Below are 120182 nucleotides of genomic sequence, written 5' to 3' on the forward strand. Positions count from 1 at the left end.
AGTTGCGATAGGGTTTGAGATGTCATGATGTGCTTTTATAACATGGGTGTAACCTTAGACTCAATCAACACCCTTTATGCACTAATCCAAAGGCACATGAGAGGCTAATGTACTAGCTACCATCCTCATCCAACCACTAGGATGAAGGGATGGCATTTCACACCATTATCACACACCCTAACCCTAAATTATGCCACTTTATCATTTTGTCTTTGGCCCATGTTTTTGTTCCAATTGTATCTAATATGATCTTACAAAAATACCTGTAGTTTTTTTTAATAATGTATTAGAGTACATAGCCACAAAGGCTAAAGGCAAAGAAGTAATTGGTAAAGCTCACATATGTGAAGATATTCTACTTTATCAAAGCCAATCACTTTGTAGATCTAAAATTTCAAACCAATCAATTTAAAGATAATGTCCCCTTCACACATGTGTGTGAAGATATTTTTCAACTTAAATTTGAAAATATATTTTCTCTTTAATATCAAATAAATTAATTAATTAAACTTCACACATATCATGCATGACCCATGTGTGAGTTAATTAAGACATGTGATAAAAAGGGAGCCTTAATTTATAATATTATATAACAAAATATAACAATATCTAACAAGACATCATAGCATAACCCTTTATAAAATAAGCAACCAAATACCAATCTAGTCCCCTGCCTAGGAATCAGCACCCAGCTGGGCGGTGATATTAGAGTGAAGCGTGGGATTCCACGTGGCAGCCCTATGGCCACTCGAACGCCACATGGCGCTACCAAGTCAGGGCTAAAGTGGAATTTGAGTCAAACAATTTGAAAACCATCATTGTTTTGGCAAATAAAATTCCAAAAAATTATCTAAAATTCACAATAAATATTTAAAGTATCTTTGAGCAATTATTAGGTTTTTCTAACATTATAAAATCAGACAAAATATAGAGTGAGATCTCAAGCTAATAACTATAAGTATCAAAGTACTCTATTGGGCTAGTCCCGAAGGATGTTTTGTCGAGTCTCAGATCGACCCAATAGACCTATGTTCCACAATCTAAAGTAGGGACACATAATTGGCCATATCAAAGCCGTTGAGCTAGAACTTTCGATTATTCAGCTCTCAATGGATTACAGGTGTACCCCTGTGAGACGTGATTTAAGTCAAATTACAGTGGTCTTCTCAAAGCACATGTGCACTAGCTCTTCCAAACTCGGTTGATGCATTTGGAAGAGTAGCTTCCCGTATGAAATAAAATGCATATTCTATGCAATGGTCTCGTGTCATGATACGGATTTATGTCTCATAAGTCTTGGTCATTCCATACAAAGAGAATACTCAATAAGTACTAGGGTTCTATTTTTTGCGTTTGGATTCTCCAAACTCTGGCCGATTGAAGCTAAACATGAGGCTAACCTATAAAATCCTGACTAGGAGGTGACCATTACACCTCCTTGAGAAATTGTTTTCTCAATACGTGAACTCTCGATGCCTCATGCGTACTCGGGGTAAAAGAATCTGGGTTCTATAATATTGAGCTTTAATATGCATTGACTTGCTGTGGAACCTTAGTTCAACTGTCACTGATATTGGAGCTTAATTGTCACACATGATTCTAATAGTTCCATGTTTTAAAGGGTTGAAGTTAAGATGATTCAAGAACTTCTTAATCCAAATGGCTTCCAAAGTTGCAAAACTTAAAGTCATTTACTCAGCTTCCATGGTATATAGGGCTAGAATGTCTTGCTTCTTGGTGCTTCAAGAAATGGCACCACACCCAGAAAGAAATAGATAACCCAAAATGGATCTCAAGTCATCTGGGTCTCCTTGATAGTCGGAGTATGTGTATCCCAAAACTTTGAGCTCACTCACATTGCCATAGGTTAATCCATAATCAAATATTCCTTTCAAATACCTTATGATTCTTTTCACGGCTTTCCAATGTTCTAATCCAAGATCACTTTGGAATCAACCAATCACGCTTTGAGCAAAAGCTAGATCGAGTCTAGTTCCCATCATTTCCATCTCATTTCTCTCAAGATCATTGTTTGGTTTCATATTGACATTTAATTTTCTTTGTTTCCACAGGTGTATCTATAGGTTTGGATTCACTCATACCAAATCTCACAAGAACTTTCTTGCAATATGTAGATTGAGATAATTGAATAGTGTGAGCTACTCGATCTCTTATAATATGAATCCCTTACACATACGAAGCCTCTCCCATATATTTCATATCAAAATTACTTGATAGCATTGCCTTTGTGTCCCTCATATGGTCTAGGGTGCTACTAGCTATTAGAATGTCATCCACATATAAAGTCATGAAAGTAATGTCAGTCCCACTGATCTTATGGTATACACAATGGTCATTCTCATTTGGTTTGAATCCATATCTAATCAAGGTTTGGTGGAACTTGAGGAACCATCTTCTTGAAGCTTGTTTGAGACTATAAAGTGATTTGTTAAGTTTGTACAAGAACTTTTCATTTCCTTTCACAACAACCCTTGGGTAGGTTCATGTATATATCATCTTCTAGGTCACCATTTAATAAGGCAGTTTTCACATCCATTTGATGCAATTCTAGGTCAAGGTAGGCTGCTATGGATATGATCATCCTAATTGAAGGCATTTTGGCAACAGGTGAATAGGTGTCAAAATAATCTACCCCTTCCTTTTGAGTAAAACCTTTTGCTACAAGTTTTGCCTGGTATTTTTCAATACGCACTTTGGAGTTAAGTTTCTTTTTTAATATCCACTTACATCCAATGGATCTACGGTAAGGTGGTAATCGGACTAACTCCCATACATGGTTTTTTATGATTGAATTTATATCATCTTGCATGACTTCCTTCCATAACTTATGATCCTGACAAGACATAGAATGTAAGTAAGAATAAGGTTCATCAACAGGTTCTTCACTAAACCTCTCATAGTCCTCCCAAAGGTAAGTGAAAAGGCAGGTGGTCTCCTTATTCTCTCACTTCTCCTAAGTGGGATGGTTTCAATTTCTTTATTAAGCTGAAGCTCATGGAAGTCTACTCTCTTTTGGGATGATTCTCTCTCAAGTAATTCATCTTCAAGAAAATGGGCATCAAGGCTTTCAATTACATTATGATTCAATAGGTTATAAAACCTAAATCCCTTCCCATGACTTGGGTATCCTATGAAAATACATTTTATGGTTTTAGGATCAAATTTGGACCTATTTTGAGATGGTATGAGAACATGGGCTGAACATCCCCAAACCTTGAGGTGCTTTATTAAGGGAGATTGGCCCATGAAGAGTTGGTAAGGAGTAAATTGAATTGCTTTGATGGGAGTCTGATTAAGGACATATGTGCCGGTTAGAATGGCCTCCCCTCAAAACTCTAATCCAAGATTAGCGGTACTCATCATACTTCACACCATCTCAGCTAGGGTCTTATTCCTTCTCTTTGCAACCACATTTTGTTCGAGTGAATAAGGCATGGTGGTTTGGTGGCCAAACACATATTGGACACAAAGATCTTGGAATGCTTAAGAGGTGTATTCTCCACCCCTATCTGATCTAAGGATTTTGATGGTTCAACCTAGTTGGTTTTCAAGTTCCGCTTTATATTGTTGGAATTTGGTTATGGCCTCACTTTTGTTTCTCATGAGATAGGTGTGACCAAAACGGGAATGGTCATCAATAAATGTTATGAAGTACATCATGTGCGTTATGGTACCTCATGTGCCTTATGGTAGGCACACTCATAGGTCCACATACATCCGAGTGGATTAGTTCTGAACTACTAGAGACCGTTTCGACCTTTTGGTGAGACTTATTTGCCATCTTTCCTTTAGGGCAAGCCTCGCATCTATTATGAGACTCGATATTCATTTTATCAAGCAATCCTTCTTTCATCATAATATGCATTCTAAATGGATTAATGTGACCTAACCTTAAATGCTATAAAGTAAAATTTTGTAAATCATCACTCAAATAAGCAAACTCCTTTTTCATTTTAATTTCATAAAGCCCTTGATCCAAGTGGGCTCAAAAAACAAGGTCTCCATTAATAGAGCCATCATGCATATAGACATTTTCCTCCTTGAACAAGAGCACAAACTCGGTTTTACTTATCTTGAAAACCGAGATGAGATTCTTCCTCATCCCGAGTGCATAGAGGGCGTCCTTAAGCATGAGAGTCTCACCATTAGTGAGCTCCAACACATAATCACATTTTCCTAAGACGTTTTCTATTTGATTTCCACCCATATAAAGATTATGGGTACCGGGTTTGACATCATAAAATCTTCTATAGCCCTTCATAGAATTCGTCACATGAATAGTAGCCCTCGAGTCAAGAACCTACACATCCGCCTCCTCATTGGCAATCAAAGTCTCATGGACCACGCAAACTCTCTCTTTCCTTGGTCCTCCACTGGTATTAGCTAGAGGCATACCGATATTGGGCTTAGGAGCAAAATGAGGGTTTTGTGGAGGAGGATGATACTTACACAACTTTTGGGTATGCCCGTATTTCTTGCAACTAAAGCATTGCACCTTCAAATAATCTTAGCTTGAGGGCCAAACCGACCTCCCACCTACCATCATGGGTGTGGGTGGTGGTTTAGGCCTAAAAGGCATGGCACTAGCATAGTTTGGTAGGTAGGTATGGGTTTTAGGAGGGTAAGGGCTAAATAGATAAGGGGAGTAGGATTTTTCCTTTTACTTCCCCTTCCCTTTCCATTTGCCTTTTCCCTTTCATTTCTTGTTCTTAGCATTATCACTCTCACTCACTCTCACATTACATGTATTCACTATAGAAGAGTTAGGAATAGAAGAAGAGATATGAGTAATGAGTAAGAGAGTAAAATAAGATGAGGGTTGGTGAGATTTTACCATATGGACCATAGATCCATCCATTGTCATCCTTCTTTGCTCTTCCCCTTCCATGAAAAATGCAATCTCCTCCACTATTGTAGGTGCATCTTTGGTCATAAAATTGGACACAAAGGTCTCCCATGAGGATGAGATCGAAAACACAAACATCGTCTTTTGTGTCACCTCATCATATGAGTGACGGGTTCTCTCACTCCTCTCTTATACAACTCTTGAACTCTCTTAGATGATCACCCACTTTGGTGTGATCATCTATTTTGCAACACATGAAAATCCTCATTTTAATGATCCTTTGAGCTTCATTCGGTGTATCGTATTTCTTTTTCATGCTCTCCATAATATCTTTGACACATACGGAATTCTCATACTCCTTAACAAAGAATCACTCATAGTTGCAAAAATAATATTCATGACACTTTGGTTTTTGTTATGCCATGTCTCATATGCATCCTTAACAACTTGAGGAGCATTGATTGCGGGTGGATTAGGTGGTCTAAGAGTCAATAATGGCAATAGACCATCTTCATGAAACACAACCAATTTTTTTTCTCCATTCAGAGAAGTTTATTCCATTGAACATTTCCTCTTTAAGCAATTCGGTGAGTATCGAACGCGCTGTCATGGCTTCCTATTTACTACTCTATAATCCCTCTAAAGACCTTAAAAGAGGTTGTAAATGAGCCTAATTCTAACACCAATTGTTAGTGGATACAAAGACTAGAGCAAATTTTCAAGCTTAAAAAAAAGGCCAAATGGACACCTTCAACAAGTCACTTGCTAAAAACTAAGCTAAGTGAATAAGTTACAATCTTTTAAATAACAATGACAACAATTTCTATATTTGTATAACCACTGTAATTAAACTCAAATAGTAACCCCTTATGGGGCAATTACATATAAAACAATACTAGTTTATGAATTACACTTTCATAGTACAAATTACAAAAACTATATCTCAAAGCTTAAATACATCATGCAACTAATCTAAACAAAATTCTAAAAAATAAAATAAACTAAACAGGGAATTAGAATGCTAAATTAAACTAGGGAAGTTATGTTTCGAACCCCTTTGGTCGGGGCCACGCAATGGGCCTTATAAGGACTTAATTTTGTCCTTTCGGATTGTACAAAAGTGGTTCAATCTCACAATAGTGTCTAATCCAAATGAGAAGCAATTACACACCTTAAAATCGTTTCTTAAGATCTCAACACACTAGCATTATTATCTAAAATAGAATGCAAAAGGTTTAAATCGAATCGGATAAAGAATAATAGAGTTATAGCCAAACTACACACGATGATCCCTCAAACCACCAAAACAGTCTTGTATGAAAAGATTATGAACCCCGATAGTTAAAAACGTGATGAAAAAGTTCTGAAAATTGAGTGACACTCTAAGACTAAAATTATTTGATGGATTTGAAACACAAAAATCAATTGATATTATGCATGATCATGGATTCTCATACATATATGTTATAACTCATGAATGACCACACTATTAATAAAATGATCAAATGGGGATTCTAAGATCAATGAAACTTTTCTAAATTTAAAACTCCAGCAACTATAGATGCCAAGAATATGATCTAATGAGAAAAGAAAATTCAATGGAGTTTACTTTGATAAATGCACACTATGGACTTAAGCATAAAAAAAGAGGTCCACCATCAATATCACCATTAATGGAACTCTAAAAGCTCTCTCTCTTCAATTTTCTCTCACAAAACCTTAAAAGAATGAGGGGAGCAACAATTTTCCAAAATGATTTAAGAGTTGAGATAGTTAGGGTTTGAGATCTCATGATGTGCTTTTAATAACATGGGTGTAACCTTAGACTCAATCAACACCCTTGATGTATTAATCCAAAGGCACATGAGAGGCTAATAAACCTAGCCACCTATCCTCATCCAACCACTAAGATAAAGAGATGGGATTTCACACTATTATCACTCACTCTAACCCTAAGTTATGCCACTTTACCATTTTATCCTTAGCCTATGTTTTTGTTCCAATTGTATCCAATATGGCCTTACAAAAATACCCTTAGTTTTTTTTAATAAAGTATTAGAGTAGATAACCGCAAAGGCTAAAGAACAAAGACGTAATTGGTAAAGCTCACACATATGGAAATATTTTACTTTATCAAAGCCAATCACTTTGTAGATCTAAAATTTTAAACCAATCAATTCAAAGATAATGCCCCTTTCACACATGTGTGTGAAGATATTTTTCAACTCAAATTTGAAAATGCATTTTCTCTTTAATATCAAATAAATAAATTAATTAAACTTCACACATGCCATATATGACCCATATGTGAGTTAATTAAGACATGTGATAAAAAGGGGGTCTTAATTTATAATATTAAATAACAATATATAACAATATATAACAAGACACCATAACACAACCCCTTATAAAACAAACAACCAAATACCAATATAGTCCCCCGCCTAAGGATCAGCGCCCAGTTAGTCGGTGATCCTAGAGTGAAGCGTGGAGTGCCACGTCGCAGCCCTATGGCCACTCGGACGTCACATGGCACTACGAGGTCAGGACTAAAGTGTAATTTGAGTCAAAAAATTTTAAAACCCTCATTTTTTTAGCAAATAAAATTTTGAAAAATTATCCAAAATTTATAATAAATATTTAAAGTATTTTTGAGCAATAATAAGGTTTTTCTCGTCATTATAAAATCGAACAAAATATATAGTGAGATCTCAGGCTAATAACTATAGGTATCGGAGTACTCCATTGGGCTAGTCCCGAATGATGTTCCGCCGAGTCTCATATCGACCCAATAAACCTATGTTCCACAGTCTAAAGCATGAACATATAATTAGTCATATCAAAACCGCTGAGCCAGAATTTTCAATCATTCGGGTTTCAATGGATTACAGGTATACCCACGTAAGACATGATTTAAGTCAATTACAGTGGTCCTTTCACACTGGCTCTTCCAAACTCGGTTGACGCATTTGAAAGAAAACGCACATTTCATGCAATGGTTTTGGGTCAGGATACGGACTTATATCCCATAAGTCTTGGTCATTCCATACAAGGCAAAAACTCAATAAATACTCGGGTTCTATTTTTCTCGTTTAGATTCTCCAAACCCTGGTCGATTGCAACTAAACATGAGGCTAACCTATAAAATCCTGACTCAAAGATGACCCTCAAACCTCCTTGAGAAATTGTTTTCTCAATACGTAAAGTCTCGATGCCTCATGCATACTCGGGGTAAAAGAATATGGGCTCCATTTCACAAGACGGCAAGATTTCAATCTCTCAATCGCTCCTACTGAATGAGAGATTACTGGAATTTAGGCCTTGATAAGCATATTTCCAACATGAACTACTTAAAATTTCAATTAAAAAGGTGGCCTCAATACTTGACCTACTGTTTCATTCAACTGACCCGTATTAATGACATGGAATCTTTTATAAAAGAGCGAGGAAATGTGACAAATGAATAAAAGTATGAAACTAGAAAAGTCTCATTTGTTACATTTCATATAAATTAATTAGGGCCTCTAGTTAAAGTTGTAAGAGCCAAAAAAATATAGGAACTTGACAGGGACCAATTCCCATTATCTGAAGGACCTGGTTTCTATACGGCCAAGCCCGCATATGTAGAAATACGGGCCTTTTAATAAATCTATTTTTGAGATGGATTTTAAAACTTAATTTTTAAGGATATATAATCTCTAACATAGAGATCATGAATATGAAAAAAGAAATAAATTGTAAAAATTAGAAATAATAATTCTAGTAAAAAAACATGTGGACCCTTAGTTTCCATTGTTTTTAGATGGAACACCTACTTGCATCCATCTTTAAGATTGATGCTTTACACTTTCTAGACTGCATATGTAGAAATGCGGTCCAGCCCGTATGAAACAATTTTCCTTATCTAAATCCAACTTGGACGATTCTTGAATTGCACGAATCTACATATTTATATCCAATAGCGACATTATGTGTGTACCACGTAGAAATGGAATAAATGATCACGTAAATAATCGTGTAAACACAGCCTACCGCTCCCAAAATATTCAACCATCAAACACACCTTAAATGTCTTTTAACTCTCATGTTGTTTTTAAAATTATTATTTTTTGATAAATTCAATTTGACATCCTCAAATTTATGTTATTAAAAATTTTAACTATATATATATATATATATATATATGGAAAAATATATGGTCAATAGCCTCATGTAGATAAGGTAAATGCGCCAACGGCCCAGATTGAATTTGGGCCGATCTGACGATCACGGATGTCTGGTAGTATCCAGTAGTGTTTTAATTTTAATTTTTTTTTACTAATCCAAATCACTTGAAATTTTAGACGTATGTTCTTCAAAAATAGGTGAATCTATTAAAAAAAATATTTTACATGAAAAAATTGACCAAAATACCCACGCAAAGTTTCAAGGGTATTTTGGTCAATTATTTTCTAGTAAAATATTTGTTTTTAATATTTTTCTTAGATTCGCCTATTTTTGAAGAACTCATGCCTAAAATTTCAAGTGATTTGGATTTGTAGAAAAAAATTAAAATTCAAATACTACCAGACATTCGTGATCGTCAGATCAATCTAGATTCAATCTGGGCCGTTGGTACATTTAGCTTATCTACATGAGGCTGCTGATCATGTATATGTATATGTATATGTATATATATATATATATATATATATATATATATATATATATATATATATATGGAAAAGTCTTCCCAACGCCTATAGCCGAAAATGACCAGTGATTTCGTCTACCCTCATCACCGTCCAAAGTTCATCGTACGGTCAAGATTGTCCGATTGTGTTTCATTTTTTATTTTATTTTTCTACAAATCGAAATGATCTGAAATTTGGAGTGTGTGTTCATTAAAAATAGGTGAATCTACGAAAAATATTAAAAAAATATTTTACATGAAATAAATTGATCAAAATATCTTTTAACTCTCATGTTGTTTATAAAATTATTACTTTTTGATAAATTCACTCTGATATCCCCAAATTTCTGTTATTAAAAATCTTAACTATATATATATATATATATATATATATATATAGTCTATGAAGAAACTATTTATCCTTTATATATACAAGTCACAATCATTTTTCATTCATTAGATGTCAAATTGAATGGCTTGGGGTGAGTCACGAAGTCCGAATTTTTTCAAAAAAAATTTTAAGGGACAATAATAATTGTGACCTCCACGTACAAAAGATAAATGATCTCTTTGTAGACAAACTCATAAAAAATTGTTATGGTAGGTAGACTAAAGACTAAAGATGTTTTTTCCACTACTGATTCCATATAAAGTTTTATATAGTATTTTTTGTATCGTATTAAACAGGAATGAGTCTATTGTGGCGTGATACTGCTCAAGGTAATTAATGGGGTAAATTGCATCACATCTTATGGATATGTGAGTCTGAGTAAGTCTTACAAGCGTCCAATTTAATCTCTTGCTCACCTTTTTTTTTTGTGAAAACGACCTATGTAGGAGGGGTCTGATAAAGTGGTTTGGTCTTTTTATCTCTTTTACGTCTCTCCTCCCCTTCTATAAAAAAGAAAAGAAAGAAGGTTCTCTCTCTAGTATTTCTTCCAAAAAGTCGCAAAACGGCTGCGTTTCTCTCATCTTTTTCTATTTCTACCTCTAGCCCTCAATAAGAGAGAGAGTGTGTGTTTATTTGTGCGCGTGTGTTAAAGTTGCATCCAACTATGAAATGCAATTGGGGTTGGCACCTCCCTCTCTAAAAAATTAATAAAAAATAAGTGGGGCTAGACTAGTCAGTTTTTTGAAAGAACCGGTCAATCCCAATATATAGTCAGAACAAGACCGGTCTTATCAATTCGCAATTTACATCGGATGATTCCAATTAAAATCGACTTTTTTAAAATAATTGACCCAACCAAGACCATGAAACAGCCCGTAATAATATCTTAGGAGGGGAAAATTGTTAACGAAGGGAGACAAGGGCTCACGCACATAAAAAGTATAGCAAATACCCTCCCCGCCATCGCATGTTTATTTCTTCCAAAGATGGACCGAGGAATTCTTCGGGCTTTGAATCCTATTGATTTTCTAGGACCATAATTTATAATGAAATGCTTGCATGTTGAAACATTTTTCCTGACAAAAAAACTACACATTAGTGTCATATCAAATACTTTGAAGCAATAAATTAAAAATTACTGTAATTTGAATGTTTGGCTGATTCTTTTTTAGAACCGGCTTGGTTAATTAGAGTTTTAAATGGCAACATTTTTTACATTGGAAACTCGTGTCAATGCCCTAATTCTCAACTTATCTTGTGATTTCTTCAAATCTTAGAATTTTATTTATTTTTACGAGGAGCCATATGAGGTGAAAATCTCACGTACGGTTTTGTAGAGTGACAATAAGAGTGAGTGTGCTCCATGGTGTAAAATCCACTCTGCATCTCTCTCTCTCAATTCTTCATGAGTTCCATAATGCAAATCTACTCCTCTCTTTCACTCTCACACATACCCTCTCTTCCAAAATGTATACACACATAAAATATTAGTCTCTGTACTCGTATATTTGTTTAACTATTTCTCATAAAACAATAAAAAATCATAATAGAACAATATATTTTCTTTTTTTGAAATTTTTTGAGGCTGGATTGGCCCAAACTAGTTAGATGCATTCCCGACCAGTTCTGCAAACGGCCGATCTGCTTCACCAATATGAGATTTCAAACATTGGGCATAGGCCCAAATAGGAGGCCCCTGTAGGCGGAAGAAATAATATAAAAGGAATAACCATTATGAGTAAGAAGCAAAAAAAAAAAGGAACTAATGTCCTCCAAATTACCATTATTTCGTCTAAACTACCATTATTCAGTAAATTCCCTCAAAAAAAAGTTTGATTTTATTTATACCTCTGTTTTAGAAACTTTTTTCCGAATTGCCTCTATTTTAAACATTGAAGTTCGAAGTTGTTCCAAACAACTTTGGACTGAAGGTCCGCTGCTGGGTTTTATAAATTTTTATTCACCTTGGACCTTCAAAAGCCCAAAGTTATTGTTCCACATGAACTTCGGACTTTTAAGTCCGAGGTGACATTTGATACCTTTTTAATTGCCAAAATTTTATTCATCAAAACGTTTATATTTAATGCCTTTTGTTGTTATTATTTTTCCAAACATTAACTAAGAATCTTAAAGGTCTAAAGTATGATTACGAGTTCGACCTTCAAGATCCGAAATAGGGATAATTTGGAGAAAAAGGGTATGAGGGTAAAATAAAACTTTTTTGTGGGGCTTTTATAATAACCAATTATTCTTTAAGGGCACATTATTTTGAATTTCTAGAGAGGAAAAAAAAAAGCCCAATAAATTTCAAGCTATAAATTTTCTTGTATATGATTTGGATATTTCTAGCAATTATTGGTGGGTGTTCTTTCCCATAATCCCTAAATTTTAATTATTTTTTTATAAATTTTTAAAATATCTCTAACTATCAATTATTTTTTTAAAATCCATTTTTCTGTATTTGGTTAAGCGTATTTGGATTTTTTAAGGTTTCTTTTAATTTTAATTTACTTTTATTGCATATTTTATTTTTTAATATTTTATTGTTTTTAAATTTATCTAGAGCTTTTGGCCATGTCCAGGCCGAGTAATTCCCCTCGCCAATGGACTTTGTCCCCTAGGCCAAGGCAACTTCTTAAACACTGAAAAAATAAATAAATAAATAAATAAGAAAAATTAAAAAGAAAAAAAGAAAAGAAGAAGAATTGGTAATGCTCTTCTATTCCGAGAAAGGCAAAAATACTTCATGAATTACTAATGTCTTCAAACTTCAAACTATTCTCATGAATATGCAAAACTATTTATCGAGGGTGTTAAAATGTAGCGGAATTTAATTGGGAAAAGGTTTCTATACTTCCCCGACATCATAAGATCTATGCTTCCCCTACCATCTAGTTGTTCAATTTTGATCAAGAGAGCCACTCATCATTTTATTTTATTGAAAATATTGTTTTTATATTTTTCACTAGTGCAAGTTTAATAGAGGATTGGACATACAAAATTTGGTGTTAAAATAGTTTATAAAAAAATTAAAAATAAAATAGTGTAGAGACGTGACATTGTGATTGGGGCAATCTTAGCCCTGCCTTTAGAATGAATGGTTGGATAAAGGAAAGTACATTAGTTTTATGTTATAGGGAAGGCAACTTGCCCAATTATTGGCATGTTTGATGCTCATACATCTCATATGTATGAACGAACTAATCTTCACAACCATCATAGAGAGAAAGACCAAGTCTTTGATATTATCAGTAGGGAAAATTACATATACATCAGTTATAGATTTTGTTATTACGGCTCTACCGAAGAGTTTTATTACTACTGTGTCTGCTTTTTTCATGTCAGAAATTTTAAAAAAATAGGATTTTAAATTTTTTCGGTTGTTGAACAATCAAAAACACCAATTTCAATTCTTGAAGAACCGAAAATTTAACATATTCGATTGTTGAAGAACCAAAAATTTAAAATTTTAGGCTTTTCAAGAGCTGAAAAATACTTTCTTTCTTGTGACCTATTTTTTGTTCTCTCTCTTATGGCATGTTTTATCCGATAATATCAAAGGGGAACAAAGTTTGAGCCCCTAAATTTAGGAGAAATCTTAGGGATAACATAACTTCAAAGAGGTAGAGAGAGAATACGCCACAAGATTTCTTCTAATCTTCTAATCTTAGAAGCTCTAATATTTCTCCTAAATTTAGGGACTCAAATTCTTGAAGAACCAACATTGGTCTATTTTCTAGTTGTTTAACAACGGAAAATACTTTAATTCGGTTGTTCAACAACCGAAAAAGAGTAAAGTTGTCTTTTTTTTTTTTTTAATTTCCATTTTGACATAAAAAAAAACGGACACGTGTAATAGCCGAAACTATTCGTAAAGCTATAATGTGTATATATATATATATATATATATATATATATATATATACACAAACAAATACTGAAAGATCAAATGTTATTATCCCTAAAACAATCCAATGGTCACAAATACAACTCCCCCAAGAATGGAAAATTCAGACTTCAAATCCAGCAATTAAAACCCCTTAGAATAATATTTTGAATCAAATAATAGAAAATATAGATGGAGAAGTAGAAATACTATTTAATAAAAGATCTCCTTCCTTAAAAATAAAAGATGATAATTATCTTCCCTTATCAAATAATTCATCAAATTTCCTATCATCTAGAAGATTTGTATCTAGTATATCCAGACCTGAAACTACATCATCTTTAGAACCTGAAATACAAGGATTAGTTAGAACTCAAGATAATATATATAAACCTATATATCAACCAATGTACACAGATACTCTAGATCAAGATTTTCAATTATTAACATTACAAAAAAAAATAAAAAAAATAAAGATTATATAAAAAATGATTATTTAAGCGAAAACAATTAAGATTTTCGAAATTGGTACCTATCTACATTTTCAAAAGAATTATTACAAATGACTCATAAAAGATACAATAAATTTTTGAAAAAAGAAAAAATAAACTTAGGATTGTTTGAATGGCTCAAAACTACATTACTTTTAAAAGGAGTAAAAATTCCTGAATTCAATAAACTACATACCCTTGAAAATCAATATCAAACATATACTACAGAACAACAAAAACATATTCGAAGTATTCATCCTCCAGAAGAAAGTATAAAAATTCTCGGAAAAGATAAGCAAGAAGAATTAAAAATAATAGCTACTTCATATAAAACACTTCCTGGATAACACTATCATAAAATGGAACTATTACCTCATTTATTAGAACAAAATAACTATACGAATTTATATTTACAAACCATAGGAAAACAAACTACCAGAATAGAAAATCTTATCAGACAACCATAAGAAAAAATTGAATAAAGGAAAAATGCAATATTATTTAAACCTCCTCCTCTAATTAATAAATAAATATTTCAAATGAAAGAAGAACATTCATCTGAATTAATGCAACAATTAATTACCAAATTAGCAAGTCTAGATATCAAAGGAAAGGATAAAGTTAAAAGTCAATAATCAGTAATAAAGATAACAGAACCAACAGCTATGATGTTACATGAAATACCAGAAATTCAGAATACCATTACTAACATCAAAGATGCTTTTACTCAATCATCTCTAGAAAATAATATCAACAGAATAGATTATGGTAAAAAATGGAGACCTGTATCTCAATCTAGAATGTACCATACTAGACCTACTCCAGTTGATATACAATTTGAAGAAGACCTTATATCCCATACTGTATCATATTCAGGACGAACTATTGTTAATTGGAATATAAACGGAATGTCCGATCATCAGATTCTTGATACAATGAAACACAGGACCATGTATGCCACTGCATGCAAGGTCTCTGGAGCTCATGACCAAGATGTAGCAAAAGCTATTATTTGTGGCTTTACTGGTTGGCTCAGATGATGGTGGGATTTCCACCTTAATGATATATCGAAACAACAAATATTAACAGCCACTAAACAATCATATATTAAAAATGGATTAAATCAAGACGTCGTTCAAGCCGGAAGCGATGATGTCAATACCCTCATATACACAATAACCCTTCACTTTGTTGGAAGTACTGCCCTACTAGAAGCAAGATCTGAAGACCTCCTTTCTAATCTTAAATGTCCAACCCTTTCTCACTATAAATGGTATAAAGATGTTTTCTTTTCCCGCCTTCTTATTCGAGAAGATAGTAGTTCCGATCACTAGAAAGAAAAGTTTATTTCCGGCCTTCCCTATCTCTTTGCTGAAAAAGTCCGCAACTGCTTTAAAACAAAAAATGGGGGGATTATTCCCTATCACCCCTATACTCTAGGAGAATTATCAGCCGAGATATGTGTTGAAGGGCTAGCTCTTTGCACTGATCTAAAACTCAAAAAACAACTTGATAAACAAAAGATGACTGGTCATAAAGAACTTGGTGATTTTTGCGAACAATTAGGATACAATCTAACTATTTCCCAAAAGAAACCCCATAAAAGAATAAAACAAGAAAAGCGACAAAAATCATACAAAAAATCATATAAGAAAAATAAATACAAAAAATATGAACAACCTCCTAAAGGAAGTTCTAAATATAAAAGGCCTAAAAGAAAAATACCTAGATGCTATAAATGTGGAAAATTACGACACTATAAAAATAATTGTCAGGTAAAGAAAAAGATAGAATCATTAATATTAGATGAAAATATAAGAAATCAATTATATGAAATTATTCAACTATATGATAATAATAATAGTACAACATCTTCCTCATATTCGGAAAGTTCTGATGAAGAATCAGATATAGGAATAATAAAAGAAGAAGATTTATTAAATGAGACATCTTCCTTCTCAAAAAACGACAACAAATGTGCATGTCATACTATTACCAAAGAGGACAATTTAATTCTAGAAATTATAGACAAAATACCTAATACTGAAGATAAAAGAACAATAATCAGCCAATATATTCAGATAGCAAATGCTAGAAATAAACCAACTCCCTTAATAAAACCACCGGAAGAATATAGCTTATCTGAAATACTTAAACGAATTGGTCAAAAGGGTAACAGCCATAAAGAACCTACTATTGTTGAACTAAAACACGAAGTTATTGAAATAAAATCTGAACTTAATAATTTGAAAAATAGGGTTAAGTTATTAGAATTAACTAATCAATTAACCGATAATCCATCTGAAGATGAAGAAATAGAATTTGATGAGCTAATAACTAATAATAGAATATTAGATAAACCTGAATCTTCTAAAAACAAACAAGAACCTCAGTTAAATTTAATAAATAAAATCTTAAATCAAAAATGGTATACCTTAATTAAAATAATAGTTCAGAATGAATACCATTTCCAATCTATGGCCTTGATAGATTCAGGAGCCGATTTGAACTGCATAAACGAGGGTTTAGTCTCTAACAAATATTTTGATAAAACCACGCAAATCCTAAATACAGCCGATGGAAGCAAATTGAAAATAAATTATAAATTATCAAATGTTGTCATATGCAATAATGGCATCTGTCTAGAATTACCATTTATCATGGTAAAAGGACTTAACCAAGCTGTTATTTTAGGTACTCCTTTTATTAGTATGCTATACCCTATTGTTATAGATCATACTGGATTAGAATCAAAGATTGAAGGAATAAAAGTAAAATTCGAATTTATTGATAAACCAAAAATAAAAGAAATAAATAATATAAAACAAAATCTACAAAATAAAGAGAAATTTTTATATCAGCTCAGAACTGAAATAAAATATAAAGCAATTGACGAACAGCGATCACTTCCTAAAACGAAATAAAAAATCGAAAACTTAAGACACCAATTTGAAAAAGAGATATATAGTGATTTACCTAATGCTTTTTGGAATCGACGAAAACATATAGTATCTCTTCCATATGAAGAAGGATTTTCTGAAACTAAAATTCCAACAAAAGCTCGCCCAATCCAGATGAATTCAAAAATGTTAGAAATTTGTCATAAAGAAATAACTTCTCTCTTAGAAAAAAGATTAATAAGGCCAAGCTCATCTCCATGGAGTTGTGCCGCCTTTATGTAGAAAATAATGCCGAAAAGGAACGAGGAGTTCCAATATTAGTTATCAATTACAAACCATTAAATAAAGTTTTAAAATGGATCAGATATCCAATTCTTAATAAAAAAGATTTATTAGATAGACTTGTAAATGCTTGTATTTTTTCAAAATTTGATCTTAAATTCGGATACTGGCAAATACAAATAAATGAAAAGGATTGCTATAAAACAGCATTTAATGTTCCATTTGGCCAGTATGAATGGAATGTAATGCCATTCGGCCTAAAAAATGCACCATCTGAATTCCAAAAAATTATGAATGATGTTTTTAACCCTTATATGACATCTATGATAGTTTACATTGATGATGTTCTTATTTTTTCAGCTGATATACATCAACATTTCAAACATTTAAATATATTTCTCAATACTATTAAAATGCAGGACTCGTAGTTTCTGCAAAGAAAATAGTTCTTTGTCAACCTAAAATTAGATTCTTAGGCCATAATATCTTCCAAGGCACAATTATTCCCATAGATAGAGCTATTGAATTCTCTATTAAATTCCCTGATATTATCTTAAATAAAGTTGAATTACAACGATTCTTAGGATGCTTAAACTATATTTATGATTTTATTAAAGATTTTGCTATTATTGCTAAACCTTTATACGATCGACTAAAAAAGAATCCTCCTAAATAGACGGATCAACATACTAATGTTATTCGAATTCTTAAAAGCAAATCAACAGAATTACCTTGCTTGGTCTTATCTGACCCTACTGCTTTTAAAATTATTGAATGCGATGCCTCTGAACTTGGTTTAGGCGGAATCCTTAAACAAACAAGTAAATGATAAAGAACAATTAGTACGTTATACATCTAAGGCCTGGAATTCTACACAACAAAACTATTCAACCATTAAAAAAGAAATTTTAGCTATTGTTCATTGCGTGAATAAATTTCAGAGCGACAATCTTAATACCTCATTTCTTATTAGAACTGAATGTAAATCGGCTCGCGATATTTTGCAAAAGGATGTTCAAAATCTTGTATCTGAACGGATTTTTGCCCGTTGACAATCGATTTTATCTTCTTTCGATTTTACAATTGAAGATCTTCATGATTCTTCTAACTCTCTTCCTGATTTTCTCACCCGTGAATTTTTGCAGGGGGAGAAGGGATCTACCGCCTCTTGAACCAGCCTCAAAAAGGTACGCAATACAATTATTTAATATGAATATCAACAATAGCAATAAAGGAAAACTACCTATGAAGATTGTCCCGACTATATCTGACTCACCCCTACACTCCTATCCGCCTTTATCTCTAGCCAGATCAATCAATTACCCAGAATATTCATCCCAACCAAAATATGTTCCAGTCTTCACTCCAGCATCTAGCCCCAATAAATCCGTTAACCCAAATAAATCAATATATGAAGAAATTGCTTTATTGATAGATGTTACCATTGATGAAAAACATACACATATTGACCCAAATAAATTAGCCACTCTATATTTACAAAACCACCTTAATCCTTCAAACGGCAACAAGACCAGAGAGTGGTACGAAGCTGTCCTTTTAGAAACAGGGTCTATTTCAATTATGCATTTCTTCAATCCCAATACAAAAATAATTGGATATTCGAAAATACAAATAAGAAAATTATGATGATTGGGGGTACGGGCCATCCCAGGGCCGAAAACTTCAAGCCCCAAAATTTCAATATAAATCATATCGATATATTGAATATATAGATATATGGCATAAAGTGTTTGCATATCAAAACCTAAATAATTCTCATACATGGTTTGTCCAGATTAAAATGCCTGTTTCTAAGAGATTCCCTAGTTGGTTTCGTTATTGATTTCTAATCTGGAGATCAGGAACTCAAATATTGCCTGACTCCTTCAAAGTTGCTCAAACAGCATTTGCTGAATATAATGGAGTTAATGATGATATAGACTATCATCTCTATTTTATGACTATATATCAGATACCCTGGATAGTAAAATGGGAATATGGAATAAATGAAAATACTCATAATAATTTTGAATATATACCCCGATTGGGAAAGAGAATATCGATTCGATGGTGGGATGTTTTTAGCATAGACCCAAATACTATAAAACCTAAACGAATACCTCATGCTGCTCATGATTATCAAAATGATCCCAAAGAATTTGCAAATACTTTCGCCAAATATATAAGACAAATGCGAAGACAAAACCCTAGAGCAACTAAAGATGAACTGTAAAATCAGTTATTAAAGATCATACAAGAAGAAACCTCAGAAGCCACTCTCCTTCATCTGAGCCTGACAATGACTTCAGCCACAGACCCGAATAACCCCGCTCAGCCCAGCAATCTGTACAAACTATCAGCTATTAAACGCTTGTCACATCATCCTCTTGAAGCCACCTGTATGTCCATGTAAAAGAAGCCACCTGTATGCATCCAGAAGAAGCCACCTATACATCTATCCAAAAACGGAATAAAAGAGGTCGACAGACGGCATCTGCCATACAACAGAAGAGACAGAAGTCACTAGTCAAGATGCTTTCCGTACGATATGGCCGACAAAAGTTAATTTTGCTTTTTCTTTTAGTCATGTCATGTACAAAAGTTAATTTTTCTTTTGCTTTTTCTTTTAGTCATATCATGTACAAAAGTTATTTTTGCTTTTTCTTTTAGTCATGTCATGTACAAAAGTTAATTTTGCTTTTTCTTTTAGTCGTGTCATGTCTCGTTCACCCTTTATCTTTAAGTCATATCTGTCTTTAAAGTTTCCTTTCTTCTCATCTACCTTACCAGCTCACCACTGTCAGTCCGATAAGCTTCATTTCTTCTCTTTACGTCTTCTCCGCTCTTTATGTCTAATCAAAATAGCTCCAGCTCGACACCTTTGCCTGCTCACTCCTGCCTATAAAATGCTCTCTTCTCATTCACTTGAGGCATCGGGAATTTTCACCTGCTCCCTCTCTTCAAAAAGCTCCGCCTGCTCTCTCTCTCTTCTTAAGCTCTGCCTGCTTTCTCCCTATTCAGAAAGGCTTCATTACTTTCTACCCAATCACTTTCAGCCTGACTTCTGCGAAACCTTCAGGCAAGTCTTTCTCAAGTAAGATCTTTTCATTGCCCTTTATTTTAATTTGCAGCAATGTGTGACTGTAATATACATAAGTTACCATCGTTCTGTCCGGACGAATGACAACATTTTTCAAGTTTCTGCCTTTGTAAATTGTAAGTTGTGTCTGTACTCGGCTTTAATCTGTCTGTACTTTATACTTTGTTTGAATCTGTATCAATAAAGATTGTTTATATTATGCAGTTTAAAATAATAGTTAGCGTGAAGATACGAAATAGCAATTATACCACGTGGATAATATTAGATATCTCTGTTATTTCATTCATTATTATTCATTATTATTCTATTTCTATACTACACTTCTCTTCTTAGATCATTATTAGACTATAGCACTATGTTACTAAGATACCATTAGAATTTAAGAATTTGACAAACGATAGATCTTGGTTGCTGAGAATTTAAGAATTTGACAAACGATAGATCTTGATTGCTGTTTGGTATCAGAGCCAATAGAAATTCTTAAATTATTTACTGTTAGACTATTTTTTGCCAATTATAGTGTTTAGGAGATAAGATTATAATAAAATTAGTCATTTATACGATAGTCCGAGTGCTAAGACTCATTGTCACCCAGTCATAAGACCATTTAAGCCAAGGAGAGCCGTTCAGGTCGTTCAAGACGTAAGAGATTGATCAGAGTCATTATCCGTACCGATAAATGGAAAATTTTATTAAAACCTTATCTAATAAAACACTATCATCGTCTAAAAATACTCTAATGGTAAAAAATAAAAAAGAAGCAGTTATTGAAAATGTTGAACAACATATTCAAAACTGGAACATACCAAAAGTCCCAATAACAGACATATATAAAAAAAAAAAATTTAATCTAAAAATTGGATACGCCATCAAAACGGATTTTCGAAATTGGTACCTATCTACATTTTCAAAAGAATTACTACAAATGACTCATAAAAGATACAATAAATTTTTGAAAAAAGAAAAAAATAAACTTAGGATTTTTTGAATGGCTCAAAACTACATTACTTTTAAAAGGTGTAAAAATTCCTGAATTCAATAAACTCCATACCCTTGAAAATCAATATCAAACATATACTACAGAACAACAAAAACATATTCGAAGTATTCATCCTCATGAAGAAAGTATAAAAATCCTCGAAAAAGATAAGCAAGAAGAATTAGAAACAATAGCTACTCCATATAAAACACTTCCCGGAGAACACTATCATAAAATAGAACTATTACCTCATATATTAGAACAAAATAACTATACGAATTATATATATATATATATATATATATACATATATATATATATATATATATATATATATATATATATATATATATATATATATATATATATATATATATATATATATATATATATATATAATTTTTCCTTATTAGTAAGTATCTATAAGGTTGAAAACTCCTGAATATCCAAATGCATGGCAGATATACCATGCATTTTATAGAAGCATGGATATAAAACTTGAAGAACAGGTTTTGTTAGTAACAGAGTCTGCCATGGCAACACCTTCTTTCCAAGGAAAAACATGGCTTCTCAAACATTCACATACCATTCCATATCTCTTCGCTTGCGAAAGAAATTCTCCACTCGGTATCTATTCTCAACAATCACAACACGCCGGGAACAAGAACACTACCCCTCGATCAAGTACGCACGGCTTATCAAGCTTGGCTTTGAAACTGATTTATATAGCTGCAATAGATTGATATGTGCATATTCCAATGCTAGAGACATGGCCGCAGCAACAAGAGTGTTTGAGGAAATGCCCCATAGGGACATCATTACATATAATACTATCATATCATGCTATGTTCGGAATGCGTGCTATGAAGAAGCTATCAAACTGTTTAGAAGAATGCACACCATGGACGTGGGTTTAGATAGGTTCACCATGGCTGCAATTCTCAAGGCATGCAACCATGCATCATTTTGTTTGGATCATGCACACCAATTATATGCATGTTCTTGGAAGAATGGGTTACATAGCGATGTTTCTCTATGCAATGCTATGATTAGCCTCTTCGCTCAGTTGGGCGCATTAGAAGAAGCTCGGCAGGTCTTCAATGAAATGCCTGGATGAGACCTAGTCACCTGGAATGCCATTATTGATGGATATTCTCAATATGAGTCATGGATCGATGCCATGGGATATTTTCAACTGATGAAAAGGAATGGAATGAGACCAGATGTGTACACATTTGTCAGCGTCATGTCCTCACTTGATGGCATAGCATCCGTGGATTTTGGCATCCTCCGTGGCTGTATAGAGAGAGCCCTCTTTGTACTGATACCTCCATAGGGAATTCATTGATTGGCTTCTATACAAGGACTAAAGAAATTGATGAGGCCCGAAAGCTTTTCGAGCATATTCCAAGTAAAGATTTGGTATCTTGGAATGCTCTTATTGCAGGTTATTATCAAAATGGGTTCTCTGAAGAGGCGTGGGAGTTGTTTTGTTGGTTGAGACGGGAGGCCATGCAGCCCAACAGCTCACCCTATACAATGATTCTCTGTTCTTGTACAGTTTCACCAGAGATCAGTGAGGAGAGTCAAGTGCATGCCCTCTTAAAGAAATCTGGTTTGCATGATGATATATTTGCAGGAACTGCACTGATGGACTGTTATGCTAAGTGTGGAACAATGGAAGGCGCTAGAGATTGTTTTGAAAGAATGTCCCAAGTTAATTTAATCTCGTTTAACACCCTCATTTCAGGATATTCTCAAAATGGTCGATACAAAGAGACATTGGATGTATTCTCCAAAATGCAAGAATTAGGTACGAAGCCTGATAGGTTTACTTTTTCTGGTCTTTTGAATTGTTTCATTGACCAAGATTGCTCAAAGAAGGCGAGCAAACGCACTGCCAAGGAATTAAATTGGATACTGATTCAGATGCTTGTGTCTCTGATGCTCTGGTTAGCATGTATGCTAATTTCCAGGAGATGAATAATGCTCGAAAAGTTTTTGATTCCATGCTTTACCCTGATATTGTATCATGGAATCTATGATTTCCAAATATGTTTTGTTTGGTTACATAGAAGACTCATATAGGCTGTTTGCAAGAATGAGACAGGTCCTGAGGGACTTTGATGAGTTTACTCTCTCAAGCCTGCTTAAGGCATCTTTAACGTTAGAGCAGGGAAGAATGCTTCACGCTTCGGTTATAGTCTCAGGTTTGGTAGAGGATGAGGTTGTTATTTCCGATTTGATCCATCTCTATACACGAAACAAGTGCATAGAAGATGCTGTAATGGTGTATAACACGATTTCTGACAGGAACGAGATGGTTTGAAACTCATTTCTAATCAGCTCTGCTCAAATCGGGGCCAGAGAGGAGTGTATCAAAGTTTATGGCCAAGGGCTTGTGCGAGAAATGAGGCCCACAGAATTTGCTTTAGGATGCATCATTAGGACATGTGGTAGCTTACCATCAGTTAATGTAGGCAAACAGATACATACCCATATCATCAAATTTGGAATCGATATCACAGGTTATGCTGGAATAGCTCTAAGAGACATGTATACCTCTTGTGGATGCATGGATTCTGCCAAAAAGGTCCATGATGCCTCATCCAACAAAGGCATCCATGCATGCACTAAAATGATGGTTGGATATGCTCGTACGGGACTCTTTAGGGAAGCTTGGGCAATTTACGCCCAGCTTGAGGAAGCATGTGAACAAATGGATGCAATCATAGATCTCCTTCAAGTTGCCGGAAGTGTAGCATCAATCAGTCTTGGAAAAAAGCTTCATGGGTGTGTTTTTAGACATGGGTATGAGACAGACCATCATGTAAAAACGGCCTAATCAGCATGTACTCAAAAGTGTGGGTCAATAAGAGATGCAACTGCCCTTTTTGAGCATGCATCGGACATGAATATCGTCACATGCAATGCCATGATAGCTGGCTATTCTAGGAATGGTTGTTCTCAGCAAGCAATAGAATTGTTTGAGCAAATGAAGAACATAGGTGTTGAGCCAAACGACATTTTTTTTGTAGCTCTCTCAGCATGCTGTCAAAAAGCCCTTTTCGATCACAGATTAGAGTATTGTTCCCAGAGAAGTTCATTATGCATGCATGGTGGATCTATTGGCGAGGGCAAGGCACCTTGATAGGGCAAGAAATTTTATAGAAAGAATACCTATTGCTGTTGATGAGCAAGTATGGCGCACCATGTTAGGTGCAAGTAGAATGCATGGTGACATAAATCTAGCAGAACAAGCGCCAAGAAATCTACTAGAGCTTAACCCTAGAAATTCTTCAACCTATGTTCTACTATCAAATGTATATGCTTCAGCTGGAAGGTGGGATGATGTCACTAGAGTCAGAGGAGAGATGAAATCAAAGGGAATAAGAAAGGAACCAGGGAGTAGCTCAATAGAGTACAAAGGAGAGGTTCATGTGTTCTTTTCAGATGATGGGATTCACCCATTGTTGGATGAAATACATTTAAAATTGGTGGAAGTTATTGGCATGGTGAGAGAGACTGGGTGTATCCCGACACAAGGCTTTCACTTCAGGATCTAGACGAGGATCAGAAAGAGCATGGCCTGCTCCACCACAGTGAGAAATTGGCACTAGCTTTTGGCCTTCTAAAAATGCCCACAAGAACCCCAATTCAAATAATAAATAACCTTCGAGTTTGTGGAGATTGCCATACAGCATTTAAATGCATCGCCAAGATACTTAACCGAGAAGTGATATTGCGAGATACAAGCCAATTTCATCATTTTTCCAATCTGGTTCTTGTTCTTGTGGAGACTACTGGTGACTCGGATCGATTTGTCCAAGGAATGGACTGTCCTGGAATATGAATTAAGATTAGGACACAAGTACAGATAAAACAAAGCACAGCCGAAATTTCAACCTCAAGAAAAAATCTGTTTGTGTATCCATGCGGCTGATGGGCTCTGCATTTTGCATGACCGTTACATAATCAAAACAGATGTCGTAGAATTGTATCACAAGCGTAATAAGATCACTTGTTCCAATCACTTGCGAGTGATAGTAAACTCCAAATTTTATCAACAGGGCTCGAGTTTCAACTAGAAAAAGGTCTGGCCCAACTAGTTGAATCGGTTCATACAATAAATCCAAGAAAATGAAATAAGGCATCCTATGGCAGAGTTTCTAGTTGAACCGGTAAATTCAAAACACTGTACTTTTAGCAAAGGCAGGTTATTTTATGAACCGGACCAGTTTTGGTCCAATCCATAGTCCAACCTGTTAACCCAGGATATCCCAGTCTAGTTTCTAAAACATTGATCGGTTGATCATTTATTGAGAAATGAAATTTTACATATTAGAAGCTAGGAATTTACGATAAAGTTGAACCTATATTTCTGACCCAATTTTCGCTGGTAAAGCCAGACTTAGGAGTCATGATTCCACAATCGCACCGAGTAATGTTACAGCACAGTACTTCCAACAAAATTCATGATTATGTCCCATGTAAGGAACCATTCCCACTAAGACCCACAAAAAAGTATGTACAAAGGCATGTAGATAACAACTACATGGCTAATCCACAAAATTTAAAATGAAATGAGCTCAGGGAAATAGTATATTAAATATAGCCATTTCCATTTGATCTTTTAACTGATTGAAAAAAGGAAACTAGACAATGACCCTAGGAAGACAATGCTTCTATTTCAATACGATGCATTGTTGAAATTCGGACTTTAATGGACAGCTCCTTCAAAGGAAACAGAATCAAGGCAAGTTTCTTATCTCACTGCCGCGGCTTATGTAGACGAGGCCTGTTACAAAATAACCTCCCATTGGCTTTGACAAATGCCATTATACTCAGGCTAACACCAGCCCACACAACAGATAGTAATAAGTGCCGAGTATCATTTCGAGCTGCAAAACCCCAAAAATAAAATCAAAACACGATTTACTAAGTATTAACACCAATTATAAGAATTCACACAGCAACTCAAATTTCACAATGGTTAAAAATCATAAAGCTAGTTTGGTACCCACATAATGCAAATATCTTAGTGAACAGAATAAAAAAAGATAGCATAATTTATATACAAATAATGTTGTGATTTGTCTCTGGGACATTAAATTGTATTTGTATCATGTACACAAGGATCACTCAGCATCTCAAGTTATAGCAAGCCTTTATGTATATACCATAAAAAAGGAAAACAATTGACAATTGATTAGTTCCCAAAATTCACATTTGTTTATAAATTTAACCAGGAATGTGTAATGTAATAATTCTATTTTATGGCCGTCACATGTTTCCCACTTTTGACTCTAGAACACATGTAGTTGTATAAAATGAGAACGAAGAAAATTAGGATTCCTTTTACATCAATTTCATGTTTAGGTTTACATCCATATATAGAATATCCTATTTCTTAAAAAAATATTCTATTTTTTGAGCATATATATATATATATATATATATATATATATATATATATATATGGGGAATGATTTCATGCAACGGTTGTATAGTAATATAATGCAATGGCACTTCTAGAGAACCATGTCTGTAGCATTTATATCACTCCAAAAATTGCACATACCCTCACTTCATCCCAATAGTCAATTTTTAAAAAAATAAAATTCGATTCGCATCATAGATATGGTTAAAATGAGTTCCCTCCAACATTGGATCTAGAACATCCGTGTGTATATATATATATATACACACACATATATATATATACACACACATATATATATAGATATGGCTAATCCCAGCTTTTTCCATTTATATATATATGTGTGTGTGTATATATATATATATATATATATATATATATATATATATATATATATAGGGTGTCGCAATATGACTAGCATGTTGTCCAGCTTCAGACTTGAAGTGCTTCATTTGTTAATTGCATCATCAATTCTGTTTCCACATAGCTTGATACATAACTGAATGTGTTAATATCTACTAGCAATAACCTGCTCACATTGCATTACTGATATCTCCTACCTTGCCTCAACGACATGGTTGCAAGGAGGACACCAGCTAGAACCAATGCTGAAGCCAGTGGGAATGACTGCATATTAAAATTACAAAAAAGTCAATTTCATACGTTCAGGTGAAACAAATATAAATAACAATAACTCTATGAAATAAGAAATCAGCAACCAAATATATATTTTGTCCAGATGAAATTTGATAAAAGGATTGCTGTATTTCCTTTTCTAGAAAATGTTAAATCTTGACTTAGAGGTATGTATGCATAATGTGCTAAATAAATGAATTATTGGACTAGAGCCTATTGGATGCATAAATAATGACATCACACATCACAAACATAAGTTTTGCCAGACTTGGGAAGATTTTAATGTACACTAGAGCACCATAGAAGAATATTTTTTCTTTTTGGAATTTTTTTAGGCCTATCTTAAATTTCACCTTTATTCATCCATTTATTTAATTTATTCCCCTCATAGACAAAGTCCTTCCATGAAATTACAAAGAACTTAAAAAACTCCATTGTGAGCACCAACTTTTGCAACAATGTGCAGTATTATCCCTTATCCAAGGTCTACATAATCTTTTTCCGGCCCATCTCTAATCATTAACATTCTTGACAACCTATCCATTAACAAAACTAGTACAAGTATAAATAACACTATGAGATCTTCCACATTATGAGACTTCCTTGCCCTTAAAGTTCTTTTGACACAGACTCAGGCAAGTTATTTGGGCTTGGCAGACTGCCAAGACTGAAACAAGGTAGTATGTACCAAGTACCCAGAAAAATGTCATATAGATTTGTCCGATACCGTACAGTACTCTCCTGAGGACTCCACCCTCATTTTCGTTTTTCAAGATCGGAGGCCACAGGCTGTGCGATTTGGCTTAAATTTGTCTCTTTAGCAAGATTTTTACTTTATCTATCTAGCAGAAACATTAGATTTGAGAAAAATCCAGCGGATTCAATAGACACAGACCACTCAATGTGCACTATTCATGCACAAAGTGTAGCGTACGGATCATTAAGTGCGCAACGCTTGTCATAAGTGCGGATTAGAGATCTTATCAATTTCACCTTAATTACATATCCTCCAAAAATTCAAAAACTCAACTACTCAAAAAAACAATAATCCCTTTAAGCCAATCACTGCCCTACATAAATTATACATATCTTCTAAATTGTACATTCGATTACAGCGAATGCAGGTAAATCCAACATTTCTGGTTCAAACCACACAGGCATGCATAGAACCTCAATTATTTCTTGATTAATTTACATCATATAATGAATTAATATGGATTCTTCCATGAAATTTCTTCCATGTGTCAGGCAGATGAGATTAAATAGTAGAAAATATAAGAGATATAATGAATATGAAAGTAACTTACAGCTAGAGCCTCCAAGCCTCCTTCTTGCAATGACGAAGTCATGTCTCGGTTAACAGCAACAATATAATGTCCATGCAGAAGATCAATAGCATCCTTTTTAGTTCATGCAACAACCAAATTTATAATGAGGACCTCTTTGTTTGTTGGCAATCAAAGCCATTATATGGGCTAACCTTCAATGACTAATGCATGGAAGTTTTTTTTAGAAGAAATGCATAGAAGTTGGAACAACAAAACCAACAATCAAATAATATTGTAAGTACAGAATACTAACCCATCAAAGTATGATTAATATATGGGAAAATAAAGGTACAAGTAGATAATGCACTCAGATAAACATTAAAGGCTCTTTGGTTCTGTAACTTGAAATGTGTTCACTTGACAGGGTAAGAAGACACTGAAGAATAATCCCCACAAGAAAACCATAAAAAGAACAATTAATCTTGTGACTCAAGAAACTCTAAATGAACCATGAATATTTTCAACTGTGCTCACGTCTAAATTACTGGAATTTGTTTTTCAGTAACAAAAGCATCATTCATGTGAGTGTAAAAAAGTACAAATATGCATTTTATGGCAGAGCCATTTAGGAAGGAAAAAATAAAGGAATCATAGACCACAAGAGAAACAATGGGATCCCTTTCTTCGCAAGTAAATCCATCAGTTCATTAGCCATGTGGAAAAAAATGGGGAAACTACACATGTAGGCCTTACAAGTCCTAGATAACTCATAGAGAATACCCACAAGTACCCATCTATTAAAATTAGCAGGATCAACCTCTAACAGCCTCGGAACCCACTCCTAAGATTAAATGTACAAAATCAACTAGGACATGAGCTTGCACTTTCATTGGCATCAAATTCACTTAGTCAATACCTAGGATGGACAACTAGGTCGGGGACAACAGTTACACCCAGTGCACCTGCATCCCAATGAGCTAGAAAACTAAAGGTCCAAACACCCCAAATAGATTTGGGGGGAAGGTTGAGAGAAGTTTTGAGAGAGAGAGCATAGGTCTAAAATAGTGTTATTGGGATCAGACCAGTGCTCGAACCAGCAAAGGGACTGGTCCATTTAAAACTGGTCCAACCAGAGGTCCAACTGCTCAAACCTTTTTCATATGCATAAAGAATTAAAAATTAACTAAATTTCAAAAATTCAATATAAATAAGAAAAGCATTTGGTAAATCCATTTTAAATTAGGTTAAATAAATTATTGTAAAAAATTCCAACTCGTGCAAAAAATTAAATAGTGGAGGATATTTCAATTTAGTAAATTATGTCAAAAATTAATATAGCCTATGCTATTAAGTGCATCAATGAGGACGGACCTGGTGCGCCTTTGTCCCCATCAAAGAGAGAGAGAAAAAAGTGTGCACAAAAAGAGGGAAAGAAAATTGATAAGTAAGAAAATTTTCCTTCTAACAATTTAGGGTGGCAATTTTGGCCAAAATCTTGAGGCCTTTTGAATTAAATATTTTGGAAATAAAATATCATGTGCATCAAAATGGAAAATATAGAAAAAAGATAAAAATCAGACCAGAAGATAGGAAGAGGTGGGGAAAAGATTGGGTCAGTTCATCCAAGAGTACAGGCAAAACCGACAATCAAACCGGTTCAACTCGTCATCCACCGGTTTTGACCGGTTCTCAAGAAATACCAGTTTATTGCTCATGGTAGACCAGCCAAGGCACCGGTTGGAGGTTCGACCGATTCAACCACCAGTTCGGCCCAATTTTGATAACTATTGTCAAAATAGATTTTGATGAAGTGAGTGAGAGCGAGAGAGACTCATCCGAGACTTATCGAAAAAGTATTACTTGGATAAGTCTTTGGATACGACAACAAGACTCTGTCAGGCCCAAGGCAAGTCAACTCGGAAAAGTTTCAACCTGACTTGCAAGTTTTAAAGCCATGATGGGGACAATAGATCTATGGCAGGGCTTGGCTTCAGGATGACAGCGGGCCTTTTGAGCAGGAAACTTAGAGAATTATATTAGAGAGAAAGGTATACCTCCATCAAAGGAAGAAGCAGCCAAATAATATGATTTGAGGGAGAAAACTAGTTAATACAATGAATCTCTTGTATGTGGAACATGAAAGAAAATTTGACGTTTAGCCTCTACATTTATCAAATTCTGACTAGTGAACACTGGTGCTGAAGATCAACCAAATTAGGATTTTCCAAAGAATCATGGGTTTGAAGGACATAACACCCCGATACCATGTAACTGTGAAGAATAATCCTTGCATAATATTTCTCATGCCACATGAAAATTGCACTTATAAACTACAGATATACTCCACATGGCCCTTGAGAAAGAAAAAGAACATTAAAAATAACTATGAATTCAACATAGTTACTGGTCTGTTCTTACACATACATATAACTCATCTATTGCACAATATAATATGAATAAACAGCCACAACATAATCCATTGGCATCCATAGATCAGCAATCATTCATGATTATTTACACCCTTTGTTCAAGAGTATTATATCTAAAAAAAAGTGTACAGAACAATCTATCCTAAGCCACAGCTAAAATAATTCAGAATGATGCAGTACATAACAAATCATTCATATAGAAGAGATTATAATTCTAAGGGCTAAATAGTTTAAGATCAAAGTGAGTCCCTACTGCCCAAAAAAGAAAACGAAAAACTTCACGTAAAACACTTCTTGCATAACTCCAACTTCCACGCCTTTGAATACCAACCTGTTTTGTGCCATCACAGAAGTTGTTTAAGTAATAACGAGCAAGTGCATTCTGTCCATCATTGAAGATTCCCTGGATGGTCCTCTTCCCATATCTAGCAAACAATAAGATGGAAGAAAATACTGAGGCCGAAAGTTGAATTTGTTCATCAAGAGACCAGAAAGGAAGATATACTATCTACACATTTGGAGTTCTTTTACTCAAGCAGATGTTTCCACTATCAGTTTACTAATATCCTAACTGTTTTGACTCTCCCTGACAATCTGAGTTTCCATTGAAGTTTAAGATAATTAGATTGCCAAAATTAAAAACACGATCCATTTTTATGTGACGTGATGTTAGCATTCATGCACTGCATAATATGACTTGCGAAGGAAAGCTCAAGAAAGAAAACCAACCAAGGTTGCATAGAAATACCTGACAAAGTCTCCTTTCAATGCAGGGGTTCCTGAATACTGGATGCTAATCTCATCTCCATGGTTAGCCCACACTGAAATCAACATTAAGATGCATTTATAGATGAACCAATAACTAACACAGATACACACGCACGTGCATGCATACACACATGCCTGCACACACATGCACACACACACGCACACACACAATACACAGCTGAGACTTTGAGAAGTTCCAAGATTTCATAATTGAATGTGGCACAAGTCCCTTGTTAAAAGGCATTAAATAAGTTAGTATTTTGAATAAATTGCAGTAGGTTATAAGCACTTACTGATTTTGAAGCCCTCGTCAAAACTTGGATACTTATGTATAGATTCATCGTCACTGAAAACCCCTATTCGTTGGAGTTGGTTTTCCAACATTTTCCTCCCAATCATGCTCTGAAGCATTTATCATAGATATTAGAACATTAACATACAAGAAGAAAGCACCAATCGATAATAATAAACAAAATCTAAAACAACAAAAAGAGTATAAAAAGAAACAAATAGACTTCAATTACTAACTTCTCCTCCAACAAACAGATGTAAAAATAACAACAAAGTTTGATTGAATCGTTTCATTCTATCCTTTGGTAAACACATTTGTGTCACTTTAGTGACTTTCTTTTAAATTAATAGTTAATCATTATTCATTAATATTTTCAGACTCTAAAAGTAAATAGTCACAAAATTTGTCCCAGTGACATTCCGAGAAGATAGAAAAAGGATTGCGTATAAATCTGATTGATGCCATCTCGTGCCCATTGATCAGCTATCTTATTGGTTTCCATCCACGAGATGTGAAGAGAAACCAAGAGATTGCTAAATTATGCAGAAATTTCATCCAAACTATCCTTAAACTCCATGGGGGATCAGTATCCTTCTTCCCCATGTGATTTCATTTTTTGAATCCCCTTCTATTACTATCTCCTTCCCCTTCTGGTTTTAAACTCCAAAGACCTATTACCATTGTCCATGCTTCAGCCTTGCTTCAATCACACCTTGGCAATACAGCTGGTAGCTGGCCAGGACTGGCTCGGGCCCCTAGAGGTTGGGCCAGGGCCATGGCCGAAAGGCCCCAAAGCCCTGGATGGGCCTAATTGAACTTAAAAAATAAATAAAATAATAATGAGAAAACTTAGTTGGCCTGGCCAGACCTTTCCCCTGCCTAAGGCCAGGTCGGCCTTGCCATCGGGCAAAGCCGTCAAACCACATACTATGGCTGGGTCAACCGAGCTGGGCCAGGCCACCCATCCCATTGTCAACCACACTTCGAAAAGGGCCAGAATAGGTCTTTAGTATACTACTCTCATGTATCTTTCGATGCTCCCCCCACTTGGTAGGCCCTAGGTTCCCTTGAGAAGTACCATCAAAATTGAATTTGAATTTCCTTCATCAATCGGCAACCATACCACTGGCTTTCTTTTCTCATAGACAACAGATGTTGCTAGTTTAAGCCATTGGTTTTCAAAACCCACTATTAAGATCCATCAAAACTCCAAACCTATATAAGCCTTGGATACAGCCTGATTTTCGACCATGTCCTTTAACCAAGCAACTGCGTGATATCTGGAATTGAATCTACGAGAGTTCCCTCTGTCCAGATGATTCATAGTATAGCTACAATGCAGACTCAAAAGAGAAGCAACCCTCTTTTACCCATAGTTGGAGCAAATCATAGCTTGATTAAGTCTTGGATTGATCCTGCCCACTAAAAACTAAATAATTAAAGAAAATATTCCCTTGCCTTGGCAGTAGTTTCATAATACATAAATAGGTGCTTACATCCTCAGTCTCCTTTGTGAGCATTTTGCACTTATTAGGAATTATTCTTAGGTTCATCAGTTGGTCAATTGTTATAAATTTATCGAATATCATTAACTATCCAAAAGCTTGAATTTTGGGTGGCCCACGTCTCCCCACACTTTTGATACACTTAAAAGATCCTTCTAGATGGGAACTAGGGCTCTTTCGGACTTGACTGAGCACATATCTTGCTGTTCCCACTCCAGATCATGATTTCTCTCTGGAAGACTCATAAAGAATTCATGTAACTCTCCCAGACATCCCTTAAAACCTCGGGCCTTCATCCTTGAGGTTTCTACACAATTTTGGGATCCAAACTGCCCTCCCTTAACCCTGGATCTCTTCATGTACCGACTCATACGCAATAGCTGCTATTGCGAACAGTCTCAGATATATTTCCTTAAGTGGCCCCAGATTTCGGCCAAATGTCCTCCAAGAATCTGGGTCCTTGTTTGCCCCATATACTTGGATCGTCCGCCATTAAATCCTTTCCATAGTCTCGATAATTGCTTTGTGTATGGGTGGGGTTTGACAAACCACCCATTCTCGTTAACACCGTATTTTCGTTGCATGAGTTTCTTCCGGAGTTGATGTGTGGGTTCCTGGAATCTCCACTATTACTTTCCAAGTAAGGCTTGGTTGTTTTCCTTGAGTTTTCTTATCCCAAACCACTCCTATTCTTGGGGCAATTGACTAAATCTGACTTCAACAGATGACATTCATTCTTTGCTTGTGCCCCATTCCATAGGAAATGCCAAGTTTTCTATGCACTGTCTTTATCACCCCATCCCAAGAGGATTTTAGGGGCTTACTACTGCCAAAAAGCCAAGTAGGAAGTGACAATCCATCTCTCCCACACTAGAGATTGTTATATTGGAAATCACACCCAAAATATTAGTTTTGGCAATATTTACCTTCATATCCAACAATACCCTAAAGCATTTAAGTCCATGCTCACGAAAATGATCATATCATCTGCTTTATTGCGAAGTGATACTAAATGTCCTTCGCCATAAGCTTTGAAAGCCATCAACAGCTCCTTTTCATAAATACCTTCCAACGAGTACTGAACCTCAGCTACCAAGGTGAATAGCAAACGGGAAAATGGATCTCCCTGCATTATCCCTAGAGGCTTGAAACCACCCTGTTGAGCAAAGGGAATGTTGAAAAGGACATGGATAGAAGCAGTGAAAGAGATATAGTAACTTACGGTTTGACTAAGGGTATGGCCCTTGATAATGGAAAATGGCATAACAGGATTCCTGTAATCGAATCCCAATAGTTGAGATACGGCTCATATGATGATGATTTTGAGTTCCTAGATAATTAGATCTAAACGTCCAAAAATGTGATAAGTCTTTGTTCAATCTTAGGACATTATTTTCATCAGTCACGTATAAAGTGTGCATGAAATGTGTTTTATTGAGGTTGGTCCTAGAATGATGGGGTTACATTCCCACAATTAGGGGTGCCAATAATATTCCTAGATAGGATTTTACTTGAGGGAGTCAGTGGATGATATGAACCCTAGGGAGAGGGAGAAAGTGATCTTTTGACTTATATAAATCATCATTGATTCTGGGTAATTTAACTACCTCGGTTATTTAACTAACATAAAATAGGTAAATCAACATATATTATTCCAAACTTAACGATTAGTGATAAAATAAGAAGACTATACACAACCATTAACTTTTACCATTTTAAAGAAAACGTGATGTACATTTTACCTGCTACTAGTTTTCTAATAAGCTAGAGTTAGGATTCCTTATTGTCTTAATGATCAGAGAAAATGTTTACCTTAATGTAATCCTTTTCTAGGGATCAAAATTCAGTGACAGGTAGCTTGACAAATACAAGTTCACCGGGAAGACCATGGCCTGTCTCATTTCCAATCAGTTTAATGCACTTGTTACCTCTAGTATAATGGTGTAACTGCTATTTTTTTCAATGAAACCATTATGCACCAAAAGGTATGGAGGTGATATTTTTAGTTACGAAACTATAAATGATTTCCCCAAAGTTTTGTATTTCTATGTTTTTTTCAATCATTGTTCTCCTATTGTTTTGTGGATCAAATTACAAGCTGATTCTACAGTTAAATTTAAACTGCACCCAGTGAACCAAGTCTACAGTTTGATTCTGACAAGCTTGGTCACACCAGCAGTAGGGAAAGGCTGTGTGGTGAATATATATGGGAAGGGCCATAAAAAGGTGTTAGTCGGAGAAGATATCTCAATATTGCTCTCCTTTAAGTTTGGCACTAATATACGCCAGTTAAAAGTTAAAACAAATGCAACTGAGAAATACCAACAGCAAAAACAAAACTGACATAAGTGAAACACCCTTGAAAGTAAAGTTCTTTTTCTTTTGACAGTGGTAACATTAATGCATTTCAAGAAGTGATTATTTATTAGCATGCACTGCAACAAGAAATTACAATGAACCACAGTTTTTTTTATCCAACCAGGTAATGCCATTACCAGTTGTATGTCATACTCAAATATATAAACAAAATAGGATGTCATAATTAAATTAAACTTACAAGGTAGCTGATGTTTGAATAATGGAACATGATAAATGTGGGCATGGGCATTACCTGAGTGACATTAGTACGGTCTAAACAATCAATGCAGTTGGTCCTAACAACTCCCAATTGTTCATCAAGCTTCTCTCCTTTCACATTCAATATAAAGTATCTAAAAATTTCAAAGCAAAGCAAGTTATCAGTGACTGCAGATAAAATTGAACCATGTATGTTCAAATGTATTCAATACTTTTATCAGAACAGACAAGTTTGGGCAAGCAACTAGCAAACCTATGATTAATTGATAACGAAACTCATTGCTCTCCCAAAAAGCAACACGTTAGTTTTGGCCGCTTTAAAGAGAACTATACATGGTTATGAAAACATTGTCTGAACCCTACATTGCCGTGAACTTATGTCCCTTAACTATCTTTCCCTCGTCATCCATTATAAGATATTCTAATAGCAGATATCCCATTTATCCTGAGGAATATCGTTATCATCATCATTCGAGCCTTATCCGAACTACTTGTGGTCAGCTAGACGACCCCAAGAATTTCATACGCGATTACGTTGTATCTTCCATGGCCCACTAAAGAAGAAACCTATCCACATGAGGCCTGAGTTCCTTTGGGAGCCACCATTGAAGTAGAATCCAACAAACCAAAAGGCCTATCGACCTCACAGCCACTGACCCTGTCGATTCAGGACCAAATGTTACTCCAGATAACCCAAAGGAAATAGAAAGCATAATAGGGTGTGACCAGAAGAAAGTTCAGAACCAGAACAACAAATCGTTCCACCACCTCCCAGGCAGTGGATATCAGCCACCCCACTAGCATGACAGCCTCCTCTCGGGCCCATGCCTTATATCAGAATCTTCATTTTCCTCAGTTGTTTGGTGCTGGCACCTATTCTGCATAAGAATGCGAGGTCTTGGAAATGGGAACATTTCAGTGTTTCGGGCCACCTCCTAAGCCATACAACACTTACTAGAATATAATTTTTTTCTACACAAGAAAGGTCTCGATCAAGATATGGACTACGGATGGGCACTAGGAGCATCATTCTTTACCTGGTTGGTTATTTACAGCTTAGTAAACTTTAGGCCCAAAAGCTTTAGTTGCATTAAGAGACCTCCAGCAGCAAATGTTATATCTTCCACCCTTTCATAGTTTGGATAAACAATTTACATGGAATGGATAATTTATCTAACCCTAACCATTACAAAAATGCACATCATACCCATGTGCCCTATCTAATAAAAAACATAAATCATAGGACAACACATGACGATAAACTATTTATATGGAAAAACTTATAATTGTTAGAAACATTAGATGGTGCGGAAGCGAGGGAGTAGAAAATGCTCGAAGCTCCCTAGGTTGGAAGCACATTCCGAACAATTATTTGATCATATAAAAATATAAAATTCAAACATTTTATAAAAATTGAATAACTTGATAATCCCACAAAATACAAAAAATGAGAATAAAAAAGAGCAATAAAAAATTAAATAGTTACTAATTAAATTTTATTAAACTAATAAAGAATATTTTATATACCTTTTGTAGAAAAATCCCACAAAATACAATATAAAATATTATGATAAGGCACCATGATAACTGATAACAATACAAGGGAGCCGATTTTTTATTGATAAAATCTGCTTTATTTAGAATAGTGTGTTAAAAAAGGATCTGTGGGGTGGGTCGCACACCACCGATCCGGTTTGGACCAGCTGAATCGGCAATCTGGATCAACTGGATTGGTAACCCCACCCAAAAAAAAATAGGAAGAAGAAGAAAAAAAAGAAATCATGATCTATATTTTACAATATACAAAATGTATCATATAACTCAAATAACCCAGTTGGTTGGAACCTTGGAGTTGTAACGACAAGGTCAGAGTTTTGAACTTCGAACTCTCCCTTCTTTCTTTTTAACATTCAAAAGTCAAAAGTAAACTAGTTTCAATTGGAAAAAATAAACTATATAATTTAAAAAATTTAAAAATTCTAAAAAAAAATGCACCTAATAGGGTTCAAACCTCCGACCTTGTGGATAAGGCCCATGTGCTCTAGCCAACATAGCTATTTGACTTCTATGATATAATTTATATATATTATAAATTTATATTAATTGAACTGGCTCTAACTACATAAAAGATTTATAAAGAGATCACTTAGGATTCCAGATTTATAAAAGTTCAATTAAATTTATATTAATTGAACTGGATAACATGCACACGCTCTCACCAACAGAGCAATTTGACTTTTATAATATAAGTTACCTATAGCATTATTTATATAAGGAAACAGCCTATTCAGTTTAAGCACCAACACAACCTTGGGCGATTCCAGATCCAGATGGGTTATACCAATCTAGATTGCTGATTTTTTAATAACTGAATAACATTTTCACACTTTATGACCTCCAAAAGCATATCAACCTGTATTATTTACGATTTTACGCTATACAACCTCAAAAAGCACTAGACAGAGTATGATTGTAATTAAGACCCAAATGAATCATTTTCTTAGTCTCTTGTTGGGTATGAGTGATCCCTAAAAAGTGGGGATCAAGATCCCAAATTTAAGAATCGTGATCCCCTGGATATCCCTATCCTAGATCGAGGGAGTGATGTCCCAGAGAGGGATCTACACCTAGGTTGGGAGATCCCGGCAACTAGGGAAAAGTTTGAATAAGATATTGCATGCCATAAACTACAAAGTGACCACGACTTGTACAGCTATCTTGGCTAGTAGGGTAAGGAGTAATCATTCAGGCAGGCTATCCGCTTCTCAAATTGCAGCTATATCTACATCTCACTGTTTCGGGAATATATTAGTCATCTATATCGGAGCACTCGAAACCCAGCAGTCATCCATTAGCAGCAACCCTTTTCTTGAATTGATGAATCAATTCAAGCGGCAAAAGGGGATACGGATCAGCTACAGCTAGGGAATTATAATACTCGTTTCAATCGTCGAGCGATGGTTAAGAAAAGCAAAGCAGGTACAAATGGTCATTCCCTTCTGTATTATTGTGGTGGGGAAGGTTATTTACAACTGCAATAAATTTTAGGTCATCATTTTACGAGAGCATATAGTGCATTTTACCTTAGTATAAAGATTTAATAAGCACAATGTCGACTAGAATCACCATTAATACAGGCCCACACTTTCAATAGGAAGGATAGATTGCATACCTGTGTTTCATGAGGTAATCAGAGATTTGATCATAAAGAATAGAAAGGCGTTCAAAGTGGATATGGCCACATATTCGATGAAAGTCAAATTGCACATATCTGCAGAGAAGATAAGCAAGATTTGACACTATTGCATGGAGATACAAGAAACTTCTCTTAATATATACAAAAACTTGAGTATAAATAAAGAAAGAATAACAGTTCTTGACCTTATAGACTCATTAACAATATTTTGCATCGAATTGGCAAATATTTGACTCAAGCGGCCCTCACTGCCATGCTGGTGAGGATAATTGAAGTTAGTAAAGACATTTCCTCATGTATAATAAGATAGAAAATGTATCTTATAATTGGAAATAAGGAGAAATCAACAAACAAAAAAAGAAAAGAAAACCAACACATAAAAGTTTCGAAACTTTGACTACCTTATTGACAAGGTCAACTGCCAAAACAGATCCATATCTTTTCCCCAAATCCAAAAAATGGCGCTCAACGACTCGGGGCTGCAAGGAAGAACATAGAAGACTCCAAATGAGCATTACATTCTTTTGTTTTTCTGTTTTGGTGCAGTGTGTTCAAATTTGAACCCCAAAATTTTGCTCCACCCTACCAACCAACCAAACAGAACCCAGACAAAGCACCATTAAACTGCCACTGATACCTGATTACTTATAGAAGAAACATGTTCAAAAAACTCACCGCCTCCTCAGGGCTCACAACCTCAAATTTAGGTTTGTATGTCAAATCAACAATTTGCTCCCATAGTAATGGAATAGATCCTCGAACCTAGAAAAATTAATGCATAATATCCAACTTAGTATACTTCGAAATGAAATAAAATTTCCATTTTAGATATAAACAATATATGCATACATGCAGAAATAGACATCTATGAGCGCAGACATATTGATGTTGATGCAAGTCTCTGATCGGATGCATATACACAGATAAGGTGTTAGGGTGTGGTGACAACCATGCAGACTTTTATCTAAAAGTTTGATACGTCTCATAAGTAACACTGATCTGTACATATGGAACCTTCTATCAATAATTAATCCTAGTTCCCTTACTACTAAGGTTGTCAAAGGTGAGAACGAGTATCAACCATATGTGTGGAGGCAACGCAAGGCATAAGATAAAAACATTTGAAGAAAAATATGAAATTCCATTAAAAATAAAATTAGAAAGAGTGGCAGATCAAGAAAACATATCACATAAAATTCACAACTAAGAATAATTTTTAATTCAATTTCATTTCATGGTTATGATTCTATAATCGATCATACTACATAGCCACATTTAAACTTCAAATCTACCAAAAAATAAAATAAATTAAAATTAAAAAATCATTGACATTCTCCATTCAAAGTAAAAGCAAACTGTAATAAATCATCGTCAAAGCCTTTTCCCAACTAATTGGGATCTGCTACAGAAATCTTGTTCTGCCCTTCTGCTCTATTACGAACCATAACTTCACTGAGGCTATAAATCCTCAATCTTTTTTCACTACTTCCAACCATGCCCTTTTGGGCTTGTCCCTTGCCCTTTTTTAGCCTTCCATTTGAACTGACTTGCACCTCCTAACAGCTGTTAATACTGGGTCTTCAGCACACATGGCCAGCCCATCTAAGTCTACTTTCTCTCATTTTATCACCTATTGGTGTCACACCTAAATTCTCCCAAATGTATTCATTTCAAATTCTATCCCTTCTTGTCATGTCACTCATCTACCTCAACAGCTTCATCTCAACTATACTCATTCTATGGGTATGATGTTTTAGCAAACTATAATAAATAATAACTAATATAACAACTATCATAAAAACCAAAGCATTATTAAATTAAAGAAATACAATTACAAATAATTTGAAGGTCTAGACAATGACTTTCAAACAAGTGAACAATTGTCATTAGATACATAGCAAGTACCATATAAATATTGGGAAAAAAAAAGGACAAGAAGAAGATGAATAAGAACTGCTTACCTGTAGAAAAGAAGCAGAAAAGCCGTTGCAGAATAAGATCTGCTCAGTTTCTACAAAGTTAGCAACATAGCCATCGGTATCAGCTCCTCTTCTCCACATACGGGTTCCTGTAAAAAAGAAAAGGCTTTCATTACTAGATCCATAAAACAATTTAATGAAAATTAGAAATACAGAGCATGGCCATTTCATATAACCAAGAAATCTAAAATAACTGATACACTTATCTTCAAATTGCTTTTATTGATCAGATACACCCTTTATTTCAGACAATTTATCCAAAATACATCCTCATGAGAAAACTTATCTCATACCTCCTAAATCAAAAAGCCACATAAAAACTGAAATTTTTTTCGAACAGCAGCCATATATTTGGAAGTTGCTTGAAAGTTCTATAGATGTAACAGTTCAAATGTTGATGCAACTTTTTCTCCCTCCCTCCCTCACACCCACCCTCTACAAAATACCATATTTTTCGGAAGTTGTTGTAATGTTCTGACAAGTTCTGATTTTTTATGCTTATTACCCTCCCAGTCCAACATATCCCCAAGGTTTCAGAAAACACTAGGCTCCTTAAGCGGCCGACCAGGTGCTCAATGACCAAGCAGGCACCCTGCAATAATTTATATATATATATATATCGATATGATAAATGGTCCTATAGGACCCTCCCTCACCCATGTGTATAGGACCCCAAAAGATCAGCATTAAATTTGGCACAGATCTATAGAAAAGTCAAGTCTCACACCCATGTGATAACTTTTCTAGAGATCTATACTAACTTTAATGGTGATGGGTCCTACATAAATGGGTGGGGAAGGGTCCTATAGGATCATTACTCTATATATATATATATATATCTATATAGAAGAGACTACAAAACGCTTATGGGAGAAAATGAACAGTATTTTGGCCCATAGGCTCAACGCCGTCCGAAAAACAATATTTTTTACCATAGGCTCAGCGCCGTCCGATTTTTTTGGATGGCATGGATTAAAGATCATTACAAACTTAGCATGTCCTTGGCGGTCCATCACAGACATAGCAAGCTCGTGACAGGATTTTTTTCACATAAATTTGAAGCCAAAAATATGGGGGACCACCATGGCTCTGTGGCGGTTTTTAAGCAAAACCGTCACAGACATAGCATGTGCGTGATGGGCGTTCTTAAAAACCGTCACAGACAAAGCACGTCCGTGATGAGCGTGAAACACTCTAGCACTTCGCTTATAGGAATTTTTAAGACTTTTCCTATATATATACACATACATATGAAAATATATATATGGGAAAAGATCCTGTCAGCCCATAGGCTAACAACTATAGTGTCAGCGAACAACCCAGATTCAATCTAGGCCCAATCCAATGATCACGACCTCATCTCGTATTCAAATTTTCATTTTTTTTATACAAATCCAAATCACTTGAAATTTTGAGCGTTTATTCTTAAAAAAATAGTGGAATCTAATAAAAGTATTAAAAAATAATTCAAAAAATCTAAATTGACCAAAATACCCCCAAAACTTTTCAGGGTATTTTAGTCAATTTATATTTTACAAATTATTGTTTCTATATTTTTTTTAAGTGCGCCTTGATTAGTAGAATGTACACCTAAATTTTGAAGTGATTTTATTTATAGAAAAAAAATGAAAATTCAAATACGAAATAAGGTCATGACCGTCAGATCGGCCCAGATTCAATCTAGGCAATTAGCTGACACTATAGCAATCAGCCCGTGGGCTGATAGGATCCATTCCCATTTATATATATATATATATATGGGTGTGGTTTCTATAAAGTTGCAACCTTCAACAATCCAATTAAGACACCTCCAAATTTTATCATAACATGTAATTTTGGTGAAAAAATTCTTAGGATTATCTCAAAATCTATTTTCATATCTAATTATAAAAGCTTAAACTCTAAAAAAGGTTAAAATCAAGCAGATCTATAAACATATCAAAATCTTGAAAATAGATGGTCTAGATAATGTATTGCAAGATGCACTACTCCTATATATATATATATATATACACACACACACACACACACATATATATATATATATATGGAAAAGTCTTCCCAACGCTTATAGGCAAAAATGAACAGTGATTTCGCCTATGCTCATCACCGTCCAAAGTTCATCGCACGGTCACGGTTGTCTGGTAGTGTTTCAATTTGTCATTTGTTTTACAAATCGAAATGATTTAAAATTTGGAGCATGTGTACATCTTAGTGAGGCGCACCTAATAAAAATATGAAAAAATAATTCACAAAATATAAAGTGGTCAAAATACCCTCGTAAATTTATGGGGGTATTTTGGTCAATTTATATTTTGCAAATTATATTTTTATTAGATTCTCCTATTTTTGATGAATAGACACTTTAAATTTCAGATCATTCCGATTTAGAGAAAAAAATGAAAACTAAAACACTACCGGACAACTGTGATCGTGCAATGAACTTTGAACGATGATGAGCATAAGGGAAATCACTATTCATTTTTGCCTATAGGCGTTGCATAGTGTTTTCGCCTATAGGCGTTAACACTACCAGACACCTGACAACTGTGACCGTACGATGAGCTTTAGACGGTAATGAGTATAAGCGAAATCACTATTCATTTTCACCTATAGGCGTTGCATAGTGTTTTTGGACGGTGATGAGCATAAACGAAATCACTATTCATTTTCGCCTATAAGCGTTGCGTAGTGTTTTCACCTATAGCCGTGTGTGTGCATAGTATTTTTGGACGGTGATGAGCACAAGCGAAATCACTAATTCATTTTTGCCTATAGGCGTTGCGTAGTGCTTTCGCCTATAGACGTGTGTGTGCATAGTATTTTTGGACGGTAATAAGCATAAGCGTGTGCGTGAGCGTGAGCGTGATGAGCGTGCACGTGCTTGTGTATGACGCGTGTGTGTGCGCGTGCATGTGTGTGTGGTTTCTATATAAAGTTGCAACCTTAAACAATCCAATTAAGGTGTACCTCCAAATTTTATCATAACATGTAATTTTGGTGAAAAAATTCTTATGATCATCTCAAAATCTATTTTCATATCTAATTATAGAATTTTAAACTCCAAAAATGGTTAAAATCAAGCAGATCTATAAACGTATGAAAATCTTGAAAATGGACGGTCTAGATAATGTATTGTAAGATGCATTATTTCTGGGACTCAAAATCTTTTTTTTCTTTCATATTCATACATCTTGATATACAAATGATCAATTAGAAATTTTTTCAACATTAAAAGAGCCTTTTCCAATGGATTTTTGAGGTGTATCTATAGTTCTACATTTTAAGGTTGCAACCTTATATAAACTTTTTCCTACGTATATATATATATATATATGTGTGTGTGTGTGTGTGTGTGTGTGTGTGTGTGTGTTGTCCAAACTCCAAACGCACATATATACATATATTTGTATCAATTATGCAATTTATTTTTGAAAATAATGTAACATACTTTTTTATATACCAACATATGATACATCCCAACTTATTCAAAATTTCAAAATTCAAACTGTACAAAAATTAAAAAAATTTAAAAGTCTAATAGGCTATATATTAATAATAGTCTCTATATGAGAAAATAATTCCAATGAGAAAAGAAAAATTTAGGAAGCTTCTTCAAACCACAAAAAGTACTTTTGATTCTCAAAAATAGGTATAGTTAAGAGATGGAGGGCTTATAGAAGTGTCTTTTAACTTTGGGGGTTGAAAATAACCCCCATAACCTATTTAAACCTTTTTGGGGTCAAAATGACCCCTTTTGCCATTTTGGCATCTTTAAAAATAAAAAAAAAGCCCACATCCCTAGGCATCCAGAACTCTTTGCTATAAGAGTGACTAAAGGAGCATGGTTTGACTACTTTACCAGTTCTTCTTGTACATCTCCTAGCAATCAAAGTAACATCAGCAATGTTCTTCCCAACAGCCGCTTGAAAGTTCTGAAAGCCTGAGGAACAATTAAGGCACCAACCTCAAATAGAAAGCCAATTTAAAAGAAAGCATTCTTTAATTTTTCCCCAGTTTACAAACATAATGCAAAGGCTAATGGCCAAATCACAACCAATTTGGAAGGATACTTCCTTGAATAACAGGCAATAGGTATGGATCAAGCTGCAAATACAAGTCCATAAATCATATCAGAAATTTTATTATAAGAATAAAAGAAAACTAAAATAAACTCTAAGAAATAAAAGTGCCACAGATGCCCCTATCTCCAATCTCACCTTGTTGTCTCTGAGAACTTCCAACATATAATTATTCCAAAGAAATCTAGGGTCTGCCTGCATAAAGCCAGGGGTACCATAATCAGAAAGTTGACTTGAAGTTAGTTTTTGCATTCACCTAAAATGAATAGAACTTGAGAGCATAGAATATTACAACCTTCTAATAGACTAAAATTTCTGCTTTCTCAATAAAGTGAGATAATCAGGAACATCTTAATAACTTTATGGGATATACATAGTGAGAAAAAATAACCAAACGAGTTTATGATGGACCAAGAAGGACAGTCTCCAACAAGAACATGTGAGCCATCTCTCAGTGTTGACTTTCCAGCAAAATGTAAATGTATAGATGAATTACAAAAGCTCTTCGGCAACTAAAAGTTTAGCAAAAAGTCTGACTTAATATAATTTGTGATGGATGAACATATTCAATTACTCAATACAAAATATCAAGCTTGGGAGAAGCTTACTATCTGAGAAAGCAAAAGATGTATTCTAGCCTAATGGTTAGGGTAGTACACTAGCACCTTGGAAGCTATATCTTAAAGTTATAAATATACGAATTTCTAATGAGATTACAATTGCAAATAGTTTGGCCTAGTTTTGATCATTAGGATGTATTTAAGTAGATTCAACAGAAGGTAAACAGAATAAATAAATCAAAATTTATCAAATCAAACCTAAAAATTGACCTATTTAGCATTTCACTGTATGTGTGATTTGATAATATTCAAAATCCAAGATATGGAATTAGATGGCTATATGAAATTTGATCAAAAGAATGATGAGCTAGTTGAAATTAAATAAAAAAAACAGTGAGATGTTAAGTAGTTCATTTATAAGGTGTGGATTTGATGAATTTCCCTTAAGATAAATCTCAGGACACTAGATAGCCTAATAAAAAACAAAAGTCCATTATGGCATAAATAGAAAGAGAAATGTGCTATGAACTTACATTGGCCTGCACCATAAAAAAACAAAAAGATATCCCCAGTTTAGAGAAAAGACATTCGAATGCATGAAACAGAATGTATAGTTATGGAGTCAAGATATGCAAAGAACGCTGGAAAAACAAGCTAACAGGTTAAGTCTTAAATCAAATTCACCTGCTTCCAAAGGGGAAGCGCCTTTGACTCATCACCCAGATCATGTAAACGTTGTATGCTACAACAAAAGCGGCGAAAACAACAGACAAAAATGTGAAGCCAAAAAGATGAACCATTCCCAATCCAGCAGCAAAAAGTGATATGGATGATAAAGAAAACAATAAGTGATAGAGAACAATGATATAACTATATTGAATAAATTTGATTTCGGGAGAGAAAGGGCTGGAGCGAAATATATATACCTTTCAAACTGAAAGGAGTAATAATCATTCGCACGAAAATACCTAGTTTGCATTTTCTTTCAATAAAACTTTTGGCTAAATTTTCGATGTTGGTAAGATATATCAAAAGGGCATATCGATTATGAAAAAGAAATATATATTTTCAATGTTTCTAGCTATTTAACACACACACACACACACCGGAGAAGAGTATCACACATCGAAGTAGACCAATAAAATAAAGAGAAAATACCTTTTAGTTTCCATTATTACAAATATATCCCTTTCTTGAACTTCATAACACTGATTATAAAAAAAAAGACAGAACTGCCCATTTTCGGTTTTTCAAAACCCAAAATATTTAAAATTTTCAGTTTTTCAGTTTCAGGTCTTAAATATTTCGGTTTTTCAAAAGCCAAAATTTAAAAAATTTCAGTTTTTGAAGATACGAATTTATATTTTTGTTGTTTTGGAATTCCTAAGAAATCTCTTCTCTTTCCTCTCTCTATTCTCTCTCTCTCTCTCTGACCAAATAAAGCAAACGCTTTCTGCCTCCACTGCTCTCTATAACTCGCACGTTATAGTGTACAAGATTGACACCCTATATGGATCAAACTCCGAATTTGTAGAGAAACCCTCCTTTTTCATCAAAACTCTGTGCAAGACACAGAATTTAACAAAATTATCAAGAAACCCCATATTATCAAAAATACATGGGCTTCTCATTCAAGCTCACAATTACAGTGTTGGTGAGGATTCTCACAATTCTAAGTATGATATTCATCAGCTCAAGTGCATTCTCCCTCATAATTACAGTGTTGGCAAGGGTAAGAGGGAATGAATCCAAACCTTTCAGGCCTTGAAACACAATCGAAATGTTAAATATCATCCACCAATTTTGTCAAATTTGAATAGAACCCATGGGCTTCTTTCTCCACTTCCATTGCCACCTAATACGCACCACCCATATAAGCATTGCTTTGGACCTTATCAGCATCAATCAAGTAAAGCCTGGTAATGTTAAGCAATGCCGCCAACTGCATCATCATCCAAAAGCACAAACTATCACACATGTCGTATCATAACAAAAGTGGCCATTACGCATATATGCTGGGATACTATTACATTATGGACGCATACTTGGAGGATGTCAAACGCCTTGGCAGACCAATTGGCTAAGGAGGGAGCGCTCTTGAGAGCACCTGAGAGACTATAGTTTTTCACAGCCGGGCTTCTCGTCTCTCACTTTGTGCTCGTGACCTTTTGGACTACCCCTTCCTCTTTTTGTACATGACTGTAATGCACAGTTTATATAAGCCTCAACTTTTTTTTTACAGGGATCCTATCTAGGGAATCCTACTTTTTGCTGAGGGACCAGTTTTGTAGGTCCTCTCCTCTATATGAATTTTTGCCAAGGGACCGGGCTTGTGCGTCGTCTTGCTGCTTACATGTACGCCTTATCTTTTTCTCAATACAACAATTAACCTCATCAAAAAAAAAAAAAACAAATCGCGTGGTCTACTTCCAAATTTCCTCCACTTTGAAAGATCGGCAAATAACAAATATCCACACTCTCAAACTATATATTCTTCACTTCAGAGTTTGAGGGATCTAAAATGGTGAAGAATGAGAAGCCTTCTTCTCTTCATCTATAACACCCTCATGCTTTGGCACCGCAAAGTACCTGAGTATAGATGCACTGAAGACAGAAGCTTCCTTCTCATTTTTAATTTCACTTTCTTCATTGCAAAGAGCTCCAAGAACCTAGCAGTCACATCCTCGAGCATGAATCCAATTACGTTGAACTTTTGCCTCCATTAACGTGCGAGTCACAGAGAGCAGTGGAGGCAGGGAAAGTGTTTGCTTTATTTTGTCAGATAGAGAGAGAGAAGAAGAGATTTCTTAGGTATTTTAAAAAATACAAAAACATAAATTCGGATTTTCAAAAACCGAAATTTCTTAAATTGCAGTTTTTGAAAAATTGAAATATTTAGGAATTTCAGTTTTTGAAAAACCGAAAATGGGCAGCTCCGTCTTTTCTAAAAAAGTGTTATGAAGTTCAAAAAACGGATCAATCTGTAATACTACTAAAAGGTCTTTTTTGTAATGACAGCAAATATAACGGATATATACACAAATTTCCCTAAAATAAATTTGAAGTTATCAAATGCTTGCCCAAAATTAAGTCAGGCTCAACCTAAGGCAGCTCCATGCTACTTAAAAAACCACAAAAATTCCTACTCACCTGAGGGTCAGATTTACATCATAAGAAAAGTAGAGCCCAGAAGTTCTCTCTGCAGCATTTAGGAGCACAGCAAACTCGGTCTCCATTTTTTTCTGTGAAAAATGTGGATGGAAATATCTAGGTGTGAATCATGGAGCACAATTGGAAGAAATATCAAGAATGACAAAGGGAATTTCCTGACCTGTTCTGCTGTTGAGATTTTGAGAGCATGATTGCATGGAAAAATCCGAACGTTCGAAACCTTGAACATGGGGTGTCCCAAATAAGATCCAACACACTCTCTTTCTGTGATTACTACCATATATGCCCCTAAATCATAAAAAGTAAAGGAATCAGATTGTAGGTATTTGATATACACAACAGAATGATCAAATGCTTCATTCGACTATGATTTGCGGAACCTTAAACAGTGATAAAAGCCTCTTAATATGATACCTGCAGTGTGTGAGAGAGAGAGAGAGAGTGTGTGTGTGTGTGTGTGTGAGAGAGAGAGAGAGGGAGAGAGAGAGAGAGGGAGGAGGCAGTTAGCAGAGCACAGCATTAATTAAAACTGCTTTATTGTAGCAACAGACAAGGCTAGAAGCCATATCTAAAAGACCTAAAAAATACCAAAAAATCTGAAACTAAATAAAAAAATTTAAAGCTTCAACATGAAGGAAAATATGTTGTAGATCTATGGCACTAAGAGTCACCTGCCAAGAGTCTCAGCATTCCAACCAAGCCATATATAGTCCGCATTTTGGGGGCTGGGGTCGAACCACATTGAGGAAGCTCTCCTATTCATCCAACAACATAAATCACTAAGTAAGCAACTTTGGTCATGGTGCGTGCAGATATGCATGGACACATTTAACTTACAAGTGAAATGTGGATGGTGTATTTGTGTCTGTGAAATAGCAACACGCACATGTGCTTGTGTGTGCACACGCACATGTGCTTGTGTGTGCACACACACATGCACATGCACATGCGCACACATACAATGAATTCTTCAATAAAAATGTCAAAACCAAAATTTAATGTAATGTCAAAATCACAATTCAAATTGGCATGACCGGAGAAGACACAAGTGAAGACAGCTCTAACCTATCATGTTGAGAGATCCATCTACACGGCTGATTGCTAAAAAGGAATCGAAGGGGCCATCAGCAGGCTCAATGACATATTGATCAGGGTGTTCCCATAATCGCATCCGAGTGTAAAGCCTTCTGTCAGAATCAACCTTCTCCATGCCACTCGCCCTCCTAATCCAATTTGCTTAAAAAGGCGATCACATTATAACAAATCAATTTTTTGTAATTTCACGTCTTAGAAAACAATAGTGAAGACTTGGTTCTTCATTACAATAATGAACAAAATACCCCACCCAAGTAAAAAATCATTTCATAAATCAAGAAATTTTTTCTTCCTTTCATAAATGTTGTTCAATAACGACCAGAAAATGCTATCGGTTTACATTTGTTAATCATGAATATCATACCTCCAATTCAAATGTTAGAGCAGAGCTTTATGGGTCTCAAACCGAAAATGTTTAGAATAAACCGCTAGTGTTAATTTTGAAAAAGAAAAACAATAATGCAAAGAATTAAAATTTGGACTTGAAAATGTATCTAAACTGTCAAAATTCATAACTCATAAAAGACCGCCACGAAATACACTCAAATTATGAACAAGACCCCATCAAAAAGTAAAAGCACTAAGAATACCATTCACATTGTTTACAATCATCAAATAGAGAGAAACTGTGAATTTCCAAGCAATTAAATGACATAGGCAACCAGAGACAACCAAATAGTTAAAAAGGTATTATCAGCTGAATGGAGAATCTCAATAGATTCCAGCTTAAAGAGCAAGCAAAACAAATTCGAAACCGAATAGATTTCGAATTAACTAGAAAAAAAGCTTCTTAGAATTAAAAGAATCTTTCACCTTGCTATGAATCATAGTTGAAGATAACAGATAAAAAATGAAAAAACAAATAATTAAACCCCATGGGTACCCAAAAAGAATGCAAAAACTATGAACAGTGAGTGTTGTAGAAGTCTATAAACATCTGAGTATCGGATACAACATAGGAGATAAACTATCAGAAAGAGATCAACACTAAAAAGCATGCGACCCCATCAAACAATCGAAACAACACTCAAAAAATTATAAAAATAATAATAATCCTAAAAAAAAAAAAAGCAAAACAGAATTGACTAATTAAACGACATGGGCACCCGAAAAACCCACCAAGAAAGCATGAAAAACTAAAATTCAAAAATATAAACAAAACCCAACGGAATTCACAAACTAAACAACTTTGTTACCCAAAAACATAAAAGAGGACGAAATTACCTTCAAATTCGCCGGTTTTCTGAAAATTCAGGCTAAATCGCCAGCCTGAAAATCTTTTGCAGAGCCAGGTGGATTTTAACGAGGTGGGTCTTAAAAAAACCGTTGATTTGAGAGCTTCTGAGTTCAAAATCGAGCTTTTATTCGATGTTGGAAATGGAGAAATCAAGCTCACAACTGAAAGAAGCATGCACCAGTCGAGGATCAGAGACAAGGTCTAAGATTGTAGAAAGTGCTCTCTAACAACGAAATCCCGCTTCTTCTCCGAAATGTTCGAGCTAGATCTACCCCTCAGCCGAAAATTCGGCTGAAAATTGCGGATTTCTACGTGATTTGCACCGAGACAAAGTTGTGCTTTTCGACCGTTTGGTTGCATTTTCACATTGTGTCGTTGCAAGAAAGAATTCTAACGAAATTTTGCCCTACTTTGGCCTACCTGCTGCTCAAAAATTTTCTAGGGTTCAGTGTCAAAAATAAATTATTTTGTGAGCACATACTTTACGTAAGAATTTAAGAATAAAGGTGTCGTTATGTGGTTTATACCTTTTCTATCTAGTTTATGCAGCAAAATATGAATGAAACAACTGTTGCATTTTCTATTTCTGGAAATTCTATGGAAAACTTTTCGTAGCATTACTCTATCAAATCCAAATTTTAATTGTTTGCATTATTGTTTCTCACACTAACGGTTTATTTTAAACATTTTCAGGTTAAGACCATGAAGCTCTGCTCTAATATTTGAACGAGTGGAGGTAAGATATTTATGATTAATAAATATAAATTCATAGCATTTTTTTTTGTTGTTATTAAATAATATTTATGAAAAAAATATAATTTTTTTATTTATAAAATACTTCTTTGTTCAAATAGAGTAAATTTTATTCATTATTGTAACGAAAAACCAAATCATCACGTCAAATTTATCAGACGGAAGATTGGAGAAGAGAGAGAAATTATACTTTGAGAGGAAAAAAGCTCCCACTCGATTGAGCTTGTTTCTCTCGCTAGACCTAATAGAAATATCACGAACCAGTTTCTCTCTCTAGACTTGATAGAAATAGTACCACGATCTGTCGATCTACATTCCTCCCCGCCATTACTCAAACCCAAAAAGCTTCCCCCAATTTATACAGTCTTCCATCACCACCGAGGTGAGATTTATCTCGAACATTGAGTTGGGAACCAAGACATAGGGTTAGGTTTTCGGGGGAGGGAGAGAGATTAACCCAGATGGAGAGAGAGAGAGGGACAAAGGTTTAGAATACCAAAAATAGGAGAGAGATGCATATGTCACGGGGAGAGTACAGATGAGAGAGAGAGTTTTATTTTTTTAAAAAAATTAAAAGAAAGGGAAAAATTCAAATCCCACCTTTGAGATTTGGATCACAAGGTCATGAGTTGAGGTCCCGTAAGTGAAGTAGGGTTCTATAGGATCATTCCTCTTTCTAAGGCATCCAACGATTTTTTGTTTGGACGGTGTTTATTAATAGTAAAAAATGTCATTCATATTCTCTCTCATCCTATTTGTAAGCAAGACTCAACCAATCATACTCACTTCCATTCCTCCATTTATAACAGCTCTAACCTCTACTACTTTTTATAAACTGTCCAGTTGGTTGAGCCTCCTCTCTATAAACCTCTTCTTTTCTTCTTTTTCTCTCCACCATAAAATTTTCTCTCTCTACCATCCTCAATCAGGAAGAAGGCCCTTTGCATTTACATACATTTCATCTTTCTCTCTCTATCACAATATCTCTCTCTTTTTCTCTCTCTACCATTACCACTCCTTCAAAGACAGAAAGCCCTATCAAAATTCATAGAAACCTCATCTCTCTCTCTCTCTCTCTCTCTCTAGAGGTGAAAGATGAATAAAAAACTCATTACCGTTATTCTTTTGGGGTTCTTTATATTTTCACTAACGGATGAGGCTACAGCAGTTGTGTGTATTAGAAGATGTTATAGAGATTGCCTGGCCAATCATCTCCCTATTCTCGGATGTATTGGTGATTGCGCAGGATTGTGTTCCAACGGTGGATGGCAAAGGGAATATCCATGGAATGTGCCATGCTAACTTCCCATATCCACTCTCCATTTCTAATAGCCGACGGTGAAGATCAAGCGCAGCTTCCCCTGTGGTTTACAATCTACCATGCAATGCATCAATTTGTGTATAGCTTGCCCTAGGATAGGTGACCTGATGATTCCAAGAATGAAATTTATGTATAAAAGGGGGTGATTGGTGGATAATGAATGGAGATTTTGATTCCAAGTATCAAATTTATGTATAAAAGGGGGTGATTGGTGGATAATGAATGATGATTTTTACAATAATAATAATAAATTATAATGATAATGGGGTTTGAGTTTATTTGGTTAGTAGTTGACGATAGCAATGCTATATTTTGGTTTCAATTCCTATCGATAATTTATCCAAAGAAGAAACATATCATGACTCTCTCTCCTCAAGAGATTAGGTTTTTATTGGTTTACTATTTTATAGGGGAAGGGTAAGGTGTAGTTTTTCAAAACCATAACTCATATCTTGATCCAAAAAAGTTATTTTAATGGTAAGAAACCTTCAAATTGATCATTTCAACATCAACTATTATGCATCTAAATAAAATAGATTTCAAGCTTTAAAAATAAAATATCTTTTAACGTATAATCTGGATCATCCATTTTCAAACATTCATAAACTTTAGCTTCGAGTTTCATAATCAAGGAAAAAAGTAGTTTTTTTGTACCATCACACGGGTTCTCTATACTGCAATTTTTGGTAGGGTTTTAACGTGCAACTTTGCCTTCTATCATGAGGCACTAGCCTTGCACTAACCTTATGACTCCTTTGTCTTTTCTAAATTATATATTATAAGACGATTTCTTTGCTTTCACCTTCTGATCTCTCTATATTAAAAAATGGAGGGTGTGATTTTATAAGGTTGCAACCTTAAACAATCCAATCAAGGTGCATCTCTAAATTTTATCATAACATGTAATTTTTGTATAAAAATTCTTAAGATTATCTCAAAATCTGTTTTCAAATCTAATTATAAAATTTTAAGCTCCAAAAATGGTTAAAATCAAGTGGATCTATAAACATATGAAAATCTTGAAACTGGACGTTCTAGATAATATGTTGCAAGATGCACTATTTCTAGAACTCAAAATCTTTTATATTTTTTTTATTCATACATATCGATGTCGAGATGATCAATTAGAGTTTTTTAAATATTAAAACAACCTTTTCCATTAGATTTATGATGTGCATGTTTAATTCTACATTTTAAGGTTGCAGCCTTATGTAAACTTTTTCCAAAGAGGAATGGTCTCATTATATACTTATCATTTTTTAATCCTAATTTTTAGGATGCTCTTTAAGGAATGTGTCATGATGAATTACAAAATGAAGGGCAGTTTCTAATTTCGCCCCTCCATGAAAAAATGAAAGGAATATATACAATGAGGCAATTTACCTTTAGTACTAGGTAGTCGCAATTATCTTGACTATTGGATATGAAATGGGATGGTTGTATTTATTCTAATGATCAAACTCAAACTTTAAAAAAAAAAAAAATTGAACTTTATGACACACCAAATCTATTTGATTTCACATCGGATGTTATAAGTACTATGTGACCTCCTTGTATTAAAGGTAAATGATCTCATTATACAATCCTAAAACAAAAGTACCTTTTAGAAAAACCACATTCTCCCACACCCGATTAAGATATGGACAAGTTGTTGGGTTTATGTGGCATTTAAAGGCCTTATGAGTGTGTATCGAAATACTTTTATTATAGTGAAACATAAATTCAGTGGGAGTGTGGTCCCTCGATGACCATACTAAGCAAATGATGTTTATTTTATGCCAGACTGTGCTTATAGATCTAGGCCAGTCGATTGAAAAACCCAAGGTACTTAGGCATAAAGAATTAAACCGAAGAGGGTTTTGAGTTAGCCCTTGATGAGGTCGGAGCTCATGCCAAAATGAGTAAGCCAAGGGACTGTGTGACCCTTGTGTGTGATGGTAGGCCTACTGAGACTGGGGCCAAAACCTCATCAATATTTCATCACACGGCATGCATATCGATAGATCGTTTGGGAAAGCCATATATCCACCTTTGGGTGAAGCGTATACATGCGCGAGAGATACCCCTATGGACCATAGAGCTGTGGTTGCACCAGGTCGTGGTGACATTGACTCGACTCTAGGGGAGGACCTGTAATCCACAAATTAGGATTGCGAACCCTTAATTCATCGACCGGACTTTGGTGGCCCGCTAATGAGCCCATGTTTGGACTGTGGGTCATGGGAAACACTGGGTCGGTTTGATAAAGCTAGTGTGGTCTATAGTCTACAGTTGAAGGTGGAGTACCCCATTATTACAGATTGAATTCTTAAAACCATATGAATCTTTTTCCCATCATATTAATTTAATTGTGTTCATTTTATTATTGAAATTATTTTAGATTTGTTATTTTAATTTTTATGAATCTCTCAATATCTTATTTGTAATTTTTGGACTTATAAAAATACAATTATTGTTCTTACAAAGTTATGAAAATTTGAATATATATTTTAAATTGTTTTATTCAATTTAAAAATAAATATATTTTTATAAAAATTTCATAGGGGCCCATAGTGTACATGGGCCCACTATGTGGCATGTGGGTGGGGGCCCACACGTGCGCATAGGGGTGGCATGCCCCCACCCTCTTGGATACTCTTTGTTGGATTTGATTATAAGTTGTTTAAATTTGGAAATAGCATCTTATGTCATATAGTCATATCTTAGAAAGGAAATATTGACTATGACTTCTTTTATATTTTGGCAAGTTTGTTTTAAAGGGATATGGTCAATTTGAATAGATAGTAAATATTGACCTTATCTTGTTCATATTTGGTAGTATCTATTTACTTGATATTTCTTGATATATTCTTATGGAATATGTGAGATGGATCATGTAATTTTATGGAATGCATGATATTTATTTTATTTAAATATATTGATGGGACAATCGTTTAAAAAAATGGCGATAATGGTCCAAGCACCTTCCATAATATTGATAGCCCATCTATGGAATAGATGACTCAGATCTCTCACCCCACAAGTCACCTTGATCAACGGTCTAGATTCATTCTCATGAAAGAGACAAACTATGGGAAAACTCTAAGAAACCCTAAACCTAAATATCCACTATAAATAGGGGCGCTCTCCCCGCAATCTCCATACACACACAATCTCTCTTCTCTCTCTCTGACCTCTCTCTCTCCTAGAGGGCACACTCCAGTCTCTCTCCTCTATATTTCTCTCTCTAAAATCCTAGGTAGTACTTTCTCTCATCTCTAGACCTAAGTTAATTCTAAGGGTTGGAAAATTTAGAGGGGGCCTAAGTTAATTTTAGGGGTTAATGTTTAATAGAGATTTTAAGGGGTGGTCACCTAGTTTGGCTGAAATCAGCTATCTCGGTTCGAGATTGAAGCTAGACTATAGATCTAGCGCCATTGGATGTGGTGACTCGTTGTGGGGTGTAAAAGCCCAGTTGAGGCAATCTCCGGTTCTTTTATTTTATATTCTCAAAGCACAGTATTAGGTTGTCTGAATGTCATCAAGTAGTTGAGATTTATTTTATTAATGTGTTATTTATTTTTTTGGAATTTCTATTGCCTGTAATAAGACCATCTATGAGTGATTTTGTTGCCAAAATTATAAGGGGTGATTATTATTATAAAAAAAAAGTTATATTTCCCCAGCAAAAGATCACATAGGCCTTCTTTCACATGTTTTCTATGAGTCCATGTAGAAATGAATCGACTCTTAAAAATCTATTTTTGATATGGATTTTCAGACCAATTATTTAAAGACATGTAATCTCTAAAATAGAGATCATGAATATAAATAATAATAATGATTTTATTCCTAAAATATTTGGGCTGTTAGTTTCAATTGTTTTTAGATGGACCACCTAGTTATATCCATCTTTAAGATGGATGCTTTATACCTTGGGACCGCATTTTGTAGAAATGCGGTCCAACCTGCATGAAATAATTTCCTTAAATATATTGGTATTCTTAAATACTAATTTCTTTGAATAGACTTGTTATCTTTTGATAACAATTTTTATTTTTTTTAAAAACGAAAACAGATCAAACACAATTGTCAATAAACTCCTTGTCTGTAAGCTTAAATTGTTATTCAACCATATTATGCCTGCTAATTTTTATAGGAAATGCTTCCCAATGTATGTATTGAGGACATTTTTCAACCTGGGAAGTATATATTGTCCTAAAATACACCGCTTTAAATCCACAAGCTCTCTGCTCATCTCGATTTGGATTTGCTATTTGAGTCCCAACGATGTATTTTATAGCATTCAAGTGCTTGTTCACTTCAAGGAAAAGACCCTACAAGCGGTGAACTCATGTGCTTATTTATTTGTAGACGTGATTTAAAAAATGTTGGGTCGGCACGGAATCGCTTGGTTTGATATGGAAATGGTCACCCTATTTCAGTTCTGTGTATAGATAGGAAAATGACCGAAACTAGGATGGAACCAGCGGTTCTGTATGGTAAAACGACTATTTTCTACTGCAAAACGGCGATCCAGACCAGTTTTCGGCTAGTTCAATATTTTTTCACATGTTTTTTTGTTGGTTCACTATTTTTTCGACACAATAAAAACGGTGATCTGGACCGCTCATTCACCAATTCAGACATGTTTTTTGGGTGCCCAATCCCGATCACCGAGCTATTTTTGAAGTCAATGATTTGTAGTATCTAGGGTTGGAATGGTTAGGGTCTGACCCGGTTTCCGAAACCAGAGTCGCATCAATTTAAAAGGACTTTCTCGGTTTTGTAGGAGAACCGAGAGAGTGCGTGGAGGGAAACAAGTGATTTGAATTAGTTGCTCGGTTCCCAACGAATCCACTTTTTTATTTTTGGTTAATTTAAACAATAATATTTCAATATTTTCCCAATCAAGAGGGAGAAGTACCAATCAGGATTGGCCTAGTGACCAAATATATCCGTGTCCAATCCTAGTTTTTGGGCATTGTTGTAGCTTAAGCCTATTATTGCAAGAGCGGTTGTTTGACTGTAAAATTTGTGTACACCTGGATCTAATTCAAGCTATCGAAATATAAACAAAATATAGGTTTATAAAAAAAGAAATGGCACTATGAGACCCTCCAACACCTATGTGAGTAGGACCTCAAAGGATTATTATTAAATTTTGACGCAAATCTTTAAAAAAGTTATGATACGGGTGTAAGACCTGTGTGAATGGGTCTTCTAGAGATCTATATCAAAATTTAATGGTGATCTTTTGGAGTCTTACTCACATGAGTGTGAGAGGGTCTCATAGTATCATTACTCTTGTAAAAAATGTTTATGAAAAAAGGAAACATATGTAATCACTTCAATGACCATTTGCTGGATAACACTCCTTCATTTTATTTTATTTTATTTTTTATTTTTTGGGTAGCTCAGCTGTAGGAATCGAACTTGAGTAGTTATCTCAAAATCAAATTTTTTTTTTTTAATCAAAGATGTGTCGGACTTCAACCAAGACAACAGAACTCATTCATAAAGTGTGTTAAAGCCATTGTTAGCAAAATAGCCCGATTTAACCGCTAACTGCCCAGTTAGATCGGAATCAGCCACTGGCCAGTTCCGGTTTTGGGCGGTTAGGGTGATCAACCAGTATTTAAAAAATTAACTAAAAAACATATAGATAAATTCTAAAAAATAAAGAATTTGATTTGTAATGTATTTTTAAATATTATTTACATTATGGTAAAGATCTAAAATTGTTTTGGTCATTAATACTCACTTTTATATTTTCTCATATTTTTTAGAAAATTTTAAAATAGCCTTTGGAAAATATTAAATGGGTTAAAATCCATTTTTTTCATTAATTTTCAACTTCATTTGAATGTGTTTTGTTTTAATCATTCTTTATATTTTTTTCATATTTTAGTAGAATTTTTTATTTTTTATTTTTATTTTTTTAAACACTTTTTGTACCACTCAGAACTTGCTCGGTTAGAGCGATTGAATCAGCCAATTTACTGGTTAGGCCGGTTAAACTGCTTCCAGGCCCATATCCAGTTAACGTTCTGGTTCGATTTTGCGAACACTCGTTAGAGCTAATGTGCTTATACTATAACCAATATAACCAAAATTAATAAATTGTAACAAGATAGGAAAGCGTATATTACCAGAAGAGAATATAACAAGATAGAAAAGTGTATATTGCATGTAGCAAGATAAGAAAGTGGATATTACACTAATGTATTATCCATTATATATGCCATGAAAACACCACCGCAAGAAAGTGGTGTGTAGGGCACAATTACTTTCTCAAAGAGTTATTCTCTCTTTACAATTTCTTCCATAACAACATTGCTTGTACTTTTAAAAATATGTTATTTATGGGATTGTATTCTACGAGACCATTTACTTTCGATACGAGGATGTTATAGTAGCTTTTAGTCATTGGATGTAAAATCTGACAAATTAATGTGCATGATAATATTTGAAAAATTTCGTAAAATAAGAAAAATAATATTTGAAAAATTTTATTTTAGACTTTGTGCCTAATCAAGAACGCATCCCCAACCACCCAATTTCTCATAATGATTATGACCACTTTATATTAAAAGTAAATAGTTATTGTATATATCACCATGTACGTCAAAAAACTTAGGGTGCGGTTTGTATAGAGCTGAGGCTCTAAACAATCGAAGTAAAGTGTACCTTTAAATAATGTCGAAAAATATGGTTTCAATATTGGAAATCTTTGTGATAGCCTTAAAATATATTTTCGTCTTTAATTATAAAATTTAAAGCTTAAGAAATAGTGTAGATAGAGTAGATCTATGAAAATTTAAAAATCTTGAAAATGGACGGTTCAAAAATGCATTACAAGATGTACTATTTCCAAAACTTGAAATCTATTTTTATTTTTTCTCATGTTCATGCATCTTTTCGTGGAGATGATCAATTTGAGGATATTTGAGCATCAAAACAACCTCTTCTAGTACAACTTTTGAGGTGGGATTTAATTTAATTGTTTAGAGCTTTGGCTCTATATAAACTTTTTCCAAAAACTTATACCATGCTTTTCACCGTCTCAAACTGTAGCAATATTAACTTATAAATTCTTCCCCCTTTACTTTATGCTTTTGAGTATATCATTTGGTCAGAGTGTGTGTCTCATATGAAGGCAACGTTCATCAAGCAACTACCAGGTTAGAGTGTGTGTCTCATATGAAGGCAACGTTCATCAAACAACTACCATTTATCAAACCTACCTTTCATTTAATATCATGCTCTTTCTGCACGTTTGTTTCGTGTGAAATTGTTTTCTGAAAAATAATTTCATATGAAAAAATGCTTTCATGTGGTTAAGTATGAGAAATTTTTACATCAATTAGTTGTTAATTGTTATGAAAAGATACGTTAAGATCAATTGGTATGAAAATATTCCAATATTTAACCACATGAGGGACCTATTCACACAAACCAAACGTGCTTTTTTTTGTTTTGTTTTAAGGAACTGGGCGTATGTTTTCTTTTCTATTGATTTTCATGACAAACGCTTCAAAGAAATGTATTCCTATTCTTCTAACAATTCATAAAGTTGAGGAAACTATCTTACTTTATTTCAGGATATGGCTTTTGTAGGGCATCAATAAAGTTGCACAAGAAAACCTTTATAATGATTTGCATATTTATTGTCTTTCTTAAGTATTTTTAGGAAAAGTGTATAAAAAGACCATTTATTTTTAGTATAAAGAAGTCACAGTCTTTTTATCGGTCAAATTTCTAAATCAAGTGATAGTGAGTGTGTCACTAGATTTAAAATTAGAAAAATAAAAGTTTTTGAACTTCGTGACATGCCCAAAACCATCCAATTTGACATCTAATTGCTACGAGTAATTGTGGACTCCTTATAACAAAAATATAAGAACTTATAGTATGGAATTTTATGTTCCAAAATTGATTCAAATCTAACATATATGTAAGGGAAAAGTTTATATAGAGCCGAAATAATTAAAATTGAGCCAACCTAAAAAATTTCCCTATAAGAGGTTGTTTTGAAGCTCAAATATCTTCAAATTGATCATCTCGACATCAAGATGCATGGACATGAGAAAAAAAATGAATTTCAAGTTTTGAAAATAATGTATTTTGTAACGCATTTTTGGACCTCCAATTTTCAAGATTGTCAAGTTTTCATAGATCTATCGATCTACACTATTTTTGTAGCTTTAAAATTTATAAATAATTTCATATATATTTCAAGGCTATCACAAAGATTTCCAATAGTAAACCCACATTTTTTGATACTATTTGAAGGTAGGCTCTAATTTGATTGTTTAGAGCCTATGCTCCGCTCTATACAAACCGTACCCACATGTCAACACTTAAATGGTTTTTACACTTATATAGTATAAACCATCTTTATAACATATTGTCTTTTGTCCTTTATAGACCCATGATTGTCAAGGTAAAGATAATTTACGAGAATTGCAATTTATGATCAGATGGAGTTAAGGCTTTATAAAGTTGTGTCCCAACAAAATATTTTCCCTTTCCATTTCCCAGCATCTTTAGAATGAAAATAGAGATAAGACGCATTTGTTGTCCTAAAAAGAGAAATTTTCGTGAAGAGTAATGATCCTGAGATTTTTTCATACTCATGTGTATAGGATCTCAAAGAATCTCCATTAAATTTGGTATAGATCTTTAGAAAAGTCAAGTCTTTTTCTAGATATATGTACCAAATTTAATGGCGATAATTTGAGGTCCTATACACATGGGTGTGGAAAGGTTTCATAGGATCATTACTCTTTGTGAACCCGTTTAATTTGTGGTATTTAAAAGTTGTTTACATTTTTGGCAATTTTCCATCGTTTGTTTTCTTGAATTCTTTTATTTTCTCCTCGAGAAAATGCCAAAGTAAAAGGCTTTTCTCTCAAATTTGAAGAGGGATACCTGATTAATTCAATTTTCGAACTACAAAATAAATAGACCAACTTAAGATTTAAAGCTCTAATTTTGTTGCATGTAATTTATATTTTTATTTTCGAGAGTTTGCTCCAAACTAAGCCACTTGAAAACATATTTATTTAAGGGTGCAGTTGGCATACAGATGCATCTATAGCTGTAGAGGTAAGGTGCACCTTCAAATTTTTTCATGGTATATAATTTTGATGTAAAATATTCTTAGGATTATCTCAATATCTATTTTTATATCTCATTATAAAATTTTAAATTTAAAAAATGGTTAAAATCAAGTAGATCTATAAACATATGAAAATCTTGAAAATGGACGGTGTAGTTAATATGTTGTAAAATACATTATTTTCGAGACTTAAAATCTTTTTATTTGTCATGTTCATACATCTCGATGTCGAGATGATCAATCAAAGGGTTTTTCAATATTAAAACTACCTTTTTCGATGGATTTTTGAGGTGCATCCATAGTTCTACATTATAAGTTGCATCTTTATATAAACTTTTTCCTTTATTTAAAGAGTGTGGTTTGTATAAAGTTGAAGCACTAAGCAATCAAAGTAAAGTGCACCTTTAAATAATCTTGAAAGATGTTGCTTTAGTATTGAAAATCTTTCCGAAGGTCCGGATATTTATTTTCATATATAATTATAAAATTTAAAGCTTAAAAAATATTGTAGAGGAGCATATCTATAAACAGTTGAAATTTTTGAAAATTGACATTCAAGAAAATGCATACAATATTTCAAAGATTTGAAATCCATTTTTTCTCACCTGTATACCTTGAAGTCGAAATGATCAATTGAAAGATTTTTGGCATCAAAAGTGTTTCTTCCAGTGAAAATTTGAGATGTATAAATTTTTTCCTTATTTAAAAGCTAGGAATAAAGCTTGAGTGGTTAGCGGTACTCCATCTCAAGTAGGACTCCAATAGCTTAACTACCTAAGAACAATGTTGATTTATTGGTTGAGATTAAATTCAATTTTGGGTTGCAAAAATGTTGAAGCTTTGCAAACTGTGTCCTGAGAGTAAATTCAATTTTGGGTTGGAAAAATGTTAAAGCTTTGAAAAGTGTGTCCTGAGATTAAATTCAATTTTGGGTTGCAAAAAAAAAATAGAAATGTTGAGGCATTTGAGAATGAATATATCTTCCTCCCAATCTTTCTCTCTCTACGTGCAAGTGCAAGCCCAAGCTATGACAGTAACCAGGCGATGTAGCAGCCGGCTTGCAAATGCAGGTTCTTTCTCTCTCTAAACCACTTGCAAATACAGGTTCTCTCTCTCTCTCTAAGTGTGGTTGGTCACTTCATGATCTTTGTGTCTCTAAGCCACTTACAAATAACAGGGTTCTCTTACTCTCTCTCTAACCATGGTTGGTCAGTTAGTTCATGTTCTGGTTCTCTCCATCTCTTAACAGGTGTTTCTCATCCATGTTCTCTCTCTAGGGATGCGTTGTCAGTTCTTGTTAACTTTTTCATTTTGATTATTATTCATTGATCCATGTTCTCTCTCTCTCTTCCATTTGTTTTTTAGGTATAAGCTCATTTCTTAGCTTTATAACGCATTGCAGACTGCAAGGCTTCCGAAGAGTCCAATGGGTCTAAAAATGGAGTTTATGTTAGGAAGAAGAGGCTCAAATCAACCACAGAAATTACCCCGAACTCCAAAACAGAAGTATGGGTCTGAAACCTTATTTCTTCTCTCTTAAACCCATTTTTATTCTGAATTTCCTTTATGTGATTTAACTATGCTTTTTTGGGGCTTTTGGTTCTTGAATATTATGCATTTCTTTTGGTCTTACTTGCACTTATTTCTTTTATATCAATTCCCAATATTTTTGCAAAATGTGCTTCTCAGTGGAGCTTATGTTTAAGGGTTGTAGTGATATCAGTGCGTCTAATGTTGGCAAATGTCTGATTGTATTATTGGATTTGGGTTCTACATGGACTTATGCACAACTGAATTCTGTTCTACTCTTCTTAAATTTATCTTGAAATCAGTTTTGCAAGTCAATTATTGGCTCTGGTTTTAGTTAGATCATCCTCAAATGAGATTACAGTGGAATGCAAATTGTAGCATACTATAGGAATCTGGCAATTTTAAGCAATTTTTTTTTGTCATTCCACTCCTGCTGCTATTTCATTGTGAGGAAGTGATCATGCTCCAAGCTTACGATAGAGTAAGTTTCGACCATGGATCCGTTCACCTATGTTGAGTTACTGGCACTTTTGAATGATGGGGTGGGTTTACAATCACTTATACCAAAACTAGCAGGGGAGGCTTAGATATATTCATACTGGTTAGGACCATAATTTCATAAGTTTCTATTACTCCTTTACTGTGACAAAAATAACCAGGTCTTCAACATTGATCGTTGCCTTTTCCTTGAGGCCTTTATGTTTATTATCATATTTGGTGATAATTGTAGCATAAAATAGGTAAGTCCTTGTTCTTGACGAACACTGAATATTTTGCTGCAATCTTTATTGCATCCTGCATGACCAATGGTTAAACCTACAGACCAAAGTCCTCGGTGCTTGTTTCCTAATTCGGTTTTGAAAAGAAGTCCATGTTATCATAGGAAACATAAGTTGATTTTTAGGAGGTTTACCTGATGAAATAGTGTGTTGGGGATTTAAATATGTGATGTTGGATAGAATGGTTATTACTTTGTAAGTTGTGATTCTCTAGAAGCTTGCAATGCTAATACAGTGATCCCTCCTTTTTGGCAGCAGGGCTATCTCGATCATCATGAAAATATTTGGGACAATTTGTTTTATGTGGATGGAGATGTTGAGTCTCATAACACAAGATTCATCATTGCTTTTGGTTGGAAGGAAAGGTTTTAGCATTCTTTAGGGATCCCTCTGTGAGTCTACTTCCAGCCATTAGCCACTGTTTCTGGACTGATGGCCAAGAACGTGGGTTTCCTATCCTTTTGTCTTCTAGCTTATGTTGTTGGAGCATCTTGGCTCATGGAGTTGGTTAAGAATTGGTTGGTGTCTTGCATCCGTTGGGCCTAACACTTTTTGTAATCTTTCTAAAAAACATTTTTTGAGAGGGACATTGAAGATGTGGAGATGTTCCTATGCATGAATCCTATACATCTACTACTTACTCTAGTCAATAAAATAAACCATCAAGAATACAAGATGTCGTACTTGGAAATATTTGGAGACATTCATGTCTGGGTTGTGGTCTTTGTTGTGCTTATTGTCCACTAGAATTATGTTAAGGCCAGTGATTAAAAAGGTGGACTGGGTTAGGGTCCCAAACCCCCCAATTCACCCAGCCTTACCAAAGAGACATGTAGGTTTAATTAAAAAACAAAGTGGCCCTGAATCATGTGGCTCCCGATCTCGAGCCTACTTGTGTGAGTTCTGAGTCGGCCCACAGATATTTTAATCACTAGTTAAGGCCTTTGTTTTCCTTGGGTGTTTTTTTTATTGTCGTTATGTGTTGCAACATATCATTCTTGACCTCTTGTTATGAGATGGTCTCCTTGATCTGCCTTACCATGTCTAGCATGTAAGAAGGTCAATCTTCTATCTCCCAATTTAATATGGTTTTTCCCTCAGATTTCTGAATGCATGATTATGCTTTAGCATTGGAGGTGCACATAATGGTTTACAATACAATAGATTTGATTTATTGAATCTTTCATGCGATCATTTCTATCAAGTTATGACCTTCATATTTATAAGCTTTTTCTTCTTTTATGATTAAATATTTTCAGCATGGCAGTTTGCCTGATATTGAAGACTTCAGTTACGGAAAAATTGAGGCCACCTTTGGTCAAAAAAGAGGAAAGCTTGAGGCCTCTGACCATTTGAGTAAGAACCTTACACTCTTACAATGTTTTTGCTCAAGTATAGATGCCCAATATTTACAAAGTGACAAAAGTTTGGAGGCTCTACCATGTAGTCACCATAGTACAACTTCTTATTGTTCCGTTCAGCAAGATTGATTGTTTTTAAATGACTATCGTTAAAATGCAAAGTGACTGTAATTAGATTTATATCTCATTCTAAATCTATTTGTATGTTGCATTCACAATGATCAGAAAGATATTTGTTTCCAAATTTATTTCTTAGGATTTGTTGTTGTGGTTCATCTTGAGCTTGTAGAAATTGACGAACACCCTTTTAATTTTTATCTTCATGTGCATTTGTTATATATAGGGTTATGTTAAGGTGCTTACACTATGGAGTAATTTATCATTGTACTCAACAATTTTGGACATTTCTATTCTCTTGTTTTGCACATGAAGCATTTTTTTAATAAGGGTATTTTTGGTCATTAAGAGGGTGTGACGTCACCCATATGGAGCATTAAATGCCACTAGTGTGCTCCATGTGGGTGATGTCACACCCCATGTTGATGATGTCATACGCTCCTAATGAACAAAAATACCCTTACTAAAAAAATGCTCAATGTACAAAACAAGGGTATAGAAGTGTCCAAAATTGTTGAGTACAATGATAAATTACGCCATAGTATGAGCACCCTAACATAACCCATATATAGTATTAAGACCAAAATCAGGAATGGGAATTTCTTTTTCCTTTAAGGTGGCCCTTAGCTAATCGAAATATCCTATTGTTTGTCTATTCTTCTTTGTGAGCTTATTAAATCTTTTATGAAAAGCATCTAGTAATTCTTTGGAGAATTCAGCTAGATACCAATCACGTATTTCTCTATTGTCTTAAAAAAGATTAATCATTCTTGATTGCTTCTAAATCTAATTTTTCTTCTTTCTGGAGAGTAGGTATGTTAAAGTCTAGGTCCGAAGGTGTTGGCTCATGCACTGATGAACGGGGTTCGTACATTTTATAAACAGGTTGTTGGATATTGCTATTTGTTCGGGGTAAACCCTCTATTATAGGCATTTTGGTATGTTGACGAAGTTGAATGCCCAGAGGGGGTAGGTATTATGGGTGGAATCCGTATTAAATCTTCTGAAAGATTAAACCTAGCTCTCCTATTAGAGTTAAATTGAATCTCAATATCACCATCAGGATATTCGATAATTTGATCAGGTTCACGATTAACCAGAGTCTTATACTGTTGATTTTCATTCCGTATAGACCAGTTATCAGGAAGGGTAATTTGGGATCAGCTAACTGTTTTATGAATTACTGTATTGGATTTTTCCATATTAGTTTGGAAAAATATTGTTTGTCCTTTAGTATCCATGTAGAGGATAGTCGGGCTTAAGGTATTCATTACTTTATAGCATATTCTATATATTATAGCAATATTTTGAGATCCAGGGTTCATATCAAACCCTTGGGTCTTTAGATTTAAGGTGAGTACCTTAAGGAGATTAGGGTCAGTTAAAGATACTGAAAAATTTGGGAAACAATTAAAATATATAGGTCCATTACATAAACTGGACTCGACAACTCCTAATAAAGAATTAAAAAATCTATTATGACGACTATCTCTTAAACATAATAATATAGAATTATTTAGTCCTAGACGAGTGGGGGGTTTTATAGCTACTTGGATGAGCCCTATATGTAAGTACTTGTGTTCTTTAGTCTTATGATTTTGTATCATACGTTCAGATAAGAGTTGAAAACTTTGTTGTTCATTATTAACAGATATGCTTTGTTCTACAGTTTTTATAGCATAGCTAGTTCTAAATTCAAAAGTACCTTTCTTATATATGTCTGTTATAGGAACCTTGGGTATGTTCCAATTCTGTATCTGTTTTTCAATATTATCAATTATTATCTCCTCTTTATTTTTTATTCGTAGTGTACTGTTGGACGAAGATGTTGTTCTGTCGGACAGTGTCCTAATAAAAGTTTCCATTGAGATAACGGATGAGTACACGAGTCAATCGGTTTACAATCCTTGTGCCTTTGATGACTCTCTTAGCCTTTTGCGGCGGTACGGGTTACGACGACTTTGGTCTCAACTCTCGGACTTATCTCTAATGATAAATTTTATTAAGCTATTGGCCTCTAGAACAGTATTTTCTTCTTACAGTTCACCACTGTAAAACTAGCGTGGCTCTGATACCAAGATGACCCAAGATCTATTTTTCGAGCATGTATTAAACAAATATTGAAGGCTCAATATAAAAATCTAGTACACTTAATATATAGATAAACAACGACACAGATAAACATTAATAAAGGAGAGATGTCCACAACAATCCAGTTAACATAAGTAGTAGTCCTGAATTTTAGGCAGAAGATAAATTTAACTTGCATGGAAATAAGAAAACTTATATTAAAAGAAAACTTCCTTTAAAGCATAAGAAAAAAACTTACATGTTACAGATGATTTAACTAGTAAAAAGCTTCCACTCCTCCGGACAATAGCTCGGTAGGGTTGGAAAATTACAATCACACATAAAGGCTCACTTTCGCTCAGAAAAGATCAGTATGGTTAATATACCATCTAACCGACAACTCACATAATAGAGAAAAAGGAATTTAGAGTAAGAGAAATAAAAAGAGCAAAGAACAGAGCTTTAGAGTGAAGCTTTAAAGAGAAAACAGAAGGAGTAACTGTATTTTCGCATAGAAGAAGGAATAGTAGTTTGCAGACAAAGAGGAATAATAATCTCAAGAGATTAGGATAGAGTATTTTGATATTACCCAGAAGCTGGAGAATCACAGAGAGTTGTTAGAAGAGAAGCAGATGGTTGTGATCATCGAGAAGAGTGGACGATTCCAGAACTTAGGGAAAAACAAGGACTCGAGCTTATGACTTAGAGTAAATAAAATAAAGCTTGAAGCTCAAAGCAGGGAGCAGAAAAGAGTGGAAGAGGGTAGAAGAGAGTAGCTTAGAGAAGAAGTGTACTGGGGAAGATCAGTCTGGGAGAAGACACTCAGACTTTCTCCGGTGCTTAACTCTTTTGCCTTCTTCCCTTATATAGGCCTTGGACGTGAAGATATAATTAATTCGTCTTAATAATTGAGTGCCACGTTGTTCTGAGATGACTAAAGGTAGTGGCACAGTAGTTTGAAGCGACCAAAAGCTGAACAGTGACTGTCGGCAGCATCTAGGAACAGTAAAAAGTTGAATAGCGACTGTCGGCAGCATCTGGGAACAGTAAAAAGCTTAATAGTGACTGTCAGCAGCATCTGGGAACAGTAAAAGTGGTTTGTAACTTTTGTCGGGATTTGTCGGTGGAGTATCTGGCAATAGTACTGAATGACATGTGGCTTCTTTTGGCAGTATGACAGGTGACTTCTTTTGGCAGTATTTGATTGTCTATTTTGACAGTACTAGCGGGCTTTATGGAAACTCGACCCGAGGTTGAGGAAGTTCACAGTCTTCGTTCTCCTGAGCATAATCTTCGTTGTTTGATGTAGACATCGCATCTTCCTCGTCATCGAACATTTGAAGTAGTTGTTTCTTTAATTCTTCTTTAGTAGCTGTAGGATTTTGTTGTTTCATCCTACTAATATATTCGACCATATTATTCATTTTTACTCCTGAGGATGAGATATGGATCTTTCTCAATTTTATATTCTCTGGTTCTATAAGTTTATATACACTTGCCTCCCCAGCTTTGGTATGTATTCCCAATCATTCGTATAATTATCAGAGATATAATAGGACCATTTCATGATCCATGGTATTTGATAGTAGGCCATGAAATACATATGGAGATCTATTTGGTTATTATTTTTATTGAACTCAGCAAACTTTGTTTGCGAGGCTTGTATTTTTATTGGAAGTATTTCTGTTTCAGATCCCCATATCTGGAACCACATCTTAAACCAGTTGGGCAATTCATCTATAAATGGCATTTTTATTTGTAGATACCATGTATGGGAATTATTGATATTTTGGAAGTAAAAGACTTTGTGCCAAGCATCTATATACTCAGCATATCGGTAGTATTTATTATTAAATTTTTCTGTTTGTATTTTCCTGCACCTTGCTAGATCCATTCCCCACTCTTTATAGGATATTATTTTTCTGATTTGAAATTTTGAATAAGCAATCATATTGGTATTCTTTTGAGAAAATTGAACTAAAGTAATAGAGCCGGTTTCCAAAAGAATGGCTCGTACCATTCCCTGGTCTTATTTCCATTTGAGGGATGTAGATGATTATTCAAGTATATAGTGGCTATATTGACTGGATCCAAATCCAGATGAACGTCTTCTATTACTATTTCAGATATAAAAGTCGTCTCTATAAATTTTGATTTTTCTGTTTCTTGGATTTTTGATATTGGTGTCGGGTCAGGAGAGAATGTCATATCATGAGCTTGTCGTTTTATTAGCTGATTTGGGGTTGTAGGAGAAGTTATTAAAGGTTTTACTGAAGGTGATGGAACTATGTCCATCTTTTCTTTTCCTTTATTAATATTTGTATTTGTTAGTACTATTCTTCGATCACTATTCCTGTCCCTGTCCCCCCTGCAAAAATTCACGTGTTAAAAAGTAAAGAAGGAAATTGGTATGTCCTTTTATATGTTCGATATCAAACTCAAAGGCTGACAATATTGCTTGCCATCGGGCAAAGATTTGTTTAGAAACAAGATTTTTTACATCCTTATTGAGAATATATTTAGCAGCCTTGCAATTAGTTCGAATGAGAAACTTTTGATTTAGAAGATCGCTTTGGAACTTTGTAACACAGTGAACAATGGCTAAAAGTTATTTTTTAACCGTTGAATACTTTTGCTGAGTCTGGTTCCAAGCTCTTGAAGTAAAACGAACTAATTGTTCTTTTTCGGAAATTATTTGTTTTAAAATTCATCCCAGGCCTATTTCAGAGGCATCACACTCTATAATTTTAAAAGCATTAGGATTAGAAAGTGTAAGGCAAGGTAATTCGTTTGCCTTTATTTTTATCTTTTTGACCGCTAGAGTATGCTCTTCTGTCCACTTGGGTGGGTTCTTTTTCAACTTTTGGAATAAAGGTCTAGCATCAATGGCCAGATTTTTATAAACATCAGCAATATAATTTAAACATCCTAAAAACCTTTGAAGCTCGGTTTTATCTAATATAATATCTGGAAATTTATGTGCAAATTCAATTTGCTCCATCTATTGGAATTATACTGCCTTGAAAAATATTATGACCTAAGAATGTTATTTTCGTTTAGCAAAGGCTAATCTTTTTAGCAGAGACTACCAATCCTGCAGCCTTTATAACATTTATGAAAATATTTATATGTTTGAAATGTTATTTAATGTTTTCAGAAAATATTAAAACATAGTCTATATAAACTATCATGAATTTCATATAGGGGTTAAAGATATCGTTCATGGATAAAGATATCGTTCATGATATTTTGAAATTCAGAAAGAGCATTTTTGAGCCCAAATGGCATAACATTCCACTCAAATTGTCCAAATGGGACATTTAAAGTACTTTTATATCGATCTTTTTTACTGATTTGAATTTGCCAATAACCTGATTTTAAATCGAATTTAGAAAATATACAAGCATTTACCAGTCTATCAAGTAAATCTTTTTTATTTGGAATTGGATATCGTATCCATTTGAGAACCTTATTAAGAGGCTTATAGTTTATTATCAGTCTAGCGACTCCTCTTTCCTTTTCAGAGGCTTTCTCGACATAGAATGCTGAACAGATCCAAGGCGATGAATTTTTTTTAATAAGCTGCTTCTGAAGTAAATCATCGATTTCTTTTTTACATATTTCTAGTAGTCGGAGATTCATTTGAATTGGTCTAGCTTTTGTAGTTATTTTATTTTCATGAAAATCTTCTTCATATGGCAAACTCACAATATGTTTTTTCTTATTCCAGAAAGCACTTGGTAAATCCGCACAAATTTCATTTTCTATTCTCTTTTTAATTTCCGAAATATGTTTTATATTTTCTGTTAGGGAGAGTTTTTCTTCTATTACCTTATATTTTATTTCTTCTTTTAGATGGCATAGAAACTTTTCTTTATTGAAAATAATTGTTTTACATTATTTATTTCTTTTGCTTTTGGCTTATCAACAAAGTCAAATTTCACTTATGACCTGCTATATTAGATTCTATTCCTGAGCCATCTATTGTTAATGGACATAATAGGTTCCAGAATGGGGTTCCTAAGATTTGGATCCAGTCAGTATAGCCACTATATACTTGAATAATCATCTACATCCCTCAAATGGAAATAAGACCAGGGAATGGTACGAAGCCATTCTGTTGGAAACCGGATCTATTACTTTAGCTCATTTTTATCAATAGAATACGAATGTGATTGCTTATTCCAAATTTCAAATCAGAAAAATAATATCCTGTAAAAAGTGGGGAATGGATCCTGCAAAGTGCAGGAAATTACAAACAGAAAAATTTAATAATAAATACTACCGATATGCTGAGTATATAGATGCTTGGTACAAAGTCTTTTACTTCCAAAATATCAATAATTCCCATACATGGTATCTACAAATAAAAATGCCATTTATAGATGAATTGCCCAACTGGTTTAAGATGTGGTTCCAGATATGGGGATCTGAAACAGAAATACTTCCAATAAAAATACAAGCCTCGCAAACAAAGTTTGCTGAGTTCAATAAAAATAATAACCAAATAGATCTCCATATGTATTTCATGGCCTACTATCAAATACCATGGATCATGAAATGGTCCTATTATATCTCTGATAATTATACGAATGATTGGGAATACATACCAAAGCTGGGGAGGCAAGTGTATATAAACTTATAGAACCAGAGAATATAAAATTGAGAAAGATCCATATCTCATCCTCAGGAGTAAAAATGAATAATATGGTCGAATATATTAGTAGGATGAAACAACAAAATCCTACAGCTACTAAAGAAGAATTAAAGAAACAACTACTTCAAATGTTCGATGACGAGGAAGATGCGATGTCTACATCAAACAACGAAGATTATGCTTAGGAGAACGAAGACTGTGAACTTCCTCAACCTCGGGTCGAGTTTCCATAAAGCCCGCTAGTACTGTCAAAATAGACAATCAAATACTGCCAAAAGAAGTCACCTGTCATACTGCCAAAAGAAGCCACATGTCATTCAGTACTATTGCCAGATACTCCACCGACAAATCCCGACAAAAGTTACAAACCACTTTTACTGTTCCCAGATGCTGCTGACAGTCACTATTAAGCTTTTTACTGTTCCCAGATGCTGCCGACAGTCGCTATTCAACTTTTTACTGTTCCTAGATGCTGCCGACAGTCACTGTTCAGCTTTTGGTCGCTTCAAACTACTGTGCCACTACCTTTTAGTCATCTCAGAATACTATTCACACTCTCAACGTGGCACTCAATTATTAAGACGAATTAATTTTATCTTCATGTCCAAGGCCTATATAAGGGAAGAAGGCAAAAGAGTTGAGCATCCGGAGAAAGTCTGAGTGTCTTCTCCCTGAGTGATCTCCCCCAGTACACTTCTTCTCTAAGCTACTCTCTTCTACCCTCTTCCACTCTTTTCTGCTCCCTGCTTTGAGCTTCAAGCTTTATTCTATCTACTCTGAGCCATAAGCTCGAGTCCTTGTTTTCCCTAAGTTCTAAAATCGTCCACTCTTCTCGATGATTACAGCCATTTGCTTCTCTTCTAACAACTCTCTGTGATTATCCAGCTTCTGGGTAATATCAAAATACTCTATCCTAATCTCTTGAGATTATTATTCCTCTTTGTCTGCAAAATACTATTCCTTCTTTGTGAAAATACAGTTACTCCTTCTGTTTTCTCTTTAAAGCTTCACTTTGAAGCTCTGTTCTCTGCTCTTTTTATTTCTCTTACTCTAAATTCCCTTTTCTCTATTTTGTGAGTTGTCGGTCAGATGGTATATTAACCGTATTGATCTTTTCTGAGAGAAAGTGAGCCTTTATGTGTGATTGTAATTTTCCAACCCTATTGAGCTACTATCCAGACGAGTGAAAGCGTTTTACTGGTTATTGCATCTATAACATGTAAGTTCTTTTCATATGCTTTAAAGGAAGTTTTCTTTTAATATAAGTTTTTTTTATTTCCATGCAAGTTAAATTTATCTTTTGCCTAAAATTCAGGACTACTACTTATGTTAACTGAATTTGTTGTGGACATCTCTCCTTTATTAATGTTTATCTGTGTTGTTGTTTATCTATATATTAGGTGTACTAGATTTTTATATTGAGCCTTCAATATTTGTTTAATACATGCTCGAAAAATATATCTTTGGTATCAAACCACGCTAGTTTTACAGTGGTGAACTGTAAGAAGAAAATATTGTTCTAGAGGCCAATAGCTTAAGAAAATTTATCATTAGAGATAAGTCCGAGAGTTGAGACCAAAGTCGTCGTAACCCGTACTACCGCAAAAGGCTAAGAGAGCCATCAAAGGCACAGGGATTGTAAACCGATTGACTCGTGTACTCCTCCGTTATCTCAATGGAAACTTCTATTAGGACACTGTCCGACAGAACATCTTCGTCCAACAGTACACTACGAATAAAAAATAAACAGGAGATAATAATTGATAATATTGAAAAACAGATAGAGAATTGGAACATACCCATGGTTCCTATAACAGACATATATAAGAAAGGTACTTTTGAATTTAGAACTAGCTATGCTATAAAAACTGTAGAACAAAGCATCTCTGTTAATAATGAACAACAAAGTTTTCAACTCTTATTTGAACGTATGATACAAAATCATAAGACTAAAGAACACAAGTACATACATATAGGGCTTATCCAAGTAGCTGTAAAACCCGTCACTCGTCTAGGACTAAAGGACAAACGATATTTTTCCAAACTAATATGGAAAAATCCAAATACGGTAATTCCTAAAACAGTTAGCTGGTCCCAAATTACCCTTCCTGATAACCAGTCTATACGGAATGAAAATCAACAGTATAAGACTCCGATTAATCGTGAGCCAGATCAAATTATAGAATATCCTGATGGTGATATTGAGATTCAATTTAACTCTAATAGGAGAGCTAGGTTTAATATTTCAGAAGATTTAATACGGATTCCACCCAGAATACCTACCCCCTCTAGGCATTCAACTTCGTCAACATACCAAAAGCCTATAATAGAGGGTTTAACCCGAACAAATAGCACTATCCATCAACCTGTTTATAAAATGTTTGAACCCAGTTCATCAGTGCATGAGCCAACACCTTCGGACCTAGACTTTAACATACTTACTCTTCAGAAAGAAGAAAAATTAGATTTAGAAGTAATCGAGAATGATTATCTTTCTGAAGACAATAAAGAAATACGTGATTGGTATCTAGCTGATTTCCCTAAAGAATTACTAGATGCTTTTCATAAAAGATTTAATAAGCTCATAAAGAAGAATAGACAAACAATAGGATTTTTCGATTGGCTAAGGGCCGCCTTAGAGGAAAAAGAAATTCCCATTCCTAATTTTGGTCTTAGTACTTTAGAAAATCCAATACCAAGCATACTATACTACTGAAGGAGAGGAAATATACAGTATACATCCTTCTGAGAAGAGTCTCCAATTTAAAGGAGCAATGAAAGAAAAGGCTGAAACAAAGGCTTCCCCCTATAAAATAATTCCCAAAGAGACAGATCATCATACCCATAAGATAGAAGTTATACCTCACATAATTGAGCAGAATAATTATACTAATTTGTGTCTACAGACTATAGGAAAACATACTACTAGAATCGAAAATATAGTCAATAAGTCTCAAGAGAAAACCAAAACAACTGATACAGACACAAGGGCTGTTCTATTCAAACCTCCTCCAGAAATCAATAAAGGAAAATTCAGTTTGGAAGGAATATAGAAGAAAGAAGAGAATAAGGATTTAATTGAGGAATTGGTAAAAAAGTTAGCCAAGCTAAACCTAAAAGTAAAAGGAATCATGGTTGAATTTGAAGTAATGGTCTTACAAGAGGAAAGTTCAACCAATGAAGAAATCCAAGAAATAGAAGATGTATTTAAAATAGATAATGCTGAAATCAATAGAATAGATTACGGAAAGAAAGTTAGACCAACCTCTCATACTAGAATGTACCATTCAAGACCAACCCCTGTTGATATCCAATTCGAAGAAGATCTAATTTCAAGTACAGTATCCTATTCAGGAAGATCAATAGTAAACTGGAATATCGATGGTATGTCTGATAATTAGATATTAGACACATTGAAACATATGACAATGTATGCAACAGCCTGTAGGATAAGCGGTAATCATGACCAAAAAGTAGCCAAGGCTATGATATGCGGTTTTACAGGATGGTTAACAGGATGGTGGGACTTTCACATGGAAGAAACCACCAAACAACAAATATTGACTGCCACAAAACAGTAGACAGTAAAAAGTGAATACAATCAAGACATAATCAATAGTGAAAGCGATGCAGTAAATACCCTCATATATTCAATAACCCTCCATTTTGTAGGAAGTACTGCCCTGTTAGATGCTAGGTCTGAAGATCTATCATCTAACCTTAGGTGTCCAACATTATCTCACTGCAAATGGTATAAAGATGTATTCTTTTCTCATCTCCTATCCAGGGAAGATAGTAGAGATGACCACTGGAAAGAAAAGTTTATTGCAGGATTACCATATCTCTTTGCAGAAAAGGTTAAAACCAGATTAAAAAATAAACATGGAGGACAAATCCCATACTCCTTTTATACATTAAGAGAATTATCCGCTGAGGTATGTGCGGAAGGACTTGCCTTGTGTACGGATCTAAAATTAAAGAGACAATTGGATAAACAAAGAATGACAGGCAAGAAAGAATTGGGTGATTTTTGTGAACAATTTGGATATAATACATTACCCATGTCAAATAAACTAGATAAAAGAAAAAATAAAAATAAAAGATATAGGCCCAGTTATAAAAAGAGCCCAAAGGAAAAATTTACTAAAAAATTTGCTCCAAAAAATACTTTCAAAAAAGCAAGAGGTAAGAGAAGAATACCTGTATGCTACAATTGTGGTAAAGTAGGACACTATAAAAATAAATATAGAATAAAAAAGAAAATAAATGCCTTACAAATTGAAGAAAAAATCAAGGCTCAATTATATCAAATACTTCAAATAGGAGAAGAATCTGATAATAGTTCAGATACTGAACCACTCATAGGAGGATTAGAAGATGAAGATTTGATATTCAGCAGCTCCGACTCAGAGAAAAATGATAATTACTGCTTTTGTAATACTCTTTTTGAAGAAGAAAGTTTAATCATAGAAATAATAGATAAAATAACAGATGCAGAGGCAAAGAAAGAAGCTCTGACTCAATATATACAAATAGCTAAAACAAAAAAGAAATCTCCACCATTGGTAAGAACCCAAGAAGATTATAGTCTTGCTGAAATACTTAAGAGAATTAATAAAAGAAATGATGTTCAAAGAGAACCAACGATTGCTGAATTAAAGCATGAAATAACTGAAGTTAAAAGTGAACTAATAACTCTTAGAAATAAAATACAAATTTTAGAGTTAGCCTCTAAACTACATGCTACTCCAAAAAATACTCTAGAAGAGGAATTTGATACCATTATAAATAATTATAAAAGACCATTTTCTCCAATTGTTTAAGTACCTGAATCTTCTAATTCTGTGCAACCTGATAATTATGTAAACCTGCTTGATAAAGTAATTACACAGAAATGGTTTACACTGATAAGAATAATAGTCAATAAAGAATATAGTTTTTAGTCTTTAGCATTAATAGACTCAGGGGCAGACTTAAACTGCATAAATGAAGGATTAGTCCCTACAAAATACTTTAGTAAGACGATACAGGTATTAAATACAGCTGATGGCAGTAGATTAATCATAAAATATAAATTATCTAATGCTGTAGTCTGTAATAATGGAAACTGGTTTGAGATGTCCTTTATCATGGTAAAAGGGTTAAGCCAAGCAGTAATCTTAGGAACCCCATTCCTGAACCTATTATATCCATTAACAATAGATAGCTCAGGAATAGAATCTAATATAGAAGGTCATAAAGTGAAATTTGACTTTGTTGATAAGCCAAAAGCAAAAGAAATAAATAATGTAAAACAAATTATTTTCAATAAAGAAAAGTTTCTATGCCATCTAAAAGAAGAAATAAAATATAAGGTAATAGAAGAAAAACTCTCCCTAACAGAAAATATAAAATATATTGCGGAAATTAAAAAGAGAATAGAAAACGAAATTTGTGCTGATTTACCAAGTGCTTTTTGGAATAGGAAAAAACATATTGTGAGTTTGCCATATGAAGAAGATTTTCATGAAAATAAAATACCTACAAAAGCTAGACCATTTCAAATAAATCCTTGACTACTAGAAATATGTAAAAAGGAAATCGATGATTTACTTCAGAAGCAACTTATCAGAAAAAGTTCATCGCCTTGGAGCTGTTCAGCATTCTATGTCGATAAAGCCTCTGAAAAGGAAAGAGGAGTCCCTAGACTGGTAATAAACTATAAGCCTCTTAATACGGTTCTCAAGTGGATACGATATCCAATTTCAAATAAAAAGGATTTACTTGATATATTGGTAAATGCTTGTATATTTTCTAAAATCGATTTAAAATCAGGTTATTGGCAAATTCAAATTAGTAAAAAGATAGATATAAAACTGCTTTCAATATCCCATTTGGACAATTTGAATGGAATGTTGTGCCATTTGGCTTGGAAAATATTATGACCTAAGAATCTTATTTTCGTTTGGCAAAGGCTAATCTTTTTAGCTGAAATTACCAATCCTGCAGCCTTTATAACATTTATGAAATATTTATATGTTTGAAATGTTGTTCAATAATTTGTTTTACATTATTTATTTCTTTTGCTTTTGGCTTATCAACAAAGTCAAATTTCACTTTATGACCTTCTATATTAGATTCTATTCCTGAGCTATCTATTGTTAATGGATATAATAGGTTCAGGAATGGGGTTCCTAAGATTACTGCTTGGCTTAACCCTTTTACCATGATAAAGGGCATCCCAAAACAGTTTCCATTATTACAGACTGCAGTATTAGATAATTTATATTTTATGATTAATCTACTGCCATCAGCTGTATTTAATACATGTGTCATCTTACTAAAGTATTTTGTGGGGACTAATCCTTCATTTATATATATATATATATATATATATATATATATGGGGATAATTTACAATTCAACAAAGGTTAATTTTAGAGTGAGTTTTGAATGGTGGATTTACCAACTGTGTTTCGTTTTTTAAAAAAGTTATTTTTTGTGATATCTTGCTCATCAAGTAAGGGGTGTTTGTGTAAATGTTACTAAAAGGCAATGTGTAATTTTGTCATCTTCATAAAGGGCAAAGTTGAAATTTTTACTAAAGGACAAGGGTACTCTACAAATAAAGTTCCCATACACTAACTTTTAAAATATCATTGTACTTTTATAAAGACTTCAAATTTGCCCTTACTTAATAATTAAGTTTCACAACAAAATAATTTTAAAATAAAAGGTAATGATTTTTGGATAAATACACCAATCACAATTCATTCTAACATTAGCCTTTGTATTTTGTGGGGTTGTTAGCTTTAGACAAACCCAGGTATATATATACAATGTCAACAAGAAGTCAGATATGGTGGTTGATTAAATGGTTTGGGCCTTGTCATCTCTGATATATGCCCTCTATGGAATGTGTATTCTACATGGTCAATGTTAAGAAGTAAGATATGGTGGTTGATTAAATGGTTTGGGGCCTTTCCATTGTAAAAGAAAGTGTATATTCTGTATATTCTTAATTATAGAAGGTGTATATTATAATTAGTGTGTATGGGAAGGGTAGGTGTAGTGTCCTGTTTTTTATGGTAAGTCTGAGTATATTATAGGTGTCTGTGATTTATTTCTATTTTTGTTATCTGTATTTGTCTATATAAGACAAACTTGTATATTCATATTGATTAATGGACATTGAGTCTCTTCAGAGAAACTTGAGACTCTTCACATGGTATCAGAGCTAGATTCATCTTTGCTGTGTCCATTCCTATACGATAGAGTCTGTTATTCTATTATTACTCGAACCTGTCCTGATTCCACCCCTAAACTTGCTGGGAAACCACATGAACCTGAAATCTCTGAAAGGTGACAATCTGTCCATCATTGTTCGGTGTTTTCTTATTTTGTCTGTTGTTTATGAGGCTACTGAATCAATCTCGGTTCTCAGCTTCTCATTGATTAATTTCTCTATTTTATTTTATTTTTTGTTGAGATATGTTTGGTGGTTTCTTCGAAGAGGGGGATTCTTAGTTCTCTCTCATTCTTTTTATTTGATTATCTTGTATCTGATTTATTTGGAGTGGGTTTTCATTTGCTCTCTCTAGTTTGAAGAAAACCCAAGTCCATTATCTTGTTATTTTGGTGATATTTCGCATTCTGGTTAGGAAATCAGGGTTATTAGATCCCGATCTGGTTGTTTCTATGATATTGATTTCGATTCATTGATGTTTAGCGAGATCTAGATTTCCTTTTGTGAATTTTCCCATTAGCTTGATTAGTCAAAAGGGTTTTGTCATGGTTTTTATGGTTTAGAGCTTGGTTTCCATTGCAGAGCAGTTCTATTGATGAACCTTAAACAACACTTGAGCAAACCATCACTCTAGACTCTATGGTATTCTCAACCCTAGAAGGTTTATTCCACCCGGTCCAGTCATTCTCAGTTGTCTTCCTCTACTGGTTTTATGTGTTTTCATGAAGATCCGTACCTGTATTTGATCACTTTTTCCATTTGTTTCTCTCTCATATAACGCAGACACTCTTATCTCTAAGAAACACTCTTGATAGGCAAATAAAACCCTTTTTTTTTCTCTCTGAATCCCAATTTTTCTCTGTTCCACACAAACCCAAGATCCCAATTTGGATAGAGGAAAACAATACCCAAATCTTCCCTAACTGTAAGTAAATGACATCTCAACCATTTGTGTTCAAGGCCTCTAATCCCATGGCCTCTTCAAATTCCCCTCATGGTCCTTCTGGTGTTGAAGAGGACCATCAAATTGTTGATCAAATAAAATAAAAGAAAATGATTTTTTAAATATTTTTTTTCTGTCAAGCTTGATTTGTTGACTGAGCTTTTTTTGTATCAAAGGCACTAGGAAACCTCGTTCAGTTGAGCTTGCTTGTTTCTTGGATTCATGGGTTGGTTGCTTTGTTTAAAAATAAAAAGGAAAAAACGAAAAAGGAATGTTCTTGAAATTGTTTTTGCTCTATTTAGTTTCTGTATGATCGAGTATGTTGTTTTGTTACTTGATCCTATCTGTTCTGGTTTGCGAGCTGTCGAATCTGTTTTGGATATCGATCGAGTTCTGTTGGCTCTTCCAAGTGCCATTATGTTTTCTCGGTTAACTATTTTTTGTCTTTGGCGACTATCTGAAGTTTTTTTTTTCTGTTGCTCGAACCTACTTTGTTCTTGCTATCTGTTATTGAGGCTTGCTAATCTGTTGTTGGTCGAGCTTGCTCTGCTCTGGCTTTTTGTTTCTAAGGCCTGCTGATACCATTCTAAACTCCAATTCAATGATCCAATTGTGCTTGTTGATCAACAATCTGAAGTTGTGCGCTTGAAGATCTATCTACGTTTTTTTGCAACTTATTGTTCAAACTCTAGCTGCTCTCTCTCAAAACATCTTGAGTTTGAGGGGGAGTATGAAAGAAAACGTATATTCTATATATCCTTAATGATAGAAGGTGTATATTATAATCAGTGTGTATGGGAAGGGTAGGTGCAATATCCTGTATTTTATGGCAAGTCTGGATATATTATAAGTGTCTGTAATTTATTTCTATTTTTGTTATCTATATTTGTCTATATAAGACAAGCTTGTATATTCATATTGATTAATGGACACTGAGGCTCTTCAAAGTTTTTCTATTTTTGTTATCTATATTTGTCTGTCCATTAATCAATATGAATATACAAGCTTGTCTTATGTAGACAAATATAGATAACAAAAATAGAAATAAATCAGAGACACCTATACCATAAAATACAAGATACTGCATCAACCCTTCCCATATACATTGCGTATAATATACACCTTCTATAACTAAGGATATACAGACTGTACACTATCTTTCACAGCCATCTCTGATATATGCCTATAGCTCGTTAATTCTATTCTATAACATAAATATGATTTTTCTTCTTCCATTTCAAACCCCAATATATTGGCTGCTACTGTATTATATCGGTCTAAGCCCTCCAACCCACAAACCTTTAAGCCGACATTGTCAATCTGACGCTGAGTTTCTTTGCAATTTCATACTGTTAGGGTTAGCCTTGGCACTCATTTTTCTTCCCATTTTTATAGTAGTCGTGTATATGTGTTGACAAGGTTCAGCTGGCAAGAAAAAACATACCTTGACTTTGCAAAGAATGGGAGCAGAGAGCATTGTTTCCATCAAGCCAAAAGGTATCTACTAACCTAGAATCTTATTTAGTGTCTGAGAGCAGTTAGTGGTACAAAGATTAAAGGCCATTAAGCTAATTTAGATATGACAAATGATGTGACACAAGAGCCGACCCCCAATAGTTAGGATAAGGCTCGAATGATGATGATGATGTGACATTAGAAAAAAGAAAACAAAAGTAATTTACTCAGTTTGTCTTTAGAGTTAACATGATAATATGAACTTGCTCCAAGATTTTTATAAAAATAATATGCTTTTGGCTGGTCAAATAATGCAGATATTTGTAAAACAGTGGAACCACCAGTTAATTGGGAAGAAGTACTCAAAGGTATCCGTGATATGAGAGTTGCAAAAGAGGCTCCTGTAGACTCTGTAGGATGTGGAAGAGCTGGCAGCTTTCTGCCACCTAAGGTATTTTAGGGCCATTTCTTTTTGCTTCAACACTTTTATAGAAGACTTGAAGGTGGACTAAGGATTGTGTGAACCACATCTTATAATTTTGTAGCCTTGATTGTCACTGGCATATTCTAATTATCCTGTTGAGTGTATAACTTGCAGCTTCATTACTGGATTGAAGATTAAGGTTTGCAGGAATGTGAAAATGCAATTTCCGTGGTTTTTGACTTCTTAACATGCTTAGAACAAAAAGAATGGGTTTATTTGGTTAAATAATTGAGAATTGCAATTAACAGGAGAGGAGGTTTTCTGTCCTGGTGGGATCACTTCTGTCAAGCCAAACCAAGGATCATGTTAATCATGGCAAGTTTTGTTGCAAATATGACAAAACACGTTCTACCACCCATTTGATTGTTTTTTTATAGGAAACATTTTTATTGTGTTTTTGGGTTTCTCAAAGTGGTTTCCAAAATATGGTTTTTCCCTTTTTGTTTTACTGAACTTGATATGATGAATTCGATTGCTTGCAGGAGCAGTTCAGAGGCTCCATCAAAATGGGCTATTGAGTGCTGAAAGTATTTCCAATGCAGATGAAGCAAGCATAAGGAGCTTGATCTACCCAGTAAGTAAACACCACATCAACATTTGAAGTTTTATCTTGCTTGTGTGAGGTATCATATGCTTGAATGCTTATGATGGGTTTAAGTTGCCTAATACATAGCAAGAATTTTTCACTAGTTCATAAGTTTGTAGATACAAGTTTTTGGATTGCTAAGACTTTTGAGAATGCATGTGAGAATCCTCATTAGCTTGATATATGAGGCCTTTGGGCCTAGACAAACACGGGCGAAGTGACTGAAACGGCCGTACATGATCACTAACATAAATGATAACTATGGACAATGGGGGGCGACATGTTTAGGATATAACAACATAACTTCTCTCTTTCTCTCTCTCTCTCTCTCTCTCTCTCTCTCTCTCACGGTTCACTTAGCTGTGTTCCATTCCCTATTTCGAGAGCTATGGGATATACACATTATCATAGGATTAGAGATACATCCTTTCTCTAACTTGTTCTCACTTTCCTACACCCTCTTTCCATTGGTGGATTGCAGTATTGTTCTGAAGCTATGACTAGAGATATGCATCTTTTACATGTGTTGGAACTCTGCTCTCTCTATCATATAATGTCAAAATGATATGAGATAATACTTCATCATCAGTTGTGCATATATCAAATCAAGGTTACGATGAAGTTCTCTATGGTTTTTTACGGAAATGTATATAAGACTATTAACTTTTGATATAATGAGGTCAAAATCATTATCGACTCTTCAATTTGAAATTAGGTGGTTGGGATTGTGTCATTGATTGGCCACAAAGTCTGAAATAAAATTTCTTGAATGACAACACACTGCAATCAGTTAGATTTCACATCCAATGGCTAATAATGATTGTGACATCCTTGTACCAAAAATCAATGATCTTATATTATACAATGCTAATTTTTTTATGTGTCTTAGTGTATTTGGTCATTTAGTCTCACATTTTCTGTAGGCATGAGAATCCAAAGCTATCATACGATGATATCTATTTGTTAATGTTTTTGAGTTATTTGAGTTCATCATTACAGATGTTGTATCACATATGGCATTTGACACTGACTTGTTTGAAAACATTGGAGAATTTGCCCATGTAGCCACTTACAATATCTGTTCCAGCTGCTAGAGTCTTTTGATATTCATAAAATAGACTTTTCTTCTTTTGTATCATATCTGACCAGCATAACATTGAAATATTACTTTACAAGAACGTTTTTTTGAAAGCTAGCGTCCTTCTTTTCCTCCCTCAGGTTGGGTTTTACATGAGAAAGGCTGGATACCTAAAGAAAGTTGCAGATATTTGCCTCAAGAAATATGGAGGAGACATTCCATCCACTTTGGATGAGTTACTCGCGCTCCCTGGTATAGGTCCTAAAATGGCTCACTTGGTATGAAAATTTTGTTTTCACTTTTTATAACAGATTATTTTGGAAGAGTAAATGCATTTCATATGGTTAAATTGGATCCTTTCTACTTCCAGATTTGTGTTCCTAGGAATGATATAGTTGAAATGGCTCTCTTTTTGTACAGCCAAGAAGATATTAGGTAGTTGGCCTTTTAAAGCATCAGCTTAGTTAGTCTCTTCTAGTTTCACCATGCATAGAATGAATATGCATTTCCTTTAGGTCTTTACATGTCTAGTCAAAAGTATACTTTCAACTGCAGATTTTGCATCTTGGGTGGAATGATGTCCAAGGCATATGTGTGGACACCCATGTGCACCGTATTTGTAATCGTCTAGGTTGGGTATCAAAGCCGGGCACAAAACAGGTATTGTAACACTTATTCGTGGAGCAAATCTTTGCACTTGGATAGATTTATTGTTCATATGGTTCTAGTAATAACTTACTAATATGTAAATTTCAAAAAAAATAATTGACTTGCATGCATGCGGTTCTTTTTATAAACTTTTTTGCTAGAAAACATCATCTCCAGAGGAAACGAGAGTCTTGCTAGAATCATGGCTTCCAAAGGAGGAATGGGTTGAAATCAACCCGCTTCTGGTCCGACTCCCTCCCTTCTACTAGTTAAAACCGTTTTCATATATCTTGTTTGCTTTTCATATATATTGTTTGCATTAAATTCCATTCTACCCCATCCTCTGATATTGCAATTTGTGTTAGGGTGAATTGCCAAGGTCCCTTTGGGGTATTTTACAAGGAAAAACTCCCTGATTAGTTCTAATAGTTTAATATGTGTAGTCTTTGCCCTTTCTTGGTAACTAACATTTGCATTGCCTTCTACTTCCTGAATATCAGAAATAGCTCCTTTTCCTTTCTTATTGTAGTTTGACTAGTTGTTAAAGACTTGAGGTGCTACTTATCAGGATGAGTTTTTCCTTGTATAGAAGTGGTAACAAGAAGTGTTTACATGTAGCTTCTGTAATTTGCAGGTTGGGTTTGGACAAACATGTTGTACACCTCTTAGACCTCATTGTGGGGAATGCCTTGTAAATAATTTGTGCCCATCAGCTTTTAAGGAAGCAGCAAGCCCAGTCTCAAAGAAAAAAAACTAAGCCAAATCTGATGATGCTAATGCTATTACATGCATTTCAAACTAAAGACTTCCCCTTTCCCATGGTATGGCTTTATTTTTGTATATTCATTCTCATCTTATCAGAAATTTTTGGGCTGTCAAGTAAAGCCTCATTTTTGATACATTTTAAGCACTCTTTTATGGCTTGGTTCTATTTAACTTTTGTATATTGTATACTGAAAAGCCTCTTTGTAGGTATTTAATTATGTAAAAAAATTTGAGAGACCTCTTGTTAAATTTTTGGAGATGAGTTTATTATTTTATTTATTAGCTTATTTCCCAACTTATTTCAGTAAATGAGTGGCCAAATGTATCTAAATGTTGATTAAATTAGATTAGCATATCAGTACTTTGTTGCTGGCTTTATGGCGTTCTTGAAACCGAACTATCTTGGCATTTATCCCCTATAAAAACAAATACTAGAGATCCTTATGATGCCTATTAGCAAATTGCCAAAATACCACCAAGCATTTGATCTTAGTAATTATTATCATTTTTGGGATACTTGGAGGATAATTTTATTGGGTTATTGTCAGCAATTTACCAATACAATGAATTTCGTTATTGAAGATATTCCTGTATTTTTTTTCATTTAAATTATTTAACTGCATGTGTATTATGGTGTCTGTAGTTCTGTGTGCACAAACGCCTGCGCACAAGGGATTCGTTTGGCTGCTCAATAGGTGTGGATATGTATGCTTTACAGAGAGAGAGAGAGAGAGAGAGAGAGAGAGGGAGTGCACCATGTATCAAGACAATCACATCTCCAAAAGAATACAAGAGCAGCACATCTCACTGCCATAAGCACGTATCTTAATCAAATCAACTTCATTTAAAAGTCTGAAGAGTCCAAAAGTACGCTGGCAATGGGCTGAGTGGTCTGGCTCTTAGAAAAACTAGGGCCTTGGGCCTGTGCCTCGCCAGGCCAGGGTTATGATAGGACTGGCCCTATTCGGCCTGGCCCTAACAAGGCTAGGGCCAGGCCTACAAAGCCGAGCTTACTCCGGTCCGGTCCGGTCCTAGAGGGATTACAGCTAAACCTCACACGGCTCGTTGCCAGTTCTAGTGACAAGTGTTTCTAAAGTCAACAGACAACGAATATACCTGCCATCAAACTGGTATTAATGCAATAACCGAAGCACATCACAAAACCGATGCAATGCATAGGCCCTCAAGGGCTCCGCGTAAATCTACTTGCAAGTACTTCCTTGTAGGTAATCTGAGCAATATAGGAATCCCACAAAAAACTGATACAATCGATAGACCCTAAAGGGCTCTGTCTAAATCTACTTGGAAGTACTTCCTTGTAGGTAATCTGAGCAATATAGGATCTCACAAAAAACTGATACAATCCATAGACCCTAAAGGGCTCTGTCTAAATCTACTTGCAAGTACTTCCTTGTAGGTAATCTGAGCAATATAGGAATCCCATTTATCACAAAATCCCTTATGCCAGTAGTCTTGAAGTTGGTTCTTAACCAACCAAGATATGTAATAAGGGCAAGCTTTGTAAAATCAAGAAAAACTTCATGATCTCAGGGAGTCTAAAACGTGTTCCATATATAGAAACCAATGTCTTGAACATGGCCGCCCCAGGTACTCGGCCCTTGGCTGAAGAGTGTGACATAAGGGTGGAAAAGTAAAAAAGAAAAAAGAAGAAAGAAAAGCGAATAGTAAAAAAAATAACAAAAAGTTAAAAATAAGAACAGATAAAAGATGTAATGGAGACTAAAAAGAGGAAAAAAATCTATAAAAGATAGATAGATTATTGAAAAACTTGATTCTTGAGAATTTTGTTTTTTAAAAGAAAAAGTATAGAACTTCCCAAATTATTTTAAAACTATCAAAATTATCGAAAAACACAATTCTAGACACTGTAGTGGTGCTTTCCAATTATTTTGCATTATTATTCACACACCCTGCTCCAAATTGTGCCACTTCTGGACTTAATCCCCAGAAGCATCAGATGATACATGACAAAAGTTGATAGCATGAAAATCATCAAAGTTCGAAGTTCAACTTATATAATTCGCACATGACAATTGCTGCACATTACCAAATTACATATAGAAACACTAAAACAACAAAAGAAACAGTAAGCGATCTCTCTCTTATTATTAGATGTGAAATTGGATGGCTCTATTGACCTTGAAAGTTGGGACACTTTAAAAAACAAAATCAATTTTTGTAAAAAATTATAAGTACAGGGGTAATATTTGAAATTTAAAGCGGATTTTAGTAAGGAATTGTTTCATGTGGGGTGGACTGCATTTCTACAATATGCGATCCAGAGGTATAAAGCATTCACCTTAAAGATGAATGCAAATAGGTGGTCCATCTAAAAACAAAGTGTAACTACCGGTCCAAATGTTTTCTTAATATAATTATTATTTTTAGTTTTTAATTTTTTTTTTTTCATACTCATGATCTCCATGTTAAAGATTATGTATTCTCTAAAACTTAAGATTAAATTATATTTAAAAAAAGATTATATACAATGAGACCATTTACTTTTTATACAAGGTGGTCACAATTCCTTCCTACCATTTGATGTGAAATTTGATAGTTTGGATGTGTTGTAAAGTTCAAAAAAATTTCCTTTGAAGTTTGAGCTTGGTCAATAGAATAATTGCAGCCACCCAACTTTACATCTAACCGTCAAGATTATTATGACTACCTTATATAAAAAGTAAATGGTTAGATTCTATATTTTCCCATTTAATGCAACCAGAAACACATGTTTGTGGTATTTGTAAGACCCAAAATTTTACACACGCACACTATTTTCATCTCAATAATCAATCCCTAAAAAAAAGAAAAGAAAAGGATTTGAACCTTAGATATGGTCAAAATGAATCCCCTCCTTCAACGAATCTAGACTATGCATTTGTTGAATTTCAAGGTATTAGTGTTTACAAACTCAAAATTATTATTTTTTTTTTTAACATTGTTCATCCAATGATAATAAAACCATCTAAAAAAATTGGATCGATAAATCTAACTATCTTTTTAAAATAGACGGGTTAATTGAGCTAAAAAATACTTTCTAAGTTCTACTTTCAAATTTTTCTTTTATGCGATTGTTCATTAAAACAAAGAGAATGTATATTTCAGAATTTGGATAAAAAAAATGACCCTCTCATAGTTTTTGAAGATGATTGCATTAAAGCAATATTCGGTCGCCGCATAGAAAATTAAACGGTGGTACAAACGTAATTTCCAAAACAAACTAGAAAAGAAGTCGGTGAGAAAGAGATGGTGGGTTTATGTACAGAGAGAGAGAGAAAGTGTGTAGAGAGAGAAAGTAAGGAAGAAGGGAGGGGCTTGAGGATAGAGATGACATTAGCAGCAGGGGTGGGCTATGCCCTTTTAGCCCTCGGCCCCTCTCTCTCTCTCTTCTTCACTCTCATCTCTAAAAAACCATTCCTCATCCTCACTCTCCTCACCAGGTAACCTCTCTCTCTCTCGCTGCTTTTCTCGAGGAACCCATTTTCTTATGCGAATTTCTTTGTAATTTTTTTGAATTTCCTCTATTACTCATTTCTCTGGAGTAAACTGTGGGTTCCCATCATTTTTAACGTTAGTTACAGCCAAAATGGGAAATTTTCACATGGTTTCCTCTCTTTCTATCTCAAGTTTTTTGAGAAACCCTATTTCTTATTTGCATTTCTGTGTAGAATTTTGGAAATTTATTTATTGCCTGCAATTCATTCATTTCTCCCAAATAAACTGTGTGTTTCCATGACCATTACCGTTATTTAGAGCAAAAGGGAAATTTTTTAGACAATTATCTCTGTAATCCCTCTTTCTCTGAAAGCTTCAATTACTTGATGAGATTGAATGCCTTGCTGTCAATGGAAAAACTAGTTTTTTTCATTATTTCTTGAAATTATTGAAATATTCAATCCCAATAGGGATTTTTTTTTTTGATTAATTATCTTTAAAGAATCCTCTTAGCTGAAGTAAGTATGTAAACCTCTCATTTTTATAGTCCCACTTAGAACCATCTGTTGGTTTTGGGTTTTTCCATTCCTGTTGCATGTGGGGGCAATACTATTGTGTATCTTGGATTAAGAATTGCATATTTGCTTGAAATACCAGAAAATGATGGGTTTATTGTTATTAATCCACGTCCCTAGTATAGAAGTCATGCATTTCTTAAACCATAACAGGTTTTGGAGAAAGAATTTTCTAAATTACTTAATTTTCTAAAGTACTTGTCGAATGTTTCTGAATAAAAGAAAAACAGTTTGTGGTATTTATTGAAGAAGTATGAGGTAGTTCTTATAATTGATACGCTAAAGCAGTATAGTTAAACAAAGTGCGAATTATAGATGAAATCGTTTTTGTAGATAAAGTAGTGGAGACATTTGAAAGCTAAGCAATGGTTTTCCCATTTTATGGATTCATTTATATGGTTTTTCTTGTGATCGTCAAATTTGCTTCTTATAAACGTTTGATGGCTGCAGTTCACTAATATGGCTTGTTAGTTTGATCGTGCTATCTGCGATATGGAGGGGTTTCCTTCCACTCGGATCTAAGCAATGGGCTTTTGGATTGCTCATAATTACATCAGTTAGTTTTCAAGAAGGGCTGAGGCTTTTATTTTGGAAAATTTACAAGTACGTTGATGCTTTTTTCTCTTTGTTATTCAAGGTTTAAATGCTCTATTTTGAATATACCGTATTTGTGAACAAAGCTTATTGTGGTTTTCTTGGTAATTATGTTTATATTATTGTAGGAGTGAGGCTTGGGCTTGAGCAGTTAGCAACTGATGTTTAGCAGTGCTACATCTCAAGTTCGATTCCTACCACTGAACTACCAAAGAAAACATTTATATTATTGTTTGAATTCTTGGGGACTTTATCATTTGCTTCTACAGTATTAAATGATCAACATTCATTATGTTCAAGAAATTCGTGTTCTTTTGTATGCATAACTTCTGCCATATTCCTTTGAAGGCAATACACATCATTATAAGGAGAGAAATTGGTGATAATCTCGTGTTTGATGACTGTTTGTCCTTAGGAATAAGGAAATCTCCTAGTGCTCTGTTAAATTCAATGAATGTTGAACAATTTTGAAATTGGTAGAATTCTTGGGAATTTTATTTGATAAATGATTAATTAGAAATTTTCTTGTTTTGACATTTATAAGGAGCTAGATATGTTCGTTTGTTGTTCACATTCAGATCTAGCAAAGCCTTTTGCTTGCTTAACTCTCAAATATTGGGATAGGTTGACCATTGAATGGGCTAATGTAGTTTTATAATGCAATGGTCATTGGAGTTGTGCTGTGTTTTTTAATCTTGATAGAAGTATTATAGGTTTTTCTCTCAAGTGGGCAGGACAGGATGCACTAAACAATAAAAGAAGATCTAAGATTTAATGGTTGCCAGCATCAGAGGTTTTGCTCGGGACTATACTTTTCCAGAGGTCCTCTAAGCACATGCTAATACAATGAGCTCAACTGGGAGCTGGTTTTGGGGAGGGGCTTGATGCACAGTGGTACAGGCCCTAGAATCTGCACTAATGAATGTAATTGGACAATATACGTTGCACCTGAAAATCAAGACGAAGGACTTTTGGTTGCGATCTGCACTCTCCAATTTGATTGGATATTACAGAACTTAGGGCATAATAATACGTGTGGGCCTTGACATACCAAACACTTTTCCTTTAACTAGTGATAGTTTTGTGCTAGCAATTAGATGCAGCTATTGCCAAAGAAGATAAGGGTTATGCTCAATCAATAGCTTTTCTTGAGTTGTTTCGTTAAACTGGTCTTTTCTTTTAATGTATCGTTAAATCGTTGTACTTTTAATCATGAATAAAATATCTAATGGTGTTTATATGGTGTCTTTGTTGGACCCTTTTTCTGCAATGGGACTTTTTACCATCTAATATCATCTCAATTTAAAACTTAACTACAATTGCTTGGTATCGGCCAGTTGCAGACCTATGTGGTTTTTTACATTTTTGCTTAAGACAGTTATTCCTTTTCTTGAATATTGATTTCTTTGCATCATCTAGTGAATGCATGAATAATCTTGCTAACTCCAAATCACTCTTAGGAGATTGGAAGATATATTGGATGCTTTTGCAGATAGGGTTTCAAAGCCTCGCCTTTTTGTAACAGACAAGATGCAAATTGCTCTTGGTAAACTTCTATCATTATTTATGTTGGGGATTTTCTCTTAGGGCGTGTTTGATAAGTGGAAGTTTCTGGAAGTGGGAGTTAAATGTCCCACTTCCATGTTTGATATTACTGTGTGGAAGCTGTAAGTGGAAGGCGACCTTCCATGCAGCTTTTGTTTAGTGTTAAAATGGGTTCATTTTTGGAAAACCTCTCTTCCATAAAAAATGATGGAAGAACAGTCTTCCATAATTTGTGGAAGAGTCCCTTCCGCTCCCAAAAACTCTATGTGTCAAACACACCCTTAATAAACTAAAGAAAAAGTTTATATATATGCGAGGCTCTAAACAATCAAATTAAGGCGCACCTCAAAAATTTCACTAGAAGAGGTTGTTTCGATGCCCAAAAATCCTCAAATTGATCATCTCGATCTCAAGATGCATGGACATGAGAAGAAATGGATTTCAAGTTTCGGAAATAGTGTATCTTGTAATGCATTTTGGACCGTCAATTTTTAATATTTTCAAGTGTTCATAGATCCGCTCGATCTACACTTTTTTTGAAGCTTTAAATTTATAACCAGAGATGAAAATAGATTTTCAGGCTATCACAAAGATTTCCAGTATCGAAACAATAGTTTTTGATATTATTTGAAGGTGCGCCTTACTTTGATTGTTTAGAGCCTCGGCCTTGTACAAACCACACCCATAAACTAAAACTTCCACAACCTATCTTTTGTTCTTGTAATTTAAGTTAACAAAATCTTAGGTCATTTGTTATTTTCATGGGGATCTTATTTGATCTTATTGTTATTTTCATGGGGATCTTATTTGATCTTATTGTTACCTAAGGCAAAATTTTCATATCATCTTTAGTCACCCCCAAAACCAATTCCAGAAAAGGGTAAATAAAAGGATTTAGGGCCCAAAAAGTTCTCCAAATCTAATTCCCCCTCAATGATGACTATGAATCGTCCATTTGAGGGACAACGAAATGGTCCAAATCTAGTGTTTTAAGAGCTCAGGAACTTCTTTTTTTATTTTTACTTTTTGGAATTGTTCACAAGGTAAATCAAAGATGGTCTGAAGATCTTCGGATAAAAAAAACACCTATTTTTGGGGGGCTGGACCATGTGTTGATAGTTGTTGGTCCAGCCAGCCACAAAACCTTTTTCCTCCTTATTTTCTGTAATTGAAGGTATGTTCATGGTATGTGCATGGCCTGCTCAACGCATTCGTTTGATGATATATGCAGCTGGTGGTCTGGGTCATGGGGTGGCTCATGCTGTGTTCTTCTCTCTCAGCCTTCTGACTCCTGCATTTGGTCCAGCTACATTTTATGTTGATAGATGTGCTCAAGTGCCATTTTTTCTCATTTCTGGTGGGGATATCTTCCTTCTTTCTCATTTTTCTAATTTCTTGTTAACAGCACTAAACTTTATGTACAAAATTTTCATCGATGTTCATGGAGTAGGATACATCATGATGGTTGAAATTTGGGAATGAAGTTTTGTTTTCGTTTACATTTTAGATAAGATACTTCCATTGTGATTTCAAGGATCCTGTGATTGGGGAATTATATTATGCACAACTCATGTATGGGAAATCATCTGCTATCTTTGTTAGCTATTTGATTGGATCTCATCAGATTCCAAAAAGTAAGGTACAACTGTATTGATGGAAAAATTAACTGGAATGAAACTTGTGGTGTATGTTTTTCTATACAAGTGTTCAGCGTACTTGTGTTTATTCCATTATTGGTGCTTGGATCTAAATGTAGGGCGCTTCACTTGTGCAAGGTGTCATGTCTTTGTGTTGTTTTCGTTCTTTAATATTGTTCTTTTATATTTTCTAATATCGCAGCAATTATTTCTCTGGGGTTTGTTACAATCCATACCTTTTCAATGGTGATCGCCTTCAATGGTTATGCAAAAGGGAAGAAAACAGACCTGATTTTGGTGCCTGTTATTCATATGGTTGCATCCCTAGTGGTAAGACTGAGCATTTGGCCTATTTATTTGTCATGGAAAGTATATGAAACCAATTGTGTATGGTCTATGGTACATCAATGGGGCATTTATTGTCCATTCACAATGGCTGGCAATGGTCAATGCCACCAACGCCCCATTGTTGTACGATATGTCATACACTAGCGTTTTGTATGTGTCCCAATTGTATCAGCACTTCAATATTTTACATTAAAGATAGATTGATTTATTTTGTGATGGTTGGTGTTTCAGACGTTAATCAATCTCTTGCCTCAAGGCTGCCTCATCGGAGTTCCCCTTGTCTACTTCTTAGTCATTTTCACAGTGTTTCATTGTGGGAAGGTGGCATACGAACAACTCTCTGATAATTCTAACAGACTGCCGGATAGATGAGTGTGATTCTATATCTAATTTTTGATAGTAGTAGTTTTTTCTTCAGGTTCAACACCAAAAATTTGATTGATTTCTGATATTCAAAGTCAGAAGCTATTCTGATTTGTCATAGACAAGAAAATTTTTGATTGAATGCCTTGATATGTGGCTGCTGATATTGTGGATGTGGATTCCTCAATTCATGGTGATCTTCCATGTAATTTATAGTACTTGTCAAGTCTCAGATGGCTGTGTTTTATTGTTGGTTTCTATTGGCCTTTCTTTCTCCTCAAATAATAAACATTATTGTCAAAAATAAATATTAGACGAAAAGAACGTTGATATTTTTTTATTTTATTGACATGTCATAGTTTGTTATGGATCCGATGGTAAGCTGGGTTCTGTCTATGGTTCCAAGGTTTAAAAAACACGGATTCACTTCCGTTTTATAACGAAAAGAAAAATAGGTGTTATAAAGGAAAAGACATGGTCAGGGGAAAAAGGAAGAGGAAAAATGTGGTAAAAAAAATCAATATAACATAAAACAATGGGCAAAAAGAGAAGGGATTATTTATTATAAGACTATTTGCTTTTAGTACAGGAGGTCATTAGTGCCTATTCAGCGACATACGATAAGCCACTCATTACATATAACATAACAAGATTTGTTACTTTTATTATTTCAAATAAGGACATGATTTTATGCGGCCAAGCTTGCATATGTAGAAATGTAGGCCCCTTAGTAAATCTATTTTTGAGATGGATTTTAAGGACATGTAATCTTTAACATGGAGATCATGAATATGAAAAAAAAAGACTAAAAATCAGGAATACCTATTTGCGTCCATCTTTAAGATGGATTTTGTAAACTTTCTGGGCTGCATATGTAGAAATGTGGTCCAGCTTGTATGAAACAATTTTCTTTTAAATAAAGAGTGTGGTTAAAGATGGATTCTTTACACGTTTTGGATTGCATATGTAGAAATGTGGTCCAGCCTGCATGAAACAATTTTCCTTTAAATAAAGAGTGTGGTTTCTATAAGGTTGCAACCTTAAACAATCTAATTAACGTGCACCTCCAAAGTTTATCATAATATGTAATTGATTATCTGAAAATTTAATTTCATATCTAATTATAAAATTTTAAACTCCAAAAATGGTTAAAATCAAGTAGAATTATAAACATATATTGAAAATGGATGGTTTAGATAATGTGTTGTAAGATACACTACTTCCATGATTCAAAATCTTCTTTTTTTATCATATACATCTCTATGTCGAGATGATCAACTAGAGGGTTTTTCAATATTAAAACAACCTTCTCTGATGGATTTTTGAGGTGTTTCCATTTTTTTTAACTTTATTTCATCATTGAAATTTGAGAAATGGCCGGTAATGCCGTTATTTCACTATATGGATGGTTTATTCACTTCCCACCAATAACCATTATATAACGTCACGGAGAGAATGCTGGGATTGACTTTCAGGGAGACAATGCCGTTATAATAACTATTTTAGTCTTGATTTTTTTGACTTTTTTTTAGTGGGGTTAAACTATTGCCGGTAGAGAGAGAGGCGGATAGAGAGAGAGAATAAGAGAGGGAGTGTCGAGAGAAAAAGAGAAAAAGAGAAATAGAGAGAGGGTGGGTAGAGAGATTGATTTTTTGATTTTTTGACTTGAAGGTTAAATACAAGAAAAAATAGATTTGAGATCTAGGGTGTGATACAAAAAGTATTGAAGGTAAGATGTTTTCAAAGTTGATTTTGAGGTATCTATAATTTTCATTTAGGGAAATTTATTTAAGAGTGATGTTTGTATAATGCGCGTTTCTTATGCTATACTTGCACTATAGAAGTAAGACTCACTGCTAAAGTTAACTCGGAAAAGTTCCAATAACAGAAATCTTATACTGATTTGTAAATCTATTTGTTATCTCAACTTTTAAATTTTAAATTTGCAAAGTGGTATCAATTGAGCAGATGTATAAGTATTTGAAAATCTTAATAATATATGATCTAGATAACTTGTTATAAGATGCAATGTTTTAAAAGTTAATTTTTTTTTTTTTTTCCATATCTATACAGCTTAAGGTTGAGATGATCAACCGTTCTCTAATATCGAAACACTTCCCTCTCCATTACCTTAGCATGCCCACGTCTTATTCAAGGGTGCCAAGAGTGGTCTGGGATCCAATCATAAAGAGATTTCATGTTAACTTGAATGTATGGAAGACCAAGGTTCTATCTCTTGGGGGGCGTATTATTTTGGTGATATCTTATTTAGTTAATGTACCTATCTGTTTGATGTCACTGTTAGTGATGCCTTCTTTTGTTTGTGGAATTTCATTGGGCATGTGGATCAAAGGCATAAGCTCCATTTGGTAAGTTGGAGTAAGAGCTCTAAAGATGGAGGGAGGGTTGAGGACAAGAAAATTGAGTTTAGTAAACAAGTCTATGTTGGCTAAATGGCGGTGGAGACTTCTTCATTGTAAGGATCAGTTATGGTGTAGTGCGATAAAGGCTAATATTGGGTGTCAGTTGATTCTTTGATGAACTGTACAATTTCGAGAAGGGCTCAGGCTTCGGATTTTCGGAAGGGTATTGTCGGGGTGAAGGACATTGTAATGAGGAATGTGCGATGGATAGTGGGTAAAGGAGATAAAGTTAGCTTTTGTGACTAGTGATTAGGGAATGTGGCTCTGAAAATTTTCTATCCACAGGTGTTTGCTAGGAGTGCGAACCGAGCAGCAGTGGGAGAAAGTTGGGTGGTGCAAGGGAGTTCTGGCCATTGGAGTGTTGAAATATTATACAACATGGTGATGGATGCAGTTTTTCAACAACTGATATTGCTATTTTCAGACTTGAATTCTGTTTGTGTTTATTCAATTATGGAGGATTTGTTAGTGTGGGAAGTTGAGAATGATTGAAATTTTTTTGGTGAAGTCTGGTTATAGACTACTCTATCATGGAGAACTCCAATGCTCTTTGTATAAGGTTTGAAAGATGGCAATCCCAGACAACTACATGACTTCTTATGGATTCTTCTTCAAGGTAAGATCCTTACAATCGATAATCTGCAGAAAAAAGGTAAGATCTTGGTGAATATTTATATTTTTTGTAAGGAAAAAGTTTATATAGAGCCTAGGCTCTAAACAATCAAAGTAAACAATCAAAGTAGAGTCTATCTGAAAATTTTCACTAGAAGAGGTTGTTTTGATGTCCAAATATCATAAAATTGATCATCTTGACATCAAGATGCATGGACATGAGAAAAAAATGGATTTCAAGTTTTGGAAATAGTGCATCTTGTAATGCATATTTGGACCGTCCATTTTCAAGATTTTCAAGTTTTCATAGATCTGCTCCATCTACACTATTTTTGAAGCTTTAAATTTTATAACTAAAGATAAAAATATAATTTAAGGCTATCACAAAACTTTTCAATATTGAAACCATATTTCTCGACACTATTTAAAGGTGGGCTCTAATTGTTTAGAGCCTCGGCTCTGTACAAACTGCGCCGCCCTTTTTGTAAAGAGGATTAAACAAATTGTGACCATCTATTTTTATACATTGTCTTTTTACTAGAGCTATGTGGGAATGGGCATTTGGTTTAACGAGGGTTCAGTTGATAATGCCCGGAAGTCACGCCAATATTTTGCTGCATATGGAGCTCCCATAGTCCCCTGAAGAAGAGTAGTTGGGTAGGGTGGATAATCTTCAGAATCGTTATTTAGTGGGAAATTTGGAAAGAGAGAAAATGCATGTCTTTTAAAAGTGTGCTGCTGGGCATAGAGGAGGTTCATAATAGAATATTATATGATTTAAGGAGTTGGATTTCAATCTCAAAATAAGGTGGTGGTATATCAAAGGTGGATATTTCAACAAATTTGAAGAATAGAGTTAATAATTTGTCATAGAGTTTAAGGCTGACGGGGAGATGGATTCCTCCTTTAGAGGGATTTTGATGAAAGCTCCTTTTGGCAATCCACGGGTCGTGGGTTTTGGTGGAGTTATAAGGAATTCATTGGGGTTTGCTTTGCTATCTTTTGCAGCCCTGTGTGAGTTTACAACCGCAAATATAGCTGAATTTCAGAGGCTGCTACAAGAATTAAAGGTCATAATGCAGAGGTTTAGAGGAACTTCTTGTTTAATTGAAGGTAATTCTCAAAGTGTGATTAAGTGGTGTAATAAGAGTAGCAACCTGCCTTGCAGATTTTTACCGGTTGAGATGATGGATTTATGTCAAGGGTTGATTATTTCTTTTTATATGAAAATACACTTGGCTTGTCAATTATGTAAGGTTGTGGTTTGTATAAGGTTGAGGCCTTAAAAGTAACGTATACATCCAAATAGTGTCAAGAATTTTCAATAGAAAAATTTATTTTTCGTTTCTAATTATAAAGTTTAAAGCTTAAAAAATAGTGCAGATAGAGCAAATAAGACGACACTTGAAAATATTGAAAATTGACGGCCTAGATAATGCATTATAAGATACACTATTTCTCAGACTTGAAATCTAATTTTTTTTCTCATCTATACATCTTGAGGTCGAGAGGATCGATTTGAGGGTTTTTGACATCGAAACAACCTCTTCTATCAAATTTTCGAGGTACGCGTTAATTTGATTGTTTAGGCCTCAACTTTATTTAAACTTTTTTCATTATTTAGGGTGTGGTTTGTATAAGGTTGAAGCCCTAAACTATCAAAGTAAGTCGTACCTCAAAAAAGTGTCGAAAGCTGATATTTCAATAGCAAAAATATTTGTGATGACGTGAAAATTTGTTTTCTTCTCTCATTATAAGATTTAAAGCTTTACAAATTAAACACATGAAAGTATAAAAAAGATGTATCAAGTAATGCATTACAAGATGCACTATTTTTCAGACTTGAAATCTTTTTTTTTACCTTTATATATCTCGGGGTCGAGATTACCGATTTGAGTTTTTTTTTACATCGAAGCGACCTCTTCTAGTAAATTTTGAGGTGCGCCTTAAACTTTTTCCATCATGTAGGGTGTGTTTTGTCTAAACAATCAAAGTAAGACATGTCCAAATAGTGTAGTGAGATGATTTTTCAATAGCAATTTGTGATGGTCTGAAATTTATTTCGCTTCTAATCATAAAATCTACAATTTAAAAAATAGTACAGATCAAGCAAATTTATAAGGATGCGGTTTGTATAGAGCCTAGGCTCTAAACTATCAAATTAGAGCCTACCTTTAAGTAGTATCTAGAAATGTGGTTTCAAGACTGAAAATTTTTGTGATAGCCTTAAAATATACTTTGATTTTTATTTATAAAGTTTACAGCTTAAAAAATGGTGTAGATCGACAGATCTACGAAAACTTAAAAATCTTGAAAATTGACAGTAAAAAAATGCATTACAAAATACATTATTTCCAAAACTTGAAATCAAAATTTTCTCATGTCCATGCATCTTGATGTCGAGATGATCAATTTGAGGATTTTGGGGCACCAAAACAATCTCCGTCTAGTGAAATTTTTGAGGTAGGCTCGAATGTGATTGTTTAGAGCCTCGACTCTATATAAACTTTTCCCAAGTTATAAATGCTTGAAAATATTGAAAAGGGACTGCTCAGATAATATATTACAAGATGTATTATTTCCCGGACTTGAAATCCATTTTTTTTCATATCTATACATCTCGAGAACAAGATGATCAATTTAAGAGTTTTTTGATATTGAAACAACCTCTGCTAGTGAATTTTTGAGGTGCATCTGAATTTGATTGTTTAGGGCCTCAACCTTATATACACTTTTCCCATTATGTAAAGTATGGTTTGTATAAGATTGAGGCCGTAAACAACTGTGTGTTTTGATGGTTGAAATTAAATCAAAACATATGGACAAAAGGTTAAAGGTGTTCATCTCTTAGATTCTCTCTTAAGTTTTCATATAGCATATTTATTCCCTACAAGTTCAAAAGTGCACTATAAAGCCAGTTGGCCGACCTCTCCTTGTGATTCCTCATGTTGGGTGCCAATTGGGCTAGATTGACCACATGGTACTAAGTCTATAATAGCCTAAGGTCTGGGTTGAATATATTTAGCAAGTCTCCATTCAAAACAATTTTTTCTTTTTTTTAAAAAAAAATCCGAGGTTTTTTGAAATCTGTTAAAAGCTTTGAATTTTCAAAAGATCTTGAAAAAAATTATATATTTTTCTAATGGAACCGATATAAATCCGTATTTTATCTTTTTTTTTGTAAAAAAAACGTAAAAAAAAACTTCTTCCCTATAATTGTATTTCTTCATTAACTTAATGTTATTGAATTTTAGTTTAAAAATAAGCACATCAACAATGGAGTAAATTAAGAATCTTGATTTTTACAAAAAATTTCATAAAAAAATCCACTAATAAGATCCCCTTAAAAAGAGTTAAGAAGAATACAAGTAATATATTCTCCAAAAAAAAAAGATATCAAAACTGTTGGGTTTATGTGGCTTTTAAAGGCCTTATGAGTGTGTATCGAAATACTTTTATTACAGTGAAACATAAACTCAGTGGGAGTGTGGTCCCTCGAGGACCATACTAAGCGATGATGTTTGCTTATACCGGACTGTGCTTCTCGATCTAAGTCAGTCGGTTAGAAAAATTAATTGAGAAAGGTTTTGGGTTAGCCCTTGATGAGGTCGGAGCTTATGCCTAGATGAGTGAGCCAAGGGACTGTGTGACCCTTGTGTGTGATGTAGGCCTAGTGAGATGAGGGCCAAAACGTCATCCATGTTTCATTACACGGCATGCATATCGATAGATCGTTCGGAAAAGCCAGATATCCACCTTTGGGTGAAGCGTATGCATGTGCGAGAGATACCCCTATGCGTCATAGAGTTGTGGTCGCATCAGGTCGTGGTGACCTTGACTCGTCTCTAGGGGAGGACCTGTAATCCACAGACTGGGATTGCGACCCCTTAATTCATCGGTCTGATTTTCGTGACCCACTAATGAGCCCTTGCTTGGAATGTGGGTCATGGGAAAAACTGGGTCAGTTCAATAAAGCTAGTGTGGTCTGTAGTCCACAATTGAAGGTGGAGTACCCCATAATTACAGATTGAATTCCTAAAATCATATGGATCATTTTCCCATCATATTTATTTAATTGTGTTCATTTTATTATTGAAATGATTTTAGTTTTATTATTTGAATTTTTATGAATCTCTCAATATTTTATTGATAATTTTTGGACTTATAAAAATACAGTTATTGATTTTACAAGATTGTAAAAATTCATATATTAAATTGTTTAATTTTAAAATTGTTTATAAAATTTCATATGGGGCCCACCATGTGGCATGTGGGTGGGAGCCCGGATGTGCCACAAAGGGGTGGTACGCCCCACCCTTTGGATTCTCTTTATTTGCTTTATGTTCAAGACTTTAAGTCATGGTAACTTTGATTTGTGACATGTGGTCAAATCTTGGAAGGGAAATATTGACCATAGCTTTATTTGTTTTATAGCAAGTTTGCTTTAAAGGGATATGATCAATTTTAATAGATAGTAAATATTGACCTTATTTGGTAGTATTGATTTGCTTGATAATATTTGACATATCCTTATGGAATATGTGGGATGGATCATGCAATTTTATGGAATGCATGATATTTATTTTATTTAAATACATTGATGGGAAAATAGTTTAAGGAAAGGGGGATAATGGTCCAAGCACCTTCATTGATGGTCCATTTATGGAATGGATGACTCAGATCTCTCACCCCACAAGTCACCTTGATCAACAGTCTAGATTCAATCTCATGAAGTGGCAAACTATGAGAAAACCCTAAGAAACCCTAAACCTAAATATTCACTATAAATAAGGGTGCTCTGTCCCCATCTCTACACAACCTTTCTCTCTCTCGCCCCTAATCTCTCTCTCCTAGAGGGGCATGCCCCACTTTCTCTCCATATTTCTCTATCTAACTTCCTCTCTTCAAAACCCTAGGTAGTACTCTCTCTCTCCTCTCTATACCTAAGAAGAAACTAAGGGTTAAAAAATTAGAGGGAAGCTTAAGTTAGTTTTGGGGGTTAAGGTTTAGTAGAGATTTTAATGACGGTTACATAGTTTGGCCAAAAACTCTGCTATCCCTGTTCGAGATTGAAGCTAGATCACAGATCCTATGCCATTGGATGTGCTGACTCGGTGTGGGGGGTAAAAAACCCAGTTGAAGTAATCTCTGACATCTTTCTTTTATTTGTTTGTTTTTTTATTTTATATTCTCAAGTACAATATTAGATTGTATGAATGACATCAAGTAGTTGAGGTTTATTTTATTGATGTGCTATTTATTTTTGGAATAGCTATTGTTTGTAATAAGACCATCTGTGAGTAATCTTATTGCCAAAAACATAACAGGTGATTATTATTAAAAAAAAAAAAAATTGTATTTTTCGGCAAAAGATCACATAGATCTTTCTTTCATTGGTATCAGAGCTAGTTTTACTTGATTGCCATTAGGAGTCTTTTCTTATTTTTGCTGGAGAATAGAAATATATAGTTGGTCGTACTTTCATCTCAAAGATCCTGAAAATCGAAACGTTTGATGGGACCAATTTTGTTTCATAGAAAAGAAAAATCAAATTTATGCTTTATGAGGAAAACTTGTATGAGGTACTCTTTGAGGACCGACCGCGTCGTCCAATTGACGACTCATCTCAAGTCATTAAAGATGAGTACGCCAATGGGAAGAGGTGGAATTTGAGATGCAAACACATTCTTTTATTTGCCATGACTGACTCATATGCTTTTGGGTATGAGTCAATCTATACTGCTAGTGAGATTTATGATAAACTTGAGAGAGAGTATGCCGAACCCTCTCTTATGAAGCAAACCATGGCTATGAGGAGGTATAATGAATTAAAGATGGCAAAAGGTACGAAGTTTACAGACCATGTGCACGTGTTTCGTGCGCTAGTCAGAGAGCTAAAAGACATATGCATGAAACCTAATGAACCTATGCAAGTGATTCATCTTATGAATTCACTTCCTAATTCATGGGAGACATTCATATCTTCTATCTCAGCCAGAAGGAAAGCATCAAAACTGGAGGAGCTCATCACTATAATCAAAGTAGAAGAGAAGAGGAAAAATTCAAAGCAACTACTGACAACAACTTCAAGGGAAGCCGTGCATATGGTAAAATCCCCACCTTCTTTTAAATTTAAGAAGGGAAAGAGAAGAAATAATTTTGAAAAGAAAAGAGATTTCAAAAGGAGAGATTTTGGAAATAAGGGAGCAAAGCGAGAGACTCAAACTTGCTTTATTTGCAAGAAGGTGGGCCACATAGCCAATAGTTGTCGGTTAAGCAAATCTGGAGGGACCAACAAGGAATTGGCATATGTAGTTTTTGAGTCTATGTTGGCTGACCCAAGGGAGCCTCTTGGTATTTTGACTTGGGTGCTACGAACCATGTCACAAACACTAAGGATGATTTTCGTTCTTTCACTCCCATGGGGCCAGGACAACAACATATTTACATAGGAGGAAATTAAAAGACTGATGTTCTTAGAGTTGGAGATTTTGAGTTGAAACTGAAGAGTGGGAGCACCTTAATTCTAAACCAAGCACTTTATGCTCCTGATATAAGAAAGTGCTTGGTTTCGTTTCTAAGATGTCTATGGCTGGATTCATAACCACTTTAGGGAGAAATTGATGGTCCAAAAGGGGAAAGATGTGATCATGACTGGACGACTTGTAGATGGGCTATTTACTATTGAAATAAAAGAGAATATTACTTATGTCTCATCTCCTAATGAATTGGATGCTACTCTATGGCATATGAGGTTAGGACACATTAATATCAAACGAATGAAAAGATTAAAAAGTGATGGGTTATTTAAAACTATAAGGGAGATTTATTGAAAGTGTGTGAGTCTTGTGTACAAGGAAAGTTAATAAGAAAAAATATCACTAGGGCAAAAAGAGCTACTAGCTTATTGGAAATCATTCATAGTGACATATGTGGACCTATGAATGTGACCACCAAAAGTAGAAAATATATTTTATCTCTTTTATAGATGATCACTCGCGATATGGCCATGTGTTCCTTATTCATGCAAAACTAGAAGCCCTAGAAAAATTCAAAGAATATAAGGCTCAGGTAGAGAACTAAACCAACCTGAAAATTAAGGTCCTTAGAACCGATAGCGGGGGGGGGGAATACTCATCTGACCCTTTCAAAGAATTGTGTATTGAAAATGAGATCATCCATCAGTACACCATGCTTATACTCCTGAATAAAATAGTGTAGCTGAGAGAAGGGATATGGCCTTAGTGGAAATAGTAAGGAGTATGATGGAGCATGCAAATCTCTCATTGGAGTTTTGTGAAGAAGCCATATTAGCGACATGTTACACCCTTAACCAAACTCTCACAAAAGCTGTCCCACTTACTCCTCACGAAATTTTCACAGGTCGTACTTTCTCCCTTGAACACCTGAAAGTTTGGGGTTGCTCAGCCCATATCCTTATCCCACATCAAAATAGAACCAAATTGCAACCTAAAACTGTCAAATCCATTTTCATTGGTTATTCAGATCATGGTATGGAGTATCGATTCTACAACCTTGAAACATGTACGATTATCGAAAGCCGTGATGCTCACTTCTTAGAGGAAGAGTTCCGTGAAGCAAGGGTGAGTAGAAAACAAGCCAACTTTTATGAGGAGGCAAAAAACAAGGTTGTAGTTCGAGACCTGAACCTGAAACTTCTAAACCAACCCAATCTGTTCCTGAACTCCCTAAAGAAAGTGAACATTCACCTGAACCAAGATGAAGTAACCGAGTCAGTAGACCACCTCTTTACCTAGAACATTTTGTCTACCTTGGAGAACATTTTGATAAGGTTGGGGAAATATCCAGATTCATAACCTAGAACTCATCGTGAAGCCTTGACTTGTCCTGAAAGGGAATACTAGGTAGAAGCAATAAAAGATGAGTATGCTTCCATTAACCAAAACTATATATGGGAATTAATACATCTACCTCATAATTGTAAGGCCATTGGTAGAAAAAGTTGAACTCTGAAGGGAGAATAGAAAACTACAAAGCTAGGTTGGTTGCAAAGATTTTCACTCAAAAAGAAGGGATAGATTTTGAAGAAACTTTTTCCCTTATTGCCAAATTTCCATCCATTCGAATCCTTATAGTTATAGCTGCCCATTTTGACTTTGAGGTTCATCAAATGGATGTCAAAACAGCCTTTCTAAATGAGGATTTAGAAGAAGAAATTTACCCAACCTGAGGGATTTGAGGTAAAAAGGAAAAAGAACCTAATATGCAAACTTAATAAATCCCTTTATGGCCTAAAACAAACATCACGATAGTGGTATATAAAATTCTAGGGGACCGGTGCTCTTGCAGGGTTCTTCACAAATAATAAGGATTATTGTATATATCAAAAGGTCAGTGGGAGTGATGTGGTCTTTATATCGTTATATGTAAATGATATGATAATTGTTAGTAGCTCAATTGCTCTAGTAGTAGAGACGAAAAATTTCCTTATATAACACTTTGATATGAATGATCTTGGAGAAGCTTCATATGTATTGGGCATCAAGATAATAAGAAACAAGAGAGAGAAGACTATCCAACTTTCCCAAGCGACCTACTGTATAAGGATTCTGGAAAAGTTTGATATGAGTTTGTGTAAGCCCATGTCTATCCTAATTGACAAAAAGACGAAGCTTCGTAATAAGATGTGTTCTACCGAAGACATGGATATAAGAGTCATGGAGAGAGTGTCATACAAGAGGGTCGTTGGGTCCCTTATGTATGCCATGATGGGAACAAGGTTTGACTTGTCATTCATCATGAGTCTAATGCGCTGTTTCCAAAGTAATCCAAGAGATGAGTATTGGTAAGCTGTAAAAAGAATTCTCAGATATTTAAAGGGGACCATGAAGTATGCGCTAACATATAAAGGGGGAACTGAAATAGCAATAGAGAGATATTCAAATGCAAGCTATCGCGCGGATCCAGATATTGCGAAGTCTACATCTAGGCATGTGTTTATGCTTGGAGGGGGTGCAATTTCTTAGAAGTCAAAGAAATAAGATATTGTGACCTTGTCGACAATGGAATCCGAGTATGTGGCATGCTGTATAGCAGCCAAAGAGACCGTGTGGATTAAAAAGTTTATTAATCAACTTAATTTTCATCTTGTATGTTGTGAAGCAGTGTGAATTTTCTGCGACAATACTGCGGCTATCTGCGTCTTTAAGGAGCCTCGGTTTCACAAGAACTACAAACATATTAAGTCTAATTTTTATCACTTGAGAAATGATGTGAGATTGAAAGAGATCGAGATCAGCTACATACCTACAGATTTGATGATTGCAGACCCTCTGAGTAAGGGAGTTATCCCTAATGTTTTTGTAAGACATGTGAGAGAGATGGGGATGAGAGAAAGTGAGAAAGAGAGAATGTAAAGCCTTTAAAGGCCAAGTGGGAGATGTTAGATTTATGTGGCCTTTAAAAGCCTTATGAGTGTGTATTGAAATGCTTTTATTATAGTGAAACATAAACTCAGTGGAAGTGTGGTCCCTCGAGGACCATACTAAGCGATGATGTTTGCTTATACCGGACTGTGCTTCTCAATCTAGGCCAATCGGTTGGAAAACCCATGGTACCTGGGCATAAAGAATTAACCGATGAGGGTTTTTGGTTAGCCCTTGATAAGGTCGGAGCTTATGCTTAGATAAGTGAGCCGAGGGACTGTGTGACCCTTGTGTGTGATGGTAGGCCTACTGAGACAGGGGCCAAACCTCATCCATATTCCATCACATGGCATGCATATCGATAGATCGTTTGGAAAAGCCAGATATCCACCTTTGGGTGAAGCGTATGCATGTGCGAGATATACTTGTATGCGCCATAGAGCTGTGGTCACATCAGGTCGTGGTGACATTGACTCGTCTCTAGGGGAGGACTTTAATCCACATACTAGGATTACGATCCCTTGATTCATCGGCCTGACTTTGGTGACCCGCTAATGAGCCTCTACTTGAATTATTGGTCATGAAAAACACTAGGTCAGTTCAATAAGGCTAGTGTAGCTTGTAGTCCACAATTGAAGGTGGAGTACCCCATAATTACAGATTCAATTCCTAAAACCATATGGATCATTTTCCCATCATATTAATTTAAATGTATTCATTTAATTATTGAAATGATTTTAGTTTTATTATTTGAATTTTTATGAATCTCTCAATACTTTATTTATGATTTTTGAACTTATAAAAATACAGTTATTGATTTTACAAGATTGTAAAAATTCATATATTAAATTGTTTAATTTTAAAATTGTTTATTAAATTTCATGGAGGGCCCAAAGTGCACATTGACCCACCATGTGGCATGTGGGTGGGGGCTCACATGTGCTACAAAGGGGTGGCACGCCCTACCCTTTGGATTCTCTTTATTTGCTTTGTGTTCAAGACTTTAAGTTATGGTAACTTTGATTTGTGACATGTGGTCAAATCTTGGAAGGGAAATATTGACCATAGCTTTATTTGTTTTATAGCAAGTTTGCTTTAAAGGGATATGATCAATTTTAATAGATAGTAAATATTGACCTTATTTGGTAGTATTGATTTGCTTGATAATATTTGACATATCTTTACGGAATATGTGAGATGGATCATGCAATTTTATGAAATGCATGATATTTATTTTATTTAAATATATTGATGGAAAAATAGTTTAAGGAAAGGGGGATAATTGTCCAAGCACCTTCCATAATGTTGATGGTTCATTTATGAAATGGATGACTCAGATCTCTCACCCCACAAGTCACCTTGATCAACAGTCTAGATTCAATCTTATGAAGAGGCAAACTATGAGAAAACCCTAAGAAACCCTAAACCTAAATATTCACTATAAATAGGGATGCTCTGCCCCCATCTCTACACATCCTCTCTCTCTCTCTCTCTCTCCCTAATCTCTCTCTCCTAGAGGGACATACCCCACTCTCTCTCCTCCATATTTCTCTCTCTAACTTCCGCTCTCCAAAACCCTAGGTAGTACTTTCTCTCTCTCCTCTCTAGACTTAAGAATAAACTTAGGGTTAGAAAAATTAGAGGGAAGCTTAAGTTAATTTTGGGGGGTTGGAAAAATTAGAGGGAAGCCTAAGTTAGTTTTGAGGGTTAAGGTTTAGTAGAGATTTTAAAGGTGGTTACATAGTTTCACCAAAAAATCAGCTATCCCGGATCGAGATTGAAGCTAGACCATAGATCCCGCGCCATTGGATGTGGTAACTCGGTGTGGGGTGTAAACAGCCCGGTTGAGGTAATCTCCGGCATCTTTTCTTTCATGTTTTTGTTCTTTTAGTTTATATTCTCAAGCACAGTATTAGGTTGTATAAATGACATCAGGTAGTTGAGGTTTATTTTATTGATGTGCTATTTATTTTTGGAATATCTATTGTTTGTAATAAGACCATCTGTGAGTGATCTTATTGCCAAAAACATAAGGGGTAATTATTATTAAAAAAAAAATTGTATTTCTCGACAAAAGATCACATAGGTCTTTCTTTCAAGTAATATATTCTCCAAAAAAAAAAGATATCAAAACAATTGAATAACTCAAAATAATAGGCCGAGTTAGAAGAAGAGTAACCTAATGAAAAACCTTTTTTTATTTTTTAAACCCAGAGTATCCTTATAAAGAATACGAGAGAGATTCAATGATACTAAAGATTTAGGCCACAAAGAATTAAGTATGAGATTCAAATTTGTTTAAGTATTTTATTGCTTTCTTTATGGATAGAGAAGTTCGATTAATTTCATATTTTTATTTTTTAGTTTTTAATTCCATTGGTGTATATAACATCGCATTTTGGATGGACCACTAATTTACATATTTGGATCTTTGTGTTTTGTTTTTAGTTAACTGCAATCTTAGAATGTGGGTATTTTTTAAAAAAAAAACAATAATCATATACATTGGTTTATATTTCTTATTATTTACTAATTTAGTTCTTGTGTTTAATATTATTGTTGCTGTTTCATTTATGCTCCCAATAAATTATGACGTTTTGTGTTGTGACACTAGAGTAAGCATTGTTATTGGATTTATTGAAAGTTTAGGCAATAAATTGTCAAGAACAACTCTATGGCTATGAAATTATTGTTTAATGGCTTTAATATATCGATACAATGATTGCAAATCATAATTTTATATTACGGCATCTTTACCTATCCGATTTTTTCACTCCATGTTTTTGATCTAAATCCAAAATATTAATGATTCTATAAACTTATCCTAATTTTTGGGCTATTTGTATATTTTACCGGATTAATAAAATCGATTTAATACCGATGTTTTGGTTCGTCAATATATTACTATTTCTCAACTTGCTAACTATGATCCGGACCAAGTGGATGAGATCCAACATGGACTTACTAGGATTGCCTCTACATGTGTCTATAGTTAAATGAAGTATTATTCAAAAAAGTGGACAAAAATATATTAAGAGATGAATTTAAGATCAGTTACATCCAAGTGACTTTAGATGATAATGGGGTTGGGGTCGTAGTGGTAGTATCACTTGTGCCTTGGCTAAGGTCTAGGCTTTCATTTTCACCTAAAGCATTTAAAAACCACTAACAATTTCAAAAATAGGTAGGAGCTTGTCATCCCCACTGAATTACCCCTAAAAAAAAGTGACCTAGCTTATCGAATGCAAAGAAATAAGATGAATGATTTCAAGACAAAGTTTGGACTAGTACTCTTAAAGTTCGAAATCCATTTTTTTTTTTTTTTCCAAATCTATGACTGTGATGGTCAAAATTATCAACCTATAAATATTGGTGTTAAAAAATACATCTCTAATATAACATATACTAGCGAATTACATGCATGGCATGTAAAAATGATCGGTAGAAGATTGGCCAAATATTCAATGACCAAAAAAATCTATTAGGAGATCTAGTAGGCAACGATTTGGTTTTAGATAGCGAAAAGTACAAAAATTACTTTTCTTAATTATTATTTGTTACAAATTTTTTAAAACCAGCCATTTAATTTTTATTGATTTTGTCTTAGAAAAATACTTTAATATGATACGGATTTTGTTTTGTTTATCAAAAAGAAAAATGTGGCTTATGAGGGTTGAATGAAAACTTTACAAATTTAAACCTATATGATAAAAATAGTTGGAAAACTACTCTTATGGGAAATAAAACTTGAAAATCCTTAAGAAATATATTAATGCGCCAAGGAAAAATTCATAAATTAAAAATATGAAGATTTTAAACTAATTTTTTATTTTAAAACTTATCGTTTGATAGAAAAGCTGAAAAATATGATAAAGTATAAGTAGAATGGAAATAGAAAATATAAATAATAAAAAACTTAACCATAAACTTTTTTTAAACCTAAAAGTACACACTTCAAATTTTTAATTTTCAAAAATTGAAAGAAATAATAAAATTTGTGTCCAAAATTTTCATATTTCCTATATTTATATTTTATATAACATATTTTTTTAGTATTCATTTAATTGGTAATAAAAAATAAAGAAGTAAAAATTCTTTCAAAGACTAAACAAATTTAAATTCACAATTCAGAATTTAAATATTACAAACTGGTTTGGTTTTTTTAATTATTTGTTAGTTTTCATAAACTAACCAAAAATAAATAATAAAATTAAAAAAAGGTGATTCATAATTCAGAATTTAAATACTACAAACTGGTTTGGTATTTTTAAGTATTTGTTAGGCAGTCATAATTTTTTATGAAAATTTTGAAATTCATAAAAATGAAATTACCTACAACAAAAAAAGAAAAGAGTTACCCAATCACAGTCGTTGTTGATGAAACATTAGTATTTATATAGTTTCTTCAAGTGAAAAGTACAAAATTTTTAGCAGTTCAAATTTTAAAAATAGCAAGTATAACTTTTTGGGACATGAAATTTATTAGCAACTATTAATTGTCATATCATGTACTCTAAGGAAAATATTCTCACAACATGATTGTAAACCAAAAAATTGTATAGAGCAGGTGATGGTGAAATTTAAATAAACTAACTACCTACCTTCACGTGGCGAGGTTTTGCTAGTACAATCTCACTCTAAATCTCATACTACTATGCACATGAAGTAGTAGCATTTCAATATTTAATAAAAAATACAACTTATCTCAAAATATGAATATGATCGTTGAGCTTTATAGATGGCAAGAGTACCTGCACAGTAATATAATTACAAAAATATTAACATAGAGAACAATAAAAAATTCATACAAAAAAAGACAATAAAGATAAAAATTAATACAAAAGTATTTATATAATATAAAATATTAAAATAAGTAGAAAATATCAATCGAGGATATTAAAGGCAAAAGTTAAACAGAATGTAAATCTACATCTATGGGTAATAGGAGACAAACAATGAAATGTAAAGCTACTTGCCCCATGAGTTTCATATATTTATCAAAAAAAATTATTTTATTTCTTTGGAGACAATCATATATTTTAAATTTTTTTTTTTTTTCTCTTTGTGGGTATTCTCACTCTACACTCGTATTATTTTCAACTAATTCATTAATGGTATCATAAGATAAAATAATGTCATCTTTATTATATTTAATGGTATCATAAGATAAAATAATGTCACCTTTATCTAAAATTAAAAAGAACCCTTCACTTAGACAAATTTTCAATGATCTCTCTCCTTTATTTTTTTTGCTTCTCACACGGTACTTCTCTCCCTTGAGTTTGTCTATCTCATTGATTTTCTTTCCATTTCTCTCTCTCTTGTTTCTCTCTCCTCTAAGCAGATTTGGTGTAGAGCGAGATTGATAGAGTGCTTGGGTTGTTGGAGTGAGACAAACAGAGAGAAGTCCCTAGATTTTACAGAGAGAGAAGTGATCTTAGAGATGGAATTTATAGTTCACATTTGTCCATATTAAGGGCCAGCTTTTGGGGGGCTGCATGAAAGTAGTTCCATTCTTTCCCGTTAATTTCTGGGACTTTCCAGCCATGACAGAGAACCAGGCCAGTCTGGTTATGGAGCTGTCCCATGTCCATCAAACCTTCTCTCTCTATCTCCATTAATCCATTGACGGCCTGCAAAAAAACAACAAACCTACAAACAATAAATCATGGGTTTTCAGTTTCAACCAAGTAATGGCGATGGAATTGCCATTTCTCACAGAAACAACGGCCCAAGATACTCAAAACCCAAAACCAGAAGAACCGATCCTTCAAAAGAGGAAATGTCAAAAGCTTAGATTTAGAAATCCAATTGAAATCACCAAGATCAGAGCACAATCGCTCTAGAGTTATAGAATCACTGGAGCTCCATAAAAGAGGCGAGGGAGTTGGGTTAGGTACCCGTATTCGGACCCGGGACTACGTAAGTATTTTCTTTATTGGATCCGGACCCAGGACTATTCGAGTATTTCTTTTATTAGATCCATAATTGGGCCCGTTTCGGGTATACCCATAATTGGGCCCGTTTCGGGTATACCCGCTGGGCAACTTGAGTTTCTCTCTCCCTTCCTAAAGAAGGAAAGTTATCCATCCGCTAATTCGCTCTTTCTCCCTCAACTCTTAGATCTTGTCGACATTTCTCTCCCCTTCTCTCTCTCTTCTCCTAACTATGGTAAGCATCTTTCTCTCTCTTATATATGATTCTCCCATGTTAAAATAGGTGCATACTCTCACTCTCCTCCTCCTAAAATAGATGCATACTCCTCTTTCCATATAGGAATGAGTCATACCATCTCCACATAATTAGGGCCCTTTCTATTTTTACATACGTCCGCCCTTTAATTCTGACTTAATAATGTAGTGTAGATATATATACACACATACTTACAAATACTCATGAGCAAGGTTTTCACAATAGGAAGGTGAACGGCATCATCCATCCAAAAAATTGGGTCGGATTGGTAGTCCAGATCGGAGAATCGGCTTGATCCAACCTTAAAAATTTTCAAAAATCACTAAAAATATTGTTTTTTGAGTTTCCAAGGAGAAGGTGGTAGTGCATCATGCCTTTTCATTATTTTGCGAAAGGAAAATTGTTTCATGTGTTGGGGATTGCATTTTTGCATTTGAGTCCCCCGAGGTATAAAACATACATCTTAAAGATGGAGGCAAATGGATGGTCCATCTAAAAACAGTTGAAACTAACGATCCAAAGGTTTTATTCATAAAATATTTTTTATTTTTTATTTTTATTTTTAAAGTTATTCATAATCATGATATCCATGTTGGAGATTATATGCCCTTAAAATTGGGTAAAAAATTCCATGCCAAAAATAAATTTTTAGGAGGGGAATTGTGTCCTTTGCAAAAATACGTGAAAATTGCGATGTCATTGCTTGTGTGAGTGCCTATTGATGTTAATTATCTATACAAGTTTTGATATAGTACTTTTACAAAAAAAATTGATACTCATTTTGTGATTTTTAGTGAAGAAACGAGAGAGAAAGTGATTTTTGTGATCTCTCTCTCTCACTCATATTACACAATTTCCAATATTATCATATCTCTTTCTTAACATTCTCTAAAACATTTTGTTGGATATGGTGATAACCAAAATCACCCCTATAAGGAGATCCCATATTATATGAGATTAAGGTTGATATTGATAAGTTTCTTAGAGGAAATAGAAATCCAACACGATTAGGACACTTGGGTATATATCTTGAATTTGAGATATATGTAACATCTATAGGAAGTTTCCTATTTAGTATAAAGTCATAAGCTTATATATATGGGATGAAAGATGAAAGACTATGTGTGCCCTATTTGGGTCACCATATGAGAAATGTGGCTTCCTCTAAATAGAGAGGTAGGGCCTCTTCTGCATCAGGGCAAAGCCTCCCCTTTGAGAGAAGATAATTTCCAGTGGAGATAAACACCATGGATGTAGTTGAGAGGCTGGTTTCTTGAATAGAAGTGGTTCACATGAAGAGTTTGGGGTGGTTTCCCCTTTTACTGAGAGAAAGTCTCGGTTGCTCTCAAATGTCTCTTCTTAGACAGCTGTTTAGCTGTGGAATAGAGATGAGTCCCCTCTTGGACAATGATTTAGCTATGGAATAGAGATGATAGATCGATAAGTCATACCGATCAGGAGAGCGGGTCTAGAAGGGTTTGCTTGACTGGGTTTTATCAAGGGTTAGAGAGGTAATTTTATATCAAAAAATCTATGATGTAACTTTCATTGGTATAGTAGATTTCAATTTATCATACTCGTGGATATAGCCCTCTTAGGGTAAACCATGTAAATCTGTGTTCTTGTACCTTATGTGTTTCATGCTTTATTTATCGTGTTATGACTCGTGCTCTCTCCTATTTTGTTTCTACCTGGATAAGTACACGATCTTGGTGGGATCCAACTTTCGAGATTCCCGTGTTTGCAACTAAGAGAGTCCTTAAATCCTAACAAGTGGTATCAACAACCATGGTTCAGTAAAAAGCTAGTATTTATGCATTCGGTTGAAGGAAAGTACATGATAAAGTATGCAAGTGTTTTATTTGAAGTGGAGAAATATGACTGAAAGCACTATTTTCTAGCAAGAATAATGAAAGAATTTATTTGGCAAAAGATGAAGAATTTATAAAGCTATCCAATAGACGTTGGCATGGTGAGCAGGTGACTTGGATAAAAGAAGGTCTACTACTGTATATATATTTTTCTTTGGGAGGTGGTGCAGTTAGTTGGTTATCGAGGTTGCAGTCTATGGTGGCTTTATCTTTTATAAAGGTTGAGTATATGTTACTTATTCATGCATCTAAAGAAATAATTTAGCTAAACATGTTACTTTGTGAATTTCGAGTTGTGCAAGAAGGTATTCCTCTTTATTGTGATAACTAGTACATTGTTTCTATAGAGATAGTTAAAGATCTTATCTTGTATTTAACTGAGTTGCAATCATGGATAAAAATGTTTTAAAATGGGAGACCACTTCAAATTTATGACATATAAAGTATATCCAGATATATCGTGTACAATCTTCAATGAACAAAACAAAATACTTGTAGCACATTCTGGATAAAGTTGGAGTATGACCCCATACATCACTATGAATAAGATGGAAAGGTGCAGTTGCTTTATCTACTCGAGTCAGATAAGGTAAACTAGTCCTTTTATTCAATGAACAATTAATACAAGATTTATTAATAGAATTTAAAGCTAGTGCTTTATTGGGGCAATGAACCAGAACGAAACAAAGTATCTAATTTATTTGTATTCGAATGATAAAGTCTCCGATGCCACATATGTAATTATTTATTAGAAACAAAAAAATCAGAATTCGATGGAAAAAAGAAATGAGCATCACGATTTAGTTTCTCAAACTCTAAGGCAAACAAACGACCAATTTTATGCCCCTTTCCTTTTACTCTCCCAGCGTGTAAGTTATGTATTACACAACCATCACAAGAAAATTAAACATTGTAACCATCATCGACAAGTTGGCCCACATATATTAGATTCGCAGGATTTTTTCAAGTGACATACCATAAATTTATCATGACAATACCCAAGAAGAGGTCGCATATATACTGTTTCTTTCAAATGTTCATGAAGAAATGCATTAAAAGCTTAAAGGAGATAAATGATGACAGGAAAGTGATGCAGCTTCTAATGAAGTTGCGCCCATAATATGAGATTATTCGAACCAATATTTTTAATCGCGAAACATTAGCCAATATGGATGCCATTATGGGTGACTTTATTCGTGAGGAGACGAGAATTACGACACAGGCCACCATTAAGGGAAAGAAAGATATAGAGTATGTCCTTGTGGCTCAGTGGGCTAGAGAAAAACCATCACAAAAGGGTTCATCTTTGCTGCAATGTTATGAATGTAAATAGTATGGTCATGTTGCATCCCATTGCAAGAAGAAATTTGTTTATACTTATTGCAAACGTCTTGGGTATATTATCACAAAGTAACGTGATCGTTCTCGACGAGGCAACCAGACATTAGATACACGGAAACCTTTTTACAGGGCATACCAAGTTGCTAATGATGCATCTAAGGGACAAATGGTAGAGACCCCCATCAAGTACTATTCATGACCCAAATATGACAGTGTCCTGGATATCAACTATGTCAGATGATATTCGACAACTGGTACAAAACTCTGTATCTACGACTATCTCTTCTGCTTTCTCTGCTATGAGTTTATCTAGTATGAACTTTCATCTATCCCCTAGTGTAAATGCCCTTTGGTTTATTGAATTGGGTGTCTCTAATTATATGACTGGAGTGCACACAAGTCCACCATCTACTAAACCATACCAAGGTCATAGTCAAATTATCACCGCAAATGGGGAGAAACTGAATATTATTGGTACTGATAATCTTTACAGTTTCTAGCACGAAATCTAACCTTCCATGATATAACCAAACATATTAATGTTCAATATCATTTTATTCATGATGTGGTAGAAGATGAAAATAATTTATTGCAAAAATTTCATATTGATGACAATCCAACATATATGTTGATTAAGCCCAATGGGAAGGCAGAGTTCACTTGGTGCAGGACTTCCTCAAGGCTCGTGGTTACTTGATAATTAATAACTGATGTGCAACAGTTTCTTGGAGTGGACTAGTTAGAATGAAAACATGTCTTCAAGTGGGACAATATTGTACATGAAGCGCTTGTTTCCTATTTTTAGAGAACTTCACATATTTAATAACTACCTAGATTTCTCATATATATGGTAATCCTATTTTATAGGATTTGAAACCATATGGATATGGGAAAAGGTGGTACGCAATATTCTTGGGTAGTTTCCTTGTTTTGAGGGTGTTGATGTATTCCTTATCCTTAAGAAGATCTTATGATTTAGAATGACAATATTTAGATATGGAAATCAGGTGAATCCTAGTGGGAGACAAAACATTTCTTAACTCCTGTTAGATATAAGAAATCTATGGGAAATAGGCGACCTAATCAAAATAAGAGAAAGAATTACATTGGGCTCTAATGGGTTACTCTTTATAAATAGAGTTTTATAGAGAGAAAAATACACATGAAAAAAGTGAGATGCAAATAAGAGAGAAAATAGTTTGTTTTTTTTAGTCTTTGGGTGGGTATTCTAGTGAGAGAAAGACCATGTTTGAGAGAAAGAGAGAGAGAGAGAGAGAGAGAGAGAGAAAGAGAGAGAGAGAGAGAAAGAGAGAGAGAGAGAGAGAGCTTGTATTCACTTGTATTCTCCATGCTTGTATAATGTTTTTTTATTAATGGAAGAGAACTTTGCTATCCTGTAGACGTAGGTAACTTGCCAAACCACATAAATTTTTGTGCCTTTATTCTTTTATGTTTCTGTGCTATTTTTCTTTCTCTTATTTTTGCCAAACCTTGGTTTTGATCATCTACAATTGATATCATAGCCAATAGTTCATTACAAAGCTAGTATTTGTGCATTTGTTTAACGAAAAACACATGACAAGTATGCGAATGTTTTATTGAAAGCATTGTTTTCCCGCAATAAAGATAAAATAATTTATTTGACAAAAGATGAAGAATTTATAAAGTTATCTAATGGATATATAATGAATGTTGGCATGGTGAGCAAGTGATTTTGATCAAGGTGGAGATTGTTAGATATGGTGTATCCAAAATCACACATATAAGGAAATAACATATTATGTGGGATGGATTGATATTAATAAGTTTCCTAAAGGAAATAGGAATCAAATAAGATTAATACTCTTGTGTATATCTCCTGATTTTGAGATATATGTACCATTTATAGGAAGTTTGCTATTTAGTATGGAGTCCTAATTTTATATATTTGGGATGAAAGATTAAAGACTATGTGTGCCCTATTTTGGTCACAAAATGGAAAAGGTGACTTCCTCTAAAGAGAGGAAAAGGTAACTTCCTTTAAATCCAGAAGCAGAGCTTCCTCTACAACATCGACAAGGCCTTTCTTTTGAGAGAAGAGAGCTTTATGTGGAGAGAAACACTATGGATGTACCTCATGTAGATTGAGATGCTGATTTCTTGAAAAGGAGCGTTTCCCATGAAGATTTTGGGTGGTTTCCTCTGTTAGTAAGAGAGAGTCTCAATTGCTATCAAGGGTCTCTTCTTGGACAATGGTTTAGTTGTGGAATAGAGATGTGTCTCTTCGTGGCGAGTGTATTTCATGCTTTATTGCTCGTATTATGGCTCGTGCTCTCTCCGATTTTGTTTCTAATTGGATAAGTACACGATCTTGGTAGCATCCAACTTTTGGGATTCCCGTTTCGGCATCTAAGAGGATTCTTAAATCCTAACACATTTGACGAATCATGGCTAACTTTTCTTAGGGTTCGTAGTGATATGCTCAGCGTTCTGAGACTTGGTTAAGGCCTTTCGGACTCGACAGAGTAACTTAGCCTCGCCCTATGAGCGATGAGAGTTTTAGAAGTAGGTTGTACATCATTGTTTTTATTTAACTATATTAATGCCTCAAATTTAAACCAATTGTGTTGGAATACCCTTCCAGTTAGTCTTAACATATAAAGTTCAACCTTGATGAGGTTCGAATCCCCTAGCGGACCTCAATGGAGGGAAGAAACTAATAGGAGAAGAGGCTCTTTCTTTGTAATTTTAGGTCTCAAAAGATTCAAAGACGATGAAAAAAAGCTCGTCAAGTTTGTGAAAACTCATGTCTCCAAGTTCTTGAGGATGGACATGATCTTGTTGCTCAATAAGCTTAAATGGAAGAACGACACACTTTTTCTGAGGATAAAAATAAGTTAGAGTCAAAATAAAGTATTATATACTATTGAACTTTTTATTTTTGAAACAAGGCAGTGTCAAGCATTTTTAGCCATTGGATGTGAAATCCAATAGATGCAAGTGGATGTGAAATCTAATAAATGAAAGATCTCAAAAGATTCAAAGACGATGAAAAAAAGCTCGGCAAGTTTGTGAAAACTCACGTCTCCAAGTTCTTGAGGATGGACATGGTCTCGTTGCTCAATAAGCTTGAATTGGAAGGACGACACACTTCTCCCGAG

General features: G+C 34.4%; 5 protein-coding genes, 1 long non-coding RNA gene and 1 pseudogene across 80 annotated transcripts; 5 read left to right on the plus strand and 2 right to left on the minus strand.

The window, feature by feature from the left end:
• Positions 1–13867: 13867 nt before the first annotated feature.
• LOC148781715 (uncharacterized) lies at positions 13868–20366 on the minus strand. Of its 3 annotated transcripts, none has more exons than XR_016057871.1 (6): positions 20277–20366; positions 19913–19983; positions 19745–19833; positions 18221–18297; positions 16773–16816; positions 13868–14164 (listed from the first exon to the last, which is right to left on the minus strand). It is a non-coding gene; the product is annotated as an uncharacterized LOC148781715 (long non-coding RNA). The 3 variants fall into 3 exon arrangements; XR_016057872.1 differs by having other exon boundaries at positions 16742–16816; XR_016057873.1 differs by lacking the exon at positions 16773–16816.
• Positions 20367–22130: 1764 nt separating this feature from the next.
• LOC18435037 (pentatricopeptide repeat-containing protein At4g21065) lies at positions 22131–22685 on the plus strand. Its single transcript, XM_006845094.1, has one exon. It carries the CDS (start codon positions 22131–22133, stop codon positions 22683–22685), a length of 555 nt encoding a protein of 184 aa, XP_006845157.1.
• Positions 22686–22748: 63 nt separating this feature from the next.
• LOC105420725 (pentatricopeptide repeat-containing protein At5g27110-like) lies at positions 22749–23897 on the plus strand. The gene is made up of 3 exons (XM_011625443.1): positions 22749–22866; positions 23016–23528; positions 23647–23897. The coding sequence occupies exons 1-3, from the start codon at positions 22749–22751 to the stop codon at positions 23895–23897; spliced, it is 882 nt and encodes a 293-aa protein (XP_011623745.1).
• Positions 23898–24684: 787 nt separating this feature from the next.
• Positions 24685–25421, plus strand: LOC148781716 (pentatricopeptide repeat-containing protein At4g16835, mitochondrial pseudogene; annotated as a pseudogene).
• A 502-nt stretch (positions 25422–25923) lies between these two features.
• On the minus strand, positions 25924–53666 carry LOC18435039 (phosphoinositide phosphatase SAC7). Of its 22 annotated transcripts, none has more exons than XR_016057866.1 (22): positions 52852–52978; positions 51791–51964; positions 50537–50707; positions 50143–50226; positions 49632–49759; positions 49451–49542; positions 46985–47042; positions 45879–45935; positions 45732–45765; positions 45521–45601; positions 41641–41747; positions 40355–40441; positions 40081–40158; positions 39865–39935; positions 39656–39754; positions 36518–36617; positions 32403–32511; positions 32090–32162; positions 31673–31766; positions 28952–28971; positions 27569–27635; positions 25924–26469 (listed from the first exon to the last, which is right to left on the minus strand). XR_016057866.1 is itself a non-coding variant. In XM_088869858.1 (22 exons), exons 3-22 carry the CDS (start codon positions 50679–50681, stop codon positions 26339–26341), a joined length of 1788 nt encoding a protein of 595 aa, XP_088725984.1. In that variant the 5' UTR covers positions 50682–50707; positions 51791–51964; positions 53157–53666; the 3' UTR covers positions 25924–26338. The 22 variants fall into 22 exon arrangements, 15 of the variants coding, with proteins under 15 accessions (XP_088725984.1, XP_088725989.1, XP_088725983.1 ...); XR_016057865.1 differs by having other exon boundaries at positions 52747–52978; XM_088869858.1 differs by lacking the exon at positions 52852–52978 and adding an exon at positions 53157–53666 and having other exon boundaries at positions 28952–29044.
• A 9686-nt stretch (positions 53667–63352) lies between these two features.
• On the plus strand, positions 63353–86927 carry ATNTH1 (DNA glycosylase superfamily protein). Of its 50 annotated transcripts, none has more exons than XR_016057882.1 (12): positions 63353–64050; positions 64383–64486; positions 65548–65733; positions 66549–66645; positions 83082–83159; positions 83435–83568; positions 83850–83916; positions 84084–84175; positions 85406–85517; positions 85821–85925; positions 86075–86158; positions 86548–86927. XR_016057882.1 is itself a non-coding variant. In XM_020667732.2 (12 exons), the coding sequence occupies exons 3-12, from the start codon at positions 65722–65724 to the stop codon at positions 86668–86670; spliced, it is 930 nt and encodes a 309-aa protein (XP_020523391.1). In that variant the 5' UTR covers positions 63353–64050; positions 64383–64486; positions 65545–65721; the 3' UTR covers positions 86671–86927. The 50 variants fall into 50 exon arrangements, 35 of the variants coding, with proteins under 35 accessions (XP_020523391.1, XP_020523392.1, XP_088726012.1 ...); XM_020667732.2 differs by having other exon boundaries at positions 65545–65733; positions 85406–85543; XM_020667733.2 differs by having other exon boundaries at positions 85406–85543.
• Positions 86928–90023: 3096 nt separating this feature from the next.
• On the plus strand, positions 90024–95428 carry LOC18435041 (gamma-secretase subunit APH1-like protein). 3 transcript variants are annotated; one of them, XR_016057889.1, is made up of 6 exons: positions 90024–90139; positions 91160–91312; positions 92764–92849; positions 94080–94487; positions 94688–94815; positions 95065–95428. XR_016057889.1 is itself a non-coding variant. In XM_006845098.4 (6 exons), exons 1-6 carry the CDS (start codon positions 90027–90029, stop codon positions 95203–95205), a joined length of 747 nt encoding a protein of 248 aa, XP_006845161.3. In that variant the 5' UTR covers positions 90024–90026; the 3' UTR covers positions 95206–95428. The 3 variants fall into 3 exon arrangements, 2 of the variants coding, with proteins under 2 accessions (XP_006845161.3, XP_088726018.1); XM_006845098.4 differs by having other exon boundaries at positions 94080–94205; XM_088869892.1 differs by lacking the exons at positions 92764–92849; positions 94080–94487.
• The last annotated feature ends 24754 nt before the right edge of the window (positions 95429–120182 follow it).

Source organism: Amborella trichopoda, chromosome 6 (assembly GCF_054954075.1).
Source record: "Amborella trichopoda isolate Santa Cruz 75 chromosome 6, AtrichopodaSantaCruz75HAP2 v2.0, whole genome shotgun sequence".
Taxonomy (NCBI): Eukaryota; Viridiplantae; Streptophyta; class Magnoliopsida; order Amborellales; family Amborellaceae; genus Amborella; species Amborella trichopoda.

Excerpts from the sequence above, each read along its gene's own strand:
- LOC105420725 (XM_011625443.1), top strand. The coding sequence starts at position 22,749 with ATGGGATATTTTCAACTGATGAAAAGGAATGGAATGAGACCAGATGTG. Across the intron at positions 22,867-23,015 it reads TTTTGGCATCCTCCGTGGCT|GTTATTATCAAAATGGGTTC; the intron begins GTATAGAGAGAG and ends CTCTTATTGCAG. Across the intron at positions 23,529-23,646 it reads TCTGATGCTCTGGTTAGCAT|ACTCATATAGGCTGTTTGCA; the intron begins GTATGCTAATTT and ends GTTACATAGAAG.
- ATNTH1 (XM_006845097.4), top strand. The coding sequence starts at position 63,933 with ATGTTGAGGCATTTGAGAATGAATATATCTTCCTCCCAATCTTTCTCT. Across the intron at positions 64,487-66,548 it reads CCCCGAACTCCAAAACAGAA|CATGGCAGTTTGCCTGATAT; the intron begins GTATGGGTCTGA and ends AAATATTTTCAG. Across the intron at positions 85,544-85,820 it reads GTCCTAAAATGGCTCACTTG|ATTTTGCATCTTGGGTGGAA; the intron begins GTATGAAAATTT and ends TTTCAACTGCAG.
- LOC18435039 (XM_088869856.1), bottom strand. The coding sequence starts at position 51,977 with ATGCTTCTTTCAGTTGTGAGCTTGATTTCTCCATTTCCAACATCGAAT. Across the intron at positions 50,227-50,536 it reads TGGATCTCTCAACATGATAG|GAGAGCTTCCTCAATGTGGT; the intron begins GTTAGAGCTGTC and ends TTGGATGAATAG. Across the intron at positions 36,618-39,655 it reads GATTACCTCATGAAACACAG|ATACTTTATATTGAATGTGA; the intron begins GTATGCAATCTA and ends TGAAATTTTTAG.
- LOC18435037 (XM_006845094.1), top strand. The coding sequence starts at position 22,131 with ATGGCTTCTCAAACATTCACATACCATTCCATATCTCTTCGCTTGCGA.
- LOC18435041 (XM_006845098.4), top strand. The coding sequence starts at position 90,027 with ATGACATTAGCAGCAGGGGTGGGCTATGCCCTTTTAGCCCTCGGCCCC. Across the intron at positions 91,313-92,763 it reads TTATTTTGGAAAATTTACAA|GAGATTGGAAGATATATTGG; the intron begins GTACGTTGATGC and ends AATCACTCTTAG. Across the intron at positions 94,816-95,064 it reads ATATGGTTGCATCCCTAGTG|ACGTTAATCAATCTCTTGCC; the intron begins GTAAGACTGAGC and ends TTGGTGTTTCAG.